This window comes from Callospermophilus lateralis, chromosome 5, assembly GCF_048772815.1.
Source record: "Callospermophilus lateralis isolate mCalLat2 chromosome 5, mCalLat2.hap1, whole genome shotgun sequence".
Taxonomy (NCBI): domain Eukaryota; kingdom Metazoa; phylum Chordata; class Mammalia; order Rodentia; family Sciuridae; genus Callospermophilus; species Callospermophilus lateralis.
The window spans coordinates 37089768-37229613 of NC_135309.1; the positions used below are offsets into that span (position 1 = coordinate 37089768).

At 38.0% G+C, this 139846-nt stretch overlaps 3 protein-coding genes and 1 non-coding gene across 12 annotated transcripts; 1 reads left to right on the forward strand and 3 right to left on the reverse strand.

Annotated features, from left to right (window-relative positions):
- Positions 1-26805: 26805 nt before the first annotated feature.
- Positions 26806-77035, reverse strand: Cdkl3 (cyclin dependent kinase like 3). Of its 2 annotated transcripts, none has more exons than XM_076855784.2 (12): positions 76496-77035; positions 73071-73265; positions 66919-67097; positions 48301-48413; positions 46531-46670; positions 45929-46017; positions 42692-42845; positions 42258-42586; positions 33394-33487; positions 32203-32365; positions 31327-31424; positions 26806-26865 (listed from the first exon to the last, which is right to left on the reverse strand). In XM_076855784.2, the coding sequence occupies exons 1-12, from the start codon at positions 76658-76660 to the stop codon at positions 26806-26808; spliced, it is 1779 nt and encodes a 592-aa protein (XP_076711899.2). In that variant the 5' UTR covers positions 76661-77035. The 2 variants fall into 2 exon arrangements, with proteins under 2 accessions (XP_076711899.2, XP_076711900.2); XM_076855785.2 differs by lacking the exon at positions 26806-26865 and adding an exon at positions 27534-27587.
- Positions 28262-28365, reverse strand: LOC143400642 (U6 spliceosomal RNA). Its single transcript, XR_013091539.1, has one exon. It is a non-coding gene; the product is annotated as a U6 spliceosomal RNA (small nuclear RNA).
- Positions 77036-80911: 3876 nt separating the features above from the next.
- On the forward strand, positions 80912-99595 carry Ube2b (ubiquitin conjugating enzyme E2 B). Of its 7 annotated transcripts, none has more exons than XM_076856481.2 (6): positions 80912-81086; positions 83132-83212; positions 85797-85840; positions 90525-90614; positions 95723-95811; positions 97851-99595. In XM_076856481.2, exons 1-6 carry the CDS (start codon positions 81043-81045, stop codon positions 97977-97979), a joined length of 477 nt encoding a protein of 158 aa, XP_076712596.1. In that variant the 5' UTR covers positions 80912-81042; the 3' UTR covers positions 97980-99595. The 7 variants fall into 7 exon arrangements, with proteins under 7 accessions (XP_076712596.1, XP_076712598.1, XP_076712597.1 ...); XM_076856483.2 differs by having other exon boundaries at positions 95750-95811; XM_076856482.2 differs by having other exon boundaries at positions 85815-85840.
- Positions 99596-108712: 9117 nt separating this feature from the next.
- On the reverse strand, positions 108713-116083 carry Cdkn2aipnl (CDKN2A interacting protein N-terminal like). 2 transcript variants are annotated; one of them, XM_076856488.1, is made up of 3 exons: positions 115819-116083; positions 113936-114035; positions 108946-109033 (listed from the first exon to the last, which is right to left on the reverse strand). In XM_076856488.1, exons 1-3 carry the CDS (start codon positions 116055-116057, stop codon positions 109022-109024), a joined length of 351 nt encoding a protein of 116 aa, XP_076712603.1. In that variant the 5' UTR covers positions 116058-116083; the 3' UTR covers positions 108946-109021. The 2 variants fall into 2 exon arrangements, with proteins under 2 accessions (XP_076712604.1, XP_076712603.1); XM_076856489.1 differs by lacking the exon at positions 113936-114035 and having other exon boundaries at positions 108713-109033.
- Between the last annotated feature and the right edge of the window lie 23763 nt (positions 116084-139846).

The window sequence follows — 139846 nt, forward strand, 5'->3', positions numbered from 1 at the left end:
AAAAATACTACAAAATTCTGTTAGTTTCTCTTTATCCAGTAGCGGCCCTCTTCCAGAGCCAAAGTTGAACTCTCTGTTTCTTCCCTGTTTCAAGAATTAGTATGTACCCTCTTGGGGAAAAGCCACCATAAATCATCAGCTAAATTCTCTAGAATTATCCCTTCAAGTCATTTTTGTATCTTTGCTTTTAAAACATGTTGTATTTCTCCAGTTTCAGTTGTTCAGGGGATGTTTAATTTTGTTGCAAATGACTCTACCCTATCCAGAAGCACATCTTCTGTTCCATAGGTTTTGAAATTCGATTCTTTTCTATGTGTTTCTAATTTCCATTGTTCTTTATTCTTTTACACCTTCAGAAAGTACATTTTAAAAATTCATTCTATGAGTTATTTTTATTTGGGGGGTATAATAGTTTCTTATATTTCCATTAAATCAAATTTAAACATTATGTTATTCAAATATACATCTATATTTGGGTTTGTTTTTTGTCTACTTGTTTTGACAGTCACTGAAAGAAATGTTAAGAATCTCACCCTACAATCAGGCATGGTGGCACATGCCTATAATCCTGCTGAGGCAGGAGGATCACTAGTTCAAGGCCAGCCTGGGAATCTTAGTGAGACCCTGTCTCAAAATTTTAAAAGGGCTGAGGATGTAGATCAGTGGTAAAGCATTCCTGGGTTTAACCTTCAGTCTCTCTCTCTCTCTCTCTCTCTCTCTCTCTCTCTCTCTCTCTCTCTCACACACACACACACACACACATGCACACACACACACATGCACAAAATGAAATAAAACAAACAGAAAACTCAAGTTTTCATTAGGTTCACTAAATTTGTCTTTCATATTTTTTAAGGTATATTATTTGATGCAAAACTTTTGTGTTTTTGGTGCTGGGGATAGAACTCAGGGTCTGTGCATTCTAACAACGCATTCTACCTCTATAACCCCAGTCTGACACTTCAAAAATTTTTAGCTTTTGAATCTTCTTGGTGAATTAAGTAAATCATCATATGAAATGTCCTTTATAATTGTTTGCTTTACAATATTTTTCTAATATTAATATACCTACAAAAGCTATTTTTTAGTATTTTCTTTATATATCTTTTCCAACATGTTTTCACTATTTTGGGGGTATTTTATGAATAATAATCATAGCTATATTTTCATTCATTATATTTTTAAATTGTGTTGAGCTACATTCCTAGTTTTGTTATTGTTTTTAGGGATTTTTTGTTTGTTTTAAGACCAAGTCTCACTAAGTTGCCCAGGTTAGCCTTGAATTTGCCATACTGCTGCCTCAACTTCCTGAGTAGCTAAGATTACGGGTGCACCACTGTGCTTGGCTAGATCTTTTTTTTTAGGATTACTGATATATTTTAATTTATTTGTGTCATGTTATTTTGTGCTTATTTCTCCTTTTTGTATATTCTTCCTTTATAAATCTGTCTTTATAAATCTGTCTCTTCTTTTGGAGAACGTTGCAGTTTATTTTGGTTGCCAACTTGGCTGGGTTAAGAGATGCCTAGATAGAAAAGCATAATTGTGGGTGTGTCTGTGGGGTATTTGCAGAGAAAATTGGCTCATGGGTCAATGAGCTGTAGGAAAGACCCACCCTGAAGAACATGGACAGTACCATTGAATAGGCTAGGGGCCCAGATAGAATAAAAAAGTAGAAGGGAGAAGTGCATGCACACACTTGATCCTTCTCGAATGGATGTGGTTTTTGCTGCTGGTGGTGGCTTTGGTCTCCTGATTCATCAGCCTTTGAATGAAGACTTACATCAACAGCTCTACAACAGAGGCTTTGAGGCCTTTGGCATCAGATTGCAACCACATTATCGGCCTATGTCTTGTTCTGAGTTTTCCACCTTCTCAAACTGGGCAATTACCAGTTTCCCTGACTCTCTAGGCTGCAGACAGTCATTGTGGGACTATTTGACCTCTGATCACAAAAGTCAATCTAATAACCCCCTATTGGTTCTCTTTCTCTGGAGAACTCTAACTAATACAAAACTAAATATAATAATGTGAAACTATGTTTCACATAAACAAAATTAAGGTTTATTTTGGCAGTGACAGTCAAGAACCCAGTTTCCAACTATTTTGATGTTCTACCATCCTCTGTGTGCTACTTTAGGTTCACAATGGCTGCTTGAGGTCCATCTTCATGCTTGTCTTATAACCAGAAGAAAAGGGCAAATAAGTGCTTTTTATTTTATATTTTTATTTTTTGGTACTAGAGATTGAACCCAGGGGTACTTTACTACTGAGTACTTTTTACTTTTTATTTTAAGATGGGGGAAGGGGTGTCTCACTAAGTTGTTGAGGCTGGTCTTGAACTTGTGATCCTCCTGCCTCAGCATCCAGTGTCACTGGGGTCACAGGCATGCACCTCCATACCTAGCAAACATCACTTTCTTTTACATCTCATTGATCTGAATGAAGTAAGGCATATGACCAAATCTAACTGTAAGGAAGAGTAGGAAAATTTTTTTTATTCCAGGCATTCTTGTGCTCAGTTAAAAGTTAGGGATTTTATATTACACAAGAATAATGAAGAACAGATGTTAGTAGAAAACTATTAAAGTACCACACTATTTCAGGTTTACAGTTATTTTTCTCTTGGTCCTTGAAAGATATTATTTCACTGTCTTCTGGCTTTCATTGTTTATATGAGAAGTCAGCTGTCATTCCACCTGTCACTCATTTATAGTAATTTATCCTTTTCTCTGATTGCTTTTAATTTCCTCACTTCTTGGGTGTTTTATACTTTCATGATGATTATCTAATAATGGGCTTCATTTGGGTTATTTGCTCAGGGTTCTTTGGGATTGATTCTTGTGTCATCAATTCTGGAAAATTATCAACAGTTACTTCCTTTAATATTGTCTTCCCTCATTCTTTCTATTTCTCCCTTTTGAATTCTAATTATTTCATATGTTAGCTTTTCTCACACTTTACCCATGTCTCTTAACCTCTATTTTATCTTTTCCACTTCTTTGTCTACCTGGAATAGAATCTGGGTAATTTCTTTAGATTTTTCAGTTCACTAACTTTCACTTTAGCTCTGTATAATATGCTATTTAATCAATCCACTAGGATTCTAATTTCAATTATTACATTAAAAAATCACCTGGTATACAGTATAGGCTAATTTTTTTAAATTTATTTTTTAGTTTGAGATGAACATGATATCTTTATATTTATATGGTTCTGAGGATCGAATCCAGTGCCTCACACATGACAGGCAAGTAGTCTACCACTGAGCAAAAACCCCAGCACTGTCAATTATTACATTTTTGTTTCTAGATGTTCTATTTTTGTGCTTTTTCCAAACTTTTAATAACCTATTTCTTCCCCACTCCATCTCACCCCTTTTTTCCCTTTCAGTGTTGGGGATTGAACCCAGTGCCTCACATATGCTAAGCAAGCACTCTTCCTCTGAGCTATACTCTCAGGCCCTGAAAGTCTGTTTCTTATTCATGTGTTCAATATTTTGGGATGAAAGTATAGCTCAAAAAAAAAAAAAAAAAAAAAAGAAAGTATAACTCAGTGGTAGAGCATTTACCTAGGACAATCTGAATTTGCCCCAAGACTAAATATATATATATTTACATACAGTAAATAAACTTCTGTATGTTATGTATCTGACAAGCTTAATTTATGAAGTTTCTGTAAGTTTGAGTCTGTTAGTTCTGCCAACTCTCATTCTAGTTGGCTTATTTCTTCATGTGTTTGTGACTTTTATTTTTCTTTTCTTTTCTTTTCTTTTTTTTTTTATTGGTTGTTCAAAACATTACAAAGCTCTTGACATATTTCATACATTAGATTCAAGTGGGTTATGAACTCCCATTTTTACCCCAAATACAGATTACAGAATCACATCGATTACACAACCACATTTTTACATAATGCCCTATTAGTAACTGTTGTATTCTGCTACCTTTCCTATCCTCTACTATCCCCCCTCCCCTCCCCTCCCATCTTCTCCCTCTACCCCATCTACTGTAATTCATTTCTCTCCTTGTTTATTTTCCCATTCCCCTCACAACCTCTTATATGTAATTTTGTATAACAATGAGGGTCTCCCTCCATTTCCATGCAATTTCCCTTTTCTCTCCCTTTCCCTCCCACCTCATGTCTCTGTTTAATGTTAATCTTTTCTTCCTGCTCTTCCTCCCTGCTCTGTTCTTAGTTGCTCTCATTATATCAAAGAAGACATTTGGTATTTGTTTTTTAGGGATTGGCTAGCTTCACTAAGCATAATCTGCTCTAGTGCCATCCATTTCTCTGCAAATTCCATGATTTTGTCATTTTTTAGTGCTACGTAATACTCCATGGTGTATAAATGCCACATTTTTTTATCCATTCATCTATTAAAGGGCATCTGGGTTGGTTCCACAGTCTAGCTATTGTGAATTGTGCTGCTATGAACATCGATGTGGCAGTATCCCTGTAGTACGCTCTTTTAAGATCTTCAGGGAATAGTCCGAGAAGGGCAATAGCTGGGTCAAATGGTGGTTCCATTCCCAGCTTTCCCAGGAATCTCCATACTGCTTTCCAAATTGGCCACACCAATTTGCAGTCCTACCAGCAATGTACAAGAGTACCCTTTTCCCCACATCCTCGCCAGCACTTGTTGTTTGACTTCATAATGGCTGCCAATCTTACTAGAGTGAGATGGTATCTTAGGGTGGTTTTGATTTGCATTTCTCTGACTGCTAGAGATGGTGAGCATTTTTTCATGTACTTGTTGATTGATTGTATGTCCTCCTCTAAGAAGTGTCTGTTCAGTCCTTGACCCATTTGTTGATTGGGTTATTTGTTATCTTATTGTCTAATTTTTTGAGTTCTTTGTATACTCTGGATATTAGGGCTCTATCTGAAGTGTGAGAAGTAAAAATTTGTTCCCATGATGTAGGCTCCCTATTTACCTCTCTTATTGTTTCTCTTGCTGAGAAAAAACTTTTTAGTTTAAGTAAGTCCCATTTGTTGATTCTTGTTATTAACTCTTGTGCTATGGGTGTCCTAATAAGGAATTTGGAGCCCGACCCCACAATATGTAGATCAGAGTCAACTTTTTCTTCTATCAGACGCAGAGTCTCTGATTTGATATCAAGCTCCTTGATCCATTTTGAGTTAACTTTTGTGCATGGCAAGAGGAGGGGATTCAGTTTCACTTTGTTGCATATGTATTTCCAGTTTTCCCAACACCATTTGTTGAAGATGCTATCCTTCCTCCATTGCATGCTTTTAGCCCCTTTATCAAATATAAGATAGTTGTAACTTTGTGGATTAGTCTCTGTGTCCTCTATTCTGTACCATTGGTCCACCTGCCTGTTTTGGTACCAGTACCATGCTGTTTTTGTTACTATTGCTCTGTAATATAGTTTGAAATCTGGTATCACTATACCGCCTGATTCACACTTCCTGCTTAGAATTGCTTTTGCTATTCTGGGTCTTTTATTTTTCCATATGAATTTCATGATTGCTTTATCTATTTCTACAAGAAATGCCATTGGAATTTTGATTGGCATTGCATTAAACCTATAGAGAACTTTTAGTAATATCGCCATTTTGATGATGTTAGTTCCTGCCTATCCATGAACAGGGTATATTTTTCCATCTTCTAAGATCTTCTTCTACTTCTCTTTTTAGGGTTCTGTAGTTTTCATTGTATAAATATTTCACCTCTTTTGTTAGGTTGATTCCCAAGTATTTTTTTTTTTTGAGGATATTGTGAATGGAGTGTTTTTCCTCATTTCCATTTCAGAAGTTTTGTCACTGATATACAGAAATGCCTTTGATTTATGCGTGTTGATTTTATATCCTGCCACTTTGCTGAATTCATTTATTAGTTCTAGTAGTTTTTTTGTAGACCCTTTTGAGTCTTCTAGGTATAGAATCATGTCATCCGCAAATAGTGATAATTTAAGTTCTTCTTTTCCTATTTTTATGCCTTTAATTTCTTTCGTCTGTATAATTGCTCTGGCCAGTGTTTCGAGAACTTTATTGAATAGAAGTGGTGATAGAGGGGCATCCCTGTCTTGTTCCAGATTTTAGAGGGAATGCCTTCAATTTTTCCTCCATTCAGAATGGTGCTAGCCTGAGGCTTAGCATAGATAGCTTTTACAATGTTGAGGTAAGTTCCTGTTATCCCTAGTTTTTCTAATGTTTTGAATATAAAGGTACTTTGTCGAATGCTTTTTCTGCGTCTCTCGAGATGATCATATGTTTCTTATCTTTAAGTCTATTGATGTGGTGAATAACATTTATTGATTTCCATATATTGAACCATCCTTGCATCCCAGGGATGAATCCTACTTGATCATGGTGCACAATTTTTTTGATGTGCCTTTGTATCCGATTTGCCAGAATTTTATTGAGGATTTTTGCATCTAGGTTCCTCAGAGATATTGGTCTGTAGTTTTCTTTCTTTGAGGTGTCTTTGTCTGGTTTCGGAATCAGGGTGATGTTGGCCTCATAGAATGAATTTGGAAGAGCTCCCTCTTTTTCTATTTCCTGAAATAACTTGAAAAGTATTGGTATTAATTCTTCTTTGAAGGTTTTGTAAAACTCCGCTGTATACCCATCCGGTCCTGGGCTTTTCTTGGTTGGTAGTCTTTTGATTGCTTCTTCTATTTCATCCATTGATATTGGTCTGTTCAAATTGTGTGTATCCTCCTGACTCAGTCTGGGCAAATCATATGAATTAAGAAATTTATCGATGTCTTCACTATCTTCTATTTTATTGGAATATAGGTTTTCAAAATAATTTCTAATTGTCTTCTGTATTTCTGTAGCATCTGTTGTGATATTGCCTTTTTCATCCCATATGTTAGTAATTTGAGTTCTCTCTCTTCTTCTCTTCATTAGCATGGCTAAGGGTCTGTCAATCTTATTTATTTTTTTGAAGAACCAACTTTTAGTTTTGTTAATTTTTTCAATAGTTTCTTTTGTTTCAATTTCGTCGATTTCCACTCCGATTTTAATTATTTCTTGCCTTCTGCTACATTTGCTGTTGTTTTGCTCCTTTTCTAGGGCTTTGAGATGAAGTGTGAGCTCATTTATTTGTTGGTTTTTCCTTTTTTTGAGGAATGACCTCCAGGCGATGAATTTCCCTCTTAAAACTGCTTTCATTGTGTCCCATAGATTCCGATATGTTGTGTCTGTATTTTCATTTATCTCTAAGAATTTTTTGATTTCCTCCTTTATGTCTTCTGTAACCCATTGATCATTCAGTAACATATTGTTCATTTTCCATGTGATGTAGGATTTTTCCTTCCTTCTTTTATCATTGATTTCCAGTTTCATTCCATTATGATCAGATAAAATGCATGGTATTATCTCCACCCCTTTACATTTACTTAGGGTTGCCCTATGGCATCATATATGGTCTATTTTTGAGAAGGATCCATGTGCTGCTGAGAAAAAAGTATATCCACTTGATGATGGTTGATATATTCTATATATGTCAGTTAAGTCTAGGTTATTGATTGTGATATTGAGTTCTATAGTTTATTCAACTTTTGTTTGGAGGATCTGTCCAATGGTGAGAGAGGTGTGTTGAAGTCACCCATAATTATTGTGTTGTGGTCTTTTTGATTCTTGAACTTGAGGAGAATTTGTTTTATGAACACGTCGCAGCACCATTATTTGGTGCATAAATATTGATAATTATTATGTCTTGTTGGTGAATGGTTCCTTTTAACAGTATATAATGTCCTTCCTTATCCCTTTTGATTAACTTAGTCTTGAAGTCGATTTTATTCGATATGAGGATGGCCACCCCTGCTTGCTTACGAGGACCGTGTGTGTGGTATATTTTTTCCCAACCTTTCACCTTCAGCCTGTGTATGTCTTTTCCAATCAGATGTGTCTCCTGGAGGCAGCATATTGTTGGATTTGTTTTTTTAATCCATGTTACCAGCCTATGTCGCTTTATTAGAGAGTTTAAGCCATTAACATTTAGAGTTACTATTGATATATGGTTTATACTTCCAGCCATGTTTGATTATTTACCTTTTTTTTTTTAATTTAGTTTGTTTCTCCATGATTAGCTTTCCCCCCACCCTCTGTCTTTACTGAGGCACTCCCCACTGATGGTTTTGGTTATTGTTTTTCATTTCTTCCTCGTGTAGTGTTTTGCTCAAGACACTTTGCAATGCTGGTTTTCTGGCTGCAAATTCTTTTAGCTTTTGTTTATCATAAAAGATTTTTATTTCGTTGTCGTACCTGAAGCTTAATTTTGCTGGATACAGAATTCTTGGTTGACATCCATTGTCTTTCAGTGTTTGAAATACATTGTTCCAGGATCTTCTCGATTTCAGCGTCTGTGATAAAAAATCCATTGTTAACCTTATTGGTTTACCCCTGAATGTAATCTGCTTCCTTTCTCTTGTAGCTTTTAATATTTTCTCTTTGTTCTGTATATTGGATATCTTCATAACAATTTGTCTTGGCATTGGTCTACTGTGATTTTGTGTGCTCGGTGTCCTGTATGCATCTACAATTTGTATATCCATTTCCTTTTTTATTTCTGGAAAGTTTTCTGTAATTATTTCATTCATCAGGTTACTCATTCCCTTGGTTTGAATCTCTATACCTTCCTCTATCCCAATGACTCTTAAGTTTGTTTTTTTTATGTTATCCCATATCTCTTGGATGTTTTTCTCGTGATTTTTTACCAGCCTTTCTGAGTTGGCTAGACTCTTTTCAAGATGATATATTTTGTCTTCATTATCTGACATTCTGGCTTCTACTTGCTCCACTCTGTTAGTGATACTCTCATTTGAGTTTTTAATTTGGTTTATAATTTCCTTCATTTCTAGAATTATTGTTTGATTTTTTTTATTATCTCTATCTCCTGATAGATGCTTAACTTCTTCTTTTATCTTTTTATGTAATTCATTTTCAATGTGTTCTTTCACTGTTTGAATTTGCTGTCTCGTATCCTCTTTAAGGTTCCATTCCATCTGTCTAAGGTATTCCTTGAGTTCTTTATATGACCATTTTTCTGATGACTCTAGGTCCTCCTGAATATTTAGGCTGTCCTGCATTGTTTGTACTCCTTTTCTTCCTTGCTTTTTCATGCCGCTCATGTTACTTCTTGTTCTGTTTGACTGCTGAGTTACTGTTTACTCTTATAAATTTATTTGATGCTTGGGAGGAAAGATATTAGAAGGGAAGGGAAGTAGTCACTAAAGAGAATGAGAGCAAGCAGGTAGAATTCAAGGAAGGGGGAATAAGAAAATTGAAAAGAAAAGAAAAGACAAAAGAAAAAAATAGAAAAGAAAAAAATCTTTTATTTAAAAAAATAATAATAAAAAAATGAAAATTAAAATTACAAAAAAATAATAAAATTTAAAAATTTTTAAAAATTTTAAAAAAAGAAAAAAATTTAAAAAACAACAAAAAAAAATGATAATTTAAAAAACCCCTAAATTAAAAAAAAAAAAAGAAAGTTGATAAATGCAATCTTAGAGTTTGATTAACTTCTCTTCCAGTAGGTGGAGCTGCCACTGGGCCAAGCTTCTCCTCTCAATAGGTGGGAACCAATCACTGTGCAGCAGCTCTTCCTCCCAGACTGGGCGGGTCTCCAATCCTGAGTTCCTAAGGCCTTCTCTTGTGTCTAGTCACTTCCCCACTTTTCCTCAAGCCAGGCCCCGCTCATCGGTGAGGCTCACCACAGTACTGGCTACATGCCAGATCTGTTGCTCCTGGGAGCCCTGTTTTCATGAACGCCTGGGCACAGTCTCCCTGTTTGCCTCCCTCAGACCCTAAGTTTGTAGAGCTTGGGGCTGAGAACCCCCAGCGAATTTGCTTGCCCTCTGGTAGCCACGCCCCCGGTAGCTGGTGCAAGAGACCTCAGTTGTCAGCACTGGTGGGAGCGGTAGCCGGGAGTTCCGTACCGGGAGTCCCACGCCACTCCTGATTCCCTCAGTCTGGCTATCGTGCTCACAGGAGAGCTGGGAGGGGCCCTTAAGGTTTCCCCTATGTGTGAAGAGGGATGGCTAGGGGATTTCACACCTGTCGCCGCTGGTTTCAATGAAGTTATCTCCTCTGCTGCATTCTAGTGACGTTAGTTCTCTGCCATGGTGGTATCCCATGCAAATGGTGACAGTTCGTTCCCTTTGCCGGGTGACCAATGCAACGGGTGGGTCCTGACTGTCTCTCCCAAGCCCTGTTTCAATCCTGTGGCCACTGCCTATGAAGGCTCTGTTGGCTTTTACCTCCGTAAGTTCAGAAGGGCCAACCACTTGAGTGCTGAGTGCTGAGTCACAGCAGTGTGGCTGCAAGAAGCATGTTTGTGACTTTTAATAGTGAATCCTCTCTGTGGGATTCTGTCAGACCCTAGTTTACATTCCTCTGGAAGAGGATTTGTGTTAGTTTATAGAAGGTACCTGGTTTTGTTACCTATCTATTATGACTTTATACTACATTTTGGATCACATAGCTATTGAGAATTCTGATGTCAAACCTGCATGAAGGATGGTTTTTAATTTTCAGGGGAAAGGTTTTGTTTCGTTTATTTCTTCCCATCCAGAGCCATGAACAAGAAAGGTAAATTTCCATACCATTAATAATTTTTTTCTAATTCACTCTTTACTAAGGATATCACTTTTTTTCAGAGTAATAGGCAGGAATTTATTACAAGGAAAGGAAGATGGGGAAACAGACACTCAAACAAGTAAGGGAGAGAATGGGTCTTTTCAGAGAGGAGAGGGACCAAAGGGTATAACTTTTTCTTTTATTAGAGCATTATAGCTATACATAGTAGTTGGGTTCATTTTGAAAGGGTATCACTTTAAGGACTCAAATCAGTGGGTTTTGTCTTTTTGTTTTTTGTTTTGTTTTGTTTTTTGAGATGGGGGTTCTCACTCTATTGGATAGGCTAGCCTCAAACTCCTGGGATCAATCAATCCTCCTGCCTCAGCCTCCAAAGAAGCTGGTATTAATAGGTGTGAGCCATGGTACCCATCTCAGGATTCAGCTTTATATACAGTCTCCAATATAACTTCCCACCTTTCTTGGTCTCTCAACTTATTTTCTTTCACCTGAGTGGCATGTTCAAACCAATATGGTAAGCCACTGTAACTTCTGTCCTTTAATGAGAAGATTATGATTGGAGTTTTCTAGGATACACAATACATATATTGTCAGATATCTACTACCTTATAGCCAGAATGAAAAAGTACATTTGCTTTTTATCTAAAAAGTTGAAAAATCAGAAGATCTTCAACTACACCTTTCTAAAAGTCAACAGAACTGTGAGTGTCCTGAAGTTTAAAGAGGAAGTACATCACGGCAGTATTGTACCAAGATTTCTTCTGGCAAGCTCACTCAGCAATATCCATGCCTACTGTTCTTTTTTTTTTTTTTTTTCCTTCAGTGCTGGGGATGACCCAAAGCTTCCTAATGTGCCAGGCAAGTGCTCTACTACTAGGTTACAACCCTACACCTTACTGATCATTTTTAACATGATTCACTAAGACTTCAGTAAGAGGGCAGGGCATGGTGGTGCACACCTGTAATCCCAGATGCTCGGGAGGCAGAGGCAGGGGATGTGACTCAGTGGTTAAGTGCTCCTGGATTCAATCCCCAGTAACCTCTCCCCTCTCAAAAAAAAAAAAAAAAAAAAAAAAAGACTTCAGCAAGTCTCTAAACAACAAAGTTTATTTTGAATTTAATTATCTGTTCCATATATATTAAGGAACATAACTAGAGGCTCGGGTTGTGGCTCAGTGGTAGCACGCTTGCCTGGCATGCGTGAGGCACTGGGTTCGATTCTCTGTACCACATACAAATAAATAAAATAAAGGTCCATCAACAACTGTAAAATATTAAAAAAAGGAACATAACCATATAAAGACATTGGGGGAGGGATGATAAAGGTATGAAGCTATTTATGGAGGACACACAGAAATTAAGAGAACTGATATCACAAAGGAGAATGTAAAATGTAGTATAAACAACAAATAATATGGGATTCTAGGGAGTAGAGATCACCTGATATGAGAAGAGTCCAGGCCATACACGGCAGTCTACATAAGCTTAAACACAAAGTATTTAATACAATTTAGGAGGATCAAAATGTGCTACAGGGGCTGGGGATGTGGCTCAAGCGGTGGCGCGCTTGCCTGGCATGCGTGCGGCCAGGGTTTGATCCTCGGCACCACGTGCAAACAAGGATGTTGTGTCCGCTGATAACTAAAATAAAATAGATATTGGAAAATTCTCTCTCTCTCTCACTCTCACTCTCAACTCTCTCTAAAAAAAATAAAATAAAAAAAATGTGCTAGAAAGAATAAATTAAGCCAGGTGCGTGTCAGTAATCCCAGTGGTCATCCTCAGGAACAGCAAGGTGCTTAGCAACTCAGTGAGACTCTGTCTCTAAATAAAATACAAAATAGGGGTGGGATGTAACCATTGGTTGAGTGCCCAATCCCCAGTACCAAAAAAAAAAAAAGATTAAATTAAGTAGGCCTGGTGTCTGAATGGCTGATACACGGAGGCAGAAAAAATCAAGTTTAATCCAAGTTTCAAGCTAGGAAATACCATGGTACCACATTTAAAAATGAGAAAAGCTAGGATGGAAAGATGGTTTGGGGAGAAATTAATCCAGTTCAGATAAATGTGAGGGGATAGCAAAATGATAAAGTGGAAATACATATATGTGTGTATGTATGTTTCTAGGGATTAAACCTTCCTTTTTCATTTTTTATTTTGAGATAGGTTCTCACTAGATTGCTGAGGCTGGTCTTGAATTTACAATCCTCCTGGGGCTGGGGATGTGGCTCAAGTGGTAGTGCGCTCTCCTGGCATGAGCGCGGCCCGGGTTCGATTCTCAGCACCACGTACAAAGATGTTGTGTCCGCCGATAACTAAAAAATAAATATCAAAAAATTCTCTCTCTCTCTCTCTCTCTCCCCTCTCTCACTCTCTCTTTAAAAAAAAAAAAAATTTACAATCCTCCTGCCTCACCCTCCCAGAATGCTGGGATTACAGGCATGTGCCACTGCACCTGGTTCATAAAGTGGAAATATTTAACAAACATGTAGAACTGGGGCTTCAGATAAATGTCAGTGTCAGAACTACAAATTTTGGGGTACTAGCCTCAAATACTCTCAGGGGTGGTAGTCAAGCTGTACATCTCTCAAAGAAACGGAAGAATACAGAACTTAGGAACTGAACTCCAGAGGATGATAACAAGGTAACAGGTGGGAAGATAAATTATCAGTAGAGCAGAAAAGTATTTGAAGATGAGAAGAAAATGATGACATGTGACAAAAAAGAGATCTCAAGAAATAAAAGATGATTCATAGTGTCAAATGTGACAAAAAGATCAGAGGAAATAAGGACTAAAGAAATCCAGTGAATTTGATAATTAGGAGATAATTAGAGCTTATCAGAAGCAAGGTTTTATTACTCTGGTGAAAAAAGAAGCCAGGTTTGATTATTTAATGGCTCAAATTTTAATTTTATTTTTTAAGTTGTTAAAGCAGTAGGGAGCTTGCTACTTCATTGTGATTTTCTGTTTCTTTTTCCAAATGAAAGGAAATGAGTGCCACATAGCAGCATCTCACTGGCCAACCAGTTGTAATCCCTTTCACTTATAACAACTCCATATGGTCAAAGGACTGGAGCCTGGACTCCTACATCATCACATGGATGACTACCCAATTGATTTTAAAACCCGAACACTTGATTACCAATTCAGCTGTCACTGCCACTGTCATAACCCACTTTGCTGAATGACTATTGGTTGTCACAGAGATAAGTCGCCATAATCCTATCCGAAGAGAAAGCAATTAGCTCCTTCCTTGTGCAAGCTCCTTCCACAGCCATGGAAGCAAACCTAGCAAATTGGCACTTGAAATCTGATATTGTTTTTCTTAAAAAGGGCCCTCATTTAAAAGTTTCAGCATCCTTATAACCTGGATCTACCAAAATTAACTAGTAACTCATCTTCTCAACACTACCATTGTCATGTTTGTAACATCACCTTACAAAATCCATGAGTGCACAAAGATTCTGAGAAAATCCAATGTAACCTCAAAATTAAAAATTGTGAACTACTGGTCTAGATTTGATGTTTCCAGGATGAAAAATAACTATATCACCAGTGTCTCCTCTTTGACATGGGGTATAATTTTAAAAAGTGCTACCAGGTCTCTGGAGATTAATTTTCTTCCCAACTGAAATACAGGACACTTTAGATAGTTTTCTTTCAAAATTCTAAATACCATGTTTGTTCCTTTTTTTTTTTTTTTGGCACTCCTGAGATTGAACCCAGGACCCGGAACATGCTAGGAAAGCACTCTATCTCTGGGCTACACTCTCAGTCCCCTATTTATTCTTGTATTTAATGAAACATTTTGAATATGCTTAGCAGATAATGAATGTATCTGTCACTCAACACTAACTTCATGTCTGAATAAATGAAGACCAGTACACAGACACCCTCAGAACTATACAGGTAGTATGTAACAAGAGTAGAGGGCATCTCTAGACTTAATTTATTCCAGAGGAATCAAGTCAGAATTAACTCAGACAAATGAGACAACAGAACTAAAATAAAAACCTTAATTCTTATTCTATTTTTTTTTTTTTTTTTTAGTATTGGTGAATTGAATCTCACTTAGTTGCTTAGGGCCTCATTAAGTTGCTAAGACTGGCTTTGAACTTGCAGTTCTCCTGCCTCAGCCTCCCAAATTGCTGGGATTACAGGCATGCACTACTGTGCCCAACTCTCCTAATTCTGCATTCTTGAAGGATGCTCTACAAACCATTAAATTTCATCAGTACAAATCCACTATTCTCTGTGCATAAGTCCTCACAATATCTCTAAGAGATAAGCTTTTCTTGTCTCCCTTTTCCAGCTGGGAAAACTGAGGCAACAAAGCGCCACACATACAAGCACTCCCCAGTTAAAAAAAAAAAAAAAAAAAAAAAAGTGGTAAAGATAGTAACTACCTAAGCATCTGTTTGGTTTTTTTTTTAATTAATTATTTATTTATTTATGTATCTTTAGTTTTAGGTGGATACATTAGTTTATTTTTATGTGGTGCTGAGGATAGAACCCAGTGCCTCATGCATGCCAGTCGAGCACGCTACCACTGAGCCACCACCCCAGCCCCAGCATCTGTTTTTTTAACTCAGGCATTCTAATATTAACTCAAACGCTAACAGTTATGCTACATTTCATTTAACAAAAGTAGAACGTGCATTCATTAAACCTTTTTTTTTTTAATGAAAGAATCTTCCAGAGTCTATAGGCAGTTTCAATAACTATTCTGGCACACATCTGAAATCACAGTGACTGGGGAGGCTGAGGCAGAAGGATCACCAAGTTCCAGACCAGCCTTGGCAACTCAGTGAGGCCCTGTGTCAAAATAAAAAAGGTCTGGAGCTGTAGCTCAGTGGTAGAGTGTCCCTAGGTTCAATCCCCAGTAAAAAAAAAAAAAAAAAAAAATCAGTCAAATAAAAATAAATAAATATTTTGATGCTACAAAATGTTCTCTGGTGAACAGAAAGAAATTAAAGAAAATGACTTTCCAAATTGAAAAACAATCCAAGGAAGACTACTGATGGCAGAATTATTCCATAATCTCATTTTTCATGAGGAATCAGATACTTTTTAACATTGTAATAATACTGTTCAATGTAATGATTAGTAGCCAAAAAGAAATTACTCAAAGGAGAGGCTGAAGAGTAAATGCTCCTAAAATGTGCTTAAATATTCCAGGGCTTGGTTTGAATGTTCTAAGATATTCAGACAAAGAAACCCAATTCTTGCTTTGAATTTTTATGGCATCTCTCACCTAGGGTATTTAGAGCAAAAATCACTGCCATAGAAACACCCCATCTTCATAAATTAGTTCAATCCAAAAACCAAATGACTTGTCCTATTAGACATGGGAAGAAACTGGCTCCAGGTCCTGAAAATGCTGGCCTTGGGCTCCCTCTGGAGGAGACTAGGACTATTTGATTTTGAAGAGAACTTCAGAGCATCCTTACTCTCAGAGGATAGGGCACATAGACCATGTAATAAGTACCTGTGATTTATATACTGCAATCCATAAAATGAAATTAATACCAGTATAATCCCAGCACAGTAGTATGTGCCTATAGTCCAAGCAACTGGAGGTTGAGGCCAGGAGAATCACTGGAGCCCAGGACATTCTGGTCAGCCTGGGCAACATGGTGAGCCCCTGCCTCAGAAAACAAAAGAAAAATCTCGTATGCTACAGAAAGCATACTCTATACCACCAGTAAAATTATCCCATATTCATTTTTTCTCAAGTGACTTAACAGGTGGGTTTTTAAAATCCATTCACTCACAAAGCAAAGCAAATGTTGTTGAGTGCCAATATATGGTAGGCACTATTCTTTTGGGTGGGAGCGAGTACTTGGAACTGAACCCATGGTTCATTTTACCATTGAGCCACATACCCAGCCCTTTTCATTTTTTTCTTATTTTGAGACAGGGTCTCGATAAATTGCTGAGGGTCTTGATGAATTCCTGACACTGGCTTGCTACTTTAGCCTCCCAAGGCTGGGATTAAAGACATGCATCATCAGACCAGGCTGCTAGACACTCTAAGCATGAGAAATGCAGAAATTGAACAAAGCACTAAATACTAAATCCCTGCCATCATGGGGCCATATTTTAATGGCAATTAATGAACAAGATGAAAGGGACAGCTTATCAAATAGGAAGATGCTATTGAAAAAATTATGGTATTATGTAAAAATGTGGATGTGTAACCGATGTGATTCTGCAATCTTTGTAATGTTTTGAATAACCAATAAAAAAATAAAATTAAAAAAAAGAAAAAATAAAACAGGAAAGAGGAATAGGAATGGAAAGTTATGATCTTATGTAAAGTGGTAGTGAAGGGTTTATATATAAGTAATGACCAGTAAAGAGGCTGTTTTGAACAATTGGAAAGAGGTGAAGGAGGAAATCATTCAGATACCTGGGGAAAGAGTTTTCTAGGCACAGGAAACAGCAAAAGCAAAGGTTCTGTGGCAGGAACATAATTTGTGTACACTAAGAACTGTAAGGTGGGGGCTAGGGATGTGGCTCAAGCGCTAGCGCGCTCGCCTGCATGCGTTCGGCCCGGGTTCGATCCTTAGCACCACATACAAACAAAGATGTTGTGTCCGCCGAAAACTAAAAAATAAATATTAAAAAAATCTCTCTCTCTCTCTCTCTCTCTTAAAAAAAAAAAAAAAAAAAAAAAAGAACTGTAAGGGGGAAAAAACTGTAAGGGAGACAGTGGGCCTGGAACAGAAAAAGCAATACAGAGAAAAGTAGAGAATTGTGTCAAAGAAGCAGCAGAGGCCTACTATGTGGGGTCTTATAGGTTACGGTAAGAGCTGGTTTTTACTCTGAAATGAGAAGCCAGGGCTGGGGTTGTGGCTCAGCGGTAGAGTGCTCACCTAGCACTTGTGAGGCCCTGGGTTCGATCCTCAGCACCACTTATAAATAATTAAAATAAAGGTATCCTGTCCAACTACAGCTAAAAAAGAAATGAGAAGCCATCAGAGATTTTTGAGCAGAACAATGACATCATCTGATTTAAGTTTTATTAAGAACACCTAGGCAGAGCATTTATAAGAAAATGAAAGTTGGACATTGGTAAAAACAGAAAGACTGGTTAGGGGACTTCTACAAAATCTGGACAAGAGATGTGAATAGAAGTGGAGAGTTAAAAAGTGGTCAGACCCTGAAAATAAGTCAAAGATAGAGCTGAAAGGATGTAGGAAGAGGGAAATAGAGATTGACTCCAAGATTTTTCTCTCTGAGCAACTGGAGAAACAATTGTCCTTAACAAGGATATGGAAAATAAAGAAGAGAACAAGCAAGAGTAGGGAAGAGAGCAGGGACCTTAATTTTAGATGCATTAAGTTTGAGATGCCTCTTAGATGTCTTGCTGGAGCTGTTGAATGGGCAACTGGAAATCTGAGTCTGGAGTTCAGGCTAGAGCATATAAATGGTATATGCTACTTTAGCCTCCCAACAGTCTGGATCAGATTGCTGAGTGAATATAGACAGGAAAAAGCAGCCCAAATTCTTGTTGATTATTCAAGTTACAAAAAAATCATCTTTTGCTTTCCCACAGAATCATTAAATTATTATAAAGAGAAACTAATCAGACTTTTTTTAAAAAAGATAAAATACCAAATTTAGGGCTGGGGTTATGGCTCAGTGGTAGACCACTCGCCTAGCACACATGAGGCCCTGGGTTTGATTCTCAGCACCACATAAAAATAAATAAAGGTACTGTGTCCAACTACAACTAAACAATAAATATTTAAAAAAACAAATTTATAGTGATTATGAACTCAGTAATTCTTTCTAGAGCTCCAGGTTTCAAAATTAATGTGAATAAGCCTATTTTTTCTTTGTCCAAGTGCATGTGTGTGTGTGTGTGTGTGTGTGTGTTACTAGTTGTTGAATCCAGGGCTGTGTATACGTGCGCACAAGCGCTACTAGGTATTGAACCCAGGGCCTTGCCTCAAATATGCTAGGTAGAATGCTTGCTGAGCTACATCCTCAACCTTTCTTTTTTTAAATTTTGAATCAGGGTCTTGATAAATTGCCCAGACTGGGCTCTAACTTGCAATCTTCCTGCCTCAGTTTCCCAAGTAGCTGGGATTATAGGCATGTGCCACAGTGCCCTGCCCAAGACATATTTAAGAAGGGTTGTCTGCCCTCTGAGATTTCTCAAATAATAATTCAAAACTAATCAATAACAAGCAACTACTGTATAGCAAATCTAGGATGAATGGCAATATATTGTACAAGTTTGAATAGAATATAGCCTAATGAATGCCTTCATCTTTCTTCCTTTTAGTTTGGCTTTAATCCTACCCATAAGGACATTCCTCTGGGTATCTGATCTCAGAATTACTTTTTTAGAAAAGAAAAACAATGGTTATAAACCTGTCTCTGCAGGAGAGAATATACAGGAAGTTAGTAGAATAGCAGGACATTTTGTTTGTATACTTTCACCTTTTATTAAATAAAAGAATGCTTTACTGACATTTTACCTGGTGATCCATTAATGGGTACAATTTTGTTTATTATTATTTATTTTTATGTAATGCTGAGGATCAAACCCAGTGCCTCACATGTGTGATGCAAGCACTTTGCCAATGAGCCACAACCCCAGCCCAAGTTTTAGGAACTAACTTAATTTAAAATTTTTTTTTGTTTAAATGCTAGTTTGTTGCCTTTAATATGCTTGTAACTAATGGCTCCCACATCACCTAAGATCTCCTGATCACTTTTCTATGCAATTCTGCTAATTGTTTTAGTAACCTAGCCTAACTTTAATTTAGGCTTTATTTACAATTTAGACGATTTTTGGCAGCTGTATGATTTTTGAACTTAACTTCTCCTCTTCTTGGTATTCCTATGTACTAGTATAATTTGGTTCCTAGATATACAAAACAATATATGTTCTTTAAGAGGTATGATTTCCTTAACCCCTGAATTTAAAGAAAATGTTGATTTTATCACTCTGTCACAATCATGGCCTTACACTATTTTTACCCAGAGCATGGAAATAAAATTTATTGAGAAAGGTTGATAAAAAGCTGCAAAAATGAAACACAAATGAAAAAACACAGTATCTTCTTTCAATGACTCCTGGCTTATCCTAATGTTATCATGTTCTAGCCAATATAGGTCATTTTCATTTTCGATGTAAGCAACTCATTACTTCAACCACTTGCTTTTTTAAAAAGCACATTATAACAAATAACATGAAGTCACATGTGAAAATAGACCAGAAAAAGAACTCAAATACATTTACCTAATAATACATTTTGACAAATGTTATTAGCCAATAAAATCTATCCTATCAACAACAATCACTGATGAAATTTCCTTTTACTATTGGCAAGAAGTTAACATGTAATCACTGATTATTTTTTTATCATATACTTTTTATCATATGATAATTATAATAACTAGAATAAGGATAAAAAAATAAAGTATGAATAAGACCCTACTATTACAATAAGAGGAAGCTGGGAGGTACAGTGCAGTGGAAGTTCACTTGCCTACCATGCACAAGACCCTAGGTTCAACACCTAGCATCACAAAAATACATTATTAATTAAATATTTATAACAAGGGGACAAATTCCTGTTCCATATCCATACCCTTAGGTATGATCATAAATTAAAACATTGTTCAATCAAGGGCAATTTATATAAAACAGAACTATAACTTTTACTAATTACTCTGGGGATTTTTTTTAATTCTTAAGATAAATGTCAGTGTGTTATTCAACAGATTTCCATTATTCAAAACAGTCACTAAATACCCTTTAAGTACTTTTTAACTGAACTTCTAGTTCCAGCCATAATGGAGTAATAGTATTTTTGTCTTAATCTCAAACAAATATAAAACTGTTTTCAGGCAGTATATAGCAGATAAAGGTCAGTTTCATTAGAAATATAATAGTCCTAAATATATATGTACCTAATAACAGAATTTCAAAATACATAGACTATTGATACAGATGAAAGGAGAAACAGATAAATCCAGGATTATAGTTGAAGATTTCAATATGTCTCCTTCAGTAATTTATAAAACAAGTTGACTAAAGATCACTAAATAAGCAGTTGTGCATGCCTGTAATCCCAGCAGCTTGGAAAGCTGAGGCAGGAGGATCACAAATTCAAAGCCAGACGCAGCAACTTAGCAAGGTCCTAAGCAACTTAACAAGACTCTGTCTCTAAATAAAATATTTTTAAAAGGGTTGGGGGGTTGGGGCTGGGTCTTAGTGGTAGAGCACCCTCCTGGCATACATGAGACACTGGGTTCAATTCTCAGCACCACATAAAAATAAAATAAAGATATTGTGTCGACCTACAACTAAAAAATAAAAATAAAAAATAAAAAAATGGTTGGGGATGTGGCTCAGTAGTTGAGTGCCCCTAAGTTCAATTGAAAAACCAGCCTCTATCTCAGAGCAAAGCCTGTCCAAGGAAGGGACATGACCTTTGTCCTTGGAAAGACCCACAGAGCACTCCTAGGCACAGTCCCACCCTGCTAAGTGGTTTATCTACAAATAACAGGAGAGATCCGCTGCACCAGGTGTCCCTGACTCAGTCAGGCTAGGTGAAGACCCATAGTAACCCCCTAGCAGCCACCAATCAGCATGAGACAGGGAAATACCTGAGATGACAGATAACCCTCCCAGTAGTTTATGGTGGTTGATAACATGTTGGGAAACCATGTAGTTCAGCACCAACACCCCTCTTGGCTTAAACCAATCAGTTCAAATGAATCCCCCTTTTGTAGTAACCAATCACCCCTACCCAACTTGTTCCCGCCAGTGAATGTGCTAATCATGTTTTAGAGTTGTTATTTGATTTTCCTGCGGTGTGTGATGATTTGCTAAGAGATGCTATGATGTATGTGGGGTCCCTACCTTCTCCAAAGAATGTATAAAACTGCTGCAAACCCTGGGCTCGGGGCCTCTCAGTTGTTGTTGTATCACCAGTTGCTGTGTGAGCACGGAGGACTGAGCTAGCTCATAATAAACACCTCTTTGCTGTTTACATTGATCTTGGTCTCTGGTGGTTTTTTGGGGGTCCCGAATTCGAGCATAACACAATCCCCACTCCCCCCCATATCAGTAAACATATCAGACCTAAAGGTGCTATCACTAACTCAACTTATTTGCTGTTTTGTTTATTTTGTGTTTTTTTTTTTTTTTTTTTTTTTGCAGTACTAGTTTTGCATCACTGATATAATACCTGAGATAATCAACTTAAAAAAGGAAAGGAAGGTTTATTTTGACTCAACAGTTTTAGGGTTTATGGATGTAGGAGAAGAAATTTAAAGTTTTAGTTGCTTATATTAGAAAATAGAATGACCTCAGCCTCCACTTTCAGAAGTCAGCAAATTAAAAAAAAAATAGTAGGAAGAAATAATAAAGATAATATTCAGTAGAAACAATCAGTAAAACCAAAAGCTGGTTCTTTGGAAAGATTAGCCAAATTGATAAATCTCAATCTAAACTTACAAGGGAAAATAAAAGAAAGAAAGAGAAAACATAGATTATTAAGAACAGGAATGCTAAAGATAACATCACTATAGGTCTCACTAACTGTAACAAAGAAAACAATGAATAATTGTGTGTCAATAAAACTAGCAACTTAGATGGAATGAATAAATTCCTTGAAAGAGGCAAACTATCAAAACTGAAAAGGAAAAATAACTAACATGGAAATTTAATTTATATATTAAAATCTTTCAACAGTGAAAACCCTAGTACCTGTTGGCGTTACTGTTGATTTCTAACAAATATTTAAGGAAGAAACAAAATCAATACTACATAAATTCTTTCAAGAAACAGAAGAAGGATGTATTGGTCAGTTTTGCATCACTGTAATAAAATACCTGAGATAATCAACTTAAAAAAGGATAGGTTTATTTTGACTCAGTTTTAGTGGTTTTGTTCCATAGTTGGTTAGTCCATTACTATTGAGCCTCAGGGTGAGGCAGCACATCATAGTGGGAGCACATGGTGGTGGAGGCTTGTTCACCTTATAGTGATCAAGCAGCAAAAAGAAAGACAGTGGGGGGCTTGGGTTCCAATATCCCTTTCAAAAGCACATCTTAATGATCTGACTTTCTTCCACAGTCCCACCTCTTAAAGGTTCTTCTACAGACTGGGGAATCAAGCCTTCAGCATGTAGGCCTTTGGGGAACATTTAAGAACCAAATTATTAGGAGAAATAATTCCTAACTCATTTTATGAAGCACAATAACAAATATAACAAAACCAGATAAAGAAAATATAAGGAAAATGAATAAACGGACAAAAAATCCTTCATTGACATAGATGCCAAAATCCTTACTAAAATATTAGCCAATTAAATTCAACAATACATACAAAAAATCAGATGGAGTTTATTCTTAGGAATTCAGGTTTGTTTTGCTATTTAAATATCAATCACTGTCATTCACATTAACAGAATGAAGGAAGAGAATCTTAAGAACAACTCAATAGAGACAAAAAGGCATTTATTTGACAAAAGTCAACACCCATTCATGGTAAAGACTTTCAGAAAATAGGAATAGAAGGAACATTCCTTATTGAACAGAGGTTATCTACCTAAAACTTCACAATCAATAGTACACTTAGTGGGAAAGAACTGAGTACTTACTCTGTAATACAGGAAAACAAGCAAGATTGTCCACTCGCTACTTTTACTCAATATTTTACCACATGTTCTAGGGAATGCAATAAGGCAAGAAAAAAATAATAAAAGACATAAACATTGGAGAGAAAAAAGGAAAACATTTTTGACTACACAGGTTGCATGTCCCTTACTTGAAATATTTGGAACCAGAAGTGTTTCAGATTTTAAAGGTTTTCAGATTTTGTATTATTTGCATAGACCGTACCAGCTAAGCATTCCTAATCCAAAAATCTGAAATCTGAAGTCTGAAATGCTGTAAAAAAAAAAAAAAAAAAAAAAAAAAAACAAACTTTTTGAGTGTAATGTAGTTGCTCAGAAAGTTCTGAATGCTAGAGCATTTTTTATTTTAAATTTTCAACCATTTTGGATTTTGAATTTCTGGATTGGGGATTCTCAACCTGTAAAGGAAATCCTGAAAAATATACAAAAAAAATAAGGAGGAAAGAAGGGAAGGACAGAGGAAGAGAAGAACAAACGGAAAGAGAAAAGGAAAGAAAGAAACCTACTACAACTAGTAACTGAATTTATTAAGGTCTCAGGACACATGATCAATGTATAAATAGAAATTGTATCTCCATGTATTAGCAACAAACAACTGAAAGAGAAATTAAAAAGTAATGCCATTTATAAGTATATAAAAATTAAAATATATAGAAAATACAAATATATACAAAATATATATGAATAAATTTAACAAGTGATGTATAAGACTGTTACATTGAAAACTACAAAACATTGCTGGAGAAAGAAGATCTAAATAGATGGTTCATATCGTGCGTGTAGATTGTAGATATTGTTAAGATATCCCTTCTCTTCCAATTGATATATAGATTTAACACAGTCCCTTCCAAAATCCCAGGAGGCATTTTTGTAGAAACTGATCCCCAGCCCCCCAAAAAAAGGCAGTTTTTGATACTGGTGTAAGGATGGACAAATATACAAATCCAACAGGCTTGGACAGACATAGACATACCTGTTGACGTACCACAAGGAACAAATGTTAATTTCTATGCAGGAGATTAATTGCTAAAGCTAAAAGGAAATTGATCAGAAAGGTCTATTATATATAATAATCTCAGTACTAATGCTAATTTTTTCTGAAATGAAAAAAGATCACAATATTGTAATAAAGAAATTATGTTTTCTGCTGGCTGGATGTAGTGGTGCATGCCTGTAATCCCAGATATTCGGGAGGCTGAGACAGGAGGATTACAAGTTCAAAGCCATTCTCACCAATTTAGCAAGACTCTTTCTCAAAATAAAAGTAAGTCTACACCATGTTCAGCCAAAGAAGGAGAAGTTATGTTCCATTTGTGCACAATGTGTCAAAATGCATTTTATTGTCATGTATAACTTATTAGAACAAATTAAAAAATAAAATTAAAAAAATACAGGTACCCATGTACATATACAATTATACAACCAGTGTGGTTCTATATCATGTACAACCAGAATAATGAGAAGTTATATTCCATTTATGTATAATATGTCAAAATGCATCCTACGGTCATGTATATTAATTAGAACAAATAAAAAAATTATTGATGATGCCAAAGTAGGATGATCAAACCTCTAGCAAATAAGCATAAATTGTAATAAATGAAACCCATTATAATAAATGAAAAGGATAAATTATAATAAATGAAAGTGAAAATGATTGATTTAAAAATAAATAAAATAAAGGAATGGAGAGAAAAATCACTGGCAGAGCACTTGCCCAGCATGTGCAAGGCCCTGGGTTTTATCCCCAGTCCCGCAAAAATGAAATGAAATAAAAATTTCAAAAATAACATAATAAAATTATGTTTTCCTTTATTTCCATGTTGATTCAGTAAATACAGAATCAGGTAGAATCCTGGTAAAACACCAAGTAGGTCAATTGTATTAACTTTTCTTGAAGAGTAGAAAAATCCAGAATTTTGGTAGCGCCAAGGTTCAAATATATCCCTCAAAAGTTCATGTATTGAAGGGTTGGGAATGTAGCTCTTGGTATAGTGCTTTTCTAGTGTGGTCAACATCCCATGTTCAGTCCCCAGCACCACACACACACACACACACACACACACACACACACAGACACACACACACAGTTCAGATATTGGAAACTCAATCCCCAAATTTATATGTTCAGAGATTTGGAAACTGGAGCCTTTAAAGGAAATTAGGATTAGATGAGGTCATACAAGTGGGTCCCCTATGATGATATTAATGACTTTATAAGAAAAGTAAGAGTGACTAAACTAGCTTATTTGCCCTGTCTCACCATGTAATGACCTCTGCCATGTTTATAATACAGTAAGAAGGCCCTCCCTCATCGGCTGCCTTACAGATGCCAGCACCATGCTCTTAGGCTTCTTAGGGTCCAACCGCCCCCTCTTTCTTTTTAATAAACTATCCAATCTGTGTTGTTTGGTTACAGCAATAGAAAAGTCAGATAGTATACCATCTCTGGGTTGTGCACAGTTTATTTTATGAAATAGAAAAAGTCCTTACCACATAAAAGTACTATTACACGGAACTAGGAAACTGGAAGAGTGTAGCCAATTATTTAAAATGATAAAAGAATTAACATTGGGCTGGGGATATGGCTCAAGTGGTATCGCGCTTGCCTGGCATGCGAGCTGCCTGGGTTTGATCCTCAGCACCACATACAAAGATGTTGTATTCGCCAATAACTAAAAAAATAAATAAATATTAAAATTCTCTCTTTTTCTCTCTCTCTCTTTAAAAAAAAAAAAGAATTAATATCTCAAAGTCATATTATCATATTATCTTTAGATATTTTATAAGTATTATATTTTTATTGCTGACCAATAGAAGACATATTTCATCATGTAATGATAATGATTAGCTTTTATTTATTTATTTTTAATATTTTTTTAAATTTTTTAGTTATTGGCAGACACAACATCTTTGTATGTGGTGCTGAGGATCAAACCCGGGCCGCACGCATGCCAGGCGAAAGCGCTACCACATGAGCCACATCCCCAGCCCATGATTAGCTTTTAAAATAATGGGAGTCTGAGGCAGGAGGAACACAAGTTCAAGGTCAACCTCAGCAATTCAATGAGGCCCTAAGCAATTTAGTGAGAACTTGTCTCAAAATAAAAAATAAAAAGGGGTAGAGCTCAATTGTAATACTAAAAATAAAATAAAATAAAATAATGGATCAGCTATTTCATTAAGAATTTGTTTTCAGGAAACTGGAGAGTTCTAGGAGATAATTGACTTTTGAAGTTCTGTGACTCTCAGAGGGTAGAGATCAGTACAAGTATAATGTGTGTCATGTAACAGGGAATGTTACCCACTCAGTAATCATGGCAAATAAAAAACAGGCAGAGAGGAGATGACTTTATAATTCCAAATCAAAGCATCACAACAACAGAGTTTTTAGAAGAAAGAAGAAAACAGTGAATATTTTCCTAACAAAACAAAAACAATTGGATGAGGCTAATGCAGATGGATGGATGGCTGTCTTAGCAACAGCTCAAGGTACATTTCTATTGTATATAACATTAAAAAAGGAAGTTGTCAGTTTGTATTTTTACCATTATTTAAAAGACACTACCAGAAAAAAAATCTGTTCCTCTTCGAATTCTTCCCCTCACATTGGCCATCTCCACCCTAAAATTAGAAACCAAGCTAGTAAGAATCAAAGATAAGAATGTAAATATATGCTGCTAAAACCTTGACTGTGTTAACGTTATATTATATGTAAAGAACTAAATGATAAATATGCTGGTCAAGCCAAAAGAATTGCTTCCTTGCTTTATCCAGTTTCCATCTTTTAAAACAATTTCTCAATCTGTTTAAATGCTGTTTCAGAACATACAGTGTGGAACCAAAACCATGTTTCATGTTTATCAAGTATACTTGTTTGCGCACAAATGTTTGGTGCTCTCAGAAATTGGGATCTCACTTTATGACGTATTTAGAAACTCCCTTCTGTAATTATAAAACTCTGAGACAAAGCTGAGATTGACCACTAATCAAACATGCCTGAAATAACAGATGTTCAAATAAAATTATTTGACTTAATGTAAACTGAAATTTTATTAGAATATGCAGTTCAGGCAATTTTTTTATAAATTAATGTTCAAGTTAAGACAACAAGTAATTCAAATTTTATAAATTTCAAATTTAGGTGAATATACACATAACTATATAGGATTTTTGATTAATCTGTATGATCCTCTGGTCAACACTTTTGTGTATGTAACATTAATAAAAAGCATTCTCTTTAAACCATATTGTAATTCTGATATTCCCTGAATTTTCAGCTGCTGCATTTTCTACTCTACATCTGGCAGGTTCTTTTTCCTTTCAGTCTGTGCATTTCCTGTATTCTAAGTAAATAGAAACAGGACCTTAATTGAGGAAACAGTTAGTCTTTGGCTAAGGAAATGCAAGCAGAGATAGAATACTGTATTTTGCATCTGGGGTTTGTTTCTAACAAAGTATTCCTCATCATCACCATCAAACAGAACTAAAGGTGGCCTTTGTATGGACTCATCCGTCTTGCCCAAATTACTCATTCACAGTAATTTAGGGTTTCTCCCTAGTTGTAGAGCCTCTTCAAGGGATGCATGCCTATTTCAATATGCCAGAAACAATTTAATATACATTTAGGAAATGCTTGGATCCGATTTGCTATTCCTGTTTTTAATTTGAATATTGTTGTTGTTTATTTGGCCTTGCTGAGGATCTAATCCAGGGCCTCGTGCATACTAGGCAAGTGCTACACTCCCAGCCTCCTATCTTATGTGGTTAAAAATGTATCATATCATATTCTCTTGTACTCTAAAACTAAAGACTCAAAATATCCTTTTTTTTTTTTTTTTAAATGGAACACTTCAGGGCTGAAGATGTGGCTCAAGCAGTAGCGCGCTCTCCTGGCATGCGTGCGGCCCGGGTTCGATCCTCAGCACCACATACAAACAAAGATGTTGTGTCCACCGAAAACTAAAAAATAAATATTAAAAAATTCTCTCTCTCTCTCAAAAAAAAAATTTTTTTAAAAAAATAAATGGAACACTTCATGAATTTGCTGTCATCCTTGCGCAGGGGCCATGCTAATCTTCATTGTACAGTTCCAATTATATTGTATATGTGCTGCGAAAGCAAATGAAGAAATTTTCTCTCTCTTTTTTTTTTTGTCCTGAGGATTGAACCCAGGGGCACTCAACCACTGAGCCACATACCCAGACCTATTTTTTTTATTTTCTTTAGAGACAGGGTCTCACTGAATTGCTTAGCACCTTGTGGTTGCTAAGGCTGGCTTTGAACTCGAGATCCTCCTATGTCAGCCTCCCCAGTCGCTGAGATTACAGGTATGTGTCACTGTGCCCGGGCTAGAAATTTTCTTAATTTGTATATTAATTTATTAAAAGCGTTTGAACTAGCCTTATGATATACCTAGCCTAGTTCTCTCTTTAGATCAGAAGCCAGCTTGTCACAAGTTATGAAGGATTCATTTCTGTTTTCTGTAAAAATATTAGGATATCTATATAGCCTGGCATTAGTTGATGTTTTGTAAAGCTGATTGGAATGCCTGCCCGTCCCCTGAACTCACCCATGCCCGGTTTTCCCTGACCAGATAACAACCCTTTCCTAAACCTTAGTGATGCCTCAAAAATTCTGGCCTTCCCTGGCCAGATAACAGCCCTCTCTGAGTCTCTAAGACCTCCATAAATTCTGATGTCGGGGCCAGCAAAAAGGTAAACTTATGTTATGCTCCTCAGAGTTTTGTTATCTGTAACCCCCCTTTGTGTAACTTTTTGGGCTATAAACTGGGCTGCAAGGAAGTTTCGCAGCTGTCCTTGGCTCCCATAATTTTGATGGGAAAGGCAGCCCGGCGGGTCGAAATAATAAGCTTGCTTTAATTTGATTTTAATTGGAGTCAGTGGTCTTTTCTTGCGTCGTGGTCTAACACCTTATATGCCATTTCAGTCACTTGTCAGAACTACTTTTGAATAGACAGTACAAATAAACTATAAACAACTGACTTCTGGTTATTTCTAATAATAACTTGTTTTAAGGTCACTCTTTTTAGAAGATCATTTTAGCTGGGTGTGGTGGAGCACACCCATCTGTGATCCCAGTGACTCAGAATTGTAATCCTCCTGCCTCAGCCTCCTTAGTAGCTGGAATCATAGAAGCATGCCAACACATCCAGCAAAATGGAATTTTAATAGTAAGTACCAAGATAAAGATAAATCTAAACAGGCTCCTTTCCTAAAGTGGGGTGGGAAGCAATGTCAAGGTTGGGAAATGGGTAGCTCGGTGGTCTAGTCTTTGTCTGGTATGTATAAGGCCCTGGTTTGATTGTCAGCACCACAAAACAATGACATGATTTTCTGGAGAACAAAATAGCATAATATGTTTTCAAGAGAATAAGTAGCCAGGCGCTGTGGCACACACCTGTAATCCCAGTGGCTGATTTGGCTGAGACAGGAGGATCACGAGTTCAAAGCTAGCCTCAGCAATTTAGTGAGATGCTAAGCAACTCAGTGAGACCCTGTATCCAAATAAATAAAAACACAAAATAGGACTGGGATGTGGCTCAGTGGTGGAGTGCCCCTGAGTTTAATCACTGGTACTCCACTCCCCAAAAAGTCATCTTTTCAGGAGCTCTACATCATGTGAGGAAGAAAGGGCTTTCCTTCCAGTTTCCTGTTTATTTACTATCCTAAAATTGACAGAACTGCCTTAAGAATTTCTTTTGTTCTAGCATTAGAATGGTTTTGTTCCTGGGGCCTTTCATGGAACAGTAGGATAAAAATCTGTAATGCTTACTAGTCTACACAAGTTCAAGAGCTCTAATTCACCCAATCATTCAAAATAACGTGTAAATGGTGTGCTGCGCAACATGCTGTAACCAAAAGTATAAGTTTAAAGCCACCTTGTTACTTTTATAATGAACAAGCAGATGACCATTAGTGGCTTTCTTGTTTTATTATCTCTTTTCTGCAAAGTGGATTGTGGAATTCTTAACAAGTTCGAGATCAAGACTAAGGCATAGCCCTAACTGCCACAGTGAGCATACATCTAATACTGTCTAATAATATTGTTCTCCAAATTATGAGTAGCTTAGTTAAAATGCCTTCTTACGGTTTCAGATAAAATTTTCTGTATTTTCAATTTCTTCAAATTTCCTTAATAAGTATGTAAAATTTTATCATGAATAAATATAGCCAATTTTTTAAAAAAAATAGAGATAATAAAATTGATAAATCATCTACAGATTTGACCTCAAAAGGGAAGCTAGGAGGCCACCTACATTATTTAACTCACTGGGTTCTCAGCACAGGCTCTTTTTCTTAAAAGAGTACCTTTAAAGGATATTCATTTGGAGTTGAAGACTTCAGAATTTCCAAATAAAATTCAAAAATCTTTCTGGTGAATAGTGGTAGGGGATATTTTAAGAAATTACCTGATAGCTAGCTGAGAGCAAATATTTGTGAAAATAGGAATAGGATATGTGGGTAAATAGCAGAGATGGGGAGAGAAAACAAAAAGAAGCTAAATCGAATATATATGCTGGTGGCCCATGTAACCAGATGTTTATATCTGAACTGTCATTTTCATTGGTATGGATTAATTGCTTGATGTTTGACAACACACATACACAGTTGCTATTTTCCCTAAGTACTGTGTATTCTTGTCATTCAAAATTCAAATGAGAGCTGATATGCCAGGCATATTTTAAGTAGAATATTCTACTTAAAAAGTAGAATAGAATACCATTAATACTCCCATATTAATATCATTAATACTGGGGAGGCTGATATGGGAAGATTACTTGAGCCCAAGGGTTCCAGACTAGCCTGGGCAATATAGCAAGGCTCCATCTCAAAAACAAACCAAACATAAAAAATGAGGGCTGTTAATTAATACTCCCCAAAATAACTTTTAGAAACATTTATGATTGGTTATTCTAGAAAGATATAGTTCTCTTTCCAGAGTTTGAAGATTATAGAATTCTGAATTTTTATATAGCTTTCCGTTAGTAACAACTGAATTTATAAAGAATCAAGGACTTTAAACAACATTGCTTAGTAAAAGCTATAAGCAAAAAAGTTTTACCTCTTGTTTTTCTTGGTTTTGACCCATATTAAATAAAGCTGGTATTTTAGATGAATCTGTTTTCCTTGACTCCCTTTTCAGCACTTTTATCTGTTTAACTTTTGCAAAAATATATAAAACAATGAAAATTCGTTATTCCTACTTGGAAATTTTACTCTCCTTTTCAAGAATTTCAAATAGAAATTCTGAAGTCCACTACAGTTGGTTTCTTAGTTTATTACAAAGGAAATGAATGAATCATGAGTTACAATAATAAAATACGGTAAACTGTTTTATAATTTAGAGTCTAGTATTAAAGGAATATATTTTTATCCTAAGTATTACTAAGCAGATCAGATAATTCCTCATAAGTGTACAAGTACTACAGTCTTGCTATTATATCACATTTTCACAAGGTGTCACTATTCTTCAAAAAACATAACTTGGCAAAAAAAGTTGCATTTTAAGATAAATCTTAAATTCATAAATCAATCTATGAAATCCTTGGGTGCCTAAAGCACATATAACATTCCTGGTCAAATAGTTATAGAAAGGTGATTTATTCCAGGTCATTTACTGAACCAAAACCACCTTCTTTAAGAGCATGCTGTCCTAACATTTCAACATTGAATGAATTAAAAATTTACCTTTTTAAGCTGTCTTAACACCTCTTTAACCCATGTGTCCCATTGTACTATATAGAATTGAAAACTTGGGATGTAATGGGTTTTTAAATTATCTCATTTGTATCATCCTTTATTTGAAATCTCAACAATGGAAAATGTTTTTCTCAACAATTTACTATTTTCAAATCATACTATAACCTGTATTACAAAAAAAAAAGTCCTGTACATGTTATCATCCAAAGATTTATGCAGCTATGCAGCAAATGTGTACCTTCCATTCCTTTCATCTCCTTTGACTGTATTGTGAAAGGCAATTCAGGGAAATGGAATTCTTTCCTGTCAGATCTGGAAAAATTCAGCTTCCGTTTGTTCCCACTTGCCATTTGGTGGCTTGGACATGTTCGCTCATTAAATACATGCTTCTCCATTTGGCTCTAAACAAACAAATAAGAGCTAGTTTAAAGAAATGTGTGTAACTATTGTAGAATGACAAGCCTAGAATTGCTAACCATTTGGATGATGCAAAATAGAAAAACAATTATTTTAAAATTAAGAAGTAGAATAGAATACCATTAGACATATAAACAGATCAAACTCCAATTTAAGTTTCAAAAAACAAACTTTTAGTATATTTATTATTCTGAGAGTATCAGTCTTGCTCCAGAGAACCAGAATCTTAACTTTTAAGTTCTAGTACTATTTATTGCATTCTTTGGAAAAATTGCTTTAGTTCACTTTCCTATTTTATAAAATTACACACTTTGTGAACACTGGGAAAACTCAAAGAAAAAAAAACTACTTATGAATGGCATTTGGAAAACATTTGTCTACCTATTTTTGATCATTTGGTAAAAGATCAAAAAACTTAAGGCAGTGTAATTGTACAGTATCCCACTCCACAAATGTACAGAAATGTACTTAAGTCACCTACTCTTAGATAGGTTTGTGTTGACATCATTTTCATTATTAAACTGAGCCCATGCTTCAATTGTGAATAAACCACTTTCCTATGTAAAAATTGGTGAGGGTGGATGAACTACACTGATTATTTTTTTTCTAGTGAAAGTAAGTAGTATATATTTGGCAGTTGTTTTTAATCCAGGATAAAATATTAAAAATATTTTTGTGACTTTTAAAGGTAGAAATTTTAATTTATTCTAAGTCTCACGTTAAATACAAAACTTAAAATAAAGAAAATTAACTAAAATTGTGAAAACAATAAGGAAATAATGGCCTATTTTCAACTCAAGAACATGAAATCTGGAGATGTAGCTCAGTGGTACATTGCATGTTTACCTTGTACAAGGTTCTGGGTTTAACCCCAGTATCATTAAAAAAATAAGTAAATGAAAGAAACTAAAAGTGTATTTTTTTTAAATGTTGGAATCCCCAAAACAGAGAAAAGGAAAAGGGGGCTAATGTTAAAAGAGGCCACATTTTATTGACTAGCTTCTTGTCTTACTTGAGTGGGACCTGTGTCCTCTTGCCTGCTATTAAACATAACTTGTCCAACATATTGTGAAGAAGTGCGTCTCTTTTTTGCTCTTTCAGTTAACCTATTATTTAAAAATAAATGAGAAGTTATTAGAACTCCCCAGAAGTGCCTCTGTTTTAGTTTCAAGATGAATAAGTTACACCATGGATGTCTATTGTTAGAACACTGAGAACCAAAAAGTGATTGGCTATCTTTAAGTACCAAGAGCTCTAAAGAGAGAAATGGTAATGGGGAAGAGGAAAACTAATACATGGCTAACATGTGGTAATGAATATGTCATGGAGTTACTACTGCTGGCCTACTTGATCTCTTCTGACTGTCCTGAACTTGGATCTCATATGAGCTTACTGTCTAAGACTGGCTTACAATCACAATTATGACACCATGGTTTGGGGATCAAGAACAATTGGGCTATTATAGTGTGTAACCTACTGCACCTTTGGATGGACATGTTCACTTGTTCATGTCTGCAGACCACTAATCCTTACAATCTGTAGTCCAAAAAAGTCTGCTAGAATCTGCTTGGATTGCTAGGTGTGGTGACGCATGCCTGTAATTCCGGTAACTTGGGAGGCTGGGGCAGGAAGATGGAAAGTTTGAGGCCAATCTCAGCAACATAGTGAGACTCTCAGCAACTTAGCAAGACCCTGTTTTAAAATAGGGACTAGGCAAGTAACTCAGTGGTAAAGCACCCAAGTTCAATCCCCAGGTAGGCCCCCTAAAAAAAAAAAAATACCCTAAAAGAATCTGCTTGAACAAATGAATGAAGCTTGTCTCCTTCCTTACGTACAATCGAAATAGATGAATTTATAAATAATCCTAATGATGTGCTAGACAGTCTCTCACCATTCAATACACTGTCCACAATTAATCAGACTCAAGATACCAGTCTCTCATCAGAGGTTAAATCTAAAACTGGCCCAATATGCTGTTTTCCTGCCAAAAGATTTGACCTTAAAATGCCATTTAACTAACAAAGATTATTTCTTACTATCCTTTCTCTATTTAGATAATTTGTTATGATATAGAATAAAGCTTATTTTGTTGTATCACCTGTTATGGTTCAGATACGGTTTGTCCCCCAAAGTCCATGTGCTGGAAGCTTGGTCCCAATGTGATGGTGCTGAGAGGTGGTGAAACCTTTAAGAGGGGAGGCCTAGGAGGATCCAAGATGGCAAACTAGAGGGAAGCTTCATTCTTTGTGGCTCCGTAACTCAGGATATGAACAGAGGAACTACTGTTTCTCTGCAAAGTAGCCATCATTGCCCATTGATACCCTGCGGTTTACCCCACTTCTGCTGTCTACCAGCATATCGCCTGCCTTTTGTGCACAGACTGCTTGTTTACTGCTGCCTATCATCCGCCATTTGGCCATTTGCCTGCCTCTTGCCTGCCCATTGTCCACCAGCCAACCTCCAGGATTGCTGCTGTTATCTTAAAGACTACCCACAGACTGCCTGCTGCCCCCTGGAAGCCCATTACAGTACCTGCAGATGAGGTATTGGAAGCCTTCAAGGACACTATAAGACTACAGGGTAGAAACTGTACTGCCTCAGATCCATACTGCTAGATGGGAAGATACACAAACAACATGAAAAAACAAGGGAACAAAGTGCCTCAAATAAACCAAGATTTTCCAACAATAGAAGTCATAGACAACATAGTAGAAGAAATGTCAGAGAAGCAATTTAGAAGGTACATAGTTAGGCTGATCTTCAAAATAAAGAATGATATCAGAGAGAAAATTTAGGAAGTGAAAGATCACTTCAATAAAGAAACAGAGATTATAAAAAGGAATAAAGCAGAAATCCTCAAAATGAAGTAAACAATAAACCAAATTAAAATTTCAATGGAAAGTATCATTAACAGACTAGACCATTTGGAAGTCAGAGCCACAGGCAATGAAGACAAAATACATACTCTTGAAAATAAAGTCAACTGCACAGAGAAGATGGTAAGAAACCATGAAAAGAACTTCCAAGAAATATGAGATAACATGAAAAGAGCAAATTTAAGATTTATGTGAATACATGAAGGTATGGAGACATAAACCAAAGGAATGCACAATCTTTTCAAAGACATAATATCAGAAAATTTCCCAAATCTAAAGAATGAAACGGAAAATTATAAGAGGCTTATAGGACCCCAAATTACAGCAGACCCATACCAATGCACATTATAAGGAGAATGACTAACATACAGAATAAGAAAAGAATTTTAAAGGCTATGAGAGAAAAAAATCAAATTACGTACAGGAGGAAACCAATTCAAATTTCAGCTAATTTCTCAAACCAGACTCTCAATGCCAGGAAGTTCTAGAACAACATATATCAAGTTCTAAAAGAAAATGAATGCCAACTAAGAATCTTTTGTTGTTGTTATTATTGTTGTTTTGTTTTGTTTTTAGTTGTAGTTGGACACAATACCTTTATTTTATTTATTTATTTATTTTTATGTGGTGCTGAGGATCGAACCCAACACCCCGCACTTGCTAGGTGAGCGCTCTACCACTAAGCCACAGCCCCAGCCCCCAACCAAGAATCTTAATCCAGCAAAATCAAGCTTCAGATTTGAAAATGAAATAAAAGCCTTCTACGATAAACAAAAATTAAAAGAATTCACATCTAGAAAGCCTGCATTACAGAACATTCTCAGCAAAATGTTCCTCAAGGAGGAAATGAAAACCAGCAAAGACAGGAGCTACACTAAAGGAAAAGTCAATCAAAGGAGAAACTTAGTCAAGTTAAAAACCAAAAATAAACCGAAGTGACCAGGAATACAAAGGATATCTCAATAATAACCCTGAATGTTAATGGCCTAAATGCATCAGTCAAAAGACATAGACTTGCAGATTAGATTAAAGAAAAAAATATACTGTCTTTAAGAGACTCACCTCCTAGGAATAGACATCCACAGACTGAGGTGAAAGTTTGGGAAAAAACATATCGCTCATAAACAAGCTGCATAAACAAGCAGGGGTTTTCATCCTCATATCAGACAACGTGGACTTCAAATCAAAGTTAGTCAGAAGGGATAAAGAAGGATATTTTATACTGCTTAAGGGAATCGTATGTCAACAAAACATAACAACTATAAATATTTATGCCCCAAACAATGGTGCATCAATGTACATCAAACAAACCCTTCTCAATTTCAAGAATTAAATAGGCCACGACACAATAATACTGGGTGACTTTAACACATCTCTTTCACCACTGGATAGATCTTCCAAACAAAAACTAAACAAAGAACCTATAAAACTAAACAATACAATCAATGATTTAGACTTAACAGACAATATATAGAGAGTATTTCATCCATCATTGAGTGAATCACCTTCTTCTCAGTAGCACATAAATCTTTCTCTAAAATACACTATATGTTATGCCACAAAGCAACTCTCAGCAAATACAAAAAAATAGAGATACTATCCTGCATTCTATGAGATCATAATGGAATGAAATTAGAAATCAATGATTAAAATAAAAAATAGAAGCTACTCCAACACCCGGAGACTAAATAATATGCTATTGAAGGAACAACAGACAGCAGAAGACATCAGGGAGGAGATAAAAATATTCTTAGAGATAAATGAGAACACCGATAAAGAAAATCTCTGGGACACTATGAAGGCAGTGCTAAGAGAAAAGTTCATTGCATTGAGCTCATTCATTAAAAGAGTAAAAAGTCAACAAATAAATTTCCTAACATTACATCTAAAGCCCTAGAAAAAGAAGAAAAATCAACACTAAAAGTAGTAGAATACAGGAAATAATTAAAATCAGAGCTGAAATCAATGGAATTGAAACAAAAGAAACAATTGAAAAAATTGACAAAACAAAAAATTGATTCTTTGAAAAAATAAATAAAATTGATAAACCCTAGCTACTCTAATAAAGAGAAGGATAGAGAAAACTCAAATTATTAAAATTTGTGATGAAAAAGGAAATATCATAGCGACACTGTTGAAACACAGAAGATAATTAGAAACTATTTTGAAAATTTATACTCCAATAAAATAGAAAATATTGAAGACATCAACAAACTTTTAGAGACATATGCTCTCCACAAACTGAATCAGGAGGACACACATAATATAAACAGATCAATTTCAAAAAATGAAATAGAAGACACCATCAAAAGCCTACCAACCAAGAAAAGTCCAGGACCAGATGGATTCTCAGCAGAGTTCTACAAGACCTTCAAAGAAGAATTAACATCAATACTCCTCAAATCATTCCATGAAATAGAAAAGGGAGGTACTCTTCCAAACTTGTTCTATGAGGCTAGTTATCACACTGATACCAAAACCAGAAAAAGACATATTAAGGAAAGAAAACTTCAGACCAATATCTCTGATGGGCATAGATGCAAAAATTCTCATTAAAATTCTGGCAAATCACATACAAAAACATATTAAAAAGATAGTGCACTACAATTAAGTGGAGTTCATCCCAAGGATGCAAGGTTGGTTCAACATACAGAAATCAATAAACATAATACTTAATATCAATAGATGTAAAGACAAGAATCATATGATTATCTCAATAGATGCAGAGAAAATATTTGACAAAATGTAGCACCTCTTCATGTTCAAAACACTAGAAAAACTAAGGATAGTAGGAACATACCTCAACATTGTGCTAAGCTCAAGGCCAACATCATTCTAAATGAAGAAAATTGAAAACATTCCCTCTAAAAACTGGAACAAGACAGGGATGTCCTCTTTCACCACTTCTATTTAACATAGTCCTTAAAAATCTAGCCAGAGCAATCAGACAGAAGAAAGAAATTTAAAGTATGCAAATAGCTAAAGAAGAACTCAAACTATCACTATTTGCTGATGACATGATTCTATATTTAGAAGATTCAAAAAAATTCCACCAAAAACTTCTAAAACTAATAAATAAATTCAGCAAAGTAGCAGGATATAAAATCAATACTCATAAATCAAATGTATTTCTATATACAAGCAATGAATCTACTGCAAGAGAAATTAAGAAAACTACTCCATTCACAATACCCTCAAAAACTAAATAAATAAAATACTTGGGAATCAATCTAACAAAAGAGGTGAAAGACCTCTACAATGAAAACTACAGGACACTAAAGAAAGAAATTGAAGAAGACCTTAGAAGATTGAAAGACCTCCCATGCTCTTAGATAGGCAGAATTAATATTGTCAAAGTGGCCATACTACCAAAACTGTTATACAGATTTAATGCAAATCCTATTAAAATCCCAATTACATTCTTCATAGAACTAGAAAAAGCAATCATGAAATTCATTTGGAAAAATAAGAGACCCAGAATAGCCAAAGCAATCTTTAGCAAGAAGAGTGAAGCAAGAGGCATCTCAATACCAGAACTTAAACTACATTATAGAGCAATAGTAACAAAAATGGCATGGTATTGGCACAAAAATAGATATGTAGACAAATGGTACAAAATAGAAGACACTGAGACAAACTGATATAAATATGGTTATCTTATTACTAGACAAAGGCACCAAAAACATACATTGGAGAAAAATAACCTATTCAACAAATAGTGCTGGGAAAACTGGAACTCTATATGCAGCAAAATGAAATTAAACTTCTATCTCTCACCCTGCACAAAAACCAACTCAAAGTGGATCAAAGACTTAGGCACTAGGACAGAGACCCTGTGCCTAAAAGAAGAAAGAGTAGGCCCAAATCTTCATCATGTCAGCTTAGGACCTGACTTCCTTAACAAGACTCCTAAAGCAAAAGAAGAAAAAATAAGAATCAATAAATGGGATAGATTCAAACCAAAAAGTTTCTTTTCAGCAAAGGAAACAATCAATAATGTGAATAGAAAGCCTACAGAATGGGAAAAACTCTTTACCACACACACCTCAGACAAAGCACTAATCCCCAAGATATATAAAGAACTAAAAAATATTAGCACCGGAAAACCAAATAACCCAATCAATAAATGGGCTAAGGAACTGAACAGACACTTCACAGAATAAGAAATACAATCAATCAACAAACATATGGATAAATGTTCATCATCTCTGGGGCTGGGGTTGTGGCTCAGTGGCACAGTACTTGCCTAGCATGTGTGAGGCACTGGGTTCGATTCTCAGCATTGCATATAAATAAATAAAATAAAGGTCCATGGACAACTTAACAATATTTTTAAAAATGTTCATCATCTTTACCAATTAGAGAAATGCAAATCAACACTACTCTAAGGTTTAACTCACTCCAATCAGAATGGCAATTATCAAGAAACCAAGCAATAATAAGTGTTGGTGAGGATGTGCTCAGTGGTTGAGCACCCCTAGGTTCAATCCCTGTAACCAATAATAAATGTTGGTGAGGATGTGTATCAAAAGGTACACTCATACATTGCTGGTGGGACTGCAAATTTATGCAACCACTTTGAAAAGCAGAATGAAAATTCCTCAGAAAACTTGGAATGGAACTACCATTTGACCCAGCTATCCCACTCCTTGTTTTAAAATCAGCATACTACAGTGATGCAGCCATATTGATGTTTATAGCAGCTCAATTCACAATAGCTAAACTATGGAACCAACCTAGTTGTCCTTCAACATATGAATGGATAAAGAAAATGTAGTACTTATACATAACAGAATATTACTTAGCTTTAAAGAAAAATGAAATTATGGCATTTGCAAGTAAATGAATGGAACTAGAGAACCTCATGCTACATGAAATAAGCCAATCCCAAAAAGCCAAAGGCCAAATGTTTTCTCTGATAAGCAGATGCTGATCCATTGTGAGAGGGGGAGATAGGGAAGAATCAAGGAACTTTGCATTGTGCAGAGTGGAGTGAGGGGAAGGGTGGGGTTGTGGGGATGGGAAGAACAATAGAATGAGACAGACATTATTACCCTATATATGTATGATTACACTATTGGTGTGACTCTACACCATGCACAGACAGAGGAATGAGAAATTGTATTCCATTTGTGTACAATGTGTCAAAATGCATACTATTGTAATGTATAACGAATTAGAACAAATTTTTTAAAAAAATAAAAGGGAGAGCAGCAGAATAGAAGAAGGGATCAGGGGAGGGAGGAGATGGAAAGGGGAGGTACTGAGGAATGAAATTGTTCAAATTATACTGTTTTATTGTGTGCACATATAAAGATATTAGAACAAATCCCACTGTTATGTATAATTATAATGTGCCAATAAAAAGAAAAAAATGATTATTATTATAATAAAATAATAATTCATGAGTTGAAAACTTAGAACACCATAAAGATTGAAAGTACAATGATAACCAGGCATGGTGGTGCATTCCTGTGATTACAGCAGCTTGGGAGACTAAGGAGGAGATCCTCATCTCAGGTTCAGGGCCAGCCTTAACAAGTGGGTGAAGCCTTAAGCAACTTAGTGAGACCATGTCTGAAATTAAAAATGTAAAAAGGGATGGGGATGTAACTCAGTTGCAAAAAGCACCAGTGTTCAATCCCTGGTACCAAAAAAAAAAAAGTACAATGATAATTACTCATCATTTTTTATTCTAAATATCACTTTGGCCATCTAACACAGCTTTTGATAAATTATGTTTTTAGTTCAAGAAAATAGGCAATTTCTGTTCCTACTTCTTCATTAACCTAAGAATTATTCATTTGTTTGTTTTTGTTATTTTGGTAGCAGAATTTAACCCAGAGCCACATCTCCACCCTTTATATTTTTTTGTTTTTAGACAGGGTCTTACTGAGTTGCTTGGGGCCTCATTGGGTTGCTGAACCTGGCTTTGGATTGGCCATCCGCCTGCCTTAGCCTCCTGAATTGCTGAGATTACAGGCATACTCCAATACTAGCATATTCCAATACTGGTGCTAAGAATTATTTAGAGTTAACATATTCCAAGATATATGTTTAATTATTTTGATTATATTTTTATTTTTCATTTATCACACTGCATTTGGTGAACTTGTTCGAACAAGCTAAAATTTCCTTTATAAAATAGTACAACACAATTCATTAATATATAAAAGACCTTTTTTCTTATACTTGACCAAAAAACAATATGATTTGGGCTTAATTCATAATTATTTGATTATTAACAAGATTAAACAAGTTTTAGATGCAAAAAAAATATTTTGAATATGTTGGATTAAATATATCATTAAATGAAAAAAAAAGAGGTGAGGCCTAGTGGAAGATGATTAGATCTTTAAGAAGGATCAATGCTTTTCTCTTGGGGGCGTGTTTTACTCTTTTTAACCTTCCACAAAAGAGGGTTGTTACAAGGGAGCCAGGAACTTCCCCTGAATCCCTATTGCTTCCTTGCTTGTATACATGCTCCTTCCATATATTGCCCATTCCCTCTCCACTTCTTTGCCATGTTATGATGCAGCCAGGGGGCCCTTGCCTGGATCCTCTCACCATGAGAATATGGAGCCAAATAAATCTCTTTTCTTAATTAAGTACCCAGCCTTGGGTATTTTGTCATAGCAAAAGAAGATGGACTAAGACACCAAGGTACATTTATAACAGAAGTTCAGTCATATCACCTTTTTTCCTCTTACAAAAAAGAACCTTAGAGTTCTAAGGTTCTAACCTTTTTCTAAGGTTCTTTTTTAAAAATGTTTTTCCCAAAAGATATTAGTGAAAAAAATAAACATCTATATAGTCAAGAAAAATTAATTTATTCTATAGCATTCTTTAGAATTACTCAGCAAATGATCCATTATACAATTATAATTTCAATAAATATTTTTCAAGTAGTTTACATATAGAAACTAAAAAAAATGATCCTTTGAAATACCATTATACAATAACATTGTATTACTTAGGTCTCTTCTCTATTACAGCTCACCTTGGCTTGGGGTGGGAGATATTTGAATTGAGACTTGATGCCATCAAATTAGTGCTAGTTAGATTGATGGGTGGCATTATCATACACCCTCCAGCATGTGGATCTTCTTTCATACCACTGGAGTTAATGCTGGGATTGACGGGGTTTGATGGCTCATTGATTATAGGTTTTGATTCTTGACACACAGTGTGAGCATTTTCACTTGCTTCCTGTTGACCATGTCCACCTTCATACTCCATCTTTTTCAGTTCTGCAATATCTCCTTTTCCTCCTTTAACTTTAATAACTCTGACCTTGATCTCCTTGGGCTTTTTCTCTTTTTCTACTTCCTGAAATAGACACATCCAAAATCTGAGTCATGAGAATATTTTTTTCCATTAGAGGGATAACTATAAATCAATTATGTTGGCTGAAATGAAAAGCAAAGTTCTTACCTTTCCCAAAACTGAAGTACTTAGGAACGTATTGCCATAAATTGCCTTTCTTTCATCTTTCACAAGTTCATTTTCTTTAGAATGCTCTTTTGGTTTTATGAATGAATTGACTTTTGCTTCTTGTAATAATTTAGCTCTCAGTTCTGGCAAGAATCTGATAAAACAAGCAATATCAACAATAATCATTTTAAAGTTTATGTTGATATTTTATCTTTCAATAATCATTTAGACAATTATTTCACATTTCAAGTATAGCATAAACAACGCTACATGACTAAAATGGATGCTAAGAACTGCTTTGGGAGGCTAACGCAGGAGGATCATGAGTTTAAAGCCAGCCTCAGCAACTTAACAAGGCCCTAATCAACTTAACGAGACCTTGTCTCTAAATAAAATATTTTATTTAAAAAGGGCAGGGGACTAGGGCTGTAGCTCAGTGGTAGAGTATTTGCCTAGCAGTTTGCGAGGCACTGGGTTCGATTCTTAGCACCACATAAAAATAAATAAATAAAGGTATTGTGTCTATCTATAACTGAAAAATAAATAAATAAATAAATAAAGGGCTTGGGATGTGACTCAGTGATTGAGCACCCCTGGGTTCAATCCCTGGTACCAAAAAAAAAAAAGCACTCAAAGAGATGGCTCAATATTCACCTCTGAAATCTGCTCCCTGGGGGATGGGGATGTGGCTCAGTGGTAGGACACTTACTTAGCATGTGTGAGGCCCTAGGTTCAATCTCGAGCCAACACAAAAAGTAAAAATTTAAAACTTTGCTAGCCAGGCATTGTGACACATGCCTATAATCCCAGCTACTCCAGAGGCTGAGACAGGAAAATCACAAATTCAACGCCAGCCTGGGTAACATAGTGAGACCCTGTCTCAAAAAAACAAAAATGACTGGGAATATAACTCAGTGAAAGAGTGCCCCTGGGTTCAATCCCCAGCACTAAATATATATACATATGTGTGTATATATATATATATATATATATATATATACACACACACACACACACACATATAATTTCTTTGCTATTGGAATCTACTATGTAAAGTTTTTACCAAACAGGCGATTTAGATTCCTTTTGTAATATAAACTCTATTCAATAAATTAAATTTTATTCATAAAATTTTAAAATTAATTTTTCATTTATCAAAAGTAAAGTTTTGATAAATATCTATTCTTTTCAAGGTCAATTCAGGCCACTTTGTGGTTTTTGTGGTTCCTTAAAGTAACAGGACTTAAAAGATGAACTACCTAGTTTCTGAAATATTACTCTGGAGAAATATTTTCAGTACAAAGTGTTACATAATACATGAAAAATTAAGGATGATTGTTTTGGTTTTAGTTTGACTTTCTTTCTTTTGAGAAGCTATTTATTTTTTAATGGAAAATTTATTTCTATGGTTCAAAATTCCAAAATCGATATTCCAAAAGCCACTACTGCCATTGGTTTTGGAAAGTTTTGAAATACTACTCCATAATGAATTGTTCCCTAGTCCAGTCCACTCTTGTCAGCTGGGCGTTGCACATGTCTAATAACAGGCAGTGTGAGGAGATGTAAAAAATCTCCTATTGGGGCTGGGGTTGTGGCTCAGTGGTAGAGTGCTCGCCTTGCATGCATGAGGCACTGGGTTTGATCCTCAGCACCACATAAATGTAAAAATAAAAATATTATGTCTACCTAAAACTAAATATATATATATATACCTCCTGTATGTGCATATCTCCAGTGTGTGCCAGGTGCAGTTCAATCCCCAGTACCAAAAAGGAAAAGAAAGAAAAAAATCTCCAGTGTGATTAGTTTGACTAAATTAGAAAATGTCACACTTCTGTTAAAATTCCTTGCGCAGATGGGCGCAGTGGCGCATGCCTGTAAGCCCAGTGGCTTGGGAGGCTGAGGCAAGAGTATCACCAGTTCAAAGCCAGCCTCAGCAACTTAATGAGACCCTAAGCAACTCAGTGAGACCCTGTCTCTAAATCAAATATTAAAAAGGGTTAGGGATGTGCTTAGTAGTTAAGCACCCCTGGGGGTTCAATCTCTGGTACTTAAAAAACAAAGCAATAAAACCTCCCTTGCACTGAAGAAGGTCCACAAAGGAAAGAGGCATCATATCAAAGGAAAAAGTCTTACCCAAACATTTTCTGAGAGTTCCATAAATTTGAACTCAAGTTGCTTTCACCCTCTAATAGTAAAATCCTAATAGCTAAACACTTAATCTATATGGAATTTATATGAAGCAACTTTCTTATGAAATGATTGGTACTTTTTACCAATGGCATGTTCATTAATAAATCTTCTTATTTTTTGTTTTAGAGTAAAATTCTTGAAATGTTTGAAGTTCTAGTTACTCTCAAGGATTCTCTTTTCTTTGCCTTTTTTCTGTTTAGTGGCAGTTCTCAGACTTTACCTTAACTCCATCACATTTAAATTGTTGTCCACATTTCTGAATTCATGTCCACAGGCAAACTGAGTGATTCTGCAATTAATAAGAAACCTTTCTTGTTTCTTTCAAAACCCAAATACAAAATAATGATTTTTAGAAATAAGGCTGAAGAATGAATTGTCCATGTGAGACACAGAAGGTCTAAAGAATTATGGCTCCTATCTTCAGGGAACTTCAAATTTAGTGGTTAGGATCAGAAAGCAAGCCTCACAGCAGAGAATAATGAAATAAAAAAATAATTTGGGAAGTGCTAATTATAGTATAAAGATCAAAGATGCTATCAAAAGAGGAATAACCAATTATTTTATGAGTGAGAGGCCCAAATGGGAGCTAAAAGGTATTGATTGTCTATTTAATGTTATTTCTGCTCTCTGATGACTCTGAAATTGTAGAATGGAAAACATATCACACTGCCTAGAATATTGTAAATGTGTTATGATGTCAGCTTTCATTAATTTTATTTAAATTTTCATCCATGATACCTGTAAGTCTATTATATAGTTTGTACCTGCCACAATAACTCATTACGCTTTTGTTAAGTTATTTCATAACATTAACCTATCCAGCAATTCTCCTGCTAGTAAAATTTCCTAAAGTATCCAAAACATTATTATCCAAAGTACAGGTATGAAGTCATGAATTGGTGTGAATATACTGTGTATACAACCAGAGATATGAAAAATTGTGCTCTATAGTGTAATAAGAATTGTAATGCATTCCGCTGTCATATATAAATTTTAAAAAAACTTAAAAAATACTTAAAAGACCACATTCACTCAAATGCTTACTTTTCAATAAATCCATCTCTAGTAAAATACTCATGATGCAAAAGATCAGTAGAGGATATCCTCGCAGCAGGATCAATTTGTAAACAAGCCTAGAAAATAAAAAATATTTTGATAATCAGTGAGTTCTAACAGGGCAAAAATTAAATTTATTTGACAAATGATTCTTAGAAATAGTCAATAACCCAGATATGAGAGAGAAAAGATGAAAGTAAAGCTCAGGAATTTCTGACGGTATGTTCTGATCATTTATTTCCCTAAGAAATTTTTACTTGCAAAGCATTATTACAGGTTAAATATTCAATGATTCTAGCCAAAGCAAAGCTCAGTGTGTTTCTGTGATGAACAGAAATTATTTAGTTCATTTTGGTCTTCTTATCAGCCCTGTGTGGTAGAAAGTTCATGGTAATCATTTGCATTTGACAGATCTGCTAAACTGGATAATTTTTTCTGTATATTTGATACAGGGGATCAAATCTAGAGACTCACATGTGCTAGGCAAGTGCTCTACCACTAAGCTATATCTCCAGCCCTAAAGTAATATTTTAAAATAGTATTATAATTTATGCAAATTTCTCAGATATACATTATTAATCTTAACATACATGAACTATATCTGCCAGCAATCCATTAAGCTTTGGATATTTTTTCCTTGCGTTTTGGGGGTGTTGAACTTGAGGAAGGACTACCCCAGCAAAAATAGGACTTCTAGTAAAGATATTCTGCAAGTGAGGTGTCAAACTGCCTGAAAAGAGAAATACATACTTATAAGAAAACATAGAAATTATCTACAATCAAAATAATCAAATTGCCATATGATCTCCACTAAATTACTAAAAACCCAGACAAGGAAGAGTAACAGTTTTTTAAATTTTTCAAAGTTGAACAAGAAACTATCTGAATGTCATAAAAAAAAATTGAGGTTTTGCTAGTAAACTGTTAATAACACACAGGTAGCATAATATGGAACATCAGGTTTGTTTTCTTTTCCCAAACTATAAGACATGTACTATTACCCCAAAAAGCATTTTTAAACTTTTACATATTTCCTTATTGGTATCTAAATAGTTGAACTACAAGTTCATCAGCAAAACAGATTACAGCCTTACTCAAAACAGCTAAAACATTAAAATTATTTTAAAATCAAAATATTACATAAGATGAAACAAGACTACAGATTAGTAGTAGAGTGGAAAGAACTATAAATAAGAGTGGAGAGAACTAAGTCTAGCATCAGTTTTGCTATAACTAGTTCTGTGACTGAGCAAATCTCTTTGTTTTTTATGGCTGAATTTATCTGTAAAATTACGGGATTAATCTAATTTTCTCTAAGATTCCTTCCAACATTAATCTCCTAACCAGAACTTTAAAGAAGACACAAAAGAAGTTGATGTTTTAAGGCTCTGAACAGTATCTTAAGTCAATATTTATCTAGACTTCATTGTTTTCATAATTGTTCCTAGTTCCTTCCTCATAATCCTGTAATTATGTTTATGTATATTTTTCCTACCACACAAAGCGCTCCTTGAGCTCTTCATTCAGAAATATTAAAAACAAATTGTTGAAATACCCTGTGCAAGGCTAACCACCAAAATATTTGAGTAGTTAAAGCAGATTATCAAATAGTTAAAACTCTCATCAAATATATTTCTTTAATTTTTGTTTGTCATCAAATATATTCTTTTTTCTGAGTGTTGTATTAGGGATGGAATCCAGGGCCTCATGTATGATAGACAAGTGTTCTAACACTGAGCTATGCCCCCAGCCCTCATCAAATATATTCTTTTTATATCTTTATTTTTATTTATTTTTATGTGGTGCTAAGGATCAAACCCAGTGCCTCACACATGCCAGGCAAGTGCTCTACCACTAAGCCACCACCCCTTCTCTCAAATATATTCTTGAATAAGTCATTTTAACTACCCTGAGGTTTTTTTCTTTTGTTTTAGTTTGGTTTGGTTGAAGAGAATGGTTTCTAAATAAATAACTGGTGTTTCTATTTCCAAATGCTTTAAAAAAAATTTGACTCAATTCTATTGTTCAAAAGATCTTATTTTGAAAGTACAAATATTTGTAGAAGGCAAAAATTAACAACAACTTTTAGACAGTCTGAAATACATTCCTTTTGTACTGTTTTTCTTAGCACCAACCATCAACATATGGCTTAGCTATCTGCATCCTGGAAAAGAAAATATTATTTGTAAAAACAGAAAATTTTCTACCTTCTCTATCAGCCCCAGGCATCCATCTGCCATCATTTATCCAAACAATATGCTTCCCTGTTTTTAGGCAGAAAAACTAACTTTGAAAATCAAACAGAATTTATCTGGTAATATTTATTTAGGCATGTAATAGAATATTTCATTAATACCTACCTACTTTTAAAACAATTTTATGAAGTAAATCTAAGTCAGAACTGCTAGGAAGATAGGGATTTCCAGTGGCCATCTCAATGATCATACAGCCCAAAGCCCAGATATCCACTGGCCTGAAACAAACCCAAGTAAATTACTTTTTCATCAAGATTATCTATTTTAAAAATACTTTTAAAATAAGATCAAGGCCAAAGAAACAAGAATGTTAAGTGGTATCATTAAAATTTTCACTGTAGCATCATATGCTAACTTCAGTTTAAACATTAAATATTATCGAATTTTATTAATAACATTAAATAACTTGTATTTAAGTTGCACAAGAAGCCCTGAAGCAATCCAGATAAAAAGTAACTAATTCTAAAATTTTTCATATACTTATATAAGCATATTATCATAAGCAGTTTATGAATTAGATTTGAATACTAAAGTCTCATGTTTTAAAAGTAAAAATTAAAAGTCTCAAATATTTTACCCTTATTATTTTATTTATCTTAGGCCATTGTGAGTCAGCCATAATCCAAATTTTTTTCCACATGATGCTTTTAAAAAGATTGTTCTTATTCATAGGACTTGTAAATAAATAAAAGATACTCAATCTCACATTTAGAAGAAATATAAATAAACACTATGAGATCTATTTTTCATTGATCCAAATGACAAGGATTATAATAACTGATATGTTTTATATTTGTGAAGCTATGGGAAATGAATATTTCCTTGTATTAGTTCAGGAGAGAAAACTTATACAACTTCTTTGGAAGGAAATTAACAAAAGATAACAAATTTTAAATTGTATATACTTTTGATTACATGACTTTATTTTGAGACATTTATTCTAAGATATGTTCATCAGGGTAAATTACATGAAAATTTCACTGCAGAATTTTTTGTAGTAGAAAAAAGATTGGAAGCAGCCTAAATATTCATCAATAAGGGAATGACTAAGTAAATTTTTGCAAAACCACAAAATGAAATAATATTCCTCTCTTTAAAATGATGAAGTAGGTCTATCCATACTTGCCAAAATGGAATTATCTCCAAATTAAACTGAGGAACAAAAAAAGCAAAATTCATGAAAGAAATCAAAGAAGATCAAATAAATGAAGATATATTCCAGGTTCATGGATGGGCAGACAATCTTACCAACATGTTATTTATTCCAAACTTTATATAAATATTCAATGCAACCTGAATAAAAATCTAGCAAATTAAATAATTAAACCAGTATTATGGTACACACCTGTAATCCCGGCTACTCCAGAGGCTAAGGCAGGAGAATTGTAAGTTCAAGGCCAGCCTCAGCAATTTAGTGAGACCCTCAGGAAATTAGTGAGACCCTGTCTCAAAATAAAAAATAAAAACAGCCAGGGGTATAGCTCCCTGGTAGAGCACTCCTGGATCAATTCCCAGTTTCACACACCAATATAAAAAGATAATTATGTGGGGCCAGGGTTGTAGCTCAGTGGTACAACTGAGCGTTTGCCGGGCACATGTGAGGCAATGGGTTCAATTCTCAGCACTGCATGTAAATAAATAAAATAAAGTTTCATCAATAACTAAAAAAAAAAAAGTCAATAAAAAGATAATTATGTGAGGTGATACATATGTTAATTAGCTAAATTTAGTTGTTCCACAATGTATATGTACTTGGAAACATCATGTTATTGTCCATAATAAATACATATAATTTAATCTATCAATTTAAAAAATAATCTGTAGATTTTAACAAATTAATTGTAAAGTTTGTATGGAAAGGAAATAGACCCACCAGAACATTTTAATACAATGTTGAGAGAAAAGAATAAAGTCAGAGCATCAACTCTGCTGGACTTTAAGATATACTGTAAGGCCATCATATACTGTAAGGCTATCATACTGGTAAAACATACCAGTTTGTGGTATTGGTTAAAAAAAAAAAAAGACCAAGGTAACAGAATACAGAGCCCAGATATAGAACTCGCACAGAAATATAGTCAACTGGTTTTGGTTTTATTTGGTTGAGTTTTTTGTTTGTTTTTTGAGTTGCTGGAGATCAAACCCAGGGCCTTACATGTGCTAAACTACACTCCCAGCCCCTCAACTAGTCTTTGACAAAAGAGTAAAGGCAGTTGAATAAAGGATAGTCTTTTGAACAAGTAGTGCAAGACATCCATATGAAAAGAAGAAAACAATTTTGACTAAGATCTTGAAATTTTCCCCAAAATTAATCAAAATGGATGATACACATAATGTAAAAGGCAAAACTATAAAACCTCTAGACAAACACATAGGGAAAAAATCTTGGCGACCCTGGATTTGGTGATAAGTTTTTAGATATAAAGCATAGTTCACACAGTAAAACCACTGATAAATGGACTTCATTAAAATTAAAACTTCTATTCTGTGAAAGATACTGTTAAGATAATGAAAAGACAAGCCATTAGGTTGGGATAAAATATTCACAAAATTTCTATCTGATTAAGGATTTGTATACAAAATATACCAACAAAACTCTTAAAACTCAACAATAATAAACCAATTTTACAATTGGCAAAAGATATAAACACATACCTCACCAAAGAAGACACACAGATGGCAAATGAGCATATTAAAAGTTGCTCAACAGTATATACCATCAAGAAATTAAAAATTAAAACAACAGGGGCTGGGGTTATAGCTTAGTGGTTGAGCTCTTGCCTAGCATGTGTGAGGCACTGGGTTCAATCCTCAGCATTATATAAAAATAAAAAATAAGGGGCTGGGGTTGTGGCTTAGTGGTAGAGCGCTTGCCTAGCACATGCAAGGCCCTGGGTTTGATCCTCAGCACCACATAAAAATAAATAAATAAAGATATCGTGTCCAACTAAAAAATAAATATTTTTTTAAAAATTAATAAAAAAATAAAATAAAGGTATTGTGTCCTTCTACAATTAAAAACCAAAAATTAAGAAAACAGCTGGACACAGTAGTATCTACCCGTAATCCTAGTGATGCAAGAGGCTAAGGTAAGGGGATCGCCAAGTTTAAGGCCAATCTGGACAATTTAGTGAGATTCTGTCTCAAAAAGTGAAAACGATTAAAGATGTGGTGTAAAACACCTCTGGTTTCAATCCCCAGTAGCTAAATAAATAAATAAAACAATGCGATATCACTATATACCTATTAGAATGGCTAAAATCTAAACTACTGACACCTCCAACTGCTGATGAGGATGTGGACCAACAAATTCTCATTCATTGTTGGCAGGAATGCAAAATTATACAGCCTCTTTGAAGGACAGTTTGGCAACTTCTTACAAAGCTAAATATAGTCTTAGCACACAATCTAGCAATTGTACTCCTTGGTAGTTAACCAGCAAGTAAAAAGTTTAGATTTACATAACAACCTGGACGTGGATATTTATAGCAACTTGCTTCATAATTGCACAGACTTGATAGGAATTGAAGTGTCCTTCAATAAGTTAATGGATAAATTGTGGTACATGTATGCAATGAATATTATTTAGCAGCAAAAAAAAAAAAGAGAGAGAGAGAGAGAGAGAGAGAGAGAGAGAGAGAGAGAGAGAGAGAGAAATGAGCTATCAAGCCACCAAAAAAAAAAAAAAAATCATAGAACATTATACATGTTGCCAAGTCAATGAAGCTTGTCTAAAAACTCTACATCCTGTATAATTCCAACTATATGGCATTCTGGAAAAAGCTAAAGTAAAATGATGATAAAAAGACCAGTGGTTGCTAGTTAAAGGAGAAGGAGAAAATAATAAAAAGGTAGAGGTACAAACGGGGTGCCAGGGTGCCTGCTTGTAATCCCAACAATTTGGAAGCCTCAGAAATTCTTCTGCCTCAGGCTTCCAATTTGTTGAGATTACAGGCAGGTACCCTGGCACCCCGTTTAAATCCTAATGTAAACTATGGGATTTAGGATAGTAAAATTCTATCTCAAAATAAAAAACATAATAAAAGCTAGGTGTGGTGGTCCAAGTCTGTGATCCCAGAGACTCAGAAGAAGGCTGAGGCATTAGGATCACAAGTTCAAGCCAGTCTCAGCAACTTAGCAAGGACCTAGACAACTTAGCAAGACCCTGACTTAAAATATACAAATAATAAAAAGGGCTGGGGATATGGCTCAGTAGTTAAATACCCCTGAGTTCAGTCCCTAATTCAAAAAAAAAAAAAAAAAAGAAAGAAAGAAAAAGAAAACATAATATAAAGGGCTGTGGGTACAGTTCATTGGTAAAGTGCCTGTGAATTCAGTCCCAGTACCAATAAGAAAAGGAAAAAAAAAAAAAAAAAGGTAAAATAAAACTATTCTCTATGATACTGAAGTTATGGACATGATATTATATATTTATCAAAACCCAGAAAGTTCAACACAGAAAGTTAAATCCTAATGTAAACTATGGGATTTAGTTGAGAATAATGTATCAGTATTGGCCCATTAATTGTAACAAATATACCATATAATACAAGATGTTAATAACATGGAAATGTAACCAGGTGTAGTGGAGCACACCTACAATCTCTGCAACTTTGAAAGCTGAGGCCAGAACATCACAAGTTCAAGGATAGCCTCAGCAACTTAGAGAGATCCTATCTCAAAATTAAAAAAAAAAAAAAAAAAAAAAAATATATATATATATATATATATATATATATATATATAGGGTTGGGAGTGTACTTCAATGATAAAAGCCCTCTGGGTTCAATCCCTAGTACCAAAAGAAAATAATGATGATGATGTTAATGGTGATGATGATGATGATAATAATAATAATAATAATAATATTGATGAGGAGGAGAAAGAGAAAAAGGAAATGTTGTAGTAGTGAGGTATGAGGTGGAGGGGGTATATGATACCTCTGCACTTTCTGTTCAACTTTTCTACAAACCTAAAACTGCTCTAATTAATTTTAATAAGACACACGCAACACTGGGAAGACAGCATGCCCACTGGCATCTGAAGGGTCCCAAAGGGAACCTGAGAGGACATGGGGCCCTCTAGTTTAGGAATTTTATTATGGGGTTCAGCTCCAGAAAGCTAGATCCAGTTTTGAGGTTGTTATATACAAGGTTTAAGGTCCATTATAAATGTTTGTTTTGTAGAAACTGGAACTGATCATTTATAGGCTCCAACTCATCATGAGAAGTGGAAGGTATATGCTAGGGTACAAACAGACTCTGAAGATTATCAGACAAGGCAAAGCAAAATTGGTCATTGTGTTTGTCAGTTTTCTGTTGCTGTGACAAAATATCTGAGATAAACAACTCTAAAAGAGGCTAAAGATTAATCTGGGCTCATGGTTTCAGAGGTTTCAGTCAGTTGCTTTGGATCTGTGGTAGTGCAGCATATCATGGGGATGGAACATGGGTGTAGGAGATCTGCTCACCTCATAGTGGTCGGGAAGCAAAGAGAGAGGAGGAGGACAAGGGTTCCCATATCCCCTTCAATGGCACACCCCTAATAATGTAACTTCCTTTACCTCCTGAAATTTCCATGACCTCCAAATAGTGATACAGATGGGCAATTAACACTTAGACATTAACACTTCAGATTTTGGGGGATGTTTCAAAGCTAAACTATAATAGTCATTCTTACCAACAACTTCCCAGCTTTGAATATATCCAAAACAGTACTACATCACATTGGCCAAACTAGGATCCATCGCTATGATGGCGATAATATTAAATTTGACACAAGCTGAAGAAAATACTATTGAGTATGCACACTGGCTGAAATTCATGCAGGTGATTTTTTTTTATTTTTTTATTTTTTATTGGTTATTCAAAACATTACAAAGATTGCAGAATCACATCGGTTACACATCCACATTTTTACATAATACCATAATAGTAACTGTCGTATTCTGCTACTTTTCCTATCCTCTACTATCCCCCCTCCCCTCCCCTCCCATCTTCTCTCTCTACCCAATCTACTGTAATTCATTTCTCTCCTTATTTTTTTCCCATTCCCCTCACAACCTCTTATATGTAATTTTGTATAACAATGAGGGTCTCCTTCCATTTCCATGCAATTTCCCTTTTCTCTCCCTTTCCCTCCCACTTCATGACTCTGCTTAATGTTAATCTTTTCCTCCTGCTCTTCCTCCCTGCTCTGTTCTTGGTTGCTCTCATTATATCAAAGAAGACATTTGGCATTTGTTTTTTAGGGATTGACTAGCTTCATTTAGCATAATCTGCATGCAGGTGATTTTGATATCATGGAAACATGCTGAAATAGACTGGTGAAAAGTAAATTATACAAAATTTTTCTTTAATAAAATTTTCTAGAGCTTGTTTTTAAAAAGAGAGACAGATAGACAGACAGACAAGCTTGGTCAAGAAAAGCTGATCCAACCAAGTTTTGGTCTAACATGCAGGGGTAAGCGGGGATTAAAAGAACTAAAGCCAGGCACAGTGGCACTGCTTGTAATTCCAACATGAAAGACTGAGACAAGAGGACTGAAAGTTCAAAGCCAGATTCAGAAATTTAGTGAGACCCTCAGCAACTAAGTGAGACCTTGTCTCAAATTTTAAAAATAAAAAGGGCTGGGAATATAACTTAGTGGTAAAGTACTCCTGGGTTTAATCAAAGAAGAAGGAGGAGGAAGAAAGGAAGGAAGAGGAGAGAAAGAAGAACAACAACAATAACAACTGGGGATGGACTTCTAGCATGATATAATGAACAGGTCAGCTGGGTTACTCCTCATTGAAACCAGTAAAAATTATCTTTCTAAAAGTACAACTAGGGCTGGGAATGTAGTTCATTGTGGTCCTAGGCTCAATCCTCAGCATGCAAAAACAAAAACAACAAAACAAACAAAAAACTATGAAAATTCAGTAAGGAAGTAAGTGTATTCCCTCCTTCCCCAATCTCAGCTCTGAGTCTAGAGCTGGCTGGCTACCTCTTCACTAGCTCCCATTTGAAGTTCCTTCTTCCCTGGAGAAACAGAATTTCAGAATTGCTCATACTTTGCCCAGCTATCTGTTGCTGAGGCTAAGTCCTGGGTGAATAAGGTTGCGAGATGAGGGTCAAGGGCTGGGATTGTAGTTCAGTAGTAGAGCACTCACCTAGTATGTGTGAGGCATTGGGTTTGATTCTCAGCAACACATAAAAATAAATAAATAAAATAAAGATACAAAAAAAAAAAAAAAAGAAGGTTACATCTCCCACCAAGCCCCAACTCATGGAACAATGGCTGTACATTGGGTGTAGTACACCAAGAATACTAGGGCCACTCAACCTGGCTGGTGGGGTAGTGATTTCATGTTGGGAGAAGCAACCTAAGGGGACCTCAGGCTGCTGCTCCTCCCAGTCACTGAGCACTCAGCTCCTAGAGGAAAGAGTATAGCTTAGAGATAAAATTTGCTTTAATCCAAAATAGCTCCAGAACCTTACACTTCAGAGATTTTGCCTGGGAAAAGAAGAGGGCCATAAAATCAAAGGCTTCTGATCTCTTCCAAAGGAGTTGACTTTATTTGCAACTGAGTGTAGAAAAGTTCAGGCCTAAAGGTGCTCTCTAGAACAGTGGAGGATGCAGTGAAAGGCAACTGAGTAGAGATTCCTGCATTAAATGACAATTCAATCTAGACTATATCTCAGCTAGTTTGTGGGAAAGAGCCATCAAATGAGCCAGTTGAGAGAAGCCTTCTCAAAATCAGAACAAACACTAAATATTGACCATCACAGAAATTATTCCTTCAAAGGAGCCACAGTGTGATTGGAATAGTTCATTGTGCAATTTAAGCCCCATGCCAATTCTGAAAGCAATAGAGCAATCAGCTTATCTCGTGGAGTTCAATGGCTAGGAACAGTAAGGGGAAGACAGAAAGATAACATTACTAATTCCATTGCCATCCCAGAGTGACTATGACCTATCCAAAGCTGTGACTCCCTGAGGAGCAACTATACAGATTTAATACTTTTGTGGGAGGAAACAGATTTCACTAAAATTCAGCTAGTCACTATAACACACAAAAAATAACAATAGCAAGACCCAGAGTGGAAAGTCCTATACCCAGAGTTTTTAGAATATGTTATCTAAAATACTGAGGTTCCAGCAAAAAAATACAAGGCATGCAAGAAATCTATGAGAAATTATTCATATGCAAGAAAAAAAGCAGGCTGTCCAAACTGACTGTAAGAGTAAACATATGTTGGATTGAACATAAAAAGATTTCAAAATAAATATTAAAAGTGTGTTCACACAACTAAGGGAAAGCAGGATTAAAGAAGAATGGGAAGATACAATGACAACCTCATATCAAATAGAGAATATTAATCAAGAAACAAATTATATATGGAGAAAGAGGCAGGAGGAGAAGCAGGGAGAAATCTTGGAATTGAAAAGTACAATAACTGAAATTAAAAGTTCACTGGAGGGGCTCAACAGTAGGCTTGAACAGGCAGAAGAAAGAATTCATGGACTTAAAGACAGATCAATGGAGATTTTGCAAGCTGAAGAATAGAGAATAAAAAAAATGAGAATGGGGAGAAGAGACTCAAATGTGCAACACTACTAAACACACATACATATGTATCTGGGAATACCAAAATGAAAAGAGAAAGAAAAAGAAGAAAAATATTTAATGAAATAATGGATGACAATTCCCAAATTTATTGCAAAATAATAATCAACAAATCCAGAAAGCCAAACAAACTCCAACTAGGATAAATACAAAGAGATCTACCACAAAGGAATATACCATAGTAAAAATGCCAAAAGTCAAAAACAAGAAGAAAAGCAAGAGAAAATGAATCATCACTTACAAGGAGATCCTCAATCAGACTAAAAGGAGACTTCTCAATACAAACAATGGAGGCCCAGAAGCAATGACATAATTCAGAGTGCTCCGAAAAAAACCCTGTCAACCCAAAATCCCATATTGAGGAAACCTATTTTTTGAAAATGAAGTAAAATTAAGATTTTTTTCCAAGATAAACAAAAAGTTGGAGAACATGTTGCTAGCCAACCTACCAAACAATGAGTAAATTAAATAACTTTGATTAAACAGATTGTTTCCTAGGAAAACACAAACTACTGAAACTGGCTTAAGAAAAAACAGACAATTTTAATAAATCTAAAACAAACAAAAATATTGAGTAAGTAATCAAAAACTATCCACAAACAAAAATCTAGGCCCAGATGGTTTCACTGTGTAATTCTACCAAATAGTTAAAGAACTCTTTAAGAACTATCAAACAACCTTTCAAGAGCAGGCATGGTAGCACACATTTGTAATCCCATCTATTCAGGAGGCTGAGGCAAGAGGATTGCAAGTTAGAGGCCAGCCTCAGCCACACAACAAGACCCTTTCTCAAAATAAAAAATAAAAAAGGGTAAGAATGTAGCTTAGTGGCAGAATATTTGTCTAACATGTATGAGACCCTGGATTCAATCCCCAGTACCACAAAAAAGAAAGGAGGAAGAGAATGAGGGAAGGAAAGAAGAGAAGAAATGAGAAAGAAGAGAGAGGGAATATTTTCCAATTCATTTTTAAAGAACAGAATTACTTTGATACTTAAACCAGACAAAGGTATCACTAGAAAAGAAAACTACAAATATCCCTCATGAATAAGGACACAAAATTCTCAATAAAATCCAATAACACCTAAGAAGAATTACATATGACCAATTGGCATGTATTACAGGAACATGAGGTTGGTTTAATATCCAAAAATCAACAAATGCAATACATCAATACATCAATAGAATAAAAATAACATTCATATTTTGATGATCTCAATAGACAAAAAAAATTTGATAAAATATAATACCTTTTAATGATAAAAGCACTCAACAAACTAAGAATAAAAGAAAATTATCTCAATTTGATAAAGGGCATCTATGACAATCTACATCTAATATCATAATTAATTATTGAAGACTGGAATCTTTCCCTCTAACATTGTGAATAAGACCAGGATGTTTGCTCCTGCCACTTCTATTCAACATTGTTGATTCCTTGTTTTAGTGTGTGTATGTGTGTGTGTGTGTGTGTGTGTGTGTGACATATAAAATTATAAGACAGGTACAGGAGCACTCGCCTGTAATCCCAACTACTTGGTACAGGACTGAACCCTGGGGTGCTCTACCACTGAGCTATATCCTAAGCCTTTTTTATTATTTTGAGACAAGGTCTCACTAAGTTGCTGAGGTTGGCTTCAAACTTGTGATCCTCCTGCCTCAACCTACTGACACTGGAATTACAGGCCCTTACCATTGTACCCAGCTTCTCTCCAACATTGTGCTAGAGATTCTGGTCAGGGTAATTAGAAAATAAATGAATAAATAAGCAGTGACCCAACCAGGAAAGAAGTGAAACTGTTTCTGTTCATAGATGACATGATCTTCTGCATAGAAAACCCTAGGAAATTCACTAAATAGCTATGAGAACTAATAAACAAATCTATCCAGGTTGCAGGAGATAAGATCAATATACAAAAATCAGTTGTAATTTTACATATTTATAATCAAAAAATCTGCAAATGAAGATATCAACTCCATTCCAATAGCAGCAAACAGAATGAAATATTTAGATATTTAGAAATGAATTTAACAGAAGAAGTACAAAATGTATTCTGTAAAAAGTACAAAATGTTGAAAGAAATTAAGGAAGATCTAAATAAGTGGGAAAAAAATCCTCTGTTCATAGACTTACAATATTGTTAAAATAGCAATAATCTCTAAATTGATCCACAGATGTAATTCAATCCCTATCAGAGTCCCAGTGGCCTCTTATGCAAAAACTGAAGTTGATCCCAAAATTCATATGGATTTGCCAGGAAATCAGAATAGCAAAAACAAACTCATTTTAAAAGAGGGAACAAAGTAGAAATATTCACACTTTATGATTTCAAACTTACTATAAAGCAACAATAATTAAGACAACATGGTATAGACATATAGATCAAGGGAATAGAACCCACAGTTCAGAAATAAACCCTTATATCCACAGTCAATTGATTTTCAACAAGGGTGCCAAAACCATTCAAGAGAAAAGAAAGTCTCCTCAACAAATCGTATTGGGCCAAATGAATAGCCACATGCAAAAGAATGAAGTCGGACCCTTGCCTTATATCATGTACAAAAGTTCACTCAAGATGAATAAAAGACCTCAATACAAGAGCTAAAATTATAAGACAGGTACAGGAGCACTCGCCTGTAATCCCAGCTACTTGGGAGGCCAAGGCAGGAGGAAGGCAAGTTCAAGGCCAGCCTGAGCAACTTAATGAGACCCTATTGCAAATAAAATATAAGAAGGGCTGGATATTACCTCAGTGGTAGAGTGCCCCTGGATTCAATCCCAAATACTGAGGGGAAAATTATATCATCAAGAAGAAAGTGTTGAAAATTCACAAATGAAGGAATGAAATGATTGGATCATGTGACAACTACGTTTAATTCACAAAAATATTTGCAAGTCATGTCTGATAAAGAATTGCATACAGAACAGAATATATAAAGAATTCTTATAACTCAATAATAAAAAAGACAACCCAATATACTCAAAAGATTCTGAACAGAAATTTCTCTGATAGCAAAGAGTCCATAAGCCCAGAAAAAAAAAATGATCAGTATCCTTAGTCAATAGGGAAATGTAAATCAAATATACAGTAAAATATCACTTCATACCCATTAGGATGGCTAGAATAAAAAAAATCATATAATAACAAGTGTTGGAAAGGATGTGGGGAAATTATAGCCCTCATACTCTATTGACAATGATATAAAATAATGAAGACTTTGGAAAACAATCTGGCAGTTCAAACAATTAAACGTAGTTATCACATGATCCAATCGTTTCATTCCTAGGTGTATACCTAAGAGAAATGAAAACATATGTCCACACAAAAACTAGAGTATAAATGTCTATAGCAGCATTATTCATAGGCAAAAGTAGTAAAGGTTCATCAATGGGCAGATGAATAAACCAAATATGTTAAATCCAAACTACAGAATATTATTAGCTATGAGAAGGAATGAAGTACTGGCTGGGGGTGGGGGGGGTGTTTCAGTGGTAGAGCACTTGTCTGGCATGCATGAGGCTCTGGGTTCAATCCCTAGCACTGGAGGAAAAAAAATGAGTGAAATATCAATATATGCTACAACTTGAATGAATCTTGAAAATATTATGCTAGGTGAAAGAAGCCAGTCACAAAAGACCACATATTATATGATTCTATTCAAATGAAAGTTCAGAATAGGGAAACTGCAAAGATAGAGCGTAGACTAGTGGTTGCCAAGAGTTGGGCAAAAGGAGTCCAAGATACAGGGGTGTAAAGAGAATGAGGTTTTTTTGAGGTAATAAAAATGTTCTAAAAATGACTGTGTGATGGCTGCACTTACCAGTAAATATACTAAAAACTACTGAAATTCACACTTTAAATGATTGAATTATATTGTATGTGATTTATATCACTATAAAGCTGATTTTTAAAAGATATTTATATATGGCAGACTCCCTAAAGAAAAAAAAAAGTAAAAATAAGCCTAGAATATCTTGTCAGCTAGGTAACAAAGAAGCTATCAAAGACTGTATACTGGGTCATGTTAAAAGGACATAGGAGCCACCTTGAAAGGCTTCCATTGGCCAAAGATGAAAAATTTTGAACTTCAATAATAAAAATACTGTGTAGGTGCTCAAATATGTTATCCCAAAATATGGTTCCTTGACATGCTGAGTACTTTGAACTGAAAGAGACCAGAAGAACCTCAGAAGCAAGATCTCTCTGACATTCTCTTGCCCTCCTTTCTCCCCACTTTCCCAAGGTATGTCATAGAAACTAAAATTCCTCTCCCCCAAAACAAGTCATAAAAGCTAGAAAGGATACTCTCTGACTTACTTTCCCTGATTCTCTGACTTCCTACTTTATCTCATGCCAGAGGGATCTTGTCCCTTATGGAGGTAAGGGTAGTGAGCATGCTATACATAGAAGAAAGAAGAATTGGAATGAACAGCCATTTCTGGGTTTCCCCTCTCTGTTTATTACCATTAGATCATGTTCTTTTAGTACAATCATGTTTTTCCACAACTACCCATATCTTTTATCATACTTAGCATAAAAACACAAAAGTTTTCCTTGGGTCTTCATTTCTGAAGGCTTCTATGCCACATATAATTTTTTAAAAGTAAATCTAGGTGGTACACATGGGTAATCTCAGCTACTCAGGAGGCTGAGGCAGGAGGATCACAAGTTCAGGGCCAGCCTGAGCAACTTAGTGAGACCCTATCTCAAATAAATAATAAAAGGTCTGGGGATGTAACTCAGTGGTAGAGTACCCCTGGGTTCAAACCTGTATGCTTGGCGGGGGGCGGGGGGGACCTGTGATCTTGTGATGAGTGGGAGAAGGCCTTTTTCTCTTGCCCCAAAAACTGCAATGCAAAGAAACCCATTAAATAAGTTTAGGTCCATGAGTTCCATGCTGGGTATGGAACCCAGAACTTTGCACACATGCTAAACAAGTAGTGTACCAATGAACTACATCTCTGGCCTGGTCATAAGTTTAGAAAATTAATTGTAGACTTTCAAAGTCTATTTTTTGGAGCCAATTCATCTTAAACATTAATAAATCAAGCATTTATTCTGCTTTCTATATATGAACTATTATCCCTGAGTAATCAAATGAGGAGAAATGTCCCTTCATAAAAGTATTCTAAGTAATAAATTTTAAAAGGATGATGCAGTTAAAATATCACCATTTTGCAAACCCCTAAGAGTTGTTGAATCTAGCCATTAAGGATTAAAAGCTGTTAGCATCACATTATGTGCCTCCTAATAAAAGAAGAAAATAAAGCTGTTCTCTTGCCAAAGGCACTGAACTTCAGACTATCCAGCCTCTGGATCTAGCTGCCAATTTCCAGAAAATATAAAGTCAGGGAAGCACATTGAACTTCCCTGCAAGAATGTAATAAGCAAAATTTGCACCGTGAGAAATTGACAAAGCAAATGATCTGGCCTTAACAGATAAGCTGTAAGGAAAAGAAAGAGATAAAGGAAATTTCTGTAGTTTTTTGTTTATTGGTTTCTTATCATTTGTTTTGCAGTGAGTGCTAGGGATCAAACCCAAGGCCTTACTGCATGCAAGGCACTCATTCTGCCACTGAGCTACATCCCCAGCCCCAAATTTCTGTAGCTTAAAAGGAATTTTTAAAAACATACCAAATCTTATTTAAATACAAAAAGCAAGCATTATTTTCACAAACATACCACATATGGGTAACATAACATTAGGATAAAAAGCAACTGGGTAAGGGATATATGGAAGCTCTCTGTACTATCCTTTGAAAACTGTCTATAAATCTAAAATTTTCCCAAAAGATGATTTAATAAAAAGGTGAGGATGGCCATATTTAAAAAAAAAGAACAATAATAAGTGTTAGCAAAGATACAGAGAAATTGTAACCCTCATATTCAGCTTGTAGGAATGTGAAAATAATAGAAACACTTTGGAAAACAGTATGACAGTTCCTCAAAAGATTAAACAGAGCTACCATATGACCCACAGTTCCAATTCCTAGGTATACACCCCAAAAGAAATGAAAACATTTATCTATACAAAAACATGTACACAAATGTTCACAGCAGCATTATTCTTTTTTAATATTTATTTTTTACTTATAGGTGGACACATATCTTTATTTATTTTTTTTTAATATGGTGCTGAGGATCAAACCCAGGGCCTCACGCATGCTAGGCAAGTGCACTACCTCTGAGCCACAACCCCAGCCCCAGCATTATTTTTAACAGCAAAAAAATGGAGAACAAAGCCAAATGTTCATTAATTGATGAATGGGTAGATGACATGTGATATATCCACACAATGGAATATTATTCAGCTATAAAGAGAAATGGAGTACAACATGGGTGAACCTTGAAAAGTATAAATGAAAGAAGGCAGTCTCAAAGGACTATATATTGTATAGTTTCATTTACATGAAACATCCAGAATAGGCAAATCCACAGAGAATAATAGTACATAAGTAGTTGCTTAGACCTGGAGAGGTTAGAGAGAAATGGAAAGCAACTGTTAATAAATATAAGGACTGGGGATGTAGCTTAAGGACTGGGGATGTAGCTCAGTGATAGAGCACTTGCCTAGCATACTGAAGGCCCTGGGTTCAATAATTCCCAGTACCACAAAAAACAAACAAACAACAACAACATAAAAAACAGATACAGGATTTCTTTTGGGTGTGATAAATATGGTCTAAAATTATTGTGGTTATGGTTGCACAACTCTGTGAATATAATAAAGATGACTGAATCGAACACTTTAAATGAGTGAAATATATGGTATGCAAATCATATCTTTAAAAAGCTGTCATTAAAAAGGTTACATTCAACTAAATGAATGTACACATGAATGATAAAACTATTAGAAAATGCAAGGAATTGATTACAATAAAAGTCAACACTATGGTTAGTTTTGGGAGAAGGAATGGGTTACAAAGGGTTTCTTGGGGTAGCTAGCAAAATTCAAGTTTTGATCTTATGGTACAACTGTACATTTGTTATATGAGGCTTTCTGTCTGGTTTTGTTTGTTTATTACAATTACAACTTTTTAAAGAAAAGACTCACTGACAAATTTGTTTCAAACACAATGTGAAATAGAATCCAACCTTATCCTGTGCAAAGCACCAAGTTTGGCTATGTGGAATACCACAGATACTCAAAAAACTAGGCATGGAACCAAGTATACCACTCCTCATTATTTATCCTAAAGAATTAAAGTCAGCATACTATAGCAATACATCCACACCCATGTTTATAGCAGCATAATTCACAATAGCCAAAATATGGAACCAGCCTAGGTGTCCATAATGAATGAATGGATAGAGAAAATGTAGTGTATGTACACAATGTGGTTTTATTCAGCCATAAAGAATGAAATTATATCATTTGTAGGACAGTGAAACTTGAGAACACTGCTAAGCAAAATAAACCAAACTCAGAAAGTGAAGGGGCATATATTTTCTCTCATATGTGGAAGCTAGAAAGGAAAAAGGAAAAGAAAGGTATGTGGGGGAACCTCATGAAAATCAAAGGGTGATCAATAGAGTAGAGGAAAGGGATCAGAAAAGGGAAAAAGGGAGAGTAAGGGAAAACACTGGGGAATGATATTGGTGAAATGATTGTTACATTGTGTGCATGTACAAATATGTAATAACAAATCCCACCATTATGTGCAACTATAATGCACCAATTAAAAAATATGGAAAAATACAACAGATTATGCCTGTCCTCAAGGAACACATCTTTTAGAAAGAAGTTAAAAAAGAAAGAGAGTGAAAGAAGGCTAGAGAAAGAGTGAAACTATGTTAACGTTAACTGACATAACATTGGCAGATAAAACAGAAGATTTAGGGAAAGGATACAATTTAAGAGCAAGGGATAGTGCTAGAGAATGTATCAGAAAAGAGTTTTGCCAGGCTTGTCTTGCACATTCTATAAGATCAATAATTGCACATGCCTGCAATTCCAGATACTTGGGAGACTGAGGGAGAATGATGACACGTTCGTAGACAGCTTGGGCAGTTTAGTGAAACCCTATCTGGCTGGGATGTAGTTCAGTGGTAGAGTGCCCTTGTGTTCAATCCACAGTACTAAGAAGAAAACAAAAACAAAGCTTGGTGGTGCACACCTGTAGTCCCAGCAATTCGGGAGGCAGGAGGATGGCAAATTCAAAGCTAGCCTCAGCAACTTATGGAAGCCCTAAGCAACTTAGTGAGACCCTATCTCAAAATAAAAAAATGAAGTTGGTTGGGGATGTGGTTTAGTGGTTAAGTGCCCCTGGGTTCAATCCCTAGTATATATATATAAAAAAAGATATAGATCTTACAAAGGCTATATTATACCTAGGGACAAAAAGAATTGGGGGAAAAAGTTCATAATATTCTGTATAAGATTAGCTAACATTTATTGAGCATTTTCTATATTTTAATCCTTTTAGTATATAAAATCATTTAATTCTCACAACAAACCTATGAAGAGGGTCCTATTATTATTATCACTTCACAGATGAGGCATAGAGATGGTTTTGTGCAGGGCCTGACAGGTGCAATTGAAAACTTACTCTGGGCCTGGATACCCCTCTAATCCCAGAGACTCAGGAGGCTGAGACAGGAGGATCCCAACTTTGAGGCCAGCCTCAGCAATTTAGCAAAACCCTGTCTCAAAATTTTTTTAAATTTTTAAAAAGGAATGGGAATATAGCTCAGGGATAATGTTCACCTAGGTTCAAACACCAGTACCAAAAAAAGAAGAAGAAAGTACTGGGGGGGCATGCATTGTGAATCTAGACCACCTAGGTTAGAATCTGGGTGACTTAACCAGCTATGTGACTTCAGGTAATTATTTTACCTCTGTGCCTCAGTGTGCTCTTATTTAAACTGAGAATGGGTTGGGTGTAGTGCCGCACACCTGTGATCCCATCGATTCAGGAGGCAGGAGGATCACAAGTTCAAGACCAGCTGCAGCAATTTAGTGAAGCCCTCAGCAACTTAGTGAGACCCTGTCTCAAAATAAAAAATAAAAAAGGGGTGGGGTGTAGTTCAGTGGTAGAGTGACTGCCTGACATGTGCAAGGCTCTGGGTTCAATCCAAAGCACCAGCTGGGTGTGGTGGCACACATCTGTAATTCCAACTATTCTGGAGGCTGAGGCAAGAGGATTGAAAGTTTGAGGCCAGGGCTGGGGATGTGGCTCAAGTGGTAGTATGCTCGCGTGGCATGTGTTCGGCCCGGGTTCAAGCCTCAGCACCACATACAAACAAAGATGTTGTGTCCACCGAGAACTAAAAAATAAATATTAAAAAAATTCTCTCTCTCTCTCTCTCTTTCTCCCTCCCCCACTCTCTCTCTCTCCCACTCTCTCTTTAAAAAAAAAAAAAAAAGAAAGAAAATTTGAGGCCAGCCCGAGTGATTTAAGAGACTCTGACTCAAAATAAAAAGGGCTGGGATTATAGCTCAGTGGTAGAGCACTTGCCTAGCATGAGTGGGGCCCTAGATTCCATTCCACTGCCGATATTAGATATTACCATAACAGAATAATAGTTTCCAGGAAAAGTGTATGAGAATTATCCCTGCAATTCTATTAAATAAAGTATTAAATTGTATACCATTGCCCCTTTATGTTCTTCAAGACTGATTATTTGTATTTTAGATAGTTATTTTACATTAGACTGAGACCATGCTCCTTTTTGAGTCATTGAGAACAGTACAATTTAAAAATTACTATTTGCCAGTCTTTGCAAAGAGGGTGCCATTTTTCCAGGAAACAGGAAACTTGGCAGATCCTATTATAACACTGGCAGAGGGAGGTAAATGATTTAAAACCTTTGCAAAATGTACAGACCAAAGATAAACAGAGGGGGCATATCTCCAAAGGTATGGCTCAGCTTAAAGCAAGCATGGATATACCCTGAGACGTCTGCCTCTGTCTCCTGGTGCTGTAGCTATTTGACCAGAGGTTAAGCACAACAGCAGTTGCCAGCAGTACAGGTGCTCATAGGATCTTTGTTACCTTTAGAAGTGTCCCTCTTCTTTGCCCCAATCTAGATCCAGAGGGCAGAGAATATCAGTATTAGGGGCAAAAAAGAGATGCCTTGGAAAGGCCAGGCAGATTCCCAAAATATACATACTTTCCATAAGAAGTATCTTTTAATACTAGTTCTGGAGCTCTATACCAGCGTGTGGCCACATAGTCTGTATAAATGTCCCCAGGAGCTGCTAGTGTTCGTGCAAAACCAAAATCACAGAGCTTAGTAATTCCTGACTGTGATACTAAAATATTCTCAGGTTTTATATCTCGGTGAATAATCTAAAAAACAAACAGAAGATGAAATATATTAAAATAAGATTTCATTTTCTAGAAAATCTCTCAAAAATTACACTGAGAAAATCTAGTTAAGACAATGAATTTATTTCCTTAGCACATGTAAAAATATTTACATATTTTCAATTCTTACCTATCCATCACTTGAAAATTAAATAAAACCTGCATAGCATGGTGTTTTATGCCTGTAATCTTAGCTACTTGGGAGGCTGAAGCAGGAGGATTGCAAGTTCAAAGCCAGCCTCTGCAACTTAGTGAGACCCTGTCTTAAAATAAAAAATAAAAAGAGTTGGGAATGTAGCTCAGTGGTAGAGTACACCTAGGTTCAATTCCCAGTACCAAAAAGAAAGAGAGAGAGAGAGAGAGAGAGAGAGAGAGAGAGAGAGAGAGAGAGAAAGAGAAATAAATAAATGAAGCCAGGATAGACATAATACTAAAAAGGTAAATCACATTTCTATAAGATCAAAAGCACTTAGGAAATTTTAACTTTCCTTTATCCCCATGGCCCATTCCAGTTACTGTCCTTCTCATTTCTTTCACAGCTAACCCTCTTGAAGATATATTCTTATACTCTACCCAACTATTCATTATTCACTCCGAGTTCAACTTGTTTAGATTCCACATATAAGTGAAATCACATTATATTTGTCCTGTGCCTTATTTCATTTTGGTTTTAATTCCATTTCTTGGTTATTAAGAATAATGCTGCCGGGCTAGATCTGTAGCTCAGTGGTAGAGTGCTTGCCTTGCACATGCAAGGCTCTGGTTTCAATCCTCAGCACCACATAAAAGTAAATAAATGAATAAAGATATTGTGTTCATCTACAACTAAAAAAAATATTTTAAAGAAGAATAATGCAGGCTGGGGTTGTTGCTCAGAGCGATTGCCTAGCATGTGTGAGGCACTGGGTTTGATTCTCAGCACTGCATATAAATAAATAAAGTCCACTGACAACTAAAAAAATTTTTAAAAAATAATGCTGCAATAAACAAGAGAGTATAGATGTATCTTTGACATACTGATTTCATTTCCTTTGGATATATATTAGTGGTGTTGATAGAGCATATGAAAGTTTAATTTTTTTATTTTTTACTTATTTATTTTACTTCTGGGGATTGAATCCAGGGCTTTACACATGCTAGGCATGTACTCTATCCCTGAACTACACCCTCAGCCCATAATTTCTACTTTTGGGGAACCACCATACTGTTTTGTATAATGTCTATACTAATTTGCATTCCCACCAACATTGTGCAAAGGTTCTCTTCTTTTCTTTTTTCCTCGTACTAGGGATTGGACCCAGAGGGTGCTCTACCACTGAGTTACTGTCCCCTCCTTCCCGCCTTTTTAAATATTGAAATAGTCTAAGTTCCCAAGATTGGTCTTGAAATTATGACACTCATGCCTCAGCTTCTAGAGTAGCTGGGATTACAGACATGCTCCACTGAGCCTGGTTGTATGCCTTTTTTTTTTTTTTCTTTTACTGGGTATTGAACGCAGGGTGCTTAATCAGTGAGCCACATCCACAGCCCTTTTTTATTTTTTATTTTGAGACAGGGTCTCGCTAAATTGCTCAGGGCCTCACTATAATTGTTGAGTCTGGCTATGAACTTGCAATCCTCCTGCCTCAGCCTCCTGAGCTGCTGGAATTACAGGACCACTGGGATTAAAGGCAAGTGCTACCGAGCCTGGCTGAGAAATATCTGTTTATATCCTTTGTCCATTTTTAAATCAGTTTATCTGTTGCATTGTTTAAATTCTTTATATATTTTGAATGTTAAGTCAACATCAGAGGTATTATTTTCAAACATTTCTCCCCTTCTATGGGTTGTCTCTTCACTCTGCAGGTTGTTTCTTTGGTTAAGAAATTAAACTAAAAGAAGGCTTTTAGTTTAATGTAATTCCATTTGTCTATTTTTGCTTTTGCTGCATGTGCTTTTGGAGATATATATCAGCCCAGATCAGTGTCATGGAGTCTCTTCCTACTTTTTCTTCTAGTAAAGAAAATTTTAGTTTCAGGTCTTGTATTTAAGTCTTTAGTCAACTTTGAGTTGATTTTTATATACGGTTCATCTACTCATAAGCTTTAGTAACTATCCATACATTAATGATTTCTACATTTCTGTTTCTCACCAAGATCTCTCTCTCTCTTACTTTCCAGGAGTGAAAGTCCACAAGAAATCCCACAAGACTGACCACAGGCCCCTCAAATTCAGCAAATCCAAAGCTAAATGCATCTCCTTCTCCCCTAAACCTACTCATTCTCAATAATACATTATTTCAATGAGTGGAGCCACCACTGACCCCATGGCTCAGGCCAAAAACCAAGGCCTTTTTCCCATCCCTCACACTATTACAATCTTCCTAGCTCAAATCTCCTCAGCTCTCTCACCAAAACTACTAAACACAACTATCAAATGCTCTTCCTGAATCCATTCTGATCCCTTCCACTCTACATCCACAATGAAGTTACAGTACTATTCTAAAATCACATGTGTGATCATATCACTTCTCTGTTTTTCACCCTTTAAGGATTCCCCATCCCATAGAATAAATATCAAACTCCAAAAATTGGCTTGAAAGGACTTGTAAGATTTGGCCCCTGCCTACCTTCTCAACCTCCCCTCCCTTGTTCATAGAATATTAGTTTCCAAATTTGCCAGAGCCAATAGTAATTTCCCAATCTCTATGCATTTGTTGATGCTGTTCCAGTTGCCTGGCCAACCATTTTCTTGGATATAAGCTTAAATGTTTATTCCTTCCATACATTCACATCATCTGTACTTCCCCTTTCACAATATTTATCATGCTGAACTGTCAATTATTTACTTGTCTGAAACTCCCAGTGTACTGTAAATTACATGAGGGCAAGATACATGCTTTGTTCAAGCAATATTCTCAGTGTCCAATGTAATGCCTACAGCAAAGAAGGCATTTAAATTTAATCAGATGAATGATAGAGACATACACTCATCATCTGCAAAGTGTAATAGCATGAGTGAAAATGTCTCAGTATTAGAAACCTGAGATCTTTCAAAGTTCATACAAACTACTGCCATAAATCTTTGGAAGTTGCTCTTGTTTGGCATCAGTCTGCCTCCATAAATAGCCAAAATAACTAAATAAATAACTTAGGGTAAACCTTTCTAATTGAGTTTCCTTAAGGTTTTATCTGTCAAACTACAATAATCCTTTTTTATTTCCACAGTTGTTATTGAGTTCCTGCTATATGCCAGTCACTATGTCAAGGTCTGAGTATATAATGTGCATGAAAATAGAAATAAATAAGCACATTATGATACTACTTCACATATTCTGCCCACCACATACCCATCAAACACCTCAATGTTATAAACATGGGGCATGAAGAGTCTCTCACTCCATTCCTTAACATTCTCAGTCTTTTCAGCAACCAACACTATTACTACAGGGAGAATATTATTAGAAACCAAACACTCTCTGAATTCTGACTTTTTTAAAGTTTTTTTTTTAGTTGTTGACAGACCTTTATTTTATTCATTTATTATTTGTATGCGATATTGGGATTTGAACCCATTGCCTCACACAGGCAAGCGCTCTGCCACTGAGCCACAACTCCAGCCCTACAATTCTGTTTTGAAGCATCTTCCTTGATCTTTCATCATAATATAGAGACTTCCATAAAAGCAATTTCTCTTCATTTGTTGAGATGATCTTTAATATTTCTTATCAATGTTTAGTTTTCAGTGTACATGTTTTGAACATCTTTTGTCAAATTTTCCCTATTATTTCGTATTTTGTAAATGATATTTGTAAATTTCAATTTCTGATTGTTACTAATATATAGAAATACAACTGATTTTGGTATGTTGATCTTGAATTCCTCAACCTTGATAAATTCACTTAATAGTTGTTAGCTTTGTTGTAGATTTTATAGGATTTTGTACATAGATAATTGCACTATGAATAAAGAAAATTAACCCTCCACACACAAAAGATGCCGTTTTACACCTACTAGAATAGCAACAATTAAAAAGTCAATAATAAGTCAGGTGCAGTGGCATACACCTACAATCTCAATGATTCCAAAGGCTGAGGCATGAGGACAGCAAGTTCAAGGACAACCTCTACCTCTGCAACTTTTTAATATTTATTTAGTTGCAGATGAATACACAGTATCTTTATTTATTTTTATATGGTGGTGAGGATTGAACCCACTGCCTCACACATGTGAGGCAAGCACTTTACCACTAACCTACAGCCTCAGCCCCTACTTCTGCAACTTAATGAAGTCCTAAGCAACTTAGATCCTGGGCCCCCCAACAAAAATGAAGAAGGCTGGAGATGTAGCTCAGTAGTAAAGTGTCCCTGGGTACAATCCCTAGTACCATAAATAAATACATACATACATACATACATACATACATATATACAATAATAGGGCTGGGGGTAATGGTCAGTGGTAAAGCACCTGCTTAACATGCACAAGCCCCTGGGTTAGATTTCTAGAGTGCACGCGCACACACACACACAATGACATTAACAAATATTGGGGCGTCAGTGGAAGAAATGGAACCCATTGCTGGTGGGAATTTAAAATGATGTCACTTTGGAAAACAATTTGGTCGTCTCTTTAAAAACAACACAAGAAAAATCAAATGCAGAATGTTTTCTCTGATATGTGGATGCTAATTCACAATGTGGAGGGGACACTAGAGAATAGAGTTGCTTTAGTTTAAGTAGAGGGGAGTGAAGGGAGGGGAAGTGTATCGGAAAAGGATTACCCTATGTACATATATGACTACAGGACTCCTGTGATTCTACATCATGTACAAACATAAGAATGAGAAATCATACTCCATTTATGTATGATGTATCAGTGCATTCTATTGTCATGTATAACTAATTAGAACAAACTTAAAAAAGGAAAATAGTAAAAGATTGTGGTTTAAGAATAATACAAAAAATTGTAATTTAAATTAAAAAAAAAAACATTTAAAAAAATACAGGCTGGATGTGGTGGCACATACCTGTGATCCCAGTAATTCAGAAAGCTGAGGCAGTAGGATTTCAAGTCCAAGAGCAGCCTCAGCTCAAAATAAAATATGAAATTAAGAGGACTGGGGTTACAGCTAAGTGGTTAAGCCCCCTTAGGTGCTTAATTCCCAGTACAAACAAACAAAACAACAACAACAACAAACTCACATAAAAATAAATAAAACTAACCATGTGATCCATCTTGGATATACACCCATGAAAATTAAAAATGTACATCCATACAAAGACTACACATGAATTTTCAGAGCAATATTATCTATAAGAGCCCCAAATTGGAAACAATCCATATGTCTATCCACTGGTGTATGGCTAAACAAATGTGGTATATCCATAAAATGGAATATCATTCAGCAATTAAAAAGAAATGAAGTAGCAATGCATGCAACAAAGATGAATTTCAAAAATTTTATGGTAAGTGAAGGAAACCATATGATAAAGGCCACATATTGTATCATTTCATTTATAATAAATATCTTAAAAGGTGTATCTGTAGCCAGAAGGTAGATTCTTGGCTGCCTGGAATTGGGGTAGATATTAGGGTTGAGTGAAATGAGCAAGAGGAATCTTTTTGGAGTGGTGAAAATATTTTATAATAGGACTGTGGTGATATTTGCAGGACTTCATATTAATTAACTTTAAAAAGCCTGTCTGCTTGGTAACTAACCTCTAAGCTAACTGAACAGAGATTTCAGAGGACATACATGTCAAAGAATATAGACTTCAAAGAATTAGTTCAGGAAAACAACTAAACAAATAGTCACAGCCACTTCAACAAACCCTGAGCGAGATGGGAAACTCTAATTTCCAAAGTAATCACAGTATATTATTTAAAAAGTCCTGCTTTCAACAATAAATTTATTAATCATGCAAAGAAATAAGCATGATCCATCCTATAGTTTGGCTTATTATGAAGCACTTACATTATTATTGTGAAGATATTCAATTGCTCGAAGGATCTGGAAGAGGTATTTTCTAAGTCGTTTACTCTCTAGTCCATGACAATAATATTGTAATTCATCTAATACTGTGTGGTCAATAAATTCAAATACCAAGTGAATTTTCTTTTTCTGTCTAAAAACTTCAATCAGATTGACCAGGTTTTCATGACGAAATTGCTATTGACAAAAGAAACAGACTTTTAATAAATTATTTCAAATATGGTAACTTGTACATATAATATCTATGTAACTTTTAAATATTCTCAGCTTCTTTTCCTCCGTATATTTCAAAAAGTTTCTCAAGTGACTTGTTTAAATTCTTATTTTGAGAAAAATTTTAAGGTATTTCATGATAACTATTTATAGAATTTACATCAAGTTGGCATTTGATTATTTATTTTAAAAATTTAGAAACAATGTACTATAATGAAACTTAGTATGCTGAGAAATGTCTTCAACTTTTTAAACTTGATTTATGGTTAAATTTAACATATGACACTTAAGTTGTTATGTTTTCTGATCGTTTTGTTGTTGTAGTTTTGTACTGGGGAACCAGTTCAGGGCCTTGCAAAGCTAAGCACACACTCTACCACTGAGCTATATCTCCACCCCCAAGGTCCTTATATTTTCAAATAAGGATGGATTTCAACACCATTAAGTAAGTAATCTGAATTTATGCAAATTAATTATTTTCTAATTTGAGTCTTAAACTCTAGATAGTAAACCCATAAATTTCAGGGGAAATTATAAATTTTTCAGAGTGCAAAATATTAAACTATCTAGAAAACCTTCAGATATGAGAGATATCAATTTATAACCACAGGGACTTTACAAAAATATGCAATCATGTGTGTTCTTGTTCATTGTCTAGACTATTAAGCACAAAACAGCTTTTGTAATGGTACAACTAATTGTGGAAATAGTTTCAAAATATATTGTCAAAAATGGCATGTAAATCAGGTACAGTAGAGGACACCTGTAATCCCAGCTACTTGGGAGGTAGAGGTAGGAGGATCTCAAGTTCAGGCCAGACTGGGTAATTGCCAGACCTTGGGTCAATCCCCAGTTTAAAAAAAAAAAAGTGTGTATCAGCTCAGAAAATAAATATTAAAAAATTAACTTTAATATATTTTTACATTGACATTATTACAATCAATTCTGAAATATTTAACCATTGTTTCAAGTTACCAAAAATATTTATTCATCTGGCTAAAAAATTAAAGGGTATATTTTCATTATTGTATTCATTAGAAAACTATACTTTTGGTTTTTAAAATTTGCCTTTATTCAATTTTTCTTCTTATCTTTAAGTACTACAGAGACCAAAATCTTTGAAACATGACTAATAGAAAAACATGCCAAAATATAATACCAGATTCCTTTCCCGTTTTTGCTCCCAATTTCCCTGGTTGGAAAGTCACCAGAGTAATGCAGCAATGAAAGAACTGACTGCTTCTGGACACAAGAACATTAATCCCTTACCTAAGGAAAATTACTGGCTTCCTGTCTATATTTTAAAGGCAAAAGCAATGAAAACAGTGAAATGTTAACATGAGTTAATAAGAATTAGGGAAGATTCATCCAGAATCAGATACATTCTCAGATCTTTTTTTTTTTTTTTGGTATTGGGTATTGAACCCAGGAATATTTACCAGAGTTATATCACCAGTCCTTTAATTTTTTTTTAAACTATGAAACAACAGGGTCTTGCTAAGTTGCTGAGGTTGGCCTCAAACTTGAGATCCTCCTGCTTCAGTATTCCCAGTTGCTGGAATTAGAAGTTTGCACCATGCCCAGTGTCTATCAGAATAAAAACAAGAAACACCTAGAAATGCTTCATTACTCCTTTTCAAGTTGTTTAATTTTATTTTTCTCCATCACTAGACGACATTTCTACAAACATGCTAATTATCTATAATTTATTTACTAAAATTCTAATAGATAAAACTTTAGTTCAAATTAACTCATTTTAGTAATAGTTTTAGATTTAACCCTCCAAGAAATCTTAGTTGAATTAATTAAAGCTGATTAAAAATCCTATGAGAAGACAATTAAAAGGTTAAGGTGTCTTAACCAGGCACGGTGGTGCATGCCTGTAATCCCAGCTGCTTGGGAGGCTGAGGCAGGAGGATCTTGAGTTCAAAGCCAGCCTCAGCAAAAATGAGGTGCTAAGCAATTTAGTGAGATCCTGTCTCTGAATAAAATTCAAAATAGGGCTGGAGCTGTGGCTCAGATTGAGTGCCCCTGAGTTCAATCCCTAGTACCAAAAAAGTGTCTTTAAATAATTTGCATAATAGTTGTAACAGTAAAAATACATTTTTCATCTCTATGTCTTGCCACATATTGGTTATTCTTTTTAAACTTTAAAGTAGAAAAAGTAATCAGCTTATTTGCAACAAAGTTAAAAAACAAGAAGGCAGGTACAGTGGCCCAAACCTGTAATCCAGCTACTTGAGAGTCTAAGGCAGAAGGATCCAAGTTTGAGGCCAGCCTGTGCAAATCAGCAAGACCCTGCTTCAAAATAAAAAATAAATAAAAAAGGAATTCATGTATATCTAAAAAAGAAGAAATTTTTAAAAAGTGAAGAGAAGGAGGCTTTGTGTGCGTGTTTAAAAGTGAAGAGAAAAACAAAACAAAGGAACTGGGGATGTAGCTCAGTGGTACTTGAGTAACAGGTGTGAGATCCTGTGTTCAATCTCCAGTACTGAAGGAAAAACAAAACCCCTTCACTTTCCACCTCTTACAAAATCAAGTTTTGATTCTGTCCTTAACTTAAATGACACAAGTTTAGAATCTACTACACTAATCTCAACTCTTTCTAATTCTGCACAGGAATCTACACAGGCAAATGCCTCTATTCTTTTTTCTTTCTATTCTTGCTCTTTGTCAATTATCCATTAGCCTTTCTAAGTTTATGCTGTTTCCCAACTTGAAACTCAATAGTTTCCATCCCTCTTATATAAATCCTACACATCCTTTAAAACCAAATGTGTTCCATTTCCTCCAAGAAACTTTCCCTGCCCAATAGAATTTTGTGGCAATCACTTGGCATTTATTATGAGCCAATTTTTATTTAGGTTATTCTTATATACTCTCCTTTCTGATTAAATTATAAGTCATCGAGGAAATAACCACCTTTTACCCCTGTATAGTCTCAGCATCTAGCACAATGTCTTGCACAGACTTTTTTTATTAAGCATTATATTCGATATTTCTAACTATTCACAAATATTTACATAACTGTTACATTATACACACATACATTTTGTAGTACTATAAAATTACAAAGTGTAAGCAATAAGGTTGGTTTTTCTGTTGAATGGGTTAACTCAATTATTTTATAATTTTTTTATTTCATAACAATTTTTCTTTTGACTTACACAGCAATTAAGGCAAAAGAAGCAAACCTTTAGAAACTTTATTTCTCTCGTTGCAATTTTGTTGATAGATTTTTCTGGTTTCTCATAGAATATCTTAATGGCCACTATCTGCCCAGTATCCTTATGTTTACATTTCATTACTGTTCCGTAACTTCCCTCTCCCACTTTTCCAAGGGTTTCATACATCTCCATTTTCAAAGCCTGGTTTCTACTTCTTCATAGAAATAAAGAAAGAAAATGGAAAATGTTAAACGTTTACACTTTTATTTATTCAAGCTGGATAATGTATAGACCCAGTAAGCCCCCACTTTCAAATACAGAAACGGAATAGTAATCTTTTCCACAAAGCCCGTGTGCCTCTGGGAATTATGCCTCCTCGGCAATCAACGTGTCTTTGAGAGGCTTCAATCCTTACCAGACTGGAGGGGTCCTCCCGTTTTCTCGGTCATTCCCATCAACTTTGAGATTCCCTCACTACTTGTCACCATGTGTCAAGCGCGGGGTCCCCACACTTCCTGCTAGGGGCAAATCAGAGATTCCCGCACTAGTGCAGTGGTCCACACAACATGCCACGGGTCCTACCAAAGCCTCCTTCCCGCCCACTCCTCAAACCCGCGTCCCGGAATCCCGGACCGGTGTTGCACCCCTCGCCGGCTGTCGACTTTGTTCCGGCAGCCGCCGTCTCCTCAGCCCATTCTGTAACCCCTCTGGCCCGGCTCCGCGAAGCCCCAGCCAGGCGAGGGACACCGACCCTACTTTACGGGTTAACTTCCACAGCCCTAGGTCGCCGGCTACCATGGCAACGGTGTGGGGCGGGGAGGGCGCTCCAGCCCTAGTACGCAAGACCGGAATAACTGTGGGGTGCCGACCCGGAAACAGAAGAGTGTGGAAAGCGGAAACGTGCTTGGAGGTGGGGGAGGGAAATAGAGCTTGCTGTCGCAGTTGGAGAGTTCTCAAAGGTTGGTTTTGATCCGGGAACGGGAGTGTCCACATTTTGGCTGCAGCGTAAGTGACTGCAAATATTTAGGGAAGGGAAGGCGACGTGAAAACTCTCCCGACCTGCGTCGCAGATGTGCCCCGGTCGGAGAATACCAGCTGCTGCTTCTGGGTCCTAAAAGGGTAGCTGTGGTAATTAAACAGACAGCTTGTAAAATCATATTTCTAAAGTTTTGTGTGATACAGTTTCGCCATCTGCATTAATATTCCCATGTAGGCGTGTCAACAGTTGACATCCATCCTCAAAACGTGGATAAGATGGTTCTTTAACCAAGAACTTTCCTTGGTCTGGGGGTATAGCTAGCTCAGTGTCAGAACGCGTAATTAGCACGCGCCAAGGCCCCGGGTATCTACTGTTTGCCTTCTAAATTTTTCCAAATCTTATAATCTCTTAAAAACTCCCTTACTACACGTGAGAACTCTAAAAGATACTCTTTAAAAAAACAATTCTAAGGGTCCTACCATATATGATGCACTAGGGCGCGGGGCGTGGCGTGGGGAGGAGCCAGTGTGTAATTGTTTTAAGAAGTAGACCGCTTTAATTCTAGTGACAGCCTTCAGTGAGTAAAAAGTATATCATGAAGCAAGTGCCCCGGGTTGTGCTGTCTTTATGGAAGCTTTAATTTCGTAGTTCTGTAAAGTGATGAATGTAAATAGTTATGCTTCCTCTAAATAACAGGACAGACATTATTTTCCACTAATTGTAGCCTAGTGGTTCCCATCCAAGCATCTACATACCTGGAGAGCTTTTGAAAAGGCCCCAGATATTCTGATTTAATGGGTAAAGAAATTAGTATTTTTAAATCTTCCTAAGTTTTTGTACGCTGTTGCTGTAGTTTACATGAAGGAGAGATACTCATATAGTTTTTGCCACCCAAAATATTCAGAATTGTCTGTTTTCCAAAATTTACTCAACCATATTGTAAAATAATTTTAGCTAGACACCATGGCATAGACCTGTAATCCCAGTTACTAAGCAGGGTGAGGCAGTAGGATCACAAATTTGAGCCCAATCTGTGCAATTTAGCCAGACCCAAGGCCCTGGGTTCAATTCCTAGTACCCAACAAAATAATAATTTCTGTATGTAAATAAGAATGTAATAGATGAGTCAAGCACAGTGGTGCTCCTATATAATCCCAGTGAATGAGAAGGCAGGAGGATCCCAATTTTGAGGCCAGCTTCTGCAATTTTGTGAGACTGCCTTAAAAAAAGCCGGGGATGTAGCCCAATGGTAGAGGGCCCCTGGACTTAATCCCCAGTACTGCAAAAAATGAAAAGTTATAGATATAGTGAATTGAGATTAGCATATTTATTCAGTATTTGTTGTGGTTAAGTTAAATAAAGCATGAACCAGACTCAGTTCCTGAACTACAAAATTACTACAGTATATAATTAGAGCTTTAAGACTATTCTTTCAACAAATAGGTTTTGGCAGGCCTGGTGACCAAGATAGAGTGTGATTCTTGACTTTTTTTGGGGGATGGGATTACCAGAGACCGAATTCAGGTGCACACTGAGCCACATCCCCAGCCCTATTTTTATTTTATTTAGAGACAGGGTCTCATTGAGTTGCATAGCACCTTGTTTTTGCTGAGGCTAGCTTTGAACTCAGGATCCTCCTGCCTCAGCCTCCTGAGCTGTTGGGATTACAGGCATGTGCCACTGTGGCTGGCTTCCAGTGTGATTTTTGCAACTACTGCCATCAGACTTCAAGAACCACATTTACTGATTGTCATAAGTGTTTTTGATTTTTTCGAAAATTATAAATTCCCAGTTTTATAAAGTTATAAATTGTTAGATTAAAAACATGACTTTTTGGGGGAGATACCGGAGATTGAAGGGGGGTTGTGCCCTTTACGCTCAACTATATCCCCAGCCCTTTTAATTTTTTTTTTTATTTTGAGATGGTCTTGCTAAATTGCTGAGGATTTCCAAATTGCTGAGGCTGGCCTCAAATCTGTGATCCTCCTGACTCAGCCGACAAAGTTACTGCAATTACAGGCTTGCACTACCATGCCTGGCTACAGGGATTTCCTTTTTAGAAATATAGTTTCTCTTTAGCATTTCATTGCATGTAACCCTGCACTTAGGTTGCCCTCCCTAGTTTTGGAGAAGATTAGGATTGCTACTGCGGCAAGTCAAAAAATTAAGAATATTGACATGTGGAATCATATTGTGAATGCACAGCAAGATTTATCAAGAGTTAGACTTGGCTAACATATTCACCAAGGTTAAAAGCAAGTGGTAGATTTTAAGGTTTGAAGAAAGGAGGTATCACTAAAATGGGAACTTTTCCCACTTTCTTTTTGGTTCAATGAAAAGAAAGAGCATGGGCAAATGTGAGGGTTAGGGTTAGGGATCTCATTTCACCTCTTCCCCAAATGTATAGACAATTAAGTGTTCAGAATTCTGACCAACCAAATCCTAAAGGCTGGAATTTTAGGCTATAGAGAGAGGGAATTGAGTGATTAAAGAAAATTGGAGGGGAGGCACTTCCAGACTATTTGCACCATCCTTGCTAGTGTAGAAAACCTGGAATGAAGTATCTCAGGCTAGATACATATCTTCAAAGAAAAAAGGCCCATAAAGGAAAACTAAATTCCATAGTTCTGAGGATCTTTAAAGAGTTGGACTTCTACATCATTCTTTTTAGCATCGCCCCAAATTTCCAACACCAGACACCACACTAGAGTGCAAAAATAGGGTATTTGGTAGTCCTAAGGAAGCATTTCAGGAGATTTTACTATGTGTGGGCCCCAGCACTAAATGTTGCATTTATTAGAAGGTAGGCGGATCCTTTTGAGTCATTCTCTCTGCCGCAAGGACCAGAGTTTATAAACCAATAACCAACCAGAGACAAATTAAGTCCAAAGTATTTCTGATTCCATTTTAAAGACAAATCAAAACAAGCTGTCCATTTGGTAAGGACGACTCTGAACTTGGGACAAACAAGAAAAACAATAAGCCCCATAAGTTAAACGACCCTTCAATAGACCTGTCTGAAAGTCAGATCCAGGCGACATTCTCACGTGACCGGTTCTAATCACGTCACAGGGACACGTGGTTCTAGATACTTCGTCCCCTCCCCCTCAGGGGTGGATTGTTGACAACGCCGCCAGCAGTCACGTGATCTTACGTCATCCCACCTCCTTTCCCTGAAATCTCTGGCCCCGGATGCGTCCCTCTCCCCATCCCGCCGAACCTAAACTAGTGGCGGGGGAGGGGGAAGACAGAGTAATGTTTCGATGGCGGTGTCTCTTAGTCCACATTCTTTAGTCTGAGCGCGGAGAACACAACTTCTTGTTAAGTTTAGAAGGCCAAAATGGAAACGGTCCTAGTCAAGAGGCTCCCCCAACTGGCCCCCACACGCCCCGCCCCCTTCTCCCCCACTCCTTGCTCTGTGGTACCGGCGGAGGGCGGAGGGATCTGGAGGCGGCGGAGGGAGACGTCATTGCAGGGTTGTTTGTGCAGTCTCGGCGGCGGTGGTGACCCACAGTGATTCGGCCGCTGCGCCGGGGGGTGGGGGGGCTGCGCGGGACTCTTTTCTTTCAGACTGACCGCGGGGCAGCTGGGGAGCATGTCGACCCCGGCCCGGAGGAGGCTCATGCGGGATTTCAAGCGGTAAGGGCCTTCTCCTTCGCCGACATGACCCCCAAAGCTGCGGGTCTGCAGGGCGGGGAACCCAGACATTTTCCCCTTATAACCCTAAGGGGACCACTAGTGGGCCCAGGGGGACCGACGGAAGCCCAGTCGTAGTCTCGGCTCCCACTCCGTCATCCTTGTTGCTCACTCTGGCAGGGTAAAGATATAGATACTACTACCCTTCACCCCCTCCCTAAAAAAAAGTAAAAAGGTGGCGATCAGCTTGCCTAGGGGTCTCTACTGTCCACTTAGATCAGATGCCCGACGTCTCTCCCAAGCGCTCAAACCTTGTCTCCCACCCCTGCACTCTGTAGCGCCCCCTCCCTACCCCTGAAAGTGAGCTCTTGCAGGCCGACTGGGCCTCGCCTGCTGCAGTCAGCTTTGTTTCAAGGCCTCTGGTCTCCTCCTCTTTGGAACAGTATTGGGGCGACCCCCATCCCCCCGCGCTCTCTCGGTCTTCAGTGAGGGTGGGGTATACTGTGAGAGGTCCGGAGGTGGTTAACCCAACCCCCGAAACCCGACTCTACCCCCGCCCGCTTGAAAGGACCTTGAGAGCTGGCCTGGAGACTCGGGCCTCGGGCTGCCAGTGCTTTCTGGAACTCGGCTCTAGCTGGTGAATAAAGCCCTATCTATAGCCTCCCGTCTGGAAAAATGCCTTCCTTCATACTGGCGCTAACCTGATACTCCTGGGTCTTCTTTTGTAAAGTAAGGTTTTGTTAGGCGTTGTGGAGGTTATAAGGAGGAAGTAACTTTTTTTTCAGTTTACCTTCTGTTTAATATTTACGAGTACAGAAACAAAGTGGTTCAGAAATTTAGCGTTAAGGGTTTTTTTTGTTTTGTTTTTTGCTGGGGACATTAACCCTGGTTGAGATAAATATGAAACTTAGATTTGCCGCTCAGGAAGTAATCTCTTAACTTCGCCATTATTGTGTGTGGCTTTTGGAAGCCATTGTTTTGGGCCTTGGCTAACAGGCATTTAATTCATTCGTGGCTTCTTTTAACCACTTAAGTTTAGGCCTCAAGCCTTAGTTTCCTCCAAAGCTTCTGTTCATCGTAGGTTAATTTACCTGAGGTTGACAGAACAGTACCATTTTGGGGTAGACTAATTGCAAAGTATTTTGCCAGGTGAAAATGGCTATATATATATATTTATATAATAGGTTTTTTGTTGAGGTCTTTAAATGGTGAAAAAATCGTCTTGAAATCAATAGGTTTGATTAACTCCCATGACTGAAATTCAGATAAAACTTCCAGTTTATGTCCACGTTCTCTTGTTCATTATTGCAATTCTTTGCTTAATTCTGAGTTGAACGCCTGGCACCTGGTAGTTTTCCAAGGGTCTTCAGGTTACAAGAATTTGACTGTGACGACTGTTGGAAGCTTTGTCTTGAATCTCCTGGTCTGAGAGGTTGATTTGGCATTAGTGCAGAGCCTTTAAATTAGAGACCCCTGGAATACCTGAAGCTTCTGATTACTTTTAAAAGCCATTGTTGTAGGAACTAAAGGAGATAAAGTAAAATTCCTGCCTAAAACAGTTTTCTAATTAAATTGAATGTGTTTTTAGTCATTAGTGTATACACAAAGGTTTGCATGCCTTTTTTTTTTTTTTTTTTTTTTGTAGCAGTTTGCACCAGCAGCTGTGATTAGGACACAGTCTTTGCATATTGATGGTTCCGTAAAAATATTTTTTGCTATTGAGGTTTTAAACTATTTTTTTGGTTCCAAGGGGACAGTCATACTGTACACATCAATTCTTGAAGAGAAAATAATCTTAATCTTTTTATTTGAAGAGACATGGTCCTTAAGCACTTCAAGTTTACAGATAATTTGAAGAGTTATTTAATAAATGTGTATACTTGGTTGATATAATTCTTATGGTTTGTTCCTGTTCAGCACCATAGCAAGGAAATGGATTTAGTTAGTTTGTGTCTCAAAATTAATGGTATAGAGTTAGTAGGTGTTCCGCTTGGCCTCCTTGGTGACCTCAGTGTTCAACTTTGAAAATTACCACCCTGGATTTCTAGATTGCAAGAGGACCCACCTGTGGGTGTCAGTGGTGCACCATCTGAAAACAACATCATGCAGTGGAATGCAGTTATATTTGGGTGAGTTGAAAGATTTACCAAATAAGAGATGTGTGATGAATCTTTAAGAAAAGTGAATATGTAACAAGTATCTAGGAAAGGAGATTGACGTATAATCAGGGACCTTAATAAGAGCTGAAACTCCAATATAAATTGGGGAAAAAAATTACATTTTATTCATTTTGAGATACTGGATATTGAGTCCTGGGCCTAGCACATGCTGGCACTCACTCGCTCTTATCACAAGCTACACCCCCAGCCCAAAGAAACATTTTAATGAGGTTGGGCAGGTATATACAATTTATTTACTCTTTGGTGTTCTTATATTTTATTTTGGTTGGTTTTGTTGTGAAGGGTCTTATTGTGTTACTCAGGCTGTCCTAGAACTCCTGGGCCTTAGCTATTCTCCTGCGTCAGCCGCCCAAGTAGCTGGGACAACAGTTGCACACCATTGCACCCAGCTACATATAGTTTTATAATTCCTTTAGGTGATTGGCAAAAAATACTGTTTGAAACAAAGTAGAATGGAATAATAAAGGGGAAGAAAAAGATTATTTTTTATAAAATGTGCTGTGCAGATGTTTATGATCATTCTGTTGGTGGAGCTTTAAAAAAGCTCAGAACCAAAAATACTGAGAACTTTTACTGTGGCAAGAATTTAACAGAAAAATTTCACAGCCCAATGTGAAATAACTGAATGAAGCCATTTTATATAAAGTGAATTACTCTCTACCCAGTATATGTTTTATACATATTGCACATCTGCCTCCCCCCTCTTGGTGCTAGGGACTTAATCCAACACTGAGCTACATCAAAAACCCTTTTTATTTTTTCTTTTTTTTCCTTTTTATTTTTTCATTTTGAGACAGGATCTTGCAGACAGGATCTTGGCCTCAAACTTATTTACCACCTTGCTGGGACAGATGATATACTCGACTTTTTTTTTTCTTAATTTTGGTATTGGGAATTGAACCCTGGGGCACTTTACTACTGAGCTGTAGCCCCAGCCCTTTTATTTTTATATTTGAGATAGGGGGTCTTGGAGTTGCCCAGGCTGCTTTGAACTTGTGATTCTCCTGTCTCGGCCTCCCAAGTCAATGGGATTACAGGTATGTGCCACCACATCTAGCCGCATGTTTTTTTTTTAAACATTTATTCCTAGTTGTAGGTGGACACAGTACCCTCATTTTATTTTTATGTGCTGAGGATCAAACCCAGTGCTTCACGCATGCTTAAGCCACAACCCAACCCTGAATATTCTTTTTGATTTAAAATTTTCAATGCCTTTTTTCTCCTTAGAGATCTGGGGTTTTTTTCACTCTTAAAACTAGGGTTTTCAACTAAAATGCAAAAGAATATTTTTCATAAACAACTATCAGCACAGACTCAGCTATAAGAGTGTACATTTAAGGGCTGGGGATATAGTTCAGTTGGTAGAGTGTTTGTCTCACATGTACAAGGCCCTGGGTTCAATCTCTAGCACCACACAAAAGTACATTTAAAAACTAGTGGGAAAAGAGTGAAATTCATCCTTCTAGAATAAAGTGATTCTATTACATTCAGGCTGTTACTCTGCTTCTTTGAACTTTTGAGTGTGTCTTGCAAGTGATAAACTTCACGCTGCTCTTTAAGAAAGATTAAATGTGGATATGGAGGCAAGGAAGAGATCTGAGCATAGGATGGATATGGTGGTGCATGCCCCTATCCCAGTGACTCTGGAGACTGAGTCAAGAGGATCTCAAGTTTGAGACCAGCAGCCTTGGCAACTTAAAGGGCTGAGGGTGTGGCTCAGTAGTAGGGCACCCTGTGTTCAATTCCCAGTACCACCAAAAAAGAAAAAAAAAATAATGTTCTAGCTCTGAGCTTCTGAGCATAAGAATCTGGTGATTTTTGTGATGCCAGCTTTGTTTACCTGAACAAGAGCTATTGCTGATTTGGAAAGCCAAATTTGGTATGGTGTCGTAATTTCCTTAAAGGTTATTAATTTCCATCTTAAAAGCTATAAAGTGAAAAGATTACTCTTTCTGTTAAGATTACACATTTAGTTGGGCATTGTGGTACATGCCTGTGATCTCAGCCACACAGAAGGTTGAAAAAGAATATTGCAAGTTTGACAGCTTGGGACATTTACAGAAATCCTTTCTTAAAATATAAAAGGAACTGAGCACATTGCTGCACACCTATAATCCCAGCCATTCAGTAGGCCAAGGCAGTAGTATCACAGGTTCGGGGCCAGCCTGGGCACCTTAACAAGACCCTGTCTCAAAATAAAAAGGACTGGGGAATGTAGCTCAGTTTAGAGCACCTGGGTTCAATCTGTAGTACTCCAAAAAAATAAAAAAGAATACACATTATTCATAAGCTGATTTGGTTTTGTGCTGAAATCATGGACAAGTTTTGTTTTCATAAAACCACTCTAAAAGGAAAAGTAGAAAGTTATTATGCTGCTTGCAATGAAAATCCAAGGCTAAGGTGATATCAAACTCTATCATATCTTTAAAACATCACAAAAAAATCAAAATGAGCCCCTCTTTCTGTTGGAGTTTTATCTTTTTCATTCTTGAAGAACAGGGAAAAGCAATGTTAAAAAACATCTTTTAATCAGAAATCTTCTTGTTTTCAGACCAGAAGGGACACCCTTTGAAGATGGTAAGTCATTCTTATTGTTTTCTATACTATTAAAAAGGGTACTTTTCTAGTAAGAAATTGTAACACCAATGTATCTACTTGAAGTCACATTCTATTGTTAACAAACCAAGTTAACTGAATAAAGCTACTGTGAAATTATAGTTTACAAGGGACATTCTTCATATATCAGCTTATATACCTACCTCCATTGCCAGTTCCTTCTGCTACTTTGTTATCTGCCTGTAGAACTGAAAGCATAAGTGGCATGGTCTATGTTGAGAACAGTTTATTTTAGGTGATCTTGTAGCATGATAAAGAGGTCCCTGAGGGAAATTGTTTTGTTTTATTTTGCTATCTAATATTTATAGCTGGTTGAGCTGAAATTTTTCATCTCAAATTGGGTTTTTTCACCATGAGCCAGGAAAATGGAAAACTAGTTCTAATATGTGTATATACTTGAGTTTATCAAATTGATTTTAACCAGACACAATTTTCACTAATTATAGCATGACATTTTAAATATATTTATTAATTCATAGTTAATCCATCAAGGGTATTTGTACAGGAATACTGACCGCAGAACTATTTGTAAGGAGATAATCTCAATGCCTGGTAGGGGAAATGGTTAAGCAAATGATGATGTATATGGACTCTGGAAGTTATGTATCAGTTAAAGAATAAGGTAGATCTGGACATATGTCTGAGTAGGCAGAAAAGTTGCAGAATATGTTGTAACATCCCATTTTTACTAAACACATGTATATTAGAACATATGAACCACTCTATTGTTAGCAATTATTTCTAGGTAAGGTAAAGAATTAAAGGAGGTACTTAAATGTCTTAGGTGGGCACAGTGGCACGCGCATATAATCCCAGTGACTCATGAGACTGAGGCAGGAGGATTTCAAGTTTGAAGCCAGCCTGGGCAAGTAGCAGGACCCTGTCTCAAAACTTAAAAAATAAAATAAAAAGGGCTTGGATGTCACTCAGTGCAACTATTTTCAGTCCCAGTATTAAATAAAATAAAATGATGAAACTGCCGAAGTTATTAGTATTAAATTCTCACCAGTGTATTCTTTATGGGCTAGGCATGGCATTGGACACATGTAATCCCAGTAATTTGGGAGACTGAGGAGGATCACAAGTTTGAGGCCAGCCCTCAAAATAAAAAAATCAAAAGGACTGGGGATGTGGCTGAGTGGTTAAGTGTGCCTCCTGGGTTCAATCCCTGGTGCTTTAAAAAAAAAAAAAAAATTCTATGTGATGAAGTAAGAATTATGAATAAAGCACTTTCTCTACATACCAAACTATTGTGTTTGTCTGAAAGACAAACACTTCTGCAGTTGAGTTGCAACTTGAGCTACTGGTTTGTTTTTGGTTTTGTTTATTCATGGAACATTTTTTACTTGAATGACTGACAGGGCTGCTGATATAGCTTAGTGGTAGAGCACTTGTCTAGCAGGCATGAGACCCTGCTTTTGATCATCAACACCAGAAAATAACTGACAAGACTGAGGTTATTCAAGTTTCAATATATGGCATATGTATTCTCAAAAGTGTCCTAAGTAGGTTGATAGGTGAAGGAAAGCAATTGAAGATATGTGTTACTGATAGTAAAATGATGGTTTCCAAATGTTTAAAGACTTTTATGATGAGAATAATAGGTGATTATTAAGTAATGTGATTTTTTTTAATAGTTTATAATCTGGATGATCTGTATAATTTGAATGGATCAGTATTTTCCGGTTGTTGTGATTTTTATAGAATTGTGGATTGGTAAAAGATTTATGAGTCTGGGTCTGGGTATTGTACCTCAATGGTAGAATACATGCTTGGCATGCACAAGGCCTCAGATTCAATTGCCACTAACAGCAAATAAGTAAAATTTGTGCAGATTACAGCATATTTTAATGTTACTGAGTAAGAAAAGTTTGCTGAATTAGGCTTTCAGTTTGTACTTTACAAGAAATTTTTTTAATTACCATTTCTTTTGTGTAATATCAAAAAAAGAATACAGTTATCTATAAAAGTCATGAAAGTACTCCTTTTTTGCCCACATATTTGTGTGAGAAAGGATTTTCTTCATGTACTATACTTCAACCAAAACAACATATTGTAACAGATTGAGTACAGAAGCAGATAAGAGAGTCCAACTGTCTTCTGTGAAGCCAATCATTAAAGAGGATTGTAAAAATAATAAAATAGTGCTATGCTTCTCATTAACTTTTTGTTAAATACACTACTTGGGTTACTGTGGTGGCTTTACAGTTTAATTAGTTAGAGATGTTTGAAGATTTTCCAAGTTGTGATTTTTTTCTGTGTATTTATTTTTTAGATGTAGGTGGACACAATTCCTTTATTTTATTTATTTATTTTTATGTGGTGCTGAGGAACGGACCAGGGCCTTGCACTTGATAGGCAAGTGCTCTACTCTTGAGCCACAACCCCAACCCTAAGTTGTGATTTTTAATACAACAAATATTAATAGGTATAATCAGTGATTTGGTGGAAGCAGCCTGTACTAATTGATGAGAGCTAATTATTTAAATTTCAGAAAGTTTTTCAAGCTGGTTACTAAAGAGCATTTATTTTAAAGTTAAATTACATCTGAAAGCTGGGCACAGTGACACATGCCTGTAATCCCAATGGCTTGGGAAGTCGAGGCAGGAAGATTGCGAGTTCAAAGCCAGCCTAAGCAAAAGCAAGGTGCTAAGCAACTCACTGAGACCCTTTCTTTAAATAAAATACAAATAGGGTTGGGGATGTGGCTCAGTGGTTGAAGTCCTGAGTTCAATTCTCAGTACCTACCCCCACCCCAAGTTACATTTAAAAGCAAAGATTTTAGAAAGTGATAATACTCAAACCTCATCTTTCTTAATGTTTTATTGGTGAATTATAATTATATCTATATTTATGGCTAGGGCCCATTGTGACATGTTTGTGTATGCATATAACATAATTTGGTCAATTTCATTCCCCCATAACTTCCTCTTCCTGCACTCCTCCTTCCTTCTCTTCCCCTTTTTAGCTTTTTTCTCTATCTTCCACATGTCAAACCTCATCACTTTTTAATTATTTTTCTCTGTGGTGAGATAACTACAAAATGGTAACTTTTTGCATACTTCTTCCTGTTTCATGTCCACTTCTTGGCAATGATAGGACTAAGAGTATTAAATGGTTCTGAGATCAAAAAGTTAAATATAGCTGTTTTATATTTGCCTGAAATTTTTAAATTGTACAGCTATATAATTAAAATGTTATCTTTTACATATAACTCAGTATAACATTTGCTTACTAGCATATGCCAAGTACCTCTGTAACATTAATATGTATACAAATTTGAAATAATTACATTTAATGCTTGATCCAAAATGTTCAGACAACAATGTAAAAAGGTAGAGATTATATTCTAAATGTATGACCAGTGGAGGTACAATATATTTTACTAAAAATGAACCTCTAACTTTGGACATTAGAGTGAGGAACTTAAAATTTAGCATTAGAAGAATTTAGAATTAGAAAAGCGTGTTATTTTTAATTGCATTGGTGGAATAAGGAAAGACTTGCAGAAACAACTGTAATGATTTAAAGTTTTGTTTACTTCATTAGTAAGTTTAGCTTACCGAGTATGTCTAAGGAGCTGTAGTTAGAGGGCTTCTTCAGCCTTTACACATGTTCCTCTGAATGAAAGGACTCTAGATAAAAAGCACAAAAGAAGTCTAGAAAGGCAAACACAAAACCATTGATAGTGGCTATTAGAATTAGAACTAGAGTTGAAGGTCCTTTATGTACTCTGAATGTGTTGACTTTGTAACAAATGGATAATTTTTTAAAATGCCTGTCTCTGTTCACCATTAAATACTGATTTAGACTGACCAAAATACCAACAGTAGGCATTTACACAAAAGCTTAATGGTTCTTGGTATATTCAAATGAAGGGATTGGTATTGCGGAAAGAATTTTTCATACTAGCACCCATACCTAATGTGGGTCTTTTGCCATGTGGTAGTCAGCCGCTCTCAGAATCTTTGATCTTCCCCTTCTAAGCTATGATAAACTATATGTAGTTCTTCAAGTACATTTTATTTTTTTTTAAATTAATTTTTATTGTAGGTTGTTCAAAACATTACATAGTTCTTGATGTATCATATTTCACACTTTGATTCAAGTGGGATATGAGCTCCCATTTTTACCCCATATACAGATTGCAGAATCACATCAGTTGCACAACCATTGATTTACATATTGCCATTCTGGTGTCTGTTGTATTCTGCTGCCTTTCCTATCCTCTACTATCCCCCCTCCCCCTCAAGTACATTTTAAATCTTGGTAGCTAGGAACCAGTTGTCTTTAAAAAAAAAAAAAATTATTCATATATATATACATATATATATGTATGTATGAATATATGTATGTATTTTATATATATATATATACATACATACACACACACACACACACACACACACATATATCTGCCAATAGCATTGGGAATAAGCATAAAGTGCTTATTCCCCAAGTGCTTGCCAGTGTTGCATGTTACCAGTCTAACATAAATAGAGGTACGTTAGTATTTTTTGTATGCTGTACCAGAGTTCACATAGAAAATTTTTGTGTGGTTGTGCAAACGCCAGTATGGGTTTGAGAACTAATAAACTTAAAAGTTGTGTTTCTCTTTAATTATTTTGGTTTGTTTTCTATCTAGGTACTTTTAAACTAGTAATAGAATTTTCTGAAGAATATCCAAATAAACCACCAACTGTTAGGTTTTTATCCAAAATGTTTCATCCAAATGGTAAGTAGCCATTTATTACACTGCACAAATGATTGGGGTAGGAGCTTCTTTTCCTCCTTTTAGGTCTTGTCCCTTACTTCTCTCAATTAGGGCCTACTGGTAGATGTCCATCTTAGCTACATTGTTGTAGCTGGATTCTATCAAGCTTCCAAATTTGAGGTATATTTTTTTTCTTTGTTGTCTTTTTTGTTTGTGGTACTGAGGATAATCCAGTGTCCAGGGGTATCTACCACTGAGTCATATCCCAAACCCCTTTTTTATTTTGAGACAGGGTCTTGCTAAGTTGCCTGGGCAGACTGTGAGCTTTCAATACTCCTGCCTCAGCCTCCTTTGTGGCTGGGATTACAGGCATGTACCAACACACCTGGAAAAATTGTTTTTGTTTTAATAACTTCTGGGGGTGGGGTACTAGAGATTTAACCCAGAGGTACTTTAACACTGAGCTACATCCCCAGGCCTTTTTATTTTTGAGACAGGGTCTCATTAAATTGCTTAGGACTTCACTAACTTGCTGAGACTGGCCTCAAACTTGCAGTCCTCCTACCTCAGCCTCTCCAGTTGCTGGGATTACAGGCATGCTTCACTGCACCTGGCTTGTTTTAATAACTTTTGAAAGAAAAGTAATAGGTATTTGTAGAACTGTGAACAATACCAAACTTTTTCATCTAAAATCTAGCTTTTAAAAAATACAAACTTGAACTGGGCCCAGTGGCTCGTGCAGTAATCCCAGGGGTTTGTGAAGCCGAGTCAGGAGGATTATAAATTCAAGGTCAGCCTTAACAATTTAGTGAGACCTTGTCTCAAAATAAAATAAAAATAGGGGGGACTAGGGTTGTGGCTCAGCAGTGGAGTGCTCGCCCAGCATGTGTGAGGTCCTGGGTTCAATCCTCAGCACCACATAAAAATAAATGAATAAAATGAAGGTATTGTGTTCAACTACAACTAAAAAGTAAATATTAATAAAAATTAATATAGGGCTGGGTATGTAGCTTAGTAATATAAAGTGCCCCAAGATTAAATCCCCAGTGCCAACAAAAAAACAAAATTTACAACTTTGGGGCTAGGATGTAGCTCATTTAAAGTGCATGCCTAGCATTCACAAAGCTGTGGGCTTAGTTCCCAGTACTGCCACCAAAAAAAAAGTTAATGGGGGGTGGGAATACAATTTTGCTTATACATAATTGGCAATATGTTATATATGAATTTTATATATGTGTGTATATGTGTATATATGTGTACATAAACCCATGCATTGAATATTTTCCCTTATTAAATATTCTATATTCTGTGTATATGTGTACATGCACTTTATATTGAACCCAAGGCCTCACACATACTAGGTACTAAGTACTGGGCTACATCTCTGGCCTGAATCATTTTTAATAGCTATAAATGTTCTATTATATAGATCACCTAAATCTATTTAACCAATGTTATTGGTTTTTGGTGGGTTTGTTGTTGTTTGTTTGTTTTAATATTTTTTTTAGTTGTAGATTGACACAGTACCTTTATTTTATTTATTCATATGTGGTGCCAAGGATCGAACCCAGTGCCTCACACATGCTAGGCGAGCACTCTACCACTGAGCCACAACCCCAGCCCTGTTTTGTTTTGTTTGCTTGTGGTATGGGGATTGAACCCATGTTTGTGGTTTAAACAGCACATTGAACATTCTTGAAATGTTCTAGAAATTTTTTTAGGTGTCAGTTATTGCTTCTTTAGAAAAAGTTTTTTAAAATAAGATTTCTGGGTTAAAAGCTATTTGCATCATTACTTTTCGATTGAATGAATGAATGGATAACTTTTGTAAATAAATTTGGTCTTCCTCAACTTCATAAAGTTTATGTCTATTAGGTTTAGATTAGGAAATTTGGGGGTTGGTGAACACCTTGAAGTGCTGGAGGATATTTCCCCCAGAGAGGGAATAGAAGCTCCAGGCACATGCTCTGCCCCTCCCATGTACTGCCCTATGCATATCTTCACATTAACTGCTCCCTAGTTATATTCTCTATAAAAACTGGCAAATGTAAGTAAGAAATTATCCAACATGGGTGTGGGAGTCATAGAAATCCCCAGTTATGTTTGGTTGTTCAGAAGCATGGGAGGTATGGATTTATAATTGGTATCTGAAGCACGACCTTTTCTGTCACTGAGTTCTTTAACTTGTGGGATCAGGCACTAACTCCAGGTAAATGGTGTCAGAGTGAATTGAATTATAGATACCCAGTTGGTGTCAGGGAATTGTTGGTGTGGGGAAAAACTCTTGACACATCTCTTGTCAGAGCTGTTATGCAAATAGAGAAACAATGTTTTTCACCAAAGTGTCATTTCATCCATAACAGTGGTTTCAACTGCCACCACCCAACCAAGGCACAGCTGAAGCTGTGTCTCTCGACCTGATTTTTCTCAGGATTTTTCTGTTAATAATACAGTAGCCCAGGGCTGAATTGTGGCTCAGCAGTAGAGCACTCGCCTAGCACAGGCAGGACCCAGGTTCAGTCCTCAGCACCACCTAAAAATAAAGGCATTGTATTGTGTGCATCTACACCTAAAAAATAAATATTTTAAAAAATAATAATAACAATACAGTAGTCCAGCATGGAGGCACATACCTATAATCCAAGATGCTTAGGAGGCTGAGGCAAGAGGATCATAAGTTTGAGACCAGCTTCATCAGCTTAGTGAGGCTTTGTCTTAAAATTAAGAAGGAAAAACAAAACACTAGGGATGTGGTTCGGTCACTGGTACCACAGAAGAAAAAATAATTATGATGATTCTTGGATTATAAATTCTCATGAAAAACTACTTCTCAAAAACTTGAATCTCCTCTTTCACCTAACTGTTCATTTAAATGTGGTCTTCCCTGTTAGGTAACTTATTGACAGGAACATTTTTGGAGGTCTTGACTTTCTCTTAGACTATATAATAGAGCTCCTTACTCAGAGGAGAGATGTGTTTGTCTATGTCTGGAATCAAGATGACCCACCATTTGAGCATCACTAATCTAAAATCCAAAATGCTCTAAAATCTGGAATTTTTTGAGCACCAACATGATGTCATAAGTGGAAAATTCTACACCATGAAACTTCATTTCACATATAAAATTATTTAAAATATTATAACTGGTCCCAATGCTTCATGCCTGTAATTCCAGTGATTGGAGAAGCTGAGGCAGGAGGATTGTAAGTTCAGGCCTGCCTCAGCAACCTTAGGGAGACCCTCCACAACTTAATGAGACCCTGTTTTAAGCCTGGCTGGGTGGTGCATGCCTGTAATCCCACAACTCAGGAGGATAAGGCAGGAGGATTGTAAGTTCAAAGTCAGCCTCAGCAACTTGGTAAGGTCCCCAGCAACTCAGTGAGACCCTGTCTCAAAATAAAAGGGCTGGGGATATGGCTCAGTGGTAAAGCACCCATGGGTTCAAATCCCTACTCCAAAGAAAGAAATTAAGTTCTATCTCAAGATATACCTATATCTATATCTATCTATCTATACACACACACACACACACACATATACACATTACAAAATCTGAAACAATGCCTCAAGCATTTCAAATTTAGGGATACTCAGTTTGTACAGCATTTGGCATTTTGAAGCTATAAAGTTGAAGTTGCTTTTTCCTTCTAGTTTGCCTTTCTTTTCTTTTTTGCCAAGATATTTTTTTTTTTTTTTATTTTCTGTTTTGGGAAAAAATTTTTAAGTCATTTATCATTTATTCCACTGTGTTTTTATTTGGCTTCAAGTTGGTATTGAATCAACCCAAACAAATCAAAGGCCTTTAAATCAAACTGGAAAAGGCTAGAATTGGGGGTTGGGGGGCGATATGTGAATGGAGAATTATCAACTTAAGCAAGTTTTTGGTAAAACAATGTATTTGGTGTTCTTATCCCTACATATTCATAGGATGGTTTCACTTTTTAAAAAACATTCACTTTTTAAAAAACATTTATTGAAATATAACGTACATGGCTGGGTGTGTAGCTTGGTGGTAGAGCACTTGCCTACATGTGCAAGGCCCCGAGTTCAGTCCACAGCACCCTACCCTACAGCACCAAAAAAGAAAGAAATATAATTTACACACCCATGCCATTCACTCATTTAAACTATATATACCATATGGTGGGTTTTAGTATAATCACAGAGTTATGCAATCATTGCCATGGTCATTTGTTTTCTTTTTTCTAGACTTGACATGCAGACATTGCATAAGCATTTTATCCATTCATCAATTGATGGATGCTTGGGTTCTAACTGACATCTGGATTGCTTCTCAAAAATAGTTACTAGTTCAAAACTTTAAAATCATCTTGTACTTTTTTTTTTCTTTGAAGTTGCTGAGTTTGATGCTTCTGTGGAATAAACAGCAAGCAGTTGACTGTGTTGTTTTGAAGTTGAGAGAGGGAGATCTGGGCCAAAGCTAACATTTGGGAGCACTTGAGCACTTGGACAGTAACTAAGGCCAAGGAGTGGTTAGCATCATCTAGTTACATTTCAGTAATGGTTAGGAAAGAAGACAACCTAGGTTAGTGCTCTGAAAAATGGCAGTATTAAGTGTGGTCTGTCAAAAAAGCCTACTTCTACTGATTACTGATTCTTTGTGTAGAGTGTTCTGACTTGCTCTGTGATGCTTTCCACAATTTGGCAGTATCTGTAACATTTCTGCCCATTCACCCTTTGTTAATAATAGCGTTTTTACTTCTAGAAATTTATCCTCCAAGTACATAGTCTCCCAAGTAGGTAAAAATTTGTGTTCATCACTTGTATTTTCACATAATTGATTCTAGAGGGAAGAAAAGCATCCAAAATGTTTAAGACATGTAATCAGGTTTATCACTTGCATTTTTGTATCATCACAAGCATGTACTTGTTCTAAAAATAAATCATAAAGACAAGAAAATATGATTATTCATGATTTAATTTACAGATACCTGCTGCTTGTATTTTGACATGTAATTTTATAAATGTTTTATATCTTCCTACATAGTAAACAGAGTAGATATGTCTTTTTTTAAATTAACTGGGCCAAGTATCTTGTTTGTGGTAAGGATTTCTCTTAACAGATAGGCAAAGTTAATATATAACTAATTTTAGTGTTGTCTTTGCAGTGTATGCTGATGGCAGCATATGTTTAGATATCCTTCAGAATCGATGGAGTCCAACATATGATGTATCTTCTATCTTAACATCAATTCAGGTAAGAGTGTGTTACAATATATCATTTTTCAGTGTACTGTGGGATACAGTCAGCTCCTTTAGGACAGGTGAACAAACTTACTTACCAGCACCTGGTAGCTAATGGCAGAGCTCAAGTAGAAGCCCATGATTTTCACCTGACTGCTCTGCTCTGTGTGTTTGTTTTTAGAATTGAACCTAGGGGTGCTATTACATGTCAGTTGAACCCAGGTGAGCTACCTTCCCGGCCCTTTTATTGTTTGAGATGAGGTCTAAGTTGCCCAGGTTGGCCTTGAAATTGTGATCCTCCTGCCTCAGCCTCCCGAATAGCTGGGATTATAGGTCTGCTCCTGTGTACCTGGCTTACTTTTTTTATTCGTTAACCACATGAAATCCATCCCACAATCCATTTCTTTTCTTTTTAATTTGTTGAAGTTCTTTACACAGTTTATAATTTGTTGGAGTTCTTTATGTTTTCCATGAGTTATTTATTAGTTTGTGTTTTTAGAACTTTCATAATCCATTTCTTAATGATGTGTTCTCATAGGTCAAACATACTCTTATGTAGCATAGCAGAGATTGTGAAGAAAATCTTGGAGAGAAATATAAAGATAACTGTTTAGAAAACCCTAAGAACCTTAAGAAAAAGTGCAGAGAAACATTGAGAATATTGTGCAAGAAATTCTAATAAAATTAAAAATCAACTAGATGCCATGGCATACCTGTAATCCCAGTGGCTTGGGAGGCTGAGGCAGGAGGATCACAGTTTGAGGCCAACTTCAACTTAGTGAAGTTCTAAGCAACTTAACAAGACCCTGTCTCGAAATAAAAAATAATAAATAATAGTAAAAAGGAGCTGGGATGTAGTTCAGTGGTAAAGCACTTCTGGATTCAATCCCCTGTTAAAAAAATTTTGTTTTAATTAAAAATGAGGGGCTGGAGGGTGGCTCAAGCAGTAGCGCCGCTCTCCTGGCATGCGTGCTGCCCGGGTTTGATCCTCAGCACCACATACAAACAAAGATGTTGTGTCCACTGAAAACTAAAAAATAAGTATTAAAAAAAATAATAATAAAATAAATAAATAAATAAAAATTAAAATGAGTGTAACCATTTGCCAGAGCAATCTGGCCGAGTTGACCTTGAAAGGCAGTTTTTCAGGGGTGTTTTAGTTATGTGTATTTGAGAGGAGCAAAAATAACATTTTGGTTTGTGACCTTTATAAAACTTTTTCTATATCACTTTAACTTAATTCTAGTCATATCATCTATTTTGTTCTCTTACTGCTAAATGATTATGTTTTGTTTATCAAAAGAATAAAGATACACCCCCTTAGCAGGGTAAGGTGGCACATGCCTATAATCCCAGTAACTCAGTAGGCTGAGAAAGAAGGATTACAAGTTCTAGACCAGTTTCAGCAATTTAGTAAGACTCAGTTTCAAAATATAAAAAATAAAAAGGGCTGGGGATGAATGGGGTTTAGAGCTAGGGATGTAACTCAGTGATAGAAGTAATTGCCTAACCTGTGAGGCCCTGGTTTAATCCCGAGCACTACTAACATAGTTTTATCTTTTGGGACCAGGGATTGAACCCAGAGGCACTTAACCACTGAGCCAGACCCCCAAGCCTTTATTTTAAGACACGTTCTCGATAAGTTGCTGAGGCTGGCCTCAAACTTGTGATCCTCCTGCCTCAGCCTCCTTAGTCATTGGGACTACAGGCATGCACCACTGTGCCTGGAAAATTTAACTTTTGAAAATATTGTTTACTAAAGCATTTATAGGTATCATATCTTAACCAAATTAAGCTGCTTCTTTCTTGGCTAATGAAAATCTAAATATACTAAAGAATATTGTTTTTTTCTGATTTCCTTGAAATTACTAATCTGAAGGCAATTTATAATTGTGTTTTAGAAGCCTAAGTTCTTTTACTGTTTTTTTAGTTGTAGATGGACACAATATCTTTATTTTATTTATTTTTATAATTTTCATATATTCCATATTTAAACCTTGTTAGTTGAAAGAATGACAGTGCAAATCTGTTTTTTCTTCTTTTTCTTTCCAGTCTCTGCTGGATGAACCGAATCCAAATAGTCCAGCTAATAGCCAGGCAGCACAGCTTTATCAGGAAAACAAACGAGAATATGAAAAAAGAGTTTCGGCCATTGTTGAACAAAGCTGGAATGATTCATAATAGACAACTGGTCTGTTAATCTTTTTCATCATTGTTGTGTATAATTTACCTCCCAGTAGAAAGGCTAACAAATTTTAAGTGCCACAGGTTTTAAGGATTCTGCAGAAAAAAAGAAAAAAGTCCTTCAGTTTAGAACCTACAAAAGCTTGTGTATCTTGATTAATGTACTTTTTATTGCATGGTGTGAACTAAGTTATTGCTGCATAAATTTGTAATATATCCTGTTTGTATTTTTTTCCAAGTGTATAATGTTGGTGTGGAGTTTTCATGACAGAATATACACATTTTGTAAATCTGTACTTTTTTCAAATATTGAATGCCTTATTTTTGAATTCTTTAGATTTTTAAATTGGAGAAAAGCACTTAAAAGTTTTTTATATATGAATATTACATGTAAAGCTGTTAAAATACATAACTTCAGTGCAAGAGACTTTGTCACTTATTTCCTTATCTATGTAGGGAGGGGTTAATAAGTCTCTAGCTCTCCATCAATTGATAGTTTCATTTCCAATTTCAAAAGAACATTTCTATTTTATCAAGAAACTCTTCAAATTTGATTCTAAATACCAATTATAATCTCCAACTTTATTTTGAATGTACCTATATTAGTTCCAGTTGAGTAATTTTTAGATATAACTGGTTTGATTGTGTCCAACTCTGTATTTAGGCCACTTGTTACAGTTTCTTGCATTACTTATGTTAAACTGTATACCTTCTGTGATTTCACAATTGGTCCTCTACCATGAGCAGAGAACTGATGCAGCTTTTTCTGCTACTTGGTAGCACTTCAAAAGGTTTTTGACTAATGAAGAAAGTAAAACCATATGCATTAGCATTTACCAAAAATTCATGTCCCAGTATTAGCAATGAATTGGTTGCATTGGTTTGAGAAAGACAGATATTTGGAAGGAATCTTGGTGTAATTTAAATATTTGAATACTACCTTTTAATGCAATTGCCTATCTGTTTATTCTGGGAAATGTTAAACACCAGGGCCTGCTGAGTTGCTTTCTCTTGTGGAGACTTTTTTCCTTTAAAATCTCCTCTAAGTTGTATAAAAGTTGTACTGCATCTTAGTTTACTGGATAAATTTAAAACACAGTATTGTAGAAAGCTAATACAAAGCTATCCTATGCCTTCAAATAGTATAGAAAATGGAAAATATACAAGTAAATTCTGTTGAACCACCTGTGTAGTCTCTCTAGTAGTTAAAACAGCTATTTCAGTGATCCCAAAGTTTTTTGTCATGTCCATACCAGTTTCGTAGAAATAACCAATAGCAACTTCTCTATTGGATAAAGATTGGGTTACAGGATAGCAATATCTACAGCCTCTATTCGTGAAGCAAAGTTTAACACTGGAATGGATAAGCACTGATGTTTCCTTTAAAAGTTATTGGCAAATTTGGGAGTAAGTGTATGGTCTTAGAGAACTTTGGTACAAATGGGAATTCACTCACTGGAATCATGGCCAAAAACAAGAGATGCTTTATTTAAAGATACCCTATGGTCTTTATTAATTGTGTAATGCTTCTATAGTTTAGCTGTAAAACAAATTATAGACCTTTACTCCAGTGATTCCCAATTAAATGTTATTGAATATTGCTTCAATACCTATTTTTATCCTTAACCTGTTTTTCTTTGCCCAAGTTAAAACTGGAACATTTCAAGTACTTACAGAGAATTACTTTTTGCAGGGAGGACAGTGAGTTGTGACTGCTCAATTCAACACATACATGAATCTCATACCTAATTCGCATAACTTGGAGAAAACCCTGAGGAGGGTTCCATCTCTTAGTAATTCCTGGATTTTTTCCTTTCAGCCTTAGAACAGATTCCTATTTCTTTGATTAAGTACCAGGTATGAACCTTCAATTTGTAAAGTTCTGTTATACAGAAAGTGTTTACTTTTAAAGTCTTATGTAAATTTCATAAATGTTTGGTATCCAAGGATCTAGAACTATTTAGTTACAAAATTATATTGTTGGGTTAAGGTTTAAATGCATTTGTGATGCAATTCCTTGATAACAAATACTTCTAGCAGAGAACAATCTGCAAAGCACTATTGGAAGCACTTTAACATTATTTCAAACTCAAGGTAATTATAGGGTGGGTACTATTATATTACAGATGAGAAAACTAGGTAAGAGATGCGATGACATGGGCTGGGGATATATAGCTCAGTGGGTGGAGTCCTTGCCTTTCATGTACAAGGCCCTAGGTTCAATCCCTAGCACCAAAAAAAGCAATGACATGACTTGTTCAGAGTCAACCAGCTAGTAAGTGATAGACTGGGATTTAAACCTAGTTTAATCTTATAACCAGTAATTGTATGATCCCTGAAGGGTATTAAGGGAATCAAGTTTACTTTTGGGTGTTCTACTGCACATAGATATTCATTCCAATTTGTGGAAATATTTCAGTTAGAGGTATACCCAGGCTTGTATCTATCCAAAAAAGAGGTCTTCTTGACTGCCATTTTTCACTTTTTTTTCTTCTTCAATGTAAATAAGTACAGTGTGGATATAGGGACACACTCCTGTCTCTGATATAAAGAACTGTGATGTATCAATAAACCACATTCCCCCCCCCTCCTGGAAATATCCTTGAGTCTGTAGGATACATCTCAAACCCAATTTCCACTCCCAACAAAATCATTCCATTGATATGAATAACTTGGGGCTGGAGATGTGGCTCAGTTGGTAGTGCTTACCTCATATGCACAAGACCCTGGGTTCAATCCTCAGCATATATATATATAAATAAAGCTATTACAGGTACTGTATTCTCTTTCTGTACTTAGTGAATAGTACCTGCCTACTTGTTTATTCATTTAGTATGTTTTTTGTGCATGTGTTGCTGAGGTTCGATCCCAGGAATTCACACGTACTTAACAACTGTTCACCAATGAGCTGCCTGCTCCCCCAGCCCCATTTAGTTCTTTGGGATTTTTTTGTTTGTATTTTTGTTGAATCCAGAACTTTGCTCATGCTAGGCAAGCACACTGCCATTGAACTACATTCTCTGTCCTTTCATTTTCAGACAAGTTCTCACCAAGTTACACAATCTTGCCTTGAATTTGTGATCCTCTTGCCTCAGCACCCTAGCAGCTGGTGCACACTGCCGCATGTGATTCCCATTCTTTTTTTTGTTTTGTGACAGGGTCTCACTAAGATACCCAGGCTGTCCTCAAATTTGAGATCCTCCTGCCTCATCCTCCCTAGTAGCTTAGATTACAGGTATAGGCCACCATACCCACCTGACTTTCTTTTCTCTATGCTTTGAACAAAAAAAGAGATGAGCATGTGTGCACACTCTTTCAATAAATTTTCTTTAAAATAATTTTGTCAGGACTTTCTTGAGGCTTTAACATTTCCTCTGTTCATAGATGGATGAGGGATCTTTATCAGTGGATTAAGATGTTTGGGAAGAACCTAAAACAAATATTGTGCTCTCCTGAGAGAAAGCAGATAACCATTTTCCTGATTAGTGTATGTCTCTATGTAGAGGTGGTCATAAGTAGAATGTTTTCAGGGCTGGGAGATGTGCAGAGCTCAGTGGTAGAGCATCTGTTTTATTTTAGCTTGTAGGAGGCCTTGGCTTCAGTTTCAAGCAGCAACACATAAACACAAATAAGATGCTTATGTAGGCACTGGGATGGTGGCTCAGCGGTAGAGCCCTTGTCTAGGACGTGCGAGGCCCTGGGTTCAATCCTCAGCACCACATAAAAAATATTTTTTTTTTCTTTTAAAGATGCTTATGTAGTCTTTAGGGAAATTTTAGATGATCTCAGATAAGTCTTACCTGGAAGACTGATCAATAAAGTGCCACTGGGTTAGAAACCGATGTAAAGGGGACTAGACTGTCTCTGAATTGTGAACCCTTTAATCATTCTTCCTGGAATGCAGGGAAGTTTCTCTACTGTGTCTTGAAAGCTGCCAGAATGAAAACATAGGAGCACTTAAAGCAGACCTCTTAAGAGCAAAGGGTTGGTTATGGCTGTTTCCTCTCTAAAGCCCCAAGGATAACGTAGCCCTCTTCTCTTCCCCCTTTACAAACAACATCTTCTGCCAAGAATACCACAGCCCACCAGCTGAACTGGACCAGCAGCACTCCTGAAGAAGAGAACGTCCAACATAGAGAGGCTTGCAGCTCTGGCTGGCCCCTATATAAAGTCATCTTAGAAAACCTGAGTTGGAAATTTTTATGGTTTGGGGTTGGTGCTAGTACAAAGAAAACAAGGAACAGGAAGCTGCTTACCTATTACCTTATTCCAAATATGAAGGATACTTTGCCCTTCCCATAGGAAAAGATGCTTTGGCTTGGCCTGATAACTGTACTGGGCAATGAATAGGAAGGACCCTAGGGACTAGCCCATGTCACCAACTTTAACTACATGCTTGAAATATCACTTCCAAAGAAAAGCTAAATTATAAGTCTTGCTATGTTGCAGTGGCCTTTGGGTATAGGACTGTTCCCAAATGAAAACAAAGCTGTGATTTCAGGTAGAGACTTACTGGGACATAAACTAGATGGATGCCTTTAGAATAGGGACAATGCCAGGGATGGGTACAAAGGATCTTCTGCCAGCCAGCAAGAAAAGGGGCAGCACTGAGGCCTGACAGTTGCACCTGGCTTTGATTAGCACTTAAACCACCGGCTTTTTGACAGGGGCTGGTGGTTCTATACAGTGCAGCTTGAGGCTACAATGAGCATGAGGAATCAGATTTAAGAGAATCCATAATATGACTGGTGCACACCATAATCCCAGCAGAAGGATCACAAGTTTGAAGCCAGTCTGAGCTATTTAGGGAGACTGTATCAAAATAAAAAGGGCAGGGATTATAGCCAAGTCCTAGAGCACCTGCCTAGAATGCAGGAGACCCTGAGTTCTATCCCTAATATCTTAAGGAAAAAAAAAAAAAAAAAATACCAAAGGAACATTGGGAACTGCTTTCCTCGTAGCCCATCTGCATGCACAGGCCTGGACTGGAGGCCTAAAGGATAGCTAAAGATCTTCAGGGCCCAAGCTCTGAGCCTTCTAGAGACACTTCTTACATAGCAGATGTGCTTTTTGTTACAGAACAATCATGAAAGATAATTTGGTAAACACAAAATGGCAGAAGGAGACATGAGTCATCTTACAACCTGAGATGTTGCAAACAGCTGGTTTAAGGCGAAATTATTGTAGCCAGGATGATGAGTCATAGTTGATTTTACATGAAAAAAATAGAAGAGCTCCTGTCACATAGCCATCATTGGAACATGGGCCATCTTTGCAGTGAAAGGAACATACCCACAGGCGGCACAGGCCCCAGATCCATAAGTATAGGGATCCTAAGATATATAATGTCTGGGAGTGGAATCTGCAGTGGCCACTTAGAAGCTTTGGCAAGATTTGCCATCTGGTGACCCTTTTCCACCAGTGGTTTTGCTTCTGTCCCCTCCCCAGAGCAGGTTGGTATTTATTACTACATTGCTAATGGCCTACTCCCATTCATCAACTAGCCATGGTCACTTAGTATCTAATGGGTGTCAAGTTGCATGTTTTGCCCTGCTCAACAACTGAAACTGAAAACTTGGTTGAGTAGGAGATTGTAGGCACTTGGGTTTTCTTTTGTGTAAATCTAAGTTAGGAAATTTTCCTATCCTCACAGCATGGCCTCAGAGAGAACCCAGGGCAGGAATGAGGCAGTCAGAGCCCATAAAGTGCCAAGCATTTTTGAGTTTCTCCACTGAAGTTTCCAAATAAAACTGAAGGCTCCCCACTTTACAGATTCCTATACTGAAATAAAGTAACTCAACAGGAAGAATGTATCTCCCAGCACACACCTACTGTGGATAGGTCAGCATTCTGAGAACATGGCCAAAAGGAAAGGAAAACAACAGCTTTAGGAGGATGAGATTTTTTGATGCCAGCTTCCATAGGGATGCAAGAGCTTTAGTCACCAGGCCCACACGGCTCAAGGTTGATGCCTTTACTGCCAATTGTCCCTTCATTAAACCAGGGGAGGGCTAAGAAGAGCAGGCCCCTAAGTGATATTTGCCAGGGAAAATGAGGTTGGAGTGCCATATTTAAGAATTATTTTTTGACTAACTAGCCTACAAGGCTGGAAAAGTAGAACGGAGGCTGGGACCAGCTGGGCTGTATTCTGAAGAGGCATACATGTCTAACAACACTGTCAAAGGAAAAAGCTGTGATTCACATGCCAAGTCTAGGTAAAAAATCAGCTCAAATTTATTAGGAGCCAATAGTCTAATTTTTATTTTCAGTTCCTTTATTTCCAAGAGCCTCTGTGTTTAAATGATAATCTCGTTTTGTTTGCAGTACTGGGGATTTAACCTGGTGGTGCTTCACTGGATAGGAGATTGTAGGCACTTGGGTTTTCTTTTGTGTAAATCTAGGTTAGAACATTTTCCTGTCCTCACAGTGTGGCCTCAGAAAGAACCCAGGGCAGGAATGAGGGTTGGTAATAGCATCCTGAGCCCTTTTTTTAATTTTGTGATGGTCTCACTAAGTTATCCAGAAGGGGCTTGAATTTGCTATCTCCTTCCTAAACCTCCTGAGTTGCTAGGATTACAGGTGTGTGCCACAGCTTCTGGCTCAGTTTGGTCTTTTTTACTCCACCTCTTCAATGGCTCAGGCCCACCTCCATTACTGACAAGCACATGGGAAAGACTCTGCCCTACTGCTGACAGAGAAAACCTCCCAAACAAAAGTGTAAGAGTCAGTCAGCATGCCACCACCCAGCTCCAGGAGTCCTAACTTTCAGAAAGAGCACAGTGAATCTCAAGGAAAAAACAGTGTTGCCTGACTTACTTTTCATTTTATTTATACACATGCAAAATTATGGCAGACTTTTTTTCTTAGCAATGCACTCAGTAATTGTTAAAGCAATTTTGTTGACTAAATGTCTGTTTTAAGTTCTAAAACTCTTACCTCTGAAGATCCACACTTATTCTTTCTCCTACAGAACCGAAAGGTATTGCTAAACTAGTCAAGAATAAGAGCCAGGTGAGGTGACTATAATCCCAGCAATTCAAGTTTTGCAAATTCAAGACTAGCCTAGGTGACTTAGCAAGATCCTGTTGCAATTTTTTTTTTAAGGTGGGGAGGGGAGCTGGGGGTGTACTTCAGTGGTAAGAGTGCCTCTGGGTTCAATCCTCAGTACCTGGGGCGGGCGGGGGAGATGAATGAGAGCCATGATTAGACATCATAGGTCACACAGGCCTCAGACATCCAGAAATTTTTTGACAGTCTCCTTCCAGACACATTCTCCTGGGCAAGGCCCTTCTTTATTAATTGATTGACTGATTTAGGTACTGGAGATCCTAAGATACTTAATCTCTTGTTTTGTTTGCAGTACTGGGGATTTAACCCAGTGGTGCTTCATCACCAGTGGCACTTAATCACTGAGCTATTACCAACCCTTTTTATTTTTAATTTTGAGACAAAGTCTTGCTAAATTGCTGAGGTTGGTCTCAAACTTGGGATTCTCCTGCCTTAGCCTCGCAAGATACTGGGATTACAGACATACACCATTGCACCCAGTTAGCAGAAACCGTTTTGAACTGGAGAAGTGAGTAACACAAGTCATCTGACAGAGTGATAGAAATCTCAAAAGATGGGACAGTTTGCATTTACTACAGATAAAAGCATCAGAGCACAGACAATGATTCCTCCCAGTGCCCACAGATAGGTAAGCCACTGTTCCAAGTGGATCTTGGAAAAGTTCAGAGAGAATCCTTACCGCTGATAAGGTAGAAGAATGATTGGGTGACTCTAAGGAATATTTCTGAAAGCAATTTTGTAGATATAGCTTGAATAACATGAGAAAGCATCACTGTTAGCTGAACATCTCAACTGTATAAGTTAGTTCTTTTCATAAAGTCTGAGACGTGTCTTTAACAGAAAAGATCCTCTCTTAGTCAATACTTGAAGTATTACTTACATTATACTTTACCATGTCCCTTCATATCATTTTACCTGTTCTCATCCCAACTCTTGGGCAGAACTGTATATGTAAAGGTCAGGATCTTGCAGTTTGCATGTGGTATGAGCTCCTGTTTCAAAGCCAATCATGGGCCATTTTACCTACACAAGGAATGCTACAACACAAAAATTTAAATTTCTTTGCTATTTTCTTTTCCAGAAATACACGAAGGATGAAAATTTAAAATATTCACTTTATACATGAGGTTACTACCAATTGTAAAAGTAAGATGAGTCCAGGCACAGGGGCATACACCTGTAATCCCAGCACCTGGGGGTGCTGACACAGGAAGATTGCAAGTTCAAGGCCAGCCTCAGCAACTCAAGGCCCTAAGAAACTTAGTGAGACCCTGTCTCAAAATAAAAAAGTAAATTTAAAAAAGGGATGGGGATGTGGCTTAGTGGTAAAGCACCTCTGGGTTCTCCCCAGTACCAAAATAAGTAAATAAATAAAAAGTAAGATGAGAGGTCAGGCTCAGTGGCTCACACCTCCAGCAACTGGAAACTGAAGCAGAAGGACCATATGTTGGAGGCCAGCTTCAGCAACTTAGCAAGACCCTATGTCAAAATAAAGGGGGCTGGGGTGGGGGGGGGGGCGGGTTGTGGCTCAGTGGTAGAGTATTTGCCTCACTCGCATGAGGCCCTGGGTTCGATCCTTAGCACCACATAAATAAATAAAAATATTGTGTCCATCTACAACTAAAAAAATATTTTTAAAAAATTTTAAGGGCTGGGATTGTGGCTCAGCGGTAGAGTGCTCACCTCCCACATGTGAGACCCTGGGTTCGATCCTCAGCACCACATAAAAATAAATAAGTGAAATAAAAATATTGTGTTCAACTACAATTAAAAAATAAATATTAAAAAAAATTTAAATAAAAAGGGCTAGGGACATAGCTCAGGGTTCAATGCCCCTGGGGTTCAGTCCCCAGTACTACAAATAAATAAATAAATAGGTAGATTTATAGATAAATAATGCACTTTAGTTAACTGGAATGTAGAATTCTTTAAAAATAAACTGAAAGATAGGGCTGGTTGTGGGTATAACTCAGTGGTAGGGTACTTGCCTCACATGACTCAGGCCTCTGGGTTCAATTTCCAACACCAAAAACTAAATAAACAATCAAACTGAACGAGATTGAGGAAAATCAATTTTTTATGCAAGGGAAGGCTATTTCATTGGAACTTACATATAGAAAATAAAATCCAAGGGCAGGAATGTAGCTTAACTGGTAGAGTGCTTATTGCTTTACATGGCCAAGGCTTTGGGTTCAATCTCCAGCACAAAAAAAAAAAGAAAAATCTATGAGAAATCTATGGGAATTTCATTTTAAAAGTGAATAATCACACAGATGTTTTCACATTCTGTAATGTAATTTTTTAAATCTCACACAAAGTTGTACAAATAATCAGAATGGAAAAAATCTGGGCTACATTTGAGGGGGAAAAAAGACCAAGTCAAGGAGCACTGTGCTTGGCCTTCAAACTTACTCTCCTGATCCTTGTCATGCTTCTCTGTAGTAGGTATTTCTGTGATCTCCATTATTCAAGCAAGTTTAAGTAAGGAAAGAAGTAGCTTGTCCAAAGTTACAGATCAGAGAGCCTGACTTAACTCAGTCCATCTCATGATCATTAGGGAGACTAGAACTGGAAGCTGCACGGAGATGTGGCCCATACAAGGGAAGATGCTTGGCCTTCATCCAAAAGTGTAACTTCTCTGCCCACAGACACCAGCTCTACTTTATTTATTTACCAGCTCTACCTGTTTTCACCAATTAAATTAAGGCAGGTTTCACAACTATTGCCAGTGCCTATCAATGATGAGTGACTCTTTCTGTGTTAGACTTAACATTGCTACCCTCAAATGAAGCCCCAATCCCACTATGATTTGAAGTACATATGTAATAGTGGGAACTAAATAAAAGGAACAGGAAGAGGTTTCAAAACAGGTACATTAACTAAAGGGAGAATATTAATACCAAAATTTCAAAGCAGAGCAGATTTATACTGTATTTCTTTAGAGACTGTGCAAGACAGTTCCTCAAGTCTAGAAGACCCAAGTTTTACTCAGCAGCCTGGGAGACCTGGACAATCTACACATCATCTGGCTGGCTGGACAAAGCCAGAGAATCTCCTGTGAGTGAATTTTACTTGTTTTTTGGGTTTTTGTTTTTGTTTTTTTGTCTGCAGTGCTGGGAATGAAACCTAAGGCCCCAAGAATGCTAGATAAGCACTCTACCACTGAGCTACACCCCTGGCCCTCAATGAATTTTAAAATAAGGCCAGATGCTATTTTTTTTTTTTTTTTTTTTTTGTACTAGGTATTGAACTCACAGGTGCTTTACCACTGAGCTAAATCCCTGGCCCTTTTTATTTTGAGACAGGGTCCCACTAAGTTACTTAGGGCCTTGCTAAGTCGCTGAAGCTGGCCTCGAATTTGTGATGTTCCTGCGTCAGCCTCCCCGGCCACTAGGATTATAGGTGCACACCACCGCAGTGGGCAGCCAGATACTTTATTGTAGACTGCCTCTTCCCATGAGCTAGCTAGCTCATGAGTACCTTAGCCCACAATGTGATTCTCATTTCCTACACAAAGATAGGTATATAATGACAGTGAAGAATAGTATGGTATAAATAAGGAGTTTCATGTAGAAATAAGGAAATAAAAGATCTCTGATTTGCCTTAGTCAGAAAAAAAGGCAAAAAAAAAAAAAACCAGAATCACACTTACAGGTATACTGTTGAAAATCCAAACTATAAAATTCATTACCTGCCACTATTACAACATTTACAAAAAAAGGACATCTTGAACAAAGGCTTATATGATGTTGACAAAATCATCTTGGAGTGCATGATTTATAAATACATAAATATCCATGCATACTTTTACAGTGGTAGCTACTGGAAGAATAATGACTTCTATAAGCCAATCTAGACAGATTCCTTTTCATTCCAACTGCCTCTACCAGGCTGCTGTGGTCACTGTCACATTCATTCCAGCCTCCTCTCTAAGCCTGTGGCCCATGATGAAAATGTGATACATCTTCTCCTTAGCTTTGATGCTGAGAGGGAAAAAAAGAAAAGGTTATATAGCCATGCAGTCCAGTGAATCGAATTCATCTTCATAAATTAAAATATAGCAGTGATATAATATTTATGTACTATCCAGATGGTAAGTCTACTCAGAAATTATTAATATTTTACTACATACAGAAAATTTAGCAAAACATTGACCACATCATCCATTTCAAAGCCAGAATCTAATTTTCTTGTCTTGTCTCTTGCAATCTATAAATGTTCACAATTTAAAGCGGTAACGGAAATACTTGAAATGCACCTTCATGCTCTCCAGTGAAGGGTTCTAAACGCAGAATCACACAAACACTTTTTGGTCTAAATTAAAAGTAGTCAGATTCAGGTAGTAATTCACAACATCTCACACTGAGTCAGGGTATTTAGGAGATGTGAAGGTTATATATTTCTGGAGTTCACACTATTACAAACTGTAAAAGCATGTCTTCAAATAGTGGTGAACTGAAGCAGTTCTTTCTGGGGACTCTCTAGCACCTTTGGTAAATTTAAACTTGGCTTTAGACAAATTTTAAGCAGGGTGTGAAGAAATCACTTTGGCTGTCACCTTGTATTTGAGTGGATTTCCTTAACATTTAGCAATGAATCAATCTGAGAGTCTTTTGAGTAATCAGAGATTTCAAGGTATGACCTATTTCTTAGCTAAGCCAGTCAGTCTTTTTAAGCGATGATAAAATGAAATTCCTCAACAAAAGCAAAATATAAGAAATCTTTCTCCTTTTGGAAGAATGCAGTATCACCTAAAAAAACCATCTTCAGTCTAAAGAAGAAAAGTCCTCTCAGTTATCTCTCAAATTTCCAACAGGACAGACCCCCAACTACAACAGTACATCAGTTGCCACTGATATAGGTTGCTAAAAGTGCAGTGTTTTGTTTTGATACTAGGGATTGAATCCAGAGCTTTACCGCTGAGCTACATCCCCATCCCCTTTTATTTTCTATTTTAAGACAGCTGCCCAGACTAGCCTCAAACTTGTGATCCTCCTGCCTCAGCCTCTGGAGTTGCTGGTATTACAGGCATGCACCACCATGCCCAGCCACAGTACAGTCTTTTCCACAAGGTACTAGCAGTTGATTCAACCATCCTGGGCAGTAGATAAAAATATTGGCTTCTTTTGACTTCTAACAGATTAAAAGTAGCTTCATTGAGCATATTTTTTATCTTGAGATGTAAGATCTCCTCTGTATTAATGAGTCTGACAGGTTGAATTTGTTTTAAATATTCAGCAATACTTGTCAATACTTAGAACATGACTACTCTCACCAAAGCATTACCTCAGAGCTTACCAAGACTGGGCATAATGAATAAAAAAAGTGCCTCTTGAAATGTAGGCACACTGGTTTCTCTAACTTTTTTTCCACATTTCATCTATGGTCCCTTTTCATCCTGCCGTTTTTCCTCTTGGGAATATACAAATATTCTCAGGAAAAATTGACCAAATAATTAAGTTGACAACTTGTTTGAGCCAGTAATGACAGCTTCTTAGTCAATCACTCCTTTCTCCGTTATTAAGACACTATCTTGGAAATATTAACTCTGACAGTCATGGCAATGCCACTCTTCCCTGAGTCAGCTGCTCCTCTTTGTTAATTATCACTTTTAACAGGTGAGCTGGGTAACCACACATGCTTCAAGCAGGTGCCTCTGGATAGTGGTTGGGTAATCAAGATTGTTTGCTCAATATATTTGTGTTTGAAACCCTCTTTCACAAGAGAAAATCATACACTGCAACTGTTTATCAAGTCCCACCTGTCAAAGACCAATACTCATTTCTCATATTAAAAAAAAAAAAAAAAAAAAGGTTGAACAGACCACAGAAATGTACTTGCCTCAAAATTGCTGAATAGCCAAAAAGTATTTTTAAAATCTTACTGAGGGCTTAAGTCTCTAAGTCATCATCACTGTCTGGCTTTGAGATACCAACAATGCCAGGCGATCATTTCCACTTGCTAGCTAGCTTTAAAACCCAACTGATCTCTAATTTTAGAGCTAAGAATCAAATCTGGGCAGTACAACAACGGACATTTTCAGGTGTGTGGCTTAACATCAGGGTTTTTTTCCCCCACTCAGGGCTGGCACTGTTGCCTAATGTTTCATAGCTTCTTCTATAACATGCAGAAACTGCAGATAAGGGACAAAACTGCTGTGTAGGCCCTGTGGCTCTTTCCAGTGGGTTTGCAGAGCGGCCTTCAGTGGAGGGGATAGTCATGGCACACAGGTGAATGGCCTGTTCTCAGGATGGGCTCACCTAGATGGGCTTTTGTTTTGTTAATGGTGCTGAGACTGGAACTCAGAGCCTCATGAATGCCGAACAAGTGCTCTGCCACTGAGCCACATCCCCAGCCCCCTAGAAGAGTCTTAACTGCAAAACTCAAAGTACCCTCTAAGAATCTCACTTTTCAGGAGCAATGAATTTCATTTTCAGTATGACCAGAAGTCTAAAATTAAACTTGGTTACAAAGAAAACATTAGTTTCATATAAAGGAAGTTAAAACACACCTAATCCATAAAAGTATAGAATTATGGCCCCCGTGCAGGCTTTTTCCAGGCAGCACTGCTTTTAGGAATGATAAGCTCAAGCCTGAGGATTCTGCTCTGGAGACTCACTTTATGTAAAGATGATATCAAGAAAGCATCCCAGGGCTGGGGATGTGGCTCAGGCAGTAGCACGCTCGCCTGGCATGCGTGCGGCCCGGGTTCGATCCTCAGCACCACATACAAACAAAGATGTTGTATCTGCCGAAAACTAAAAAATAAATTAAAAAAAAAAAAAAAAGAAAAAGAAAGCATCCCAGGGCTGGGGCTGGGGCTCAGCAGTAGCACACTTGCCTGGCATGAGTGAGGCACTGGGTTCGTTTCTCAGCACTGTGCATAAATAAATAAAATAAAGGTCTATCAACAACTAAAAAAAAAAAATTTTTTTAATTTGTTTTTAAAAAAGCATCCCAGGGCATGGGCTCTACACATTTTTAAAGTGAAAGACTCCTTTACAGTTTAGACATATCCTGCCAGGCATGGTGGCGCACACGTGTAATCCCAATGGCTCAGGAGGCTGAGGCAGGAAGATCTAGAGTTCAAAGCCAGCCTCAGCAATTGTGTGAGGCCCTAAGCAATTCAGCGAGACCCTATCTCTAAATGAAATACACAAAAGGGCTGGGGAATGCCCCTGGGTTCAATCCCAGGTACCAAAAAAACCCCCACAGTTTAGACAGATCCTTCCCAATGTATACACACTTCTATGGATAATGTTGAGGACATGAAAATCTCTTTAGTCTCTTTCTGGGATCTACAACCCAAATATCATGGAGTGTTCTAATCTCTAATAGCCCAGCAGGACTGGAAAGAGTATAGCTACTGTTCAGAAAACCAAGACAGAGAAGTAAAATGGCTAACTAACGTAAGAAAAGCAGATCTGAAGGACAGCCAAAAACACCTTAGGAACAAAAACAAGGAAAGACTGCCACAAGCAGTTAGAAAATGATGGATCACCCCTGCCTCATGGGGTACAGTCTGACAGCCAGCAACCAACCATCTAACTCCTTCCTGGCTGGGCCCCCCTCACCACTCTGGAATACCTAAGGATTTTTTAAAGTATTATATGAAAGGCTCCAAAAAGTCCAAAACTACCAATTCACATGGCTCCCTGCTATATATTAGCAGCTGATTTTAAAAATAAAATAGCATCTCAAACACCAACCTGAATCTTCTGACCCCAGGTTTAGATTAAAAAACTAAAAGAATGTTTATTTTAAGAAAAACAAACCAGAAATCAAGTTTGGGACTAAAATGCCTTTCTAGGCAGCTGAGGATTCACCTATTCAAAAGAGGACCTCTTTATGTGCCCTGTCTCCTAAAACATGCCAATTGGGGTGAAACAAGAGCTTACCTATATCTGAAGATACAACTAAAAAGGGGCCAGAAGCTCTTTATTGCTTTGGTTAATTTTGGAAGTATTTTCTGAGTGCCTGTTGCAGTTATAAGGACTAAAACATCAGGCACCATCAACATCACAATCTGCTGGGGCAAATGCTCCAAGGAACTTTAGAAGATAAGGGAGCAATTAGTTTTGCTACATGAGGAGACTGGGAAAAATGTGAAAAATGCATGTTTTGAGGGTTATTCTGGAAAAGTAGCTGGGAAACCCCACCCCATCTCCTCCACAGCCATATCCTCTCCATAGCTGCAGCTCCAGGGTACAGATACAAGACCCTAGGCAAGAGCTCACCTGTCCAATCCCAGAGCCTCAGGTTAAACCAACCCGGCAGACTAGGGAGCAGCTATGGGATCTGGACATTACTCTAGCCGCCACATTCCTTATCAAGTCAGAGAGGCCAAACAAGTCTGGTCCAGCCCTCACCTGAAGGGGCACTGATGCACTAATTTGTTACCAACAAGATTTTTTAACAATTGGGAAATCTTTGCACTAGTCTAGCCAACAGTTTCCTTAAAATCAAGAAAAAAACTTAAAATGGAGTGTACGTAGACAAACCAAAGAGATTGAGTTTAGGTATTATTCCACCAACAATGCATAACTTATTAAGGTGGGTTTTTAGCTAGTTATAAAAATGCTTATACCAATTGCAGGGAAATAAAACTGAAAGGGGATAGATCTGTGGAATAATAAACAAGGTATTCAAAAACCAGTATACCCCAGGGCTGGGGTTGTAGCTCAGAGGTAGAGTGCTTGCCTTGCATGTGTGAGGCACTAGGTTTGAGCCTCAGCACCACATGAAAAAATAAATTAAGGTATTGAGTCCATCTACAACTAAGAAAAAAAATAACATAAAAACCAGTATACCCCAATATGTGTCATCAAAGCAGGGACCATTAAATCTACACTTTTTCATCAAATGCACTTGGATATCCTGTTTACCTTTTTCATTAATTCACTTCTGGTAGTAAACTGTGGCAGGTCTTCCACTTCAATACCATCAGCCATTTCCATCACCTTGTCTAGAAGGTCTTTATTGTAACTGCACAATAAAAAGTAGTACGGTAAAAACCTTGGAAGAATTACTAGTCACTGTGGGTTAATAAGAAATTGCAAGTTATTAGACTGTAAACTTAACTCTAGAAGTATTAAATTTTTCTTTTTTTAAAGAGACAGAGTCTTACTGCTGGGCATGGTAACACACACCTGTAATCCCAGAAACTCAGGAGGCTGAGGCAGGAGGATCACAAGTTCAAGGCCAGCCTCAGCAACTTAGTGAGACCCTGTCTCAAAATAAAAATAAAAAAAGGTTAGGGATTACTCAGTGGTAAAGTATCCCTAGGTTCAAACCCCAGTACAAGAGAGAGAGAAAGAGAGAGAGAGAGAGAGAGAGAGAGAGAGACAGACAGAGACAGACAGGCATAGGGTCTTGCTGTTGTCCAGGCTGGCCTAGAACTCCTGGGCTCAAGTGATCCTCCTACCTCAGCCTCCTTAATAGTTGGGGCTATAAGTACAGGCCACTGTGCTGGGTTCTTCTGTGGACTAATTTGATACTGTCGGGGGAACCTATATATATGTTCAGCACAAGGTTAGAAAATAGTTCTTCCTCTTTTGGGGTTCAGAATTAGGCTTTGGAAATGCCAATAAGAGCAGATGTTTCAAGATTTTCAAAAACAGAGGCACCATATGTCTGGCAGTACATATTCATGAATATGGTATGAGGGCAAAAAAATATTTTTTATTTTAAACATCTAGAATGTTTGTCTAATGAAAACAGCATCATTTGTTCATTTGCTCAATTCTCTGACATCTGTCTAATCTTGAACCTATTAACCAAGAATACCCAGGGGTACATAGAAGGCAGAAAGGAGAGAAGTGTATATCTGGGATGGGTGAATCTGGTATATCCTATTCTAATTAATCCCAATATCTGGGGTTGGGGGTGTAACTCAGTGCTAGAGCATGTGCTTAGCATGCAAGAGGCCCTGCATTCAACCTCCAGCACCAAAACAAAAACCAAAGCAAATCCAAGTGGGCTGACCTGGAAGGGTCATGTGACCAGAGTCAAGGTACAGAAACCACCACCAAACCAAGTCATTCTTCAAGAAACTGTAAGAGGGTAGAAGGGATCCTCAAGATCTCTGCCTTCTTCATAATGGGGTCAAAAAAGGGTCAATCAGGCATTTCAAAAGCAGGACCTTGCTCTCTTGATGCAGTTGCCAAGAAGCAGTGGACTTTGGGACTTTCACAAAAAGATAAGTTCAAAAAAGTTCATTAAAAGGAAAGCAAAAAATTAAACCTAGCTCCTGCTCAGGATCAAATAGTCTGGGGTTTGGGGAGACAAAGTCCTGGGACACAGATCCTACCATAGTGGTATAAAATCTACCAATCCTGCCAGGAGCTGTATGCCCTACAAAAATCATTTCCTCTCTCTCAGCCTCTTCATCCGATGGCGGGGGAGTCTTTTTCAGTCTATGCACTTTTGCCTTGTGAGTTAAAGGAGCAAATGGATTTAAAACGCACTCTGAAAAGGTAGTGATCTGAGCCAGTAATTAGTAATACTGATAACAGCAATGTGGCAACTCTCGAACCCACCACGTACTAAGCTGTTCGTCTTTTAATTCCTGTAGCCATCATAACCACCCATTTACCAGATGAGGAATCTGAGGCTCAGAAAAAATTAAGCATCTTTCCAAGGGGCTGCAAGGTGGAAAGGAGCCGGCGGAACAGCCAGTGCGATGGGAGGCTGGGACAGAGGTTTTGGGTCAGAGGGCTGAGGGTCGGCAGGCAGGGAGCAGGGTCAGCCGGCCGGCAGGGGTCCGCACCTGCAGCCCAGGAAAAGATGGTTGGCCCAGACCATGGAGAGGGACAGCAGCTGGTCCAGGCGGCCGCCGCCGTCGGGCGGGTCGCGGTAATCAGGCAGGTGGCGCAAGATGAATTCCATGCGGGCCTTCCATTGCTTCTCGCTCTCAGAGTAGGAGCGGAACTGCTCGGCGAAGTCGGCCGCTTGACGCACCCCGGAAACCAGCTCCTCCACCGCTGCAGCCGCCTCGCCACCCACCATGGCTCTCGCTGCAGCCGAGGGCCGGATCCTCCCGCCGCTTTCCCGACGCACACCGCGCCACCGCCCGGCTGCTAGAAGGGCCCCGGCGGCACGCGACTGCTCTGGAGGACCGGCCTGGAGCGCCCTCGCCGGGCCCGGCGGCGTACCCCGGCTCTGCCCGCCGCGCCCGAGGCTTCCCTCACACCTCCGCAGCCTGCCGCGGCTGCGGAGTGGGTGTATTCTGGACTGCAAGGGCGGCTCGGGATCGACCCCACGGAGAACCGATGGGAAAACTGAGGTCCGCCAGTGGAGTCCAGGCACCCCCACCTCCAGTGGGCAGCTGGATGCCAAATAGAGCTGTGCTGTGGCCTTTTTGCCCTGCGAGGTCTCCAGGCACCGCCCTATCCTGAGCGACAGCAGAGGCCTGTGCCACAGAGGGATGCCCTAATTTCTGGGGATCTATACATGTAGCTGCCTGGGGTCTCTCTTTGATCTATTCCCAGGGGTCTTAACACCCGACTCAGGTTGAGGCCTGAAGTAAGTAATCCATCCAATGAATACTTGCCAGACACTTTGCTAGGTGCTGAGGATAAACTAGAGCAAACTCAAAGCCCTGCTCTGGCAGCGTATGCCTGTAATCCCAGCGGCTGGGGAGGCTGAGGCAAGAGGATCACAAGTTCAAAGCCAGCCTCAGCATTTGAACGAGGCCCTAAGCAACTTAGTGAAACCCCTTTAAGAAAGTAGATATGCATTCAAGAGATTATACAGGCCATCTCAAGAGTAAAATATATTTTGGGGGGATTCTCAACTCTTGAGGGTGGGGGCAGTATTTGGGATTGAACCCAGGGACACTCTGCCACTGAACTACATTCCCAGACCTTGTTATTTTATTTTTGAGACAGGCTCTCACTAAATTGTCCAGGCTGGATATGTAGGAATGATATCAGACTGGTGATCTCAAGACAGGTTCTGGTGGTTTGGTCAATCTCTTAGACTAATATGGTCTTCATTATCTGATCAATAGATAGCACTTGAAAGTCTCCTGAATTACATGTTCCTCAAGCTATGGTATCTCTCTTTGCTTAATCTCTTTAGGGTGATAATTAACAGTGCACAGGTAGATTTACAGATTTCCCAGGAATTTGGGAGTAACAGGCCTGGAAGGGAAGCGGATTTAGGGAACGACAGAACTTCTGAATTCAAATCTTTTCCTTGTCCTTCCTATCTACCTATTTCTTATTTCTTCTACCTCATGAGGACTAGCACCAGGCTCAGCAACATCTGACTACATTAATAGGAAGGCATGCTACTCATACTCCAGCAAGAAGAGGCGTGAACAGAGTATGAAACCAAAGACAGATGCAGCTTCTTCCCTGCAGTCTAGATTAGGTGCCCAGAGCTACAGTTCCCAAAATGCAGATCATACTTCCTTATAGTCTTATTAATATGGCAGATTCCCAAACCCACCCCTGCATGCTCAGAATCAAGGCTCCAGATAATTCATACCAAATGTGAAAAGCATTCAATAAACAGGAACAGTGGCAAATACCTAGAGTTCAGAGCCATCCTGGGCATCATATTGAGATCCCATCTCTAAAGAGAGAGAGAGAGAAAGGAAAGAAGGAAGGAAGAAAGAAAGACAAACAGTGATGTCGAGGATTCTCCGAGTCAAATTCTTGGTCACCTGATTATACGGTGCAGAGGATGGACCAGAAATAGGAATCCAGACTTTGTGAACTGCAGCTACAGCTATACAGTCAACCCAACCTATAGGATGGGAAAATACTGAGGGTCATGCAGCAACTACTTTATTTGGCATAGTCTTTGGCAATCAATGATGCGGCATATGTATATACATACACATATATGCAAGCAAATTTAGACATGTGTTTTGAGAATGAGAAGCACATTAATAGGCCAGGCATAGTGGCACATGCCTGTAATCCCAGCAACTCAGGAACTGGGGCAGGAGGATCACAAGTTCAAGGCCAGCCTCAGAGATTTAGCAAGGTCTTAAGCAACTTAGTGAGACCCTGTCTAAAAATTTAAAATAAAATGAAAAGGGCTGGAATGTGACTCAATGGTTAAATGTCCTGGTACAAAAAAAAAAAAAAAGTACACTAACAGATATTCATTTTTTGTAATGTGAAATTGTTAACATTATACATTGAAATGTAAAGTAGTTTTAAAACTTTAGTATTAAGCTGGGTATGTGGTGGTGCACTCCTGTAATCTCAACAGCTCAGGAGCCTGAGGCAGGAGGATTCCCAATTCAAAGTCAGCCTGAGCAACTTAGCAAGGCCCTGTCTCTAAATAAAATATTTTTTAAAAAAGTGCTAGGGATGTGGCTCAGTGGTAAAATGCCCCTGGGTTTAATCCCTGGTACCAAAAAAACCAAAAAACTTTAGTATTAACATTTCACAAAAGACCAGTTACTAAGCAGTTTATTGTTTCTAACTTGTTTGTGTGATTCAAACTTTTTTTTTTTCTTTTTTGGTACCGGATATTGAACCCAGGAGTGCTTTACCACTGAGCTACATCCCAGCCCCTTTTTGTTTTTTATTTTGGAACAGGATCTTGCTAAGTTGAAGAGGTTGGCTTTGAACTTGTGACCCTCCTGCGTTAGCCTTCACAGTTGCTGGTATTACAGGTGTGCACCAGTTGGACTGGCTATGACTGAGACTTTCTTAAAGTACTTACTAAGAAAAACAAAGTCAGTTTCATCACCTCTTTTTTTTTTTTTTTTTCTTTTCCAATCATTTAAAAAGCTTAAAATTCTGGCAAAAACAGATTACAGGCTACCTTTGACTCTAGGTCAGTCTGCCAAACTTGCTATGGCTTAGGGTAAGTCTTAAAATCAGGTTGTAAAAGTCCCACAACTGTGTTCTTTTATGAAATTGTTAAAACAATAGTTTTGACTATTTCAGTCTGTTTTTTGTTTGTTTGGTTGGTTGGTTGGTTGATTGGGTATTTTTTAGTACCGGGGATTGAACTCAGGGGCACTTAACCACTGAGCCACATCCCCAGCCTATTTTGTATTTTATTTAGAGACAGGGTCTCACTGAGTTGCTTAGGGCCTCGATTTTTTAAAAGTATTTTTTTAGTTGTTGATAGACCTTTATCCTATTTATTTATATGTAGTGCTGAGAATTGAATCCAGTGCCTCACACATGCCAGGCAAGTGCGTCACCGCTGAGCCATAGCCCCAGCCCCTTAGTGCCTTGATTTTGCTGAGGCTGGCTTTGAACTTTTAATCCTCCTGTCTCCGACTCACCAGCCACTAGGATTACAAGCATGCACCATCACTTCTAGCTAGTCTGTTGCTTTTTCAATATAAATTTTAGTATCAGTTTGTTAATTTGGGGGAAGACAGGTGGCTGATATGTTAATTGGTATTGTATTGAACTTATAGATCAATTTGAGGAGAATTAACATCAATTAAATCTTCTAATCCATAAACATGGTATGGTATATCTCTCCATTTATTTATGCCTTCTTTTTAAAAATTTTTAGTTGTAGATAGACACAATATCTTTAGTTATTTATATGGTACTGAGAATCGAACCAAAGCGCTCTACCACTGAGTCACAACTCCAGCCCATATTTATGCCTTCTTATTGTTGTAATGTACTGTTGAATCCAATGAAATAGCCAGGCCCAATGGTGGATGCCCATAATCCCAGCGACCTCCGAGGCTAAAGCAGGATGATTACAAATTTGAAGTCAACCTCAGTAACTTAAATCCAGGAAAACATTAGATTTACACATATATTTACCATTTTATGTGTTCATCATTCCTTATCTAGCTCTTACCTTCCATCTGATTTCATTTTTCTTACACCTGAAAATTTTACATTAGAATTTGTTTTAGTACAGGTCTGCTGGTTCTGAACTCTCTCTTTCCTTTTGTCTGTCTAAAAATATCTTTATTTTGCCTTCTGTATTACTTATATGGCTGTATAACAAATGATTATAACATTTAGAGACTTAAAAAGATAATCAGAAATTCAGGAGTGGCTTATCTGGATGGTTCTGACTCAATATCTGATGAGGTTTCAGTCTACTTGTTGTCTGGTACTGCAGTTATGTGAATGTTTGCCTGGGGCTGGAAGATCACCTCCAAGATGGCACACTCACGCAGTTATTTGTAGCAGGTCTTAGTTTTCCACGACATGAATCTCTACACAGGGTTGATGAGGGTCCTCACATGGCAGGGTCTTCAGAGAAACTGAACCCAGAAGGAGGAAGACAAAGCCAATTTTTTTGGTACGAGGGATTGAACTCAAGGGCACTTAGCCACTGAGCCATATCCCCAGCCCTTTATTGTATTTTAGAGACTCACTGAGTTGCTTAGGGTTTCACTAAATTTCTGAGGCTGGCTTTGAACTCATGTTCCTCCCTGCCTCAGCCCCCTGAGCTACTGGAATTACAGTTATGTGCTACCATGCCCAGCCCCAAAATATTTTATTGCTTTGGACTCACAGGTCACATACCATCACTTTTTTATTTTTATTTTATTTATTTATTTATTTGTTTGTTTGTTTATTTATTTATAGTGCTGAGGATCGAACCTAGAATTACTTTACCATTGAAGCACATCCCCAGTTCTTTTTACTTTTTGAAACTAGTTCTCACTAAGTTGCTCAGGGCCTCACTAAATTGCAGAGGCTGGCCTCAAACTTGTAATCCTTCTGCTTCAGACTCCCAGGTCACTGGATATACCATCACTTTGATTATTCTATTCATAAGAAGTGAGGCACTAACCAGGTATATACCTGTAATCCCTGCAACTAGGGAGGCTGAGGAAGGAAGATCACAAGATCAAGGGCAGCCTCAGCAATTTAGTGAGGTTCTCTCTCTCAAAAAACAAAAAAAAGTGAAAAAAGGGCTAGCGGGGTGGGATGTAGCTCAGTGGTTCAATCTCCAGTACCAAAAAAAAAAAAAAAAGTGCTTGATTATGTCAAATACAATTTCATTATTTACAAAGATAATCATGTTATTTTCTATTTAGAATTATTAATATAATGACATATTGGTAGGTTTTAGAATATACAGTCAAATTTCCATTCCTAAATGAAACTACTCCATTTAGGCACAATATAGTATTCTTTCTGTGTAGTCTTAGATTTTGTTTGCTAAAATTTTATTTAAATTTTTGCATTGATGTTTATGAATTAGATTGGCTTTTTTTTTTTTTTTTTTTTTTTTTTTTCCTTTTCCCCAGTACTAGGAATTGAGACCAGAGCAGCTCTACCACTGAGTTGCATCCTCAGGCATTTTTTTTTTTTTTTTTTTTTTTTTTTGAGACAAAGTCTCACTAAATCACCCAGACCAGCCTTGAATTTGTAATCCTCCTACCTCAGTCTCTCAAGGAGCTGGGATTACAGGTATGCACTTTCATGTTGGCTCTGTTTTTTCTTTATTTTTTTTAATATTGTTTTTAGTTGTTGATGGACCTTTATTTACTTATATGTGATGCTAAGGATCAAACCTAGTGCCTCACACATGCTAGGCAAGCACTCTGCCACTGAGCTACAGCCCCAGCCCTTCTTTATTTTTTTAATGCTGATTATATTTTGGTATTTATGATTTCGAGGTATGCTACCTAAAATATGGTACCTTAGCATTCTGATCTATTGCCCTAACCTCTGTTATTTGTTGTAGTTTTGTTTCTACAGTTAAATTCATGCAGTGCTCAAAGAAAATCCTTTTACCCTGATTTCCTCAGGGTTGTTCAGAGGTTGGTTCATGGTTCTAGTAGGTTCCTCAGAAAGGGCTTAGCTTATGAGAATATTTCTAGATTTCTTACAGTTTTTTTTTTTTTTTAATGTTTGTCTATGGGCCTTATACTTGAGGATCAGTTGGATGGATAGAATTTTCTTTTATTAAGTGTATTCTAGGTGTTGCTTGCTCACTGCCTATGGTGGTGACTGTTTTCCTGAAGAAGTGGTGGAGTGTCAAGGGTAGCTCTCTGGGTTGACAGATGGAAAAATTCACACATGGCCCTTCTGAGGAGCCACCTCTTCTCCAGATTTCAGAGCTCTGTCCATCTCTGTTTTCCAGATTTCATCATAGCCCTTATTTTGAAGAGAATGTGTCGAATTTTACAAGTTTTACTTTTCCCAGTGCTTTCCAAGACTCTCATTGAAATCTATTGATTTCTCTCCTAGAAATCATTCTTCTGTTTTTATTTATTTATTTATTTGTTGGTTTTGGTTTTGGTTTTGGTTTCTATGCTGGGGTCAAACCTAGGGCCTCATACATGCTAGGCAAGTGTTCTACCACTGAGCTATACACCCTTAGCCCCTAGAAATCTTGATTTGTTCAATGTAAGCCTTGTTCTCCTAGCTCTTTTTGGAAGTGGTATCCTGCCCTTTTGAAAAGGAATAATTCCTGGAGATTTCTGGGCTCTCCTGAAGGGTCCTCACTGGGTTTCTTGTTCTATGGCAGATTTTTTTTTTTTTTTTGGGTGGGGTGGGGGTGTGATGGAACCCAGGATCTTACACAAACCTGGCCAGTCCTGAACCACTGAGCTACACATCCTTAGCCTGGCAGCAATTAACAACACTTTGGACATTGCAGTTTTCTTCTGGTTTTACTGAATGCATTAGTTTGCAAGTTTATTGTCATTACATGTAGGAATGTTCATAATTACATTTCTGCTGTGTTCCTTCTAAAATGGAACATTTTCCTGTTTTAAAAATTGTAATAAAAATATTTAATCACTGCCACTGTGATTTATCCTTTTAACTAGACATTTATGGACATCTACGGTCCCCCCACCTTCTGATAAATTCCTAGAAGTGGAATTCCTGATTCAAAAGAACATGTATACTCTGAAAGTCTTACTATGCTTTGCCAAATTACCCTCCAGAAAGTTTATACCTAAGTTTCCATACCTACCAGCTGCAGGCTTAACCTTTAAATCTGGTGAATAGTTATTGCAATCACTACACACACATTCTTGAATTTTCAGACTCTCTTAAGCAGCCTGTCTTCTCTTTGTGTCAGCCCCCTGCTATGTGGCTGATGCTCTGTAGAAACCCCTGGCCCAGAGACCCTGGCACTGAAACACAGGGCTGGAAATACAGCTAGTCCTTATTTACTCTCTGGCCACTTTCAGCTCTTCTGATTTTCATCCATGCCAAGCAGGGCCAATCCAACTGGAGCAATCCCCCCTGGAAATGTCTCAGCCAGGCCTCCTACTCGGTGGTGGGAACAAGAACCATAGGCTCCAAGGTTTCCTTTTTCTTTCCACCAGAAAGCTCAGCAAGTAACTTAAATTCATGTGTCAAAGAGGACGGGGAGCTATTTTTCCTCCATATGTGAAAAAAAATAATTCTAAAATAACCAAATGAACTGGAGAAGTGGTTTTACTCTTGCCCATCCTATCTCAAAAACTGGATCTGAAGGTACATTAAAAATATTGAGTGAGTTGAGTTCTCGAAACTGGTTTTCTGATCTCTCTGGAGGAAGGTAAGCTTCCCAGTCTTGGATCTAGAACTACTACAGAAGTATCTACATTCTGAATATAGTTGTCCCTCAGAATCCACAGTTCTGGGACCCTAAAGAACCTTACATAAAACAGTGTAGTATTTGCATATAACCTATGTACATTCTCCCGAATATTTTTATTTATTTATTTGGTACTAGGAATTGAACCCAGAGGTGTTTTACCACTATGCTACAACCCTAGCCCCTTTTAATTTTTTACTTTGAGACAGCTGTCACTAAATTGCCCAGGTTGTCCTCGAACTTGCCATCTTACTGCCTCTAACTCATCTAGATTACTTATAACACCTAATACAACGTAAATGCTATGTAAATAGTGTTATAATGTATTGTTTTAGGAATAATGGTAAGAAAGGAGATGTTTTTCTTTCTTCGGAATATTTTCAACTTGTAGTTGGTTATCAGCAGGTAAGAACTTGTAGGAATGGAGGGACCACATAGTATTCCCTGGTTGGGTTTCTCTACAGTCTCCCTCTCCAACACATAGCTTTCACAAGGACAAATAATATGCAAAACTTTTTTTAGTCTACTTATGATAATTGCCTCAAATTAACATCACAAGGCAAGGGAAATTATATTCCCCAAAGGCTCCTCACGGCACAGGTAGTGAGGATTACTTCTGCTATGTGTTGGTTAAGGCATTATTTATATTCATATAAGATGGAATTTTTGGTACCAATGGATGAATGTTGAAGCCTCTTGTAAATGTAACCGTTTTTCTATTGAATTATACAAGTCTTTTCTCTGCCAGAAACCTTGAGTGGTGTTCTTATAACAGCGGTTTGGTGTCTGCTTTTACTTTCTGTACTTACTCCTTTGCTGTTCTGCACGCCCCAGGCCATTCCATGAGATCCTGAGTCTGAGTGCCTAATTTGAAGCACAGCACTGATGAACAGAAGCATTCACAGGAAGGAGGTGGGGAAACTACAGACCTGATTACAGGCAGAGCAAACGATCTGGTTACAGAAGCTCCAAAATATCTTTAGAGCTTTGGAAGACTGTTTTGTAGATGGCTAATTCTTCATCACCTCCCCCCTTTTCTTTTTAGTACCAGAAATTAAATCCAGGGGCACTTTACCAATGAGCTACATCCCCAGCCCTTTTAATAATATATAATAATATAATATAATATAATAATATATATATATATATAAATATATATTCAATATATTTATTATTATTATTATTTTGAGACAAGTTCTCACTGTGTTATTGAGGCTGGCCTGAAATCTGCACTCCTCCTGCCTCAGCCTTCTAAGTCCCTGGGATAACAGAGGTGTACCACCACATTCAGCTCTTTTAGGGACTTTTCTTTGGTCTCTGGTATTCTGAAATTTCATGATAATTAACTCAGGTGTAGATCTTACTGTCTCTCCCTGAGAATTTTTGTGAGTTCTTTCCCTCTCACCTACCCCCACCCCCACACATGCATACACCTGTCTCTCCTGTCTGAGGTGTTCCTTAATTGTCTGGAGATCCTGGCTCTCTGATCATATTAAAGGATTATGTCCTAAAGAGATGACTGGATGGTCAGCATGCTTAGACAAGGCCTTGTCTAATGCTGGACTTCCCTGCATAGGGTGTATCTTTCATTCAGGGTCCCAATAGCCTTCAGCCTCGGCGGTGAGGATTGTACCTGGCTGCTGGCTTTCTACAAGCAGGGTGAGAAAAAAGGGACTTTTTAGTATCTAGTTTCCATTTATTCCCATTTATTTTCAATTATGTTCCTCATACCCAACCAGAACAGTGTCTGATGTGCAGATCCAAAGTTCTTAGGGAGAGAACTCCAGGTATCCTGCAGGAGCAGGCAGGTGTAATCAGCCCACAGCCCACCTCACCTGGCCTCCCCAGGATCCTGCCATTTACAGCCTGGTCCTCCCTTCCCCAGCATCTTGGCCTACTCCTTCCCAGGAACCTTGCTGCAAGCACGGGCCTCCGCTTCCTCCACACTGCCGTGTGACTCACCATTTCTTTCCTCCCTTCCCACCTTCCAAAAATGTGTTGACATCCTTCATCTGTTCCTATCTCTTCCCCTGGTCTCCGAGACCTTGTTGTTTATACCCATTTTTACTCCTTTCTAGTTGTTTTTAGTAGGGCTTTGGGAAGGAGTAGACAGATTCAAGACAGAATCTTCTGCCATGTTTAACCGGAAGTTTGTGAACCAGAAGTTCACTCAGAAGCACTTTCAGATGACAATTTCCAGGCTGTGCTGTGAAATAACTCTTGCTTTTTGTCAAAATAGTCACTTTTTATTTTACTTTGGATAGATGTTTATGGGAAATAGAACAAAGTCCAAATGATTTGTTTTTAGTTTTTTGTGGTGCTGGGGATTGAACCTAGGGCCTTGTGCTTGCAAGGCAAGCATTCTACCAACTAAGCTATGTCCTCAGCCCTGTTATTACCTTTGAATTCACCATGGACCCACCTCTTCTGCTCTCGGGTGCTGGCTGCTTCCAACTGTGGTGTTTTTTCTACCCAAGGAGCTCCTTTCATCTGAAGACCACTCAAAACCCCTTCATGTAGAACAGAACACATGGCTCTTGAATTATGAGGGATGTCCAACAGCCATTCCTCATTGCTCTTCCAGGAAGGCTCAACGTCTCAGGGAGGATAACTGCCATTTCAGTGTGTTCCACTGAGCCCCACTGCCATCTGAAGTCCAGTCAAGCCAAGGGGGGAAAGCCAGGTCAGGAACCTGTTATAGGGAAAAGTGACTCTGCTGTGGGGAGGGGGACAGGAGCCAGCTGGCAGAATTGATAAACCTAATGAACAGGGTCTTGAATGCCACTCTAAGGCCTTCAGATTTTCCTGCAGGGAGTAGGGAGTTACCTAAGGATTTTGAGCAGGAGAGTGGCAGGAGATAAACTGTGCTTTAAAAGCATTAAGCTAGCCAGACATGATGGTTCATACCTGTAATCTTGGCAAATTGGGTTTGAGGCAGGAGAAGTACAAGTTCAAGGCAAGCCTCAGCAACTTAGTGAGAACCTGTCTTGACATAAAAAAATTAAAAGGGCTGGGGATGTAGTTCAATGATAAAGCTCCCTTGGGTTTAATCCCCAGTACAAAAAAAAAGTTATATACATATATCAGTCATGCATCAGAGAGCTCAGAGAGAGAAGCTGGATCTAGGCTGCCCTAGGATACCCAGGTCAGTTAGACAAGGGGGTTCTTGGTGGTTTTTGGTTTTGGTCGTACTGGGGACTAAACCCAGGGCCTTCCACGGGATAGGCAAGTGCTCTATTTCTGAGCTCTCTCTGTTCTTTGTTGACTTAAGGGTTTCTTAATCATGGCTAGACAGATCACTGGGCAAGTTTTTAGAAATTGAGACCCTGGCCTCTACCCTTTGAGATCTTGTTTCAGGTGATTTGAGAAGGGACAAGAAATCTTCTCCAAAACATCCCATCTTAAACATGGGACTGTGACTCTGGAGAGGCAAATGAGGAAGCAGATTGGATAAGGCTGCCTTGAGGGGAGTCCTGCCTGACTCTGCCTTTTGTAGGGCCTGAGGAGAAAATTATGAGGAACACCATCATGGGGGGCCAGAAGAGCTGCCTGGAGACTGGTACTCTCCCTGCAGGAAAAGATAGAAGAAAATCAAATTAGGAAGAAGATGATGACATGGGACATTCAGGGTGCCAAAAGAGCCAGAGACTTGGAAGATGAAGAATCTGTGAGCATCTGGCTTCTACTTACATTCCTGGAGTGTGTGGAGCTGGGAAACTAAGACTATAGTTCAGATCCCTGGTCCTGTACATGTGGGGACACACACATGGATGCACACACAGTCCTTTTCTAAGAGAGGCAGAAAGGGTGAGGGTTCTGAGACTGGACTTTGCAGTTGCCCTGCACTGAAATCCTTTTCTGTGTGACTCTGGACAAGGCACCTGAATCTGTGAGTAGATGCAGGTAGAAAGCGAAGGCTGTTGTGTTGATTTGATGAGTTGCAGCATGTGGAAGCTGGGCACAGTGCCTGACACACAGGGAGTGCCCAGTATGAGAGCGCCAGGAGGCATTTTGAAAAGTGCCATCTCACTGCTGAAGCCATTGAGCCCTAAGTATTTCATTCAGTGTCAGGAGATGAGTCCACAGGAAGGCATGAACCCTTTCATTTGTTGCTACCCATTCCGTGTGGCTTTCTCTGGTATGTGTTGGGTGACTCCTTTGCCTTTGATTTCTAGGACTTGTAGAGAAATGACAGTCCCTTGCTGCTGCATTTAATTGGAGAGGAGCACAGAGACCCGAGATTATAATTATGACGTCTTAAATGTCAAGCTCTTCAAAAGTCTGCCATTGCCCTCGCTGTCACCCTGTAAAGCTCTGGGAACCAAAACCCTGCAGCCCCCCTAAAGCGTGCCCTGGGTCTCTAAGCCAGGTTTCACCTGGGAAATCTGAGTGACAGTGATGTGCAGGCAGCTGGAAGACACACAGTAAACCGAGGAGCCTGTGATGAGCTCAGAAGAGGTGAGTTGATGATCTGCTATTTATAGCCCCACTAAGAGGCTCTGGCCGCCAGCTCCATGTGAGGCTAGTGGAAATGATGCCTTCGCAGAGCTGAGAGCACAAAATGAAATTGGTGATTCATGGGCAGCCGCCACTTGAAATACAAACGCTCCTGCTTCCCCAGCCCCACCAGCCTTTCAGGCCCATGTGGAGGTGTGTCGAGCAAAGTTGTTAGCCTGCTTCATCCCTCGCCTGTAGCCTGCATGAATTTTGGCAGAACATGAGGACAGGCAGGTTGTGTCCTCAAGGGGCCGACAAGGGGCCAGCAAAGGGCAGTAGCACTCCTGCAAGAGATCTGACAACCTCAATGCATCCATTCCAGAGGCTGGGGATAAAGTCAAACCTAAGAGACAAGCTCTGGGGACAGTGGGGGATGAGGGGCAGAGAAAGGACAGTTCCCACTCCTGCCTTCTGTCTCCAAGGGTGATGTTAGCCACACAGCAGTTTCCCAATGACGCTTATTCCTGCTGAACATGCAAAAATGTACAATGAGGAAATCCTTGCAGCTTTTTTGTTTCCTAATTCCACAGCCCAGCACCTGTCACCCAAAATAGCTGTTGTTTATTTTCCTTGGTAAGTAACATCTTGGCTCCCAGACCAAAGCCTTCTTGGAGGCCCTAATGTCTCACCCTAGGTGGAAATGTGCTGGAGGTCTCTTCGTTTCCTGCAGCTGAGACTACATTTAAAGGGACAAACCAGGACAACAAGACACAAACCAACTAAGCCAGAAGCCAGATCATCTGGATTCAAATTCTGTCTTTACATTTGCCAACCACATGGCTTCAGGCAAATTGCTGTCTGGGACTCAGTTTCCTCAGTTGTTAAATGGGCATAATAATAGAATCCACTCACTGGATTGTGGTGAAACTTAAATTTGAGGCACAAGTGTTCTGCCCATTGGAAGGGCTCAATCATGGAAGCTGCTGCCCCTGCGGAGGTGGTTCTACTACTAGATTTTGGCCCCTATACTGACACTCTTTGGCTCACAGTCTGTAGTACAGAGGCTTCTCATGGAAGACCCTCCACCAATTACCAGCACATGATAACCTTCATTCCTGGGCAGCCTGGCCCTTTGTTTGACCTGCCTGCCTCTGCCTTTGCCTAGGAACCAAGTATCTGTCCCTCAAGGCTGGGCCTTGCCTGGGGTTGACCACCCTGACTCTTCTGTTCTCCTAAGTCCTGGGAGTAGCCTCCACTTCCAATGGAGGACTTCACCCAAGGGTCCCAGAGGTCTGTAGGCAGTAAGCTGCCCACCACAGGAGGGCCTGATTTTGACTGGCAGAGGGGCCCAACTTACCTACTAACTGGGCAGACAGCACGAACTGCTGATTCATGGGCACACATGAGGCCTGAGTTGTTTGTATATTCTCTCATCTCCAGCTGTCGGCCAAAACATAATTGTAGTTGTCACTTTGGCAGAGAAATGCTGTGATGTGTCCTAATACAACTAACTGCCTCTGCTCCATAGCAGTGAGCTTTTGGGAGGTGGGGGAGGATCTGCAGCTGCTCACAGGAAGAGAACCATTCTGGAAAGTGGTCTGCCTGATGTTCATTCAGGTGCAGTCCCAGGGGCTGTGTGATCACCAGGGTAAGGTCCTGCGTTAGAACGAACATGGATTTAGCCCGCATCTGCATCTGTGGAAATGCATTTTGGATGGCATCAGTTAATAAGAAAGAGGCAGCCGTTGAAATGAGGTATTTGGGGCAACTATAAAGATTTGGAAAACAGCCTGAAGACCATATATGAGTTGGACTCCTGGTGTGTGGGGTGAAGGGGTAGATGGTACCACAGACATAGCAAGGACCAGGTTGAGAAGCAAGGAAACTGAAGGCCAGACCATGCAGTGTGGATTGCATCCTGGACACAGTGGGGAGCCCCTGAAGGCCTTCAGGGAGAGAGTAAAATGGAAAGGTCTGGGCTCAAACATCCCTGAGGAATGGCACTAGGGTAGGGCTCTGCCTTCCCATGAAAGTTGATAAGAGATGACTTGCAGCTTGATAAGATGTTCTTGTCCCCCTAGGGTACCAGTCTCATGATTTGGGAGGTGACTGAGGCTCTGTGCTTGGTGAGCCAAGGTCAGTCCTTGTCAGACCAGCTGAGAGTGATGGTGAGCCAGGGGAACCCTCAGGCCAATGTCTTCCCTCTTTTCTGACCTCCTTGGTCAGGAGTTCATGAATGAAACACCTGTGTGCAGATGTGTCAAATGCAGAGGCTTACACACACTCAGGCCAGAGGTGGAGGAGGCTGTTGGGGCTGAGACATAGATAGACCCCCAGCTATCTCTCTCTATCTGCTCCCCACTAAGAAAACAGCAGAGACAAACATTCAAGTTTGCTTGATGGAGGAATTCCTAGAAGGAAGTTTCTACCCTTGCACAGTGAAGTAAATGCTGTTTTATAGGTATTTAGTGGAAACCAAAGAATATGAAGTGTTGGGAGCCATTACCAATAATAATCCACCCATGAACGGGGAAGCCAGAGCATATCTGGACTATCATGTAAGTCAGGAGGAAGATACAATTCAGTTGACAAAAATTTTGTGTAGTTCCTCGGAAGTGCACTGTTGTGCAAGAAATGGTTTGGCAGTGATTCTCCTGTTTCAGTTGCAAGCCATTGAGGACAGATGCCTCTCAAGTTGCCAGGGGAGGAGGGGCAGGTGAAACGGATGTTCCTGCTCTGGCAGGATCTTCCCTGGAGTGTTCCCGGAGTTGGGCTGCCAGGGGGCAGGTGCAGGAAGTCCTGTCACCTGAACACTTCCAGATGCAAGATGAGTGTAGTTGGTGCCTGGAATCCTTTGCCTGTGGTAAAGTGTGAACCTCTTCCCTGAGGGCAGCAGCATGTCACAACGATGTCATAACCACCCTGGCTGCTCACAGCTGCTTTGTAGCAATATGCCAAGATGTAGTTTTGACTGTTTGTCTTACTGTTTCCTTTGAAATTTACAAAATTTTGTCATAATATGTATTGGTTTTTTTTTTAAATTATAAAATAAAACATATAGTCATAAAAGTCCAAACAGTTGAACAGACAATTTAACAAATAATTAAAGCTGGGCACTGTGGCTCATGCCTGCAATCCCAGCAACTTGGGAGGATCACAAGTTCAAGGCCAGTCTCAGCAACTGAGACCCTGTCTCAACATAAAAAATCAAGGGATGTAGTTTAGTGGTATTGGATTCAATCCCCAGTATCCCCCCCAAAAAAAAGTGGGGGGAGGGAGAAAAGAAGAACAAACAATTATAAAGTAAATGCTATTTTTATAAAAAAGTATTTAAAAAATGATCCATAAATGATACACAAACCTTTGCCTGGGTAATGTCCACTGAAATTGAACAATTTTAAATACAGTTTAAAGATTAAAATGGCACAAAATGATCTAAAAAGACAAATAAGTGCCTCCTCCTTCCATTTTTTCCCCACAGATGACTTCTTGTACATCTTTCTATACGTTTTCTCTCTACAGCAGTAATGTTTCTAAAATAAGAATGTGTTCATACAGTCTTTGTCCATATTTATTGATATATATATATATATATATATATATATTTTTTTTTTTTTTTTTTTTTTTCATGGTACCAAGGTTTGAACCCAGGGATTTGTACATGCCAGTCAAGTTCTCTACCACTGAGCAACATCACCAGACCTTTTTTTTAAGTTGAGATAGTGTCTTAATAAATTGCCAGACTGGCCTCTAACCTCTGATCCTCCTGCCTCAGCTTCCTGGGTAACTGGGATTATAAGTGTGGGCTACCACACCCAGTTTACTGAAAATTTTAGAAGATTATGTCATCCTGACTCTCTTATAATATAAAATTAGTATGTGTCAAAGATGAGGTTTAAGTTATTAGTTCATGAGGGAACTACTAAAATACTGCAATCGATTTAAAGGAGAACTCAAATGATCACAGGTGATTGTCAGATAAGGAATGCTGAAATGATTTTAGAAATGACCCAGCTGGGGAGGCTGAGTCAGGAAGATCACAAGTTCAAAGCCAACCTTAGCAACATTGGGAGGCCCTAAGCAACTCAGCAAGACCCTCTCTCTAAATAAAATATATAAAAGGGAGGCCGAGGATGTGGCTCAGTGCCCCTGGGTTCAATCCCCAGGACCCGCCCCACCCCCCCCAAAAAAAAAAAAAAAAAAACTTAATACAGAACTGGTCAGTGTCATGAGGATAGTCAGTTGCATTCCACCAGACACAATTTTACAATTTGCCTTTTTTTTTTCCCCCATAGTGCTGGGAATGGAACCCCTGGCCTAGTGCATGCCTAGACAAGTGCTCCACCACGAGCTACATCCCCACTCCAAGTTTTTACAGTTTAATTTTTATCTTTAGAGAGTCAAGAAATAGTCTAGTTAAAGACAACAAAAGGCAGAGAGAACCTGTGTAGGTAAGTTATTCAGACACCCACTACATTTCAACATCTTTCACAGTTTTTCCCTATACTTGTAATTGGATCTTTACCCACAAGTGCCTCCTAGGATTTTCCCTCTGCACAATCCCTGCTGTTTTGTTTGTACCAGCTGACCCGGCCCCTCCTCCCCTGTTTTGGTGATGAGCCAGGCTTGAAAGTCTAACCCAGGAGAAACAACTCATCGCATAGGCGGAACCAAACCACATGCAGGTTCCTCTGCTTTGCCATTCTGCCTGCTTTCATGGCAGTGGGCCCTGAAGTTGTGAGTCAGGCTGACTCAGGGCTGGTGGTCATGATGGGCCTTGTAAAAGATGGTGAAGGCTTTTGTGAAAAGAGGAATAGATTAGGAATGCAAAGAGAAAAGACTGTGGTCCAGTAAGAAAGACAAAATGCCTGACCAATGAGCCATCGATTCCTGGGATGATTTCCTGCATTTAGAGTCCAGTCAGCTGGGGTGGGTGTCAGTTGCAATAATTGCCTACTAAGGAAAATAGCTGACAGACAAGATGACCTAAGGATCTGGGGTACATGTCTCAATCCTCCCCAGTCATGGGCAGTTTCCAGCTCACCATCCAGGGTCTGTGTTAGCACCATGGGGCCTTATGTCAGCCGAGAGGGCAGGAGGGACCGTGGTCTATGGTACAGCAGAAATAATCAGATACCTGACTTGCACTGCACTCTTGGACAACCATTCTTTTTGGACAGGTTTTCTTACCTAAATATGGGGGACAAAAAGAGAGAAATGGAAAATGGGGAGTCATTGGTACTTCCTGGCTTTTGTCCTGGGGTCCTGGTGGAGGGGTGGGGGCAGCAGTCCAGCAAGAGCCATGGATGTGAATCTCCTGCCCAAGTCAGCCAGAAGGTAGCTCACAGCTCTGGCAGGCAAGCAGCTTGGCCCTCCATGCAAAGTGCTTTGGAAAGGTTTTGTGCAAATAGCCAGTCATGATTAATTGATAGGGAGGCTCTCAGGTGGAGGATCAGATTACACACACACACACACACACACACACACACACACACACATAAAATTTGGCTCCCTTGAGAAGGAAATGTTCATTCAGCATAAAGCAAGACAAAATCAAGTTTTTCTATCCCTTAAACAGGTACCTTCTCACCCTCTTTATTTGTTCAGTGAGCACTCATTGAGCACCTACTATATGACAAACCTTGTTCCAAGCACTGAGGTACTGAGATAAGAACTCTTGCCCTTATGGAGCTGAAAGCAGACAAAAAAGAGCTTAACCAAGGAGAGGTCTAAGCAGAGACATGGAAAAACAAAGGCTATTCTAGGGCCTCATCCATGCCCTCAAAGTGGAGTCCAGGGCAGATGAAGGGCAAATGCAGAGGAAGTCCAGTGTTTCTAGAATGAGGGGCTGGTTCAAGGGGACAATGGGGCCAGTTAGTGGGTCTTGGAGCTCAGAGGATAGTCTATGCTTCATTTGCAAATTAGAAGGTTTAAGAATATGAGTAGAGTTGGACTAGTGATGCATGCCTGTAATCCCAATGGCTCGGGAGGTTGAGGCAGAAGGATCGAGAGCTCAAAGCCAGCCTCAGCAATGTAACAAGGCCCTAAGCAACTCAGTGAGATCCTGTCTTTAAATATAAAAGGGCTAGGGATGTGGTTCAATGGTAAAGTGCTCCTGGATTCAATCCCTGGTACCAAAAGAAAAAGGCTGAGGATGATGCTCAGTGGTAGAGCCCCTGGGTTTAGTTCCCAGTACTGCAAAAACAGACAAGCGAATGTCTTAGCTAGAATTTAACCTGAGAAACAAGACAACAAAGAACCCCAGGCTCTCTCCAGGTTTTCATTTGAGAAGGTGTTTTGGTCAGGGTGTCACCATAAGAGAAAGAAACCACAAGAGAAAGTTTGCTGAGTGATGATGCATTCTGTTTGGAAGAGCTCAGGCATTCAATTGCAAGTACCCTGCAGGCAGGTGGGGACATAGATCTGAAACCTGGGGAGACACTTATGCTGGGAGACTGCAGAGAGGCGGCTGGAGTGCATGTACACATGAGCTTGTTTATAAAAGTGCAGGAGGTGGAGAGCAGAGGAAAAATGCAGGGGCATCATGCCTCCTGGCCCTAAAATCCTCCTTGCTAAGAGTGAGGGTTAGGGGAAGGTGCTGAGCAACGAGGGCATGTTGGGAACACTTGTTATGGGAAGTAGGAGAGAAGCCTAGCAACCGAGGGGCCTTGCTGGCTTCAAAGGACATGAGTCTGAATTGGCACAAATCGGTCCACCCAGGTTTGTCCCTGGGACATGGAAGCCAGGGAAGTTCCAGGTTAGGCTCTGAAGAAAGTGAGGGTATGCTACAGAGAAGGTTAACCATTAATAACAACAACAACAACAAAAGTTCCCTATCTTAGATCTCAGCCAGATAAGGTGGCACATGCCTGTAATTCCAGCAACTCAAGAGACTAAGGCAGGAAGATCACAAGTTGGAGGTCAGCCTCAGCAATTTAGTGAGACCCTGTCTCAAAATAAAATTTTTAAAAGGGCTAGGGATGTAGCTCAGTGGTAAAATGCTTGCCTAGCATGTGTGAGACTCTGGGTTCATTCCCCAGGACTGCAAAATAAAAAAAAAAAAGAATTTAACAAAGAAGCACCCCTGTTTCCCATAGAATAGAGTTAAGCCTGGAAAGGGGCTTCCCAGCAGAGAGAGCATTCCCCACGCATCTGTTACTTCTAAGAAGAGTCAAGGGACTAGTTCTTGCCAGTGGGCTGTTGACCAGGATAAAACGTATTGATATCGATTCTGGCCCAAGAGTCACAAAGGAGATGTGCCATCTCCACCTTTCCTTTTCCCATCTTCCAATTTGATGCCCTTTTTTTTAATAGATGGAATGTTTATGTCCCCCTCCTATGTTTATGTCCCCCCTCCTCCAAATTCATATGTTGAGATCGCATCCCCCATGTGATAGTATTTGGAGGTGAGACCTTTGGAAGATAATTAGGTCCTGAGGGTGGAGTCTTCAAGATGAGGTTAGTTTCCTTACAAGACAAAACCAGAGGGGCTGGGGATGTGGCTCAAGTGGTAGCGCGCTCGCCTGGCATGCGTGCGGCCCAGGTTCGATCCTCAGCACCATGTACAAACAAAGATGTTGTGTCCGCCAAGTACTAAAAAAATAAATGTTAAAAAATTCTCTCTCTCTCCCTCTCTCTCTCACTCTTTCTTTAAAAAAAAAAAAAAAAAAAAAAAAAAACAAGACAAAACCAGAGAACTAACTTATTCTCGTCCCACCATGTGAGGATGCAGAAGTCAGAAGTCTGCAACCCAGACGTGGAGCCTCACCAGAGCTGAGCGTGTTGGTGTTTTATCTCAGATGTCTGGTCCCATTGTTACAAGAAATAAATTTCTGTCGTTGATAAACCAACTTGTTGGAGCAGCCTGAACTAAGACAGCTTTGGAAACCAAGTTAGAAATGGCAGAGCCATGAGGAAGATCTGGAATCCCTAGAGAACAGACATCACTGATCAGGAACACTCATTTGGGAGTTTTGTAAACAAGAAATCAACTTCATTGTCTGAGCCAAAATACAGTCTGGGATTTGTTTGTTATAACATCTCACATTACCTTGACTGATGTAGGATTAGAGACAATGGGTGGCTTTCCAGATGGTTCAAACAAGGCTGGGGAACAATGGAAACCTCTAAAGAGAGAAGATTTTTGTTAACATTCAAGAGCAGGAGTTGGAAGAGGACTAGAGAAATCTGGAAGTGGATGGCAGGGCCTTTAGTGCAATGCAGGAGGCTAAGATTTCAGATCCAACTGTGTGGCAAGAGCCAGGTGGGAGAGGTTGAAGAACACTAAGCAGATCTGGGAATGCTGAGGCTGGAGATTAGGAATTGTATTAGCCAATTACTCCAAACAGATGCTGGAGTCTGATGAAGCAGAAATAGACTAGAGAGGAAGCCTCAGAGGAACTGGCCATGATTACTGCAACCAGGGCACTTGGAAGGATTGAAGGAAAGCATGGACTAGCAGGATTACCATCTCCTAGTCCTGCCAGCTGCCATGGCTGAATGGTGCTGCTGAACAGGGCATCTTACCACTGAGGAGGATTTGTTCCATAAGCCACTTGTGCTGCGTACCTGAATGCTGATCCATGGAAGGGTCACCTGCAAATGCTAAAGTGGGCTAACTCCAACTTGAACCAGGCAGACCCGCAGTACGGTGCTCTCTCCAACTAGGAAAGCCACTTAGCAGTCTCTGATGCACTTTATTCACAGATCTGTCTGGGCCTTGTGAGCATCCCAATCTGTGCCAGATAAAGACACCTAAGTAATAGGTGAGACCCTGCAGGAGGGGTAGTTTCTGTCTCTGTGGCCTGTAGTCCTCATTATAAAATTCCTTTTACAGGCATTTTTTTGCCATACACTGCCCATCATCTTAGGAAGATTTAGCGTCAAGAGGCCATTGGCAGGAGGTTGGCTGAGAGGGCCTATAAGGCCTTTCCAGCTAGTGACTCTTGGAGGAGTTTCTGAGTGAATGGAACAGAAATAAGAATAGGAGCGACAGAAAACGCAAAATAATAGTTGTGAAAATAAGAGAAATGTATTTCTCTCTGTTAAAACAACATAACAAATGACAGAGGACAGGTATAGAGCACTTGCCTAGCATGAGTAAACCCTGGGTTCAATCCCCCAAATCACCAAAAAATAAAAATAAAAAAAATAAAAACAAAACAACAAAAGAATTCTGAGGAAGGTGTCCAGGGTTGCTGTTAGCCCACATAGTGTCAGAGGTCAAGTTTCCTTCTATGTAGTTGCTCTACTCCATTGTTTTTGTTTTATTTTGTTATTTTGTTTTTGGTACAAGGAATGAAACCCAGGAGTGTTTAACCACTGAGCCACATGCCTAATTTTTGTCTTTGTTTTTGTTTTTTTGAGATAGATAAATTGCTGAGACTTGACTCAAACATGCGATCCTCCTGCCTCAACCTCCAAAATTGCACCACCAGAACTGGTGTCCTCCATTGTTTCTAACAAATTACTTCAAAACTCAGTGGCTTGGGCTTGGGGTGTGACTCAGTGGTAGCGTGCCAGCCCAGCATGCATGAGGCTCTGGGTTCATTCCCAGCTCTGCAGGAAAAAAAAAAAAAAAAAAAAATCAGTGGCTGAGTGCAATGGCACATGCCTGTAATCCCAGAAACTGGGGAGGCTGAGGCAGGAGATTCACAAATTTAAGGCTAGCCTGGGTAACTTAATGAGAACCTATCTCAAAATAAAAAATAAAAAGGGCTGGGGATGTGACTCAGTGATAGAGTGCCACTGAGTTCAATCCCCAATTCTGAAACAAAAAACAAAAACACCCTCAAAACAACAGTGGCTTAAAACAAGGATAAACATTTATTCTTTCAAACTTCCTAAGGATCAGCATTAGGCAGTGGCTTAGCTAGTAGCTCTGGCATAACTCTCTCATGAGGTCAGTGTCAGAATTTCAGATGGACCCATGGAACTGTGATCAACTGAAGGCTTGACTGGGGTGCAACATGGCTGGCAAGATGGCTCTGGTTGTTGGCAGGATGCCTTGGTTCTACACCACCTATAATCCTCCATAAGGTTGACCGAGTGGACCTCAAACATGGTCACTGACTTCTGCTAGCCAAAGGCAAGTAATTCAAAAATTGAGAGTCACTAGGGGTTATCTCAGAGACTGGCAACCACATGTGCCACCTCAAAGTGAGGCTTCATCTTCATATTCCAAGATAGCTGCCCCAATTCCAGCTATCACATCGCAGTCAATAAATTTAGTTGTGTGAGGAAGGAAGGACGAAAGCAGGGTGTGCCTCTTCCCTTTAAGGATGCTGTCCAAAATCTGGATACACCATGCTACTTCTATCTCACTGGTCAGAACGTAGTCACATAGTTGCAGTAGAGGCTGGCAAATTTAGTATTATTCTGGTTGGCTATGTGCTAAGCTAGACCAGATATTGGGGACAGTTGGCAGTCTCTGCCACATCAGCAATGTTTCTGTGTATAAAGAACACCAGTACCTTGAGTTACTGACCTGGTTAAAGACTCATGACCCATCTTGACTAGAAAATAAGTGTGTTATGTGTGTTATGGGATAGAGGAGGAATACAGATTAGTACTTCACCCTGTAATTAGTGAATCTCAGTGTAAAGAGAAAATAGTCCTTAAAGGAGCTCAAGAGACAAAGTAACATAAAAAACAAATCAAGACCTAGAAGCCTAACCAAGGATGGTCCTAAAAATGCAGAAGATCCAGAAAATGCAAGATTACCAGAGGAGGCATAGTGAGGGCAGCCTCATTCTATATGCAGAACTGCAGGTTTAAATAAATTCCAAGCAGCCTGATTTATGGATCCAAATGCAGAAGCACAGATGGGCAACTCTACCAGCTGTGTTTTTAAAAGATCATATGATTCCTGATCAATGAACCGAAGAGACCAAATGCAGAAGTGTTTAGAGCTGAGCAGCAGATTTGCCCAGAGACCTCTTAGAGACTGGAGCCAGGGCTGGAGCAGCCAGCTGAGCGCTGACTCAAGCCTGAGGAGGGGGAGGGGTAGGTGGTGTCCAGGCCTGGCTGAGCTGAAAATAAGCCATCCATTGGTGAGAGACCTCTAGGTCCTTAGGAAGAAAAGCTGCCTTGACAGAAGGAAGACAGGGCTCTAACTTGGCCAAGTGACCAATGACAGCGAGCGCTATGATCCTAGAGGGATTCAAAGTCTAGAGCCAGAAGCCTGGAGCTCGAGCATCCAAAAGGACAGTGATACCCAAGAGGTACTGCTAAGGTCCTTCTGGCAGGCACTGCCACCTCCTTTTGGCCACCGCCAGCCTGAATAGGGGAATGTGGTCTGGAGTTGAGGATGGAAGTGGGGGATCTAAGGACTCAGTGATACTTCACTGCATGGGGGGTGGGTGGCTGGGAGTGTCCCACAATCCCCCCTCATGGTCTGGGTGGCAGCCCAAGCCGGAAGAGGTCCTGGGTCCTGCGTCACCATTGGGTCATCACCAGATGGGGTAGTCAGGACACCCTGGGCAGGCCACATGCTTGCTCACTCACTCAGGCCACCACCCATGCTCCTTCTTTCACAGAGGATTGTCAATCATCACTGAACTGCTGTTGCACAAGGGTGAAGTTCCAGAGCACTGAGTTGATCACCAAAGCTCCCAGCCTTCCCACTCTGTCTTGGCCTGAATCCCAAGTTCACTAACAAGGCCTTCGAGGACCTCTGCAGATTCATAGTTGAAAGGCCCTTTCAAGAGATCAGGCATGGCTGAGGCCAGACTTACACAGAGGGGGAGATCCACAGGAGGCTAAGGGTAGACAGGGAACCAATAGTGTGTTTGGGGGGTGGGGGAACAGCCTGAATCAACGCAGGCAACCTGGGACTGTGCGTCCTGGCTCTGTTGCAC

Coding starts and splice junctions, on each gene's coding strand:
- Ube2b (XM_076856481.2), top strand. CDS start 81,043: ATGTCGACCCCGGCCCGGAGGAGGCTCATGCGGGATTTCAAGCG. Junction 83,213..85,796: donor TGGAATGCAGTTATATTTGG/GTGAGTTGAAAG, acceptor TCTTTTAATCAG/AAATCTTCTTGTTTTCAGAC. Junction 85,841..90,524: donor AGGGACACCCTTTGAAGATG/GTAAGTCATTCT, acceptor TTTTCTATCTAG/GTACTTTTAAACTAGTAATA.
- Cdkl3 (XM_076855784.2), bottom strand. CDS start 76,660: ATGGAGATGTATGAAACCCTTGGAAAAGTGGGAGAGGGAAGTTACGGA. Junction 67,098..73,070: donor AATATCTTCACAATAATAAT/GTAAGTGCTTCA, acceptor TTTGTTTTTTAG/ATTATTCACCGAGATATAAA. Junction 32,366..33,393: donor AGGACACAGGTCCCACTCAA/GTAAGACAAGAA, acceptor TTGTTTGTTTAG/AGCCAAATGGAGAAGCATGT.
- Cdkn2aipnl (XM_076856488.1), bottom strand. CDS start 116,057: ATGGTGGGTGGCGAGGCGGCTGCAGCGGTGGAGGAGCTGGTTTCCGGG. Junction 114,036..115,818: donor CATCTTTTCCTGGGCTGCAG/GTGCGGACCCCT, acceptor TTTATTGTGCAG/TTACAATAAAGACCTTCTAG.